The sequence below is a fragment of the Corella eumyota genome, chromosome 1, assembly GCF_963082875.1.
Source record: "Corella eumyota chromosome 1, kaCorEumy4.1, whole genome shotgun sequence".
Lineage (NCBI taxonomy): Eukaryota > Metazoa > Chordata > Ascidiacea > Phlebobranchia > Corellidae > Corella > Corella eumyota.
The window spans coordinates 20,470,728-20,593,142 of NC_137490.1; the positions used below are offsets into that span (position 1 = coordinate 20,470,728).

At 29.5% G+C, this 122,415-nt stretch overlaps 13 protein-coding genes across 16 annotated transcripts; 9 read left to right on the forward strand and 4 right to left on the reverse strand.

Annotated features, from left to right (window-relative positions):
* Window positions 1-10,728: 10,728 nt before the first annotated feature.
* On the reverse strand, window positions 10,729-12,400 carry LOC145741948 (uncharacterized). Its single transcript, XM_082559651.1, has 6 exons — window positions 12,275-12,400; window positions 12,076-12,136; window positions 11,697-11,915; window positions 11,435-11,538; window positions 11,332-11,350; window positions 10,729-11,246 (listed from the first exon to the last, which is right to left on the reverse strand). Exons 1-6 carry the CDS (start codon window positions 12,305-12,307, stop codon window positions 10,729-10,731), a joined length of 954 nt encoding a protein of 317 aa, XP_082415777.1. The 5' UTR covers window positions 12,308-12,400.
* A 2,352-nt stretch (window positions 12,401-14,752) lies between these two features.
* Window positions 14,753-17,511, forward strand: LOC145763810 (cilia- and flagella-associated protein 95-like). The gene is made up of 6 exons (XM_082575339.1): window positions 14,753-14,910; window positions 15,445-15,556; window positions 16,139-16,263; window positions 16,378-16,449; window positions 16,609-16,669; window positions 17,118-17,511. Exons 1-6 carry the CDS (start codon window positions 14,810-14,812, stop codon window positions 17,316-17,318), a joined length of 672 nt encoding a protein of 223 aa, XP_082431465.1. The 5' UTR covers window positions 14,753-14,809; the 3' UTR covers window positions 17,319-17,511.
* On the reverse strand, window positions 17,435-20,775 carry LOC145763809 (glyoxylate reductase/hydroxypyruvate reductase-like). Of its 3 annotated transcripts, none has more exons than XM_082575336.1 (8): window positions 20,566-20,775; window positions 20,234-20,364; window positions 19,676-19,794; window positions 19,535-19,605; window positions 18,955-19,151; window positions 18,677-18,824; window positions 18,467-18,597; window positions 17,435-17,827 (listed from the first exon to the last, which is right to left on the reverse strand). In XM_082575336.1, the coding sequence occupies exons 1-8, from the start codon at window positions 20,634-20,636 to the stop codon at window positions 17,706-17,708; spliced, it is 990 nt and encodes a 329-aa protein (XP_082431462.1). In that variant the 5' UTR covers window positions 20,637-20,775; the 3' UTR covers window positions 17,435-17,705. The 3 variants fall into 3 exon arrangements, with proteins under 3 accessions (XP_082431462.1, XP_082431464.1, XP_082431463.1); XM_082575338.1 differs by having other exon boundaries at window positions 18,677-18,812; window positions 20,566-20,766; XM_082575337.1 differs by having other exon boundaries at window positions 19,535-19,601; window positions 19,672-19,794; window positions 20,566-20,698.
* A 567-nt stretch (window positions 20,776-21,342) lies between these two features.
* LOC145763808 (uncharacterized) lies at window positions 21,343-26,468 on the reverse strand. Of its 2 annotated transcripts, none has more exons than XM_082575334.1 (9): window positions 25,716-26,468; window positions 24,844-24,942; window positions 24,656-24,762; window positions 24,169-24,312; window positions 23,277-23,401; window positions 22,884-23,023; window positions 22,431-22,535; window positions 21,906-22,034; window positions 21,343-21,493 (listed from the first exon to the last, which is right to left on the reverse strand). In XM_082575334.1, the coding sequence occupies exons 1-9, from the start codon at window positions 25,827-25,829 to the stop codon at window positions 21,371-21,373; spliced, it is 1,086 nt and encodes a 361-aa protein (XP_082431460.1). In that variant the 5' UTR covers window positions 25,830-26,468; the 3' UTR covers window positions 21,343-21,370. The 2 variants fall into 2 exon arrangements, with proteins under 2 accessions (XP_082431460.1, XP_082431459.1); XM_082575333.1 differs by having other exon boundaries at window positions 22,884-23,029; window positions 25,716-26,467.
* An 818-nt stretch (window positions 26,469-27,286) lies between these two features.
* LOC145741955 (guanine nucleotide-binding protein alpha-4 subunit-like) lies at window positions 27,287-28,366 on the forward strand. The gene has a single exon (XM_082559663.1). The coding sequence runs from the start codon at window positions 27,287-27,289 to the stop codon at window positions 28,364-28,366; it is 1,080 nt and encodes a 359-aa protein (XP_082415789.1).
* Window positions 28,367-29,393: 1,027 nt separating this feature from the next.
* LOC145741965 (guanine nucleotide-binding protein alpha-6 subunit-like) lies at window positions 29,394-29,963 on the forward strand. Its single transcript, XM_082559676.1, has one exon. It carries the CDS (start codon window positions 29,394-29,396, stop codon window positions 29,961-29,963), a length of 570 nt encoding a protein of 189 aa, XP_082415802.1.
* A 1,771-nt stretch (window positions 29,964-31,734) lies between these two features.
* LOC145751795 (uncharacterized) lies at window positions 31,735-38,951 on the forward strand. The gene is made up of 17 exons (XM_082567904.1): window positions 31,735-32,137; window positions 32,735-32,845; window positions 33,112-33,217; window positions 33,419-33,572; window positions 33,775-33,949; window positions 34,068-34,175; window positions 34,461-34,596; window positions 34,851-35,024; window positions 35,363-35,448; window positions 35,794-35,849; window positions 35,975-36,067; window positions 36,268-36,386; window positions 36,532-36,708; window positions 37,136-37,254; window positions 37,718-37,863; window positions 38,171-38,267; window positions 38,648-38,951. The coding sequence occupies exons 1-17, from the start codon at window positions 32,086-32,088 to the stop codon at window positions 38,764-38,766; spliced, it is 2,028 nt and encodes a 675-aa protein (XP_082424030.1). The 5' UTR covers window positions 31,735-32,085; the 3' UTR covers window positions 38,767-38,951.
* Window positions 38,952-39,700: 749 nt separating this feature from the next.
* On the forward strand, window positions 39,701-56,254 carry LOC145741975 (uncharacterized). The gene is given in 32 exon segments (XM_082559687.1): window positions 39,701-39,799; window positions 39,965-40,121; window positions 40,598-40,710; window positions 40,786-40,970; window positions 41,158-41,312; window positions 41,382-41,496; window positions 41,727-41,782; window positions 42,100-42,248; window positions 42,336-42,417; window positions 42,628-42,775; window positions 42,940-43,062; window positions 43,349-43,530; window positions 43,692-43,861; window positions 43,993-44,161; window positions 44,444-44,637; window positions 44,720-45,000; window positions 45,166-45,401; window positions 51,037-51,116; window positions 51,327-51,514; window positions 51,830-51,984; window positions 52,134-52,248; window positions 52,431-52,486; window positions 52,565-52,713; window positions 52,783-52,873; window positions 53,083-53,221; window positions 53,470-53,592; window positions 53,892-54,070; window positions 54,188-54,360; window positions 54,915-55,083; window positions 55,332-55,525; window positions 55,664-55,953; window positions 56,035-56,254. Coding segments are annotated over 32 exon segments (4,851 nt in total). The 5' UTR covers window positions 39,701-39,784.
* On the forward strand, window positions 46,414-49,853 carry LOC145763717 (beta-1,3-glucan-binding protein-like). The gene is made up of 9 exons (XM_082575225.1): window positions 46,414-46,528; window positions 46,775-47,010; window positions 47,329-47,486; window positions 47,641-47,745; window positions 47,926-47,984; window positions 48,112-48,229; window positions 49,039-49,246; window positions 49,428-49,567; window positions 49,766-49,853. The coding sequence occupies exons 1-9, from the start codon at window positions 46,414-46,416 to the stop codon at window positions 49,851-49,853; spliced, it is 1,227 nt and encodes a 408-aa protein (XP_082431351.1).
* Window positions 56,255-56,684: 430 nt separating the features above from the next.
* LOC145750178 (N(6)-adenosine-methyltransferase non-catalytic subunit METTL14-like) lies at window positions 56,685-60,571 on the forward strand. The gene is made up of 10 exons (XM_082566143.1): window positions 56,685-56,779; window positions 57,123-57,290; window positions 57,623-57,770; window positions 57,970-58,105; window positions 58,332-58,428; window positions 58,717-58,920; window positions 59,077-59,155; window positions 59,533-59,644; window positions 59,988-60,112; window positions 60,212-60,571. Exons 1-10 carry the CDS (start codon window positions 56,714-56,716, stop codon window positions 60,568-60,570), a joined length of 1,494 nt encoding a protein of 497 aa, XP_082422269.1. The 5' UTR covers window positions 56,685-56,713; the 3' UTR covers window position 60,571.
* A 661-nt stretch (window positions 60,572-61,232) lies between these two features.
* On the forward strand, window positions 61,233-63,373 carry LOC145763668 (peptidyl-prolyl cis-trans isomerase-like). The gene is made up of 5 exons (XM_082575171.1): window positions 61,233-61,404; window positions 61,673-61,792; window positions 62,329-62,425; window positions 62,516-62,591; window positions 63,070-63,373. Exons 1-5 carry the CDS (start codon window positions 61,333-61,335, stop codon window positions 63,200-63,202), a joined length of 498 nt encoding a protein of 165 aa, XP_082431297.1. The 5' UTR covers window positions 61,233-61,332; the 3' UTR covers window positions 63,203-63,373.
* Window positions 63,374-64,672: 1,299 nt separating this feature from the next.
* On the forward strand, window positions 64,673-101,785 carry LOC145741982 (cadherin-23-like). Its single transcript, XM_082559700.1, has 43 exons — window positions 64,673-64,727; window positions 64,946-65,175; window positions 65,328-65,378; window positions 65,478-65,570; window positions 65,706-65,792; window positions 65,901-66,035; window positions 66,146-66,301; window positions 66,447-66,647; window positions 66,949-67,073; window positions 67,407-67,533; window positions 68,056-68,211; window positions 68,585-68,740; window positions 68,953-69,014; window positions 69,381-69,545; window positions 69,904-69,976; window positions 70,163-70,277; window positions 70,590-70,747; window positions 71,126-71,215; window positions 71,855-71,998; window positions 89,610-89,808; window positions 90,247-90,389; window positions 90,827-90,935; window positions 91,049-91,161; window positions 91,535-91,631; window positions 92,204-92,367; window positions 92,804-92,953; window positions 93,545-93,676; window positions 93,932-94,097; window positions 94,610-94,824; window positions 95,169-95,342; window positions 95,616-95,720; window positions 95,926-96,043; window positions 96,238-96,344; window positions 96,802-96,943; window positions 97,299-97,441; window positions 98,095-98,204; window positions 98,507-98,632; window positions 98,911-98,994; window positions 99,329-99,397; window positions 100,114-100,302; window positions 100,621-100,740; window positions 101,064-101,199; window positions 101,578-101,785. Exons 1-43 carry the CDS (start codon window positions 64,673-64,675, stop codon window positions 101,752-101,754), a joined length of 5,667 nt encoding a protein of 1,888 aa, XP_082415826.1. The 3' UTR covers window positions 101,755-101,785.
* Window positions 72,373-82,058, reverse strand: LOC145763723 (uncharacterized). Its single transcript, XM_082575233.1, has 10 exons — window positions 81,969-82,058; window positions 79,601-81,810; window positions 79,406-79,519; window positions 75,287-77,677; window positions 74,881-75,044; window positions 74,607-74,700; window positions 73,917-74,173; window positions 73,640-73,715; window positions 73,278-73,384; window positions 72,373-72,962 (listed from the first exon to the last, which is right to left on the reverse strand). The coding sequence occupies exons 1-10, from the start codon at window positions 82,056-82,058 to the stop codon at window positions 72,685-72,687; spliced, it is 5,781 nt and encodes a 1,926-aa protein (XP_082431359.1). The 3' UTR covers window positions 72,373-72,684.
* Window positions 101,786-122,415: the final 20,630 nt, after the last annotated feature.

Sequence of the window (122,415 nt, forward strand, 5' to 3'; positions counted from 1 at the left end):
AAAGTTAGATTATAAAATAAAATAAAAAATAAACATTAATTTTTTTGTTTTTATGACAAACCTAATTACAAAACTCAAAAAACCTAATATAATTTTACTTTTTGTAAACTGAATAAAACACTGAGTTAAACCTTCTTTTATATCGAATAAAATCTATTCATTTTTTTCAGGAATAATTATTTAAAATTTTTACTGTGTATTTTATATTGTTGTTTTATATTAAACCGTTGAAAAATGCTTCAAGTTGAGACAAGTTTTTTATTAAATTTATTTTAAAAAAATTACAATAAAAATTCAATATCAATCAAAACAAGTAACAATATTAAATACTGCCATTCAAACGACAACTTTGGAATACAAAGGCATCTTTTATTCAACTCTTTTAATTCATACAGTAGCGTGGTTTAGCTTTTAATCTTTACCACATATAAAGTAATAGGTTATCCCCCTAGGTTTATACCAAAGTTTTTCTAACAAATTTAAACAATATTTGACAGGTAATTATTTAGTTAACCTTGTTGAAAGGTATTTAATAAAAAGATCCAAATCCGAATCAAACAAGCTGCCATAACGGTTAAATTTTGGTATGATATAGATATTAATGATTTTTCCCTTTATTTTAAAAATTTTTTTTAATAAAAGAAGTCTAAAAATATTGACGATTGATGAATAGATGTCAATTAAATATTAAGGCTGCCAAACAAACAGCTTTTTAACACAAAAAAGCAGTATAATACAAATTGTCTTTATTTATCTAATGTCAACCCTGTTTAAAGACTTTTAATGACGAAAAATAAAAAAAAACTTATTCTGATGGGATTTTTTGAGCAAATAAAGTAAGCAAAAAAGTTGTAGAAAATCCATAACGTGGTGTAAAAGTTTTAGTTTTGGAAACTTCCACATTCTGCTAAAAAACGCTGTAATGTAAAAAAGTGTTTTCAAACCCCTCTTTATTGTTATTTTATTAAATCTATTTGTAAAATACAAACTTTTCAGTACCTCATTGCAAGACCTATTTTATTCTTTTTAGGATACACCAATTTATGGTTCAAAAATTTCATACGCAAGTCTAACATGGCAAGCTCCATATTTCGTTCTTATCTAAAAAACATGATTTGACTACTCCTTACAGGTTAGTTTTTTGGGAGTTAGATTGTATTGAACAAGATTCATAAACTGTTAAGACAAACAAGCTATCTTGTACCCAAATAAAAAAGACATAATTTGTTATAATTGCAACAATATAAATTTTATTAACCCACACATCAAATATATAAATACAAATCAACTATTTTTACGATAAACAAAACGATAACATAAAATCAAAAAAAATTAAAGTATTAGGGAATTCATTTTTTTTTAATTTTTGGTTGTAAAAATCGCAAATAAAATGAAAAAAATTGTTACTTACAAAAATTAAGACAATAATAATATAAAATATACAAATACAAAGCTTATATTTTTACAAATTACTGTAAATAAAAAATTTAAAACAATATTAAAATATCTAAACTAAAATGGGTTATGCTACTTATCGAATGCATTTTAATTACGTAGAGAATTACTTATAAATATTGATTTGCAAAGTTTATTCATTCTCTGGATTGTTAATGTAGTAGGACCATCTACCGATATTAGTGCCATAACTTATCCACATTACTCGCATCCCCAGTTTTTCCTCAATATACTGTTTAAACCACCGTAAACGCTTTTTCTTTTTAATTTTTAAGTAGCCATAGACATGACCACTTGGTTTCTTTTCGCCTAATACTATATCTTCCCTAGAAATGTCGTTGTTTGGCATTTTTGGAACCCTAAAACAAACTATTTCAGCCTCTTCCAAAACGGGGTGGGGTTTTGGAAGAAATACTTCTTCAAGTGCTATTGACCGAGCTTTAATATTTCTCTGTAGAATATTCATGCAAGCATCACCCTGCTTCAAACCAGAAATTACTCCTTTAATTTTACCACGCTTATTACCATATGGTTCGATAGGATTGGTTTTTATTTTCCAAGCATGATCACCATTAAAATCAGAAAATATTTCAATATTGCCATATTGATATTGTGCATCTTTGCCAAACACAGTAGCAGTAAAACCCTGCGGTGGAAGATCACACGTTTCTGTCATTGTATTTCACTAAATATTTTTTAGCTAAATGTTTTATTTTAAGCGTTTTTAACTTTCTATTTCAAAAATATAGTAGTTCGGTAATAATATGATACGGTGAATAAAATCATATAACTTTAACTAAAAAAGTAAACTGAATTAAATATAAGATGTAAAATTCCGTTTATATTTTGCCTAAGACCGCCTAACTTACGTTTATAACTAAATATTTTTAATTTTTATTAATACAACTATACCAGGCAACTGGTATAAAAGTAAAATGGCACAATACAAACATTTTTGTTTAATTAAATATGTATTTAGAGTGTTATTAAAACAAAATACAGCTACCAGTCATGACATGCAATGTTAAATATTAACTAAACAAAAGGTTTGCCCGCCCTGACATGTATAAAAATATATCTATTTGGTACAAATATGTGTATTAAAATTATAAATTTTTTCGGTGTCGGGATAAAACTTAACATTTTTAATTTTTTTTCAACATGGCTTTATTACACAAGGTCTTAAGTTCGATGCCAACTACGATAATATTATAAGACATTTAAGGATTCACGTTAACTGTCCGTTCTCAGACAAAACTGATAAACACCACGTACCTCCCAAATTTACTCGTAGCTTGTACGCAACTCTCTTACGCGGGCCAGTCTGCTAATTAACAACAAACTTAGATGGGGTTGGGGTAAGGGTATATATATTTAAAAACTAAGATGACGTCTGCAAAACAACCGTCGGTGTTCAGTAAAGTCGCAAACTTAAAACAATAGGTCTTGTCTGACGACTATTATTTATCAACAAGCGTACTTTTGGGACATAATCGAACTTATAACTGTTTAATTAAACTATATTACAGTTTAATTAAATTACATTACACTAAAATGTAGTAATTTATAGCTAATGTTTATTATTTATTGTTTCTTGTTTATTCGCATAGGCTACATTGCGAGAGAGCTATCTCGTAAATATTACGTAACTCCTAAATTCACTGGTTTTGAGAACGTAACTTTTTTTTTGTTGAGTTACGGGCAGTTAACGTGATCCCTAATTTTTATTAAATAAAAAAGCGACAAATACTGAAATAACAACTAATAAAATTTAATTATTGTATTAATTCTTTTTTATTTAAAAGGTTTTGTCAAAGTATAGTAGCGATTTGTGCAATACTTTCGATAAATTTTTGCAATTAAAAACAGTTTAAAATCTGTTTGGGCAAAATAAAAAATATTTTTTATTATAAAACCCTTTACATTTTAAAATGTTAAAATATTTACTTTTAAACAACTTTTTATTTCTAGCTCTAATAGTGGTATAGTAAATCCAACAATACAATAAAAATATTTTATATAAGCAATAACTACAACAATAAATCTATGTAAAAGTTTATAGAATTTTTGTAAAAGAAATTAAAATTGTACAATCAAAATTTATTAAAGAATTAGAATTAACATAAATTTATCAAACTAATTGTAAGGTTACCATTTAAATATAATTAAAATTACTAATTACATTTATTTTTCTACATATGGGTTTGCAATAATTAATTTATTTTCGGATTGTTTATATAGTTACGCCATCTATCAATATCAGTGCCATAACTTATCCACATTACTTGCTGTCCAAGTTCTTTCTCGATATAGCTTTTGCACTCCCATAAATTCTCGTTGCCTCCTATTCCTAAATAGCCATAAACATGACCACTTGGTTTTCTTACGCCTAATTTTATATAATCTCTCACTTTCATTTCGGGATGAGGCATTTGTGGAATTCTAAAACAAACTACTTCAGCCACATTTAAAATGGGGTGCGGTGTAGGAACTTGTACATCTCGATTCTGCGATATTGAATATGCTTTAAGGTGATAACTGAGGATATTTTTGTAGTCATCCCCCAGCTGTAACCAATTAATTACTCCCTCAACTTTACCAAATTGATTGATAGGATTGGTTCGTATTTCACAAGCATTACCCTTAAAATCTAAACATATCTCAACATTGCCGTATTCATATTGGGCACCTTTGCCAAACACAGTAGCACTAAACCCTTGTGGTGGAAGAACACTATTTCCTAAAAATATTTTATAGTTTTTATGTTTAGATTTTGTTTCAAGCATGTAAAAGCTTTACTTAAATAAAAAAGAAAATACACTTACCCAGTTGATGAACTTGCTTCTGCAAAAATAAAAAAGCTTGACTTTATTTTCGAACAAAACTTTTAATTTTAAAAACATTTTTTAAAGTTATTATGTATTTTACCCCATTGGTAGACTGGAGTTCACTAAGCACACTGCTTGTCTGAGTTTCAACACTTGTTTGAGTTTTAACACTTATCTGAGGTCCCACGTTTTGCTGACTTGATCCTTTTTATTGTACAAAATTCAAAAAAAAACATTTAATTTCTACGTTGTTTATTCAAGTAAAAAGTAACAATTTTATATTAAGGAATTCATAGGCAATATTTAAGCTTTATTTATAGGCAATATTTAAGCTTTACCAGCAACATTTTCTTTTCCAATAATGTCTCCAAGATGGTGTATAACTGCACCAGTATGGTTGTGTTGATGCTGGACCTCAGTCACTTCTTGGTGATGTATTTCAGTCAGTTGCTCAACATTAGTTTGTTCCAGTATATTAGTTTGATTCCCTATTATTTGTCCAACATTTTGTTGAACACTGTTACCTTGATGAAAATAGATGTTCATCAAAAATGGAACTGCAAAAAAAATCATTATAATATTTAATTTTCTTCATTATAATACTTAAATTTTTTTTTTTACAAATTTGAGTTTGTTGGGTAAAAAAATTAATAATGAAACAAAATAAATTGAAGTATGATGTGGAGATAAAAAAATAGTTTTTCTTTAAGTTCATACCTTTAGCACTGGACACAAGCTCTTTTAAAGCAGCAAATTCTTGAGAACCAGGTAACAGGGCCTAAACAAAGTTAAACGATACCTGATATTTTTAAAATTTGTTTTAAATTTAAGTTTATAAATTGATTTGATAAAATTAACAGTCAAACAGTCTATAATCAACTTTACATAAAAAATTAACTTTTTAAATTGGTATTACCAGACTTCTTTGATTTCCATATTGATCTCCCATTTTTAACAATCCAAAGTTTATGTTCACTATCTGACAACACTTTCAGATTTTAATTTATTTTAAATATAAAATCAACTAAAAATCTCTAGAATAAAACAATTGCATAAAATTTAGTTATTTAAAAATGATAGCTGTGCCCTAAAAAATTGATTTTGGGTTACAGCCCCAATTTTAACATAACACCATTTAAAAAAATCAACATACAAAAGTTTTCTTAAGGACGATTAGTGTGGCATTGGTGCGGCTCGAACCCGAAACCTTTCAGCTCGTAGTTTGCTTTCATGACCTATATACCACACTAACGCGCTTATGCCATTAAAATTCAATGTTAGGATTGTTTATATAGTTATGCCATCTACCAGCATTAGTGCCATAACTTATCCACATTACTTGCTGTCTAAGTTCTTCTTTGATGTTTCTTTTGCACTCCTTTAAATTCTCGTTGCCTTCTATTCCTAAATAGCCATAAACATGGCCAGTTCTCGGTTTTGGTACACCCAACGTTATATTATGCTCGACCCCAGGCATTTGTAGAATTCTGAAACAAACTATTACTGCGTGGTCAAGAACTGAGTCAGATATTTCAACGGAGTCACTTGGAAGAAGTGAATCTAATCTTGCGTTGATACAAGACCTAAGAAGTTCCCTGTAATCATCACATGCTCGTAACCCAGAAACAACACCTTCGATTTGACCATCCCCCGCACCTTGTGGATGTTTGGAATTGGTTCTTATTTCCCAAACATTACCATTAAATTCCGAACATAACTCAACATTGCCAAACTCATATTGTGCATCTTTGCCACGTACAGTAGCAGTAAATCCTTGTTCTGAAGAATTATTCATCTCGGCAGTTTAAAAACCTATTTCAATTTATACACCAATATAAAATATTTTTAACTTATTTAACCGAACTAATTTAATCACTACCTACGTTAACGTTAAAACTTTGTAAGTGAATTTATTTTAATTGTCATATTTCGTTCTAGGTTTACTTAGTCTAACGGTAAAATGCTCACAAGTGTGTTTTATTAAATATTTATTTAGAGTCTTTACTAAAAGCATACATAAAATTACGATACCAGTCAAAACAAATACTATGTTGAATATTAACTTACAACCAATGACTTGGCATGCCCTGGCATGTATCAAATATATGTAATGTGTACAGTTCTGTGCTTTTTACTTTAAACAGTAGCGTGCTGTAGCGACTAAGTTGTTTGGATTTTATACATACGGTTTGGGTTCGATCCCCACTGCATCCATGTCTTAAGGCAAAAGTTTACAATGGCCTATGCATTACAAAGACATGTATGGAAATATAAGTATTGTATAATAACTCGCGTGGTCAGAGCACTGTACTTTACTATATGGGGTCATGGGTTCGATCTCCACCGCGTTTATGCTATTGCGCCATTGAATATAAAGGTATGCACTTCTGCTGAGCCAACCCTTAATCAGCAGCTTTATCGTCGGGCAGATATTATTTATAATATTTTAAACTGACAAAGCCAACTTGAAACTGAAGATTGGGTCAGGGTAACTGGTGTTACTCCATGTTTAGGTTGTGAAGTCGACCTTCCCACATGGAAGAAATAAGTGGAAAAAAGTAATAACAAAAAAAAGTCTTACAACTAATCTTATTTACATTATTTTGTGTTTAAAAAACAATAACTTAACTAATGTAATACATCCTACTTTATGGTATAAAGAGTAAAACATTGGGCTTTTATGCTCTATAAATCGTGCCAATAAATCTGCCATGTTTTCTAATAAATACACACATAGATATTAAGCGATAATTACGATTTAATTTTCACCATTTACATTTACGGTATATAAATAAAATACATGATTTAAAAGCAATTTACAATAAAAAATAAAGCAAAAATTATGATTATTAGGTAACACACACCAGCACGTTATAATAGTACTATTGCAAAAACAAACACCACTCTCAAAAAATGTAACTACAATTACGGATTGTTAATGTAGTTAAGCCATCTTTTTTCATTAGTGCCATAACTTATCCACAAAACTTGCACCTTAAGATTTTTCTCAATATAGTTTTTGCACTTTTGAAGATCCTCGTCATCTTCAGAAACTAAGTAGCCATAGACATGGCCACTTGGTTTCCTTACACCTAAAACTATATCATCAAACAGCTGAAAATCACTTTTTGGCCTTTGAGGAATCCTAAAACAAACTACTTCAGCCACATTTAAAATGGGGTGCGGTGTTGGAACTTGTACATCTTGATTCTGCGATATTGAATATGCTTTAAGGTGATAACTGAGAATATTTTTGTAGTCATCCCCCAGCTTTGACCAATTAATAACTCCTTCAATTTTTCCAAAACGATTGATAGGATTGGTTCGTATTTCCCAAGTATTACCCTTAAAATCTGAACATATCCCAACATTACCATGTTCATATTGGGCACCTTTGCCAAACACTTTATATCTGTTTCAACAATTTCTTTTCAATAGATTCGGCGTCCCCGCAAAATTAACAACATAACCTTGCTTTGTTATAATTTTTTATAAACAGTTAAACAAATTAAAACTTTTTTAAGGTAAAAACAGCCTTTTATAAAACAGCAAAATATTGCTTTTTATGCCAAGTTCTTTTTTGTAAAAAAGCTGAAAAAGGGTACAAAATAAGATTATTTTTCCAAATCTGCCAGCGTATTACGACGATGACGTCGCGCTTTTTCAAAATAACAGCAAAAAAATACAAACGGTGGCATGACAAACACAATTCACACAACAAATTCACAATTACTAAAGCGCCATAAACATACCACTGCCAAAATTTTTGGTTAATAAATCAAAAAGTAAATATATATAAATTTAAAATATAATGACTTAACAAACGATAAAAATATCTGGGCCTATAATTCAAGTTTGCAAAAGATTAATTATTATCCATAAATACTTCGTACCGTGCAGTTAAAACGTTTTTATTTGATTTAATGCACACAATTATTGCACAATAAAATACCACAAAAAGGTTAGTTGTTTATTCAAATAGTTTCCAATACTTGTTTAGTTACACAAAGTACAAAGTTTTATTGTTTTTTTCAAAGCAATTCATTTCGTATCGCAATTCATTAACGAGTTTTAATAATTCTTATGCAATACCCTTTCTATAAAGTATTTTTAAATTTTTGTTTTAACGTTTAAACAAAAAAGTTAGTATAAATTATTAAAAAAGTGGGCTAAACAGAGTTTAAAAAAGGGCTAAACAGAGTTAAAAAAGGGGCTAAACAGAGTTTAAAAAAGAATCAGATAGAAAATTATTTAAATATTTCCCGAAATATTTCCCAAATAATGCCCTTGCTCTAAGGCTGTAACTAATAGTTAGGCAATATGAGAAAATATTAAGTTGCTTAACATTCTTACATTAAAAATTTTATATGTAGTGCAAGTTATATTTTAATTAAATAAATAGAATATTTGATTTTTTGGAAAAAGGTAAGTTTTTATAAAAAAAATTGAACATTTTAATTTATTTTATTCAAATTTTTAATATTTTCATTAAATGTTAAAAAAATTGTTTTTAACTAAAACATTAAATCGCCTAAGAACAAAAAAAGAGGCAAAATAACCAAAAACGCAGAAATTATTTAAAGATAATGTAATTTGTTTTTAAAAAATAAATAGCAACAATAAAGCACATTTTCTAAAACCCAGCTTTTCCCTTAAAATTTTATATATTAGAGTCCTATATTGGCGATTATTATTCACCCAAAAATTGATAAAGTTGGTGTCACTATAAACATAAAAATGTTTTCAACTTTAAATATTTTTACTTACTTTTTAAGTAAATAAAAAGAAAATGAAAGTAGTACTGACTTGTATGCATTCGCAACACCACTAAGTACTTCCTACGTCATACAAAAAATATGGTAACCTGGTTTTTGGTATTAATTATTTTTAATGTTAAAAAAAATTAGATTGTAAGTACCACAGACATTTTTCGGAGGTTTTAATTGCATTTAATAATTTAGTGTTAACCATACTAACGTGCTATATACACCACTTACAAAATTGCAAAACTCTCCAATATAGCACTTAAAAAAAGTTTGTCCTCGTTCTATAATTTTTCCGCAAATCGTTCTATAATTTTTCCGCAAAATTTTTGAGACTTCCACTTATGATTTTAAATAAAACAATTGTATTTAAAAAATGTATTTTGTTCCGCAAATTATCGATTATTTAAAAGCAATTCTAAGACCGTTTGAGGTAAAATGCTTTTCAAACATAAGTAAGAGCCATCTTTTTTTTCTTAACAGCGCTTTTTTTTAAACAGGTTGAACGGCTAAAACTCTTTCTGGAAACAAATATCTTAAGAGGCGTCAACCATTTTTTGATCTGCATTTACATTTTTAGGTAACCAAGTTTCATTTTTAAATAACATTTTTAACCCTAATTTTAATTTTTTTGAAAATTAAGTAGTGTTTATGTACTTCTTACAACTAAACCCTTTTAATCAAAATTTTTATTTGTAAACCCCTAACATGTAAACTTCTTAATATATCTAACCCTTACAAACCCATACTTTATATTTATATTGTCTAAACCTGCTTTTTATTAAATTATAGATGTTTATATATATATTTATATAGGAATACATATATATATATTGATGTAATGTTTTACAAGCAAACAATAAAAATATTTAAACATAAAACGTAAATGAATAAAAAGGTTTACAAGAAACTAAATTAATTATTTGCCAGGGTTAAAATAAATGCTACTTAAAACATAGTTTAAAATGTGCCAAAACCCCAAATTCTTTAGCCAAAACCTTGATGAATGCTGAACAGAAAACAAGACATTATCTTAGAAGACAAGACATTGTTCATAAATAACACGATTTTTTTAAAGAACACAACATTTTTTTACTAGACTGGGCCTTTTAAGACAGAACATTTTTTTAGGAGACAAGACATTTCTTTTAAAAGACAGGACATTTTCTTTTTAAATTTATAGGCAAAGGTTTAGAAGAGCCTTTAAAAAGTTATGGGCTTATCAACTGTTATAGTTATCATGCTTATAAAACTGGTGTTACTCCATGTTTAGGTTGTAAAGTCGACCTTCCCACATAAAAGAAATAAGTGGAAAAAAGTAATAACAAAAAGTCTTACAACTAATCTTATTTTCATTATGTTGTGTTTAAAAAACAACAACTCAACTAATGTAATACAGTCTACTTTATGGTATAAGGAGTGAAACATTGGGCTTTTAACCTCTATAAATCAAGCCAATAAATCTGCCATGTTTTCTAATAAATACACACATAGATATTAAGCGATAATTACAATTTAATTTTCACCATTTACATTTACGGTATATAAATAAAATACATGATTTAAAAGCAATTAACAATAAAAAATAAAGCAAGAATTATGATTATTAGGTAACACACACCAGCACGTTATAATAGTACTATTGCAAAAACAAACACCACTCCCAAAAAATGTAACTGCAATTACGGATTGTTAATGTAGTTACGCCATCTATCAATATCAGTGCCATAACTTATCCACAAAACTTGCACCTTAAGATTTTTCTCAATATAGTTTTTGCACTTTTGAAGATCCTCGTCATCTTCAGAAACTAAGTAGCCATAGACATGGCCACTTGGTTTCCTTACACCTAAAACTATATCATCAAACAGCTGAAAATCACTTTTTGGCCTTTGAGGAATCCTAAAACAAACTACCTCAGCCACATTTAAAATGGGGTGCGGTGTTGGAACTTGTACATCTCGATTCTGCGATACTGAATATGCTCTAAGGTGGACATTAAGAAGATTTCTATAGTCATCACCTAGCTGTAACCAATTAATAACTCCCTCAACTTTACCAAAATGATTGATAGAATTGGTTCGTATTTCCCAAGCATTACCCTTAAAATCTGAACATATCTCAACATTGCCGAATTCATATTGGGCACCTTTGCCAAACACAGTAGCACTAAACCCTTGTGGTGGAAGAACACTATTTCCTAAGAATATTTTATAGTTTTTATGTTTACATTTGGTTTTAAGCATGTAAAAGCTTTACTTAAATAAAAAAGAAAATTTACTAACCCAATTGATGAACTTGCTTCTGCAAAAATAAAAAAGCTTGACTTTATTTTCGAACAAAACTTTTAATTTTAAAAACATTTTTTAAAGTTATTATGTATTTTACCCCATTGCTAGACTGGAGTTCACTAAGCACACTACTTGTCTGAGTTTTAACACTTGTTTGAGTTTTAACACTTATCTGAGGTCCCACGTTTTGCTGACTTGATCCTTTTTATTGTACAAAATTCAAAAAAAAACATTTAATTTCTACGTTGTTTATTCAACTAAAAAGTAACAATTTTATATTAAGGAATTCATAGGCAATATTTAAGCTTTATTCATAGGCAATATTTAAGCTTTATTTATAGGCAATATTTAAGCTTTACCAGCAACATTTTCTTTTCCAATAATGTCTCCAAGATGGTGTATAACTGCACCAGTATGGTTGTGTTGATGCTGGACCTCAGTCACTTCTTGGTGATGTATTTCAGTCAGTTGCTCAACATTAGTTTGTTCCAGTATATTAGTTTGATTTCCTATTATTTGTCCAACATTTTGTTGAACACTGTTACCTTGATGAAAATGGATGTTCATCAAAAATGGAACTGCAAAAAAAATCATTATAATATTTAATTTTCTTCATTATAATATTTAAATTTTTTTTTTTACAAATTTGAGTTTGTTGGGTAAAAAAATTAATAATGAAACAAAATAAATTGAAGTATGATGTGGAGATAAAAAAATAGTTTTTCTTTAAGTTCATACCTTTAGCACTGGACACAAGCTCTTTTAAAGCAGCAAATTCTTGAGAACCAGGTAACAGGGCCTAAACAAAGTTAAACGATACCTGATATTTTTAAAATTTGTTTTAAATTTAAGTTTATAAATTGATTTGATAAAATTAACAGTCAAACAGTCTATAATCAACTTTACATAAAAAATTAACTTTTTAAATTGGTATTACCAGACTTATTTGATTTCCATATTGATCTCCCATTTTTAACAATCCAAAGTTTATGTTCACTATCTGACAACACTTTCAGATTTTAATTTATTTTAAATATATATATAAAATGAAACTAAAAATCTCTAGAATAAAACAATTGCATAAAATTTAGTTATTTAAAAATGATAGCTGTGCCCTAAAAAATTGATTTTGGGCTACAGCCCCAATTTTAACATAACATCATTTAAAAAAATCAACATACAAAAGTTTTCCTAATTACCCACACATGACCACAATAACTTGGTGTCTGAACAGCTTGAAAATACTTTTAAACTTTAAAAACAAAAAACGTCAAATATTGCAAAATACAATTTCTTTTTACAAAAACAAAACTGTTTTGTTATTTCTTTGTGTGTCTGTTAAAACATGTTTAGGTATTAGTAGTTATTTTTTTATTTTTAAGCTCTTTAGGAAATTGATAAGTGGGTAAATAAATACTTCTCTCTGTCTGCGCGTAGATATCTCAATCCTGCTGTAGATATTCCTAGAAACAAAGAAAAGTTTACATTTTGCCGCCACAAACAAAACAGCAACCATAACTTATTTCCGACTCAACACTTTTGTTTTTTCCTCGATATGGGCAAATATATTACTCTGTAATATTTATTGGTAATGTTAAATATATGGTTTCAGAAAGCTATTTAATAAGTTGTAAAAATGATTTAATTAGACTTATAAAAAAGTTTGTTCTGGATACTACCATAGATATTACATTACACTAGAACATATCATAAATACCGGCAGCGTGGTGTAGTGGTAAGAACTCTTGCTATACCACACATGAGGTCGTGGGTTCAATCCCCACTGAACTCATGCTGTAGCGCCCTTGAGTAAGGCGCTATAAACGGTATGAACTACTGCTGAGCCAGCACTTAATTAGCATCATTATTACCGGGCAATTATAGTCTCTATAATATCCCAAACTGCCACAGACAACTCGAGACTGGGTCGGAGTAACTTATGTTACCTTATGTTTAAGTCGCGCATTTGACTTTCCCACATCGAGGATAAAGATATATATACAAAAAAAAATATTAATTAGAGTACAATGTAATATCTATGCTGATACTACATCATACTAATAATAGTTAAAAAATTTTGTTTGTTGAGTTGAATCAACAAATCTTAGTTCCTTAATTCTTTGCACCCCATTGCAAAACATATCTTAACTTACAACAAATTATAAAAATATATAAAAACTATAATAAAATGACAATATTAAATATTACTACATTGCCAAACTCATAATTGTACATTTGCCTAACACAGTAAATCCTTGCGGTTAAAGATAGATCATTTCCATCATTTTTTTTAAATATAAAATATTACACTATTGTTTAATACGTGTATACGTTTTTTAATTGAAAAGTTATACATAAATATCAATTTTATTACTACACTATTTTTGTGCCAAAAAAAAACAAACCTAATGCTACACGTCTAAAAAAAAACCTAATGCTACACGTCTATGCAAGTAATTTTCAAAACCTAATGCTACACGTCTAAGCAAGTAATTTTCAAATAGAAAAAACCTTTGTGCAGGAATTTCAGTTAATAAAAATAAAATGCTAGTAACACAGCTTGTTTTTTGTTTAACAAAAAGAGCAAACTACAAGTTAGTAAGAGTCTTTTGTTAAGTTGCAATAACACGCTACAAGTTAAGACTTAATGTTAAAAAAACAACAAGATACAAGTTAGGAAAAGTCTTTTGTTGATTACAAATTTAAAACAAAACAAGTTAATAAAAATTTGTTGTTAAGTAAAAAAACACGTTACTGGTTAAGGATAGTGTATTGTAATTAGAAACAACGGGCAACGGGTATAAGACTAAAAAGTATTAATCTAAAATTATTTTTAAACATACAAAATAATATATATATTTTTTTCATATTAGTAGTTTGAATATAGCTTTTTTTATCTGCATTTTCAAGTGTATAACAAATATATTATGCAGACAAAACAAAAAATATCATATCATAACATTATAGTCCAAATTAATACCAATTTAAAGTCATATATTTTATAGCAAGATTGACTTCTTTAATCCAACCAACTACAGGATGTGAAAGATAGGTTATTCATTAAGTTTACTGCATAAGTTATAAAGTTTATTTTTTTTATGTTTAAAGGTACTTAAATGAAGTGCAAATGCTATTTACTTCTGCCGGGAATCAATCTACAGAACAATAACTTTAAAAGCTAAAAAATGGCTTATACACAGTAGACAAATAGTTTATTTTATTACCCATTTTGTTAATCGAAATGATGTAACTAAATATTCAAAAGACGTCGCGAATGGCGTAATAAGTTATTATTTAACTGAGCAATTTTTCAAAATATTTTGTTAAAATATAAAAATATATGACAACTCTGGTAGCTAGGACAACGTGACACGCAACAATGAATCCTTATGTACACAAATCCAAATCCATATTTTTACTGCGAAAAGTTTAAATAAAAATCCCTTTAAAAAATCACTAGAGATAAAACAACATGGATTATCTTGTAATACCCGACTATGTGGAAAGAAAAGGATCTTTATATCTTAGATCCGATCACATGAATTATAGTCGAGTTACGTTAAACTCAAATTGGTAAGATCTTTATCAGCTTATCGTTTAAAATAACAAAGTTGGAGATGGATTCGTTAAAATGTTGAAATTTCAAAATTAATTATTTGTAAAGGGATTTAAAAGTAGGTTTTTTAATATGGGTATCAAATTTTTGTATTTTTGTAAAAGTTAATATTTTTTTGTTTTAACAAACAGCAACAGGTAATGCTAGTGTTAAAAAGAAAGCCCAAGATTTTTAATTATGCTGCTGATTAATTGCTGGCTCAGCAGGAGTTTATACCGTTTATAGCGCCTTACTCAAAGGTGCCACAGCGATCAGTGGGGATTGAACGCACGACCTCATGTGTGGTGTAGCAAGTGTTCTTACCACTACACCACGCTGCCGGTTCACATTAATTATGTAATACCATAAATAGGGCAAATTAAAAACCAACATTAGTACAAGAATTAAGACAGTTTTAGAATTGTAGGTTAAATAATTACGAATATGAGTAATAAATAGGCCAAGGTTAAAAGGTGTTTTTACACATTGAGGACAAAACTATTTTGTTATAGGCACCAAGCTCGTGAGGCGGAACCGAAGACTTATGACATCAACAACTTCCCGGTTCCTCCAGGAAGAAATTTGCACACGACTACTTATGAGAGGATGGGAAGCTGTGATGAGGTTAAGATTTAATTTTTTGAGCTGATAAACTTAGAACCGGCAGCGTGGTGTAGTGGTAAGAACACTTGCTACACCACACATGAGGTCGGGAGTTCAATCCCCACTGATCTCATGCTGTAACGCCCTTGAGTTAAGCGCTATAAACAGTATGAACTCCTGCTGAGCCAGCACTTAATCAGCAGCCTAATTATCGGGCAAATATAATCTATAATATCCCAAACCGCCACAGGCAACTCGAGACTGGGGTGGAGTAACTAAGTTGCCCATTCGACATTCCCACATCGAGAATAAAGATATTTACAAACAAAAACTCTGTTTAGATTCAGAACCTATTTTTAATAAAACATTCTATTGAAACATTATTTGTAATTTTATATAGTATTTCTATATTAAGTTTAAGTAAAGTAATTAAATTCAAATTTAAAAATTAGACTTATTGCTTTAGTTTTGAACTTTAGATTTTATCTTTAAATAGTGTTATTTTTTAAAGTTATTAAATTTGTTTTTTTAATGTTGACATTTCCTATTTTTAAACTGAGTTTGCTTTTATGGTTATCAAAAATTAAACTTAAAACCATTTAGCCCTCACCACAAACAACAACTAAATCAGCAATGGAGCAAATAGCACTGAAAACCGACTTTACCGAACAAGATAGAATCAAAAATGTTGTTGATATCGGCTCTTTTGCTAACGCCAACATTTCAAGGTTTGTAAATAAAAATAGATAAAATGTAAATAAAAATATTTTTTTGACTGTAAAAACAAACCAACAAATGTATAGGCTTCTAGAATTATAATATATTTATTTTAATTATTAAAGGGAAATCCCCACAGCCCCCAAAATAGGGTTTGGGGCAGTGTTACCCCGACATCACCCTGATCACGACAAATTGTAAGTCTAAAATTTTTATTACAATTAAAGAATAAATTTTTTTAAATATTTTGGTAAAAAATAAACACACGCTTGTATAATATAGGTCCAGCTTTAAATTGATTATAACTTTTAACCCTTTGGTCCTTAGTAATAAACATTACTAAACTTATGTTTTAGGCACTTGGAGACAACACATCATGCTGACTTTACAGCTCCTTACTCTTTTACTCCTGCCCCGGTAAGTTGATGACATTGCTAACAAAATGTTTGATAAAATTAAATTCTAGTAGTTTGTACCATATATGTTGGTGTAGTTTTTTTTTGCTATATCATAATCCTTGATGCGGGACCTAAACATAGATTAACATCAGTAACTCCAACTCAGTCTCAGGTTGTCTTTGGCGATTTGGGGTATTATAGATTATAATTGCCTGATAATTTAACTGCTGATTAAGTGTTCGCTCAGCAGGAGTTTATATCATTTAAAGCTCCTTACTAAAGGGCGCTACAGCATGAGAGCCGTGGGAATTGAACCAACGACCTTATGAGGTGTAGCAATTGTCCTTACCACTACACCACGCTATAAGTACTTTTTAAAATAAAAAAAATCCCTAAAGTTAGTTTTAATATATTCCAATAGTTTTGAAATAATGGCAAAAATTAAGATTTTTTAAATTAATTTTTAGGAACGTCCACCAGAGTTTCCAGATAATTCCGGTGCATATCGTAAATGCAATTCTCAATTTACCGACACAGCTGACTATCGGCGACTCGGCAAAAACACCTGGCAGGATGAGTCGGGCAATTATGCAAACACCCCCAACAAAAGAAGGGTGTTCCCCAAATGTAACCCAATTCCAGAAAGATTAACAGAGGGGCTAATATAACTTTTTCGAATAATTTTTTTTTAAATTGCATTGCTGTTAAATAAAATGTTTTTTTTTTGATAATGTTAAAGAAATAGTGTTTGTTAAGTTTATGCAAATATTGCAGATAAATAGTGTATTGTATTGTTAGTATATTTTGAATGGCGTTTATATGTTTTTAGGTATTTTTAAATAAACAAATTTATCAACTTCATTACAAACAGTTATAATTTTTTTAATTATAAATAAAAATGTAGAAGTTTAATTAAAAGTAAAAAAAATAAAAAAGTATTGAAAATATTATTAGTTGCATAATAAGAACAAAATTAATATTCAAAATATTTCAATATTGTACAAAAAAATTAAGTTAAATTTCCCAAAATAAATCTTCCTTGTACCACTCTGACATCACAACCTAAATTGTGCATCCATTGTTTGCCCACAAAGCCCTTGAATAAGATTGTTAGCAGCTAGAACGGCCATTTTTGTCCTCGTTTCATAAGTTGCACTTCCAATATGAGGTAGAATCACTTTAAATAAATAAATATCGAATATAACATATTAGAACATTGTTTATATACAATGAAGCTTAGGTGATAGTTATAAATATATGTTTATACATATGCATGTATGTTTATACAGTATATGGGCTTTTAAAACAAAAAAAATACCATTTATTTAGGATAGGTTATTTATTATTGGGCAAATCGTGTGTACCGGCAGCATGGTGTGGTGGTAAGAACACTTGCTACACCACACATGATGTCGTGTGTTTAATCCCCACTGATCTCATGCTGTAGCGCCCTTGAGTAAGGTGGTATAAACGGTATGAACTCCTGCTGAGTCAACACTTAATCAGCAGCATAATTATTGGGCAATTATAATCTATATAATATCCCAAACTGCCTCAGGCAACTCGAGACCGGGTCGGAGTAACTGATGATACTCTATGTTTAAGTCGCGCATTTGACTTTCCCAGATCCAGGATTAAGATATATACAAAAAATATATATATATTAATTGGGAGTTGCGACCACTTTACAACAAATATAATGAAGTTTGTAAATGATTAGTTTCAATTATTAAAAAACATCATTTCATACAAAAAATGTAATTAAATTTAAAAAATTTTATTTAAAAAAAATATATAATTTTAATTTTAAAATTACCACAATTATCAAGTTGAAGTAAGGGGTGGTTGGTAGGAAGAGGTTCTGGGGTAGTAACATCTAACCCTGCACCTTGTATTTCACCCACTTTTAAACTTTTGTACAAGTCGTCTTGATTTACTACCCCACCCCTTAAAAAGAATAACAAATATTTTATTTAGAAAACTAATTTATTTTTTGCCAAAATTATTAATTATTTAGATAACTTGCCTTGCAATATTAATAAAGATTGCTGATTTTTTCATAGTTCCAAAAGCTTTTTTATTAAATATTTCTTTGGTTTCTGGAGTTAGCGCACAACATGATATCAAAAAATCACTTTTCTTTAACAAATCCTGAAAGGTTTCTAAAAAAATACCTTTTAAAATTATCTTTGAATTTTCATAATTATTAAATTGATTTAAAGATAAAATGGTCATCACTAAATAAACCAAAAAAATTACCAAAAATGTGATTATTTATTTAATTATAGGTTGTCTTTAAACTACCGTATGTAGCTCCAATATCGGTTTCAAAATCCTTAGATTTTCTGCTTGTTGTGTTATAGATGAATCTTTTTACACCAAAAGGTTTTAGTCGATTTAACACAGCCATCCCAATTCTACCCAAACCAAATAAACCCACTGTACTGCCCTCAAGTGTTGGCCCACACATCCACATTGGTTTCCATGTTCCCCAACTCCCACTTTTAAACAAGAAAATATATTTTACTGTTAGACTAAATTAATTTGATTATAACTAAGTAAATTTCAAAATAACAAAATAAAAACATCCAATCAAACATTAGTGTAACTGTGGGAAATTTTAATCAATTATATCCCAAACTGCCAAGGGCAAATTAAGGCTAAGTTGAGGTAACTGATGTTACTCTGTGTTCAGGTCCAGTATTTGACTTTCTCACATCAAGGACAATTAAATGCAAAAAAATAACCGTCTTTTAAAATTTGTAAACTATAGCATATTTATGTTGGCATTTATTAGTGAGGAAATTTTGTTTAAATAAACTGTCAAATTTGGTTAAAAAATCAAGATTGCTAACAACAGAAACTGTAAAAAATTAACTATTACTCTTTAACAGCTTTGGTTCCTTCAACAATTTTTCTTGAAGTTGCCAGCAATAACCCAACAGTTAACTCTGCCTGAGAAAACACAATAAAACACATATTTTGAGGCAAAAATTTATTGTCATTGGCTTAAGATAAAACTTACAGTAGCAGAGGTAAGTACATCAGGTGTATAACCAACTTTAATATTTCTTTGTTTTAACTTCATAAGATCAAGATGATCAACACCAACTGACATTGTGCTCACAACTTCTAGTTGATCACCTGTTCAAAATAAGAAATGGCAGTAAAATATTACCTTTGCCAGTCAGAGCATCATAAGCCAGCAGCATGGTGTAGTAGTCAGAACACTTGCTACACTTCATGAAGTCATGGGTTCGATCTTGACAGCTCTTATGCTGTAGTGCCATAAAGTAAGCACTATAAACGGTATAAACTCCTGCTTAGTCAGCACTTAATCAGCAGCTTAATCCTTGGGCAATTATAATCGATAATACCCTAAACTGCCAAAGGACATTTGAGACCGGATTGGGGTAACAGTTGTTACTCTAAGTTTAGGTCGTGAAGTCGACCTTTTCACAGTAAGGATAAAGATATATAAAAAAGGCTTAATAAGAAAAATACATCTACAAACATGACATAAATATCAAATATTTTTGTTGGCTAAAACTTGTATAAAATAAAAATAGAATTTGTTGATTACCAGCTGAATCTATCAAGTTTTTATTAATTTTATCTGTCAATAAACACAAAATTCCATCTTTTCCCTTTGCTTTCTCTATTAAGATGTTGTTTGGAATAATATCATCACTATCCCATACATCACAAACACATCTAAAAATATCAAGTTTTTTATTCTTAACGTTAATAACTAAACGTTTATACAAATAATCTATTGAAAATTAGGATAAACTTCCTTAAAATATTACTTAAACAGTCAAACAAATCTAGTAATAATATTGAGGTTAAACCTATATCTAAATGTAAAAAAATAAGTTAACCTAAGATATAAATTAATAAACAAATTGCTTTTACCTTTCTTTTAAAATATTAAGGGCAACACTGGGCAATCTTCTTGTTATTAGAACTTGGAATTTTATCGACATTTTACAAATATTTTTTATTTCAAATAAGGTTTCTAAAACTAAAAATAATACAAGCCTTTTATTGCAATTTTAGAACAATCTTTTTACAATAAACAGGAGATATTACTTAATATTGTTTAATTTAAAACTAAAAACATATATAACAAAATAAAATACTAATATTTTAAAATAGAGCACAATTAAATATAAAAAGTGCCAAAAGTTATTGCCCTTTTAAAAGAGAATTTTAATAATAATTCTGTAAAATATTATATACAAAATATTGGCACTAATATGGTTAAATAAAACAAAATATTTACCCCTGATATAGTTGAAAATACCGCACTTATTTGTTACATTTTTTTAACATATAAGCTTTTAAGGCAAAACATAATACAAGTTAAAATCCACAAAATGTTGTTCTAGATATAATATGTAAATAACACAAATTCAGTTCCCAAAACCACACAAAAACAGTATTTATAACACATCTAATATAACAAAATTAATTTGCCTACAATATATAATAAGAATAAAATGCTTAAATAAAAATAATGAAAACCAAAAATCCAAAAAATTTTATATATATTTATATTAAATTGAAATCTTACTAGCTTCGTTAAAAAAAATTATTAAAAATTTTAAAAAATAATTATTTCGGTCTTCAGTACAATTCTTCCACAGAAAAAAAAATTGAAGAAAATTGATTGCATCCTCAAGAATTTTTGGTTAAATTAAAATAAAATATTGATTTATCATGAGGGTAAAGTATCCAAATCAGGGCATGCTGCCGGTGTGTTAAACTTAGCTGAATAAACACAAGTCTCTTTTTCTGACACATATTTAAGAGTGTCTTGTGGAGCACATTTAAAGTTTATCTAAAAATAAAATTTTAATTTTAAAACATGATAACAATTAAAATATAAGCTATTAAAAAACAAAGTCCATTGCGAAAAGACATAATACACTACGCGTAAAATGATGCATTGTTTTTAAAAGGAAATCTATACATAACTAAGCTTAGTAGACAATATATATTTTTCTGTTCAATTTTTTGGCCTGCAAAATAAAAAAAAACAGCCACTATGGGTGCATGAATAAAATTATTCTGGGCACAAAATAGTTAAAAGTTGCGACCACATTGCGACAATTAAGATTCTAACCAAAGGAAAAAATTGTATATACTTATGTTTGCAAAAAATAAAAAAAAATAATAAAAAAATAAAAATAAGCCAAAAAATCCAAGAACTTTATTTTAATAAACAATTACACAAAAACAAAAAAACCTACAATAGTTGTTCTTTTCCTCCCATTAGGACAATGATCCCCGGCTCCCCCCTCCATAATCAACTTGAATCCTTCCTCAACATTCCCCTCCATCCTTCCTCCTACCCCTAACAACCATGTATCTTTTCCAATCTAAAATAAAAAAAGCAAAAGTGCAAGTTAAAAGAAATTATTCAATAACAAAGATAAAAATGACATTTTTTTTGAAATTAATTTGAAAGGAAAAATTGAAATCCTTATTTTTCATTTTTAAAGGAAAAAATATAATTATTTGTTGGTCTAAATTTTAAAATATATTTAAAGAATTATTATTTAAATAAATTAGGGCTTAATACCTGGCCTATAATTTAATGCACATAACCGAAAAGGATAGCCTATATAAAGTTTTTGTTTTCGAAGAAATTTTATGAATAAATAAAAAAAAATTAAAAGTCTTATAAAATTTTTTTTACAAAAAATTATAATATATTTGCAGGCGTAACTCAAACATTAAAATATAAAAATTTAAGAGTAGGATTTTTTTTGTACCTGGGATGAATTAAAATATGGACACAACTCATAAATATAACCTGGTGATTTAAATGCAAAACATTCTAAACTTAGTGAATAGAATTCTCCTTTCGGTCCATATTTCTAAAATCAATAAAATTAATTGGATTAAGTGGTTGTAATAAAAGATAAAATAGAACATTATTTTTTTTATTTTTTGGAATGCCACCACAAATTATAAAATTGTTTTAAAATATTAAAACTTATTTTTTAAGGTAAATTTAAAATTCTGTATTACAACCATGTGCCCTTGTTATATAAAACCAAATAATTACAAAGTAAATTGATCACTTGTACTTTGTAACTTTAGAAAAACCTAAAACCGTAAAATACAAAAAAAATAGCTAAAACCGTGAAGTAAAAGGTTTTTTTTGGAAAACTGTTAAAAACAAGTAAACCAAATTAATTATAAAAAAAAATTAATTGTTTTACCTTTTCATGAATATGGTCTGCACCAGCGAGTATGTATCTTGCCTTTGCAGTTGCACCTTCTCTTATAATATTCATTTCTCTTACTCTAGTATGCTCATAATCCATACAAGTATCTTTACAGGGAGCCAACTGAACATTCTCTGAAACTTAAAACTTCAAGTCAAACATTTCTAGCTTCACAATTAAAAAAAAATCGAATAAATACAATTTTTGCAACACTAAACTTAAAATGCTCTACCAAATTAATTTTTCCTAAATTATGCTATATGACAAAAAAAGGTTTGGTAATAATAAAAAATCTTTCTATTTAAATTTAAATTTAATAACAAATAAAATTTGTATATATCTATTCTAAAAAATAAATTCCAATAAAAAAAGGGGGTAGGTTTATACCTGGTAAGTTAAGGTCGGGTGACACAGTTACCCCTTTCCATTCATCGCTACCATCACAACAATCACAAATACCATCATTCACCCTCGATGATGGTAAATATTGGTGCTCTGGTTCGCAATAAAATCTGGTTCAAAAAACACCATTACCAAAATTAAACCAAAAATTTAATTTTTTTTTTTTAATTTTTTTTTTTTTTTTTTTTTGTTTACTAAAAAAATGTTTTTAATATAATGGACTAATAACTTTAAACATTGCAATCTAAGCTAAGTAAATTTTTGTACTTTGACCTTTTAACATTAATCATCAATGTTTGTGTATAAGTATTATGTATTTATAATGAAGCATAATAGACGATATATATATGTTCAATTACAGGCCTACAAAATAAATTAAAACTTCCATTTATGGTCCACCGGTAAATTAAAAAGGGAATATATATATTAGTTGTCAGTTGCAACCATATAACAACAAAAACCAGCAGTGTGGTGTAGAGGTAAGAACACTAACTACACCACACATGAGGTTATGGGTTTAATCCCCACTGATCTCATGCTGTATCGCCCTTTAATAAGGCGATATGAACGGTACGAACTTCTGCTGAGCCAGCACCTAATCAGCAGAATAATTATCGGGCAATTATAATCTATAATCCCAAACTGCCACAGGCAACTCGAGACTCAGTCGGAGAAACTGATGTTACTCTATGTTTAAGTGGCGCATTCGACTTTTCCACATCGAGGATAAAAATATATACAAAAAATAAAAAATAAAATGTCAACCACAGTGCCAGTCAGTTTTAATAGTTATCAATGTATATATATTAACCAATGTACTAACTAGACAATTATTTTACAATTCTGATCATATACCACATAATATTTAATTTTTTACCTTCCATTTTTGCATGCAGATGTCCCTGGTTCGTCTGTACCATCCAAACAGTCACAATAATCATTATTTACAGCTGACCATGCGACAGTTTGATTCCCATTTAAACATGTAAATTTCCCAGTTGATGATGGAACATAATATTTTCTAAAAAAATCAAAATAAAGGGTAGTGCATTGTGTGATAGTAATTAAGGTATGGTTATTGTAAAATAAGTGCAATAAAGTAAAAATGCATTTAAATAAGTTTTTTCTTTAAAAGCATTTAGAAATTTTGCTAATATAACTAACAGTTAAATATACAGAAAAAACAATTTCATAAATTAATTTTTTTATTCAAAATTTGATGAAAAAAGTAAAATAAACAACTGTAAAATAAACAACACCGTAAAATAAACAACTTATGATATCAACTTTTATCCCAGTACTAATATACAAAAGGTAATTACTGCTGGTATATATATTAAATACATATTTAAACTAATATTAACCTGTGTGCTTTCATAACGCCTCTTAAAATTGTCCCATTAACTTTTATTCCAATTTCTTTTTTTAATTTTTGTGCAAATTTTGGATTTATTGAAATCTCAGGTGGAGGCTAAACATAAATGACACTAAAATTTATGTTTTACGAAAAAAACACGCATCTAATTTTACTGTCAAATTAAAAAAAAATTACCACGGAATTGAGATGTAAATATTTTCCTTTATTGTGGTATTCACTTCCACTATTCATCATCATTTGTTGGTGTTTTTGTAAGTTTTTTAATATACTAGCCTGCAACAAAAAATAACGTTTAATATTAAAAAAAGGTTTGGATCTCTATTACTTTCGCACGCCCGAATTTAACAAGGCGTTATAACCTAAGTATGGCAATTGTTCAACCAGACATTAAAAATTAGTTGAAATATGTTTTAATGAGTATAACTTAGCCCGCTTTACGAGTCAGATGTGTTAATGGGTAAACTGAATATGTGAGGGTTAGGGTAAGGGTTTAATTTATGCAACCTCTTTGTTTAATTACATGTGCCGTATTTCGGTTACGCACCCTGTTTATGTAGGGCGTGCGAATCTAATAGAGATCCAAAGTTTTTTTGTTATCTCGTCTGAAAGCTTTACTACAATATTAGGATAGAATTCACAACATGGGGTCTTGGGTTCAGTCTCCTCTGCTCTCATGCTGTAGCGCCCTTTGAGAAAGGCACTACAAACGGTATAAACTAAGCCAATACTTAATCAGCAGCATAATTATCAGGCAATTATAATCTATAATATCCAAAACTGCCAAAAGCAACTTGAGGCTGGGTCAAGGTAACTTATGCTACTTAAATTAAGGTCGTAACCTTTACACGCCAAAGATAAATAAATGTAAAAACAACTGGTTTAAAATTATAAATAACTTTTTTAAATTTAAATAAAGATAAGAGAAAAATGTCAACACCAAAGATATATAATTGTAACAAAAAAATTAACAATTTAAAAGTTAAACAACATTATTTTAAATCATATTAAAATCTTGTTTTGCAATCTAAATTAGGTTCATAGTTTACCTGAAACATCATAAAGAACAAAGCTGTCATAAATAATGCAATCAAGGTTTGAAAAGGATTACTTCTGCCTCCCATTAACCGTATATGACGTTGTGCAGCTGGGTTATTATCCATATTATTTATTTTAAAATATCTAAAAACATTTAAACCAGACAGTTGTGTTAAGTTTTTAGTTTATTTTTGCCAAGCTTGCCTAACCCATTGTATAGAAGCAGATTTTTTTCATATATCTTTATACTCGATGTGCAAAGGTCAACTTTGCAACCTAAACATAGAGTAACATCAGTTACTCCAACCCAGTCTTAAGTTGCCTTTGACAGTTTAGGATGTTATTCATTATAACTGCTTAATAAATATAGGCTGCAGTATAACGGTATAGGTATTGCCTTAGTAAAAGTTGTTATGGTTTATAGTCAGACAGTCAGACTGTCAGATAAGATTGTAGGATCTTATCTAAGGGAACCAGAAGCTTCGGCCAGAATGTTCGGCCTGCAAAAAACGCGGGAGTCGGTGACGAAATTGCTGCGTAAATGTAAGCTTAAGACCATATTTTATCGATATTCAAAATAAAATTTGACAAAAAGTATAATATATAAAAAAATTTGAATAAGTTGTTACGATAAATATATATGTTATCTAAGGGTGTTCCAGCCTGAGAGCAGTGGAAACTATTGTAAAAGTGTTCTACTAGCTGACTAACAGACTTTAAAACATTGACGTTGCAGATATATCTTAAAAATAAAAGTTAAAAAATACAAGAAAACATTCTTAACATAAAATAGAAAAAATTAAAAATAAAGAACCATACCACCTCATTTTAAATATGTACACACAAACTACGTAATCTACTAACAACTGCATACTTTTAAAATTACCTTTTATTTAATTAGAAACGTAATTAAATAAATAGTTAGTTAATGTTTAAAATAGTTAGTTAATATTAAAGAATTCAGAAATTAAAAGTCACACTTTATTGAACTATGCGTGGCTCGCATTTATATTATTATACAAATTAGTATACTATGGTGATGCATCGAATGTTGTCAATTTATTTTTTGATTAATAAAAAATATATAGAATTATTATTAAAAAAAATAAAATAATAGTGTTTATAACTGTTTTACTACATAAATAGATTTAAAACCTTTTTACTCAAATATTGTTAATTGTTGTTTACACCATTATCAGTTTTTTTTTTGATTAATAAACAACGTATAAATAATTAATCCAAAAAGATAAATAAACAATATTGTTTAAAATTTTATATATAGTGTTTTTTACTTAAAAATGATATTTAAAAACTGCTAAATACAACTTAAGACTTAGTCGCAGTAACAGGTGTTTCTCTATGTTTAAGATGTAAAGTTGACCTTCCCACATTAGAAATAAAATGATACAAAAAGTGTTGAAACAGATAAAAAAATACAAAAATTAAAAAAAACGTGTTATTAGCCCATGCTGTGCTATAAATATAATCACTTGCATTTCCTGTTTGAAAAGCACTGTTAAACGCCAATGCACAAATTTAAACACGTTGTACGCATATACAGCAAAAAACTTTAGAAATTAGAATGAATTATTTTACTAGAAAATTTCAAGAACAAAGGGCTAAAAAAAATTCGCAACAAATTGATGAAAATCTGATTCCAGAACAAAAACATGAAATTAATATAATGTTATTGGGAGATAAAACTATTTGTGACGCAATGTTAACTTTACTTTCACTCAATAGCTTAAAAAAAGAACATATGGATAATCAAGTAATACCTAATGTCTTGTCGGCAGTAATTAGTTTTATTGAAACGATAAACATCAACGAATTACCGTCAGTTCAAGAAGATGTTGCTTTAATAAAAAACTACCTAACAAATTTAAAAAGTTCTGTAAAGTCAGAAGCCACTGAGAGTCAAATAAAAAAAGTTGTTCTAAAATTGTGGAATAAAACGCAAATAAAAACTTGCTATAACGAACATAAAAACGACATCAATGTGAACGAGTTGTATTTTTTAGAAAATTTGGATAAAATATGCGAGGAAAAATATATTCCAACCTTTGAGGATATTTTCAATGTTAAACGAAGTATATCATCCGCTGTTACTAGTGGTACAATTCTCTTAGAGGATAGGTATTACCAGTTTATTAATGTTGCTGGTCTAGTAACTAAACCCAAAAAATGGTTTGTTTTATTTAATCTTATGCACATGACTATTTTTACTGTTTCCCTTCCTTCATACAACGAAAAGTCAAATGACGGTGAAAGTTTCAACATGCTTGAAAGTTTAGAAGATTTTCGATCATTTCTTAAGATGCACTTTCGGTTTAAACCATATACCACGTGTTGTACATTTGTTTTGGTGTGCTTCTTTTACAAAGACAGGTTTTTAAAAATGTTAGAAACAGTGCCACTTTCCCAATGTTTCCCAGATTATGATGACAATAACACAAAAGAAGAAGCCCTCAAATATGTGACAGCTATGTTTGAGAAAGAAGGACCCAACCACTGTAATTCCCGAGGAGATATATACATAGCAGTGAGTACGCACTTCTCAAATTACTTTGACGAAGACGAGATTTCCCTACTTGGAATGCTAATACAGGACACACAGTCTCGTATGTTTGACATATTTCGCGAATACTATATAAAAAGTTAATTTTTCTGTTATTTATATATCAGTGTGTTATTTAGATAAAATACTGATATCAGTGTGTTATTTACATATCCTTCATGTAAGGTTTGCCATAGACAATATTAGTTATTTTTTTTCGGTTTTACATCTTCTTAAAATTTACTTATTTTAAATTGTCAACTATTTAAAAATACTGCAACAATTACAAAACGATAAGATCTGACATTTAAATCCTGTAACTAATTTAGTTTTACGAATTAAAAAAAATAATTTAGTTGTAAAGTCGAGTCTAACAAAATTTCTTTTGTATTTGGCTATATTGTATAAAACTTACCTGTATATTTTAAGTTTATTTTAAATATAAATGCTTTTAGTTTGATCTAAAGTTTAGCAACCATATATAAAAAATAAATAAACATGTTTAAATATTCAAGAGTCGTATTTACTATCCTCTTATGCATGACACGTATTTGTGTTATCAACTCATACACTATCAGTAACTTTCTTGTAAAAGTATTGCAATGAATTAAAACGATAAAAAATCCAACGATCATTTGAAAAACTTTATTACTGATTAATTTGTTTTAATATGTAAAACCTATTTGGTAAATTATGTTAAAAATATTCTTTTATTCAATTTAAATAAATATGTTTAAACGGCTAATTATCATAGCCTACAGTGTTTTTCAAAACGTGATATGAAAATTTGATTTCATTTCCTGATCGAAAACAGATTTTAAATTCAAAGCACAAATTGTAACAGTAAAAGATATTAACTGTGAATAACATTAAAAACAAAATGAATTATTTAAAAAAAAAATCTTAGGAAAGAAAAGCTAAAGCAATTTTCAGAGAAACAAAAATTAAATACATTTAAATTATATTTTACGCTTTTAAAAAAATATTTTTAAACGTCTTTTTGCTCATAATAAGCCCTTTAAAACGTGATGTGAAAATTCAGGATGTTATTTCCTAATCAGAAAACAGCTTTTAAAGTCAACCTATTTTATTTAACAATGTTAAGATATTGACTCTAGCAATATTAAATAAGATGGAATGGCTTAATAGAAAAACCCAGGAACGAAAAGCTAAAAAAATTTCCAGACAAATAGATAAGAAGCTGATATCAGACAAGGATGAATTTGCAATAAAGGAACAAATAATAATGCTAATAGGAGGAGATCAAACTATTTGTGATAGACTGTTTAATCTTTTCTCACCTGAAAGCTTTGATAAGCAGCATTTTGCTAATCAAGTAATACCTTATGTCTTGTCGTCAGTAATTAGTTTTATTGAATCGATAAACAACAACGAATTATCGTCAGTTCAAGAAGATGTTGCTTTATTAAAAAACTACCTAACATGTTTAAATACTTTTCTAAAGTCAGAAGCCACTGAGAGTCAAATAAAAAAAGTTGTTTTAAAACTGTGGAATAAAACGCAACTAAAAACTTGCTATGACGACTATAAAAACGACTTTAATATAAACGAGTTCTATTTTTTAGAAAATTTGAATAGAATATGCCAAGAAAAGTATGCCCCAACTTTAGAAGATATTTTACATGTTAGACAAAGTAAAACACCTGCTGTTACTAAAAGCAGTCCCTCTTCCTTCATATAATGAAAAAAAAAGAGATGGAGAAACTTTTAAGATGATTGAAAGTATAAAACAATGCAGAATTCTTTATGAAAGTTGTTATTTCACATCTAAATCTTATTTATTTATTTACTTCACCCATAAAGACCAATTTTTTAAAATGTTAAAAAAATCGCCACTTTCACATTGTTTTCCGGAATATAATGACACTAACACTAACAAAAATGCTCTCGAATTTATTAAAACTAAGTTTAGAGGTTATAACCTTTCGACTCATAGAAGAAGATCATCAATCTGTGATGTCAGTACCTTTGTTACAAGTTATTTTGGCGCAGAGGATCTAAAGAAATTTATTAAAGTTATTTTAGATGACACTGAAATGTTTTATTCAAAATTTCCTGTTAACTGCCTTGCATAATTACTTAATCTATTCGTTTTTATTTATGTATATTGTCCCAGCTTTTAGTTGTAAAGTATTTTTTTTGTATATATCTTTCTCCTTGATGTAAGAAAGTCGAATGCGCGACTTCAACATAAGTAACATCAGTGACTTGCACCCAGTCTCGAGTTGCCTTTAGCAGTTTGGAATATTATAGATTATAATTGCCCGATAATTATGCTGCTGATTAAGTGATCAATTGCTGGCTTAGCAGGAGTTCGTACCGTTTATAGCGCCTTACTCGCTACCGCATGAGATCAGTGGGGATTTAACCCACGACCTCATGTGTGGTGTAGCAACCACTACACCACGCTGCCGGTCAAACTTACCACTACACCACGCTGCCGGTCAAACTTAATCTATTTGTTTTTATAATCATGCATATCGCCCCAGCTTGTAGTTGTAAAGTATTAGTTATAATATACTGAAATAAATCCGAACTAAACGGACAAAATAATCTTTTTTTAATTCTTTAAAACATATTTAAAAAAAGATATTAAGAAATCCAGCAACAAAAAGGCTCTATAATAATTTTTAAACAATATTAATTATTTTATGCCTGTGCTACCTTACGTAAAAAGTAGCTGTACTGAGAAGACGTGACTGTTAATGAACTCATTATTAAATTTTTATTTTTTTCGAAAGCATTGAACGTTGTGTAAACGTGCGAAAATACAATGTCTTTAATACTGTTTATGTCTTTTATCCTATTAATCAATAACACATAAACAGAGCTTGGTTTTGGTTATAAACTTCGCAACAAAGTAACCACTGTTACGTCATAGTTAAAAAGTGTTCACTTACAGATCTTGTTTTGTATACCAAAAATTACCGCCAAAAATGAGTCAAAAAGTAACCAAATCATTTGTTTCAAAATGACGACACCTTATGATGTCACAAAGCGATGATTGTTGTAATCGTCCTAAATTGTTTTCGTTTCTCTTTAGGTGACGTCACTGACCGCAGTGCGTGTCAGCAAAAATAACGTTTAAAAAACCGAGGTCTTTTCGCTCTCCTTAAAACGCTTAAAAGTGCAACGAACCATTGATTTGCAGTCAACACAAATGGATTATGACGTCATGAAGAAGTGACAGTATCCCTTGTTTGCGGTCGACCCGTGTTAAAAGTTTTATTCGTATTTAAGAATAGACAGATTGTCTATATTGTCCCGTGAGTAGAAGGTTCATATTTAATGTTGTTAGTTTTGAAAACAAACTTAGAGAGTTTACATAAGAAATATATTGCGAGTAGAGGTTATACAAACTGTAAGGTCGAACATTCATGTTTTAATAAGGTTTGAAAGAGGTCTTACTATAAACATAGATATTCATTAAAAAGTGTATTAAAGTTTAACAGATAAAAGTAAAACTTATTTAAAAAAAGTAAATTAAAAAATTATTTTTATTTTTGTAAAGTGAATATTTGATAAGCTTTTAAATGATTTAAATAGCGACAAAGTATCATGCAATAGTATTCCAAATTTACAAGCAACTAGTGTCAATTGAAATTTCTGCACGCGACCGAGAGGATTTTTTTCCGTATTGAAAGAAGTCATATTAGGGCCATTGAATAAAAGTGGCGTCACTTAATTTACATCCGCTTTTTATTGCTTCCGATATTTACTTTCCTAATTTCGAATTTGTTATTGAATTATTAATTTTTTTTTCTTAAAGAGAAGGAGTTACAAAGATTTACAATTTTTTAGAAATGCGACTGCTTTGTTTATTTATTGTACATATTATATTTTCATATACTAACGGTAAGTAAAATTGTTTTTTTTTTAATATAAGTTAAACTAAATTTGATAATAAAAACAGTATTATTTTTAGACATCATATTCATAGAGAATTTTAAACAAAAACTTTAATTTTTTATTTTTAAATAAAATTATTTTTCTTCTAAAGTAGTTTAACGTCCCTAGCTAAAGTGTATTGATTTTTAAAAACAAAATTTTATTAACTTTTTAAGGAGATTAAGTAACCTTTTAGACTTTCTACTGAAAACTTAATATTGATTTTAAGCAACTAACTTATTCACAGAAAATGTAACAAAAAATTAAAAAATATGTGATATTTAGTCAAATAATTTATAGGTTACCTTATAGTAGAACATGATAAAACCCATGTTAAGTATGTTTGAGAAATGACTGATAGTCAATTTATTTAGTCGCCTGCGTAACGTTTACTAAAGTTACTTTCTCATTACATTGAATTTAATAACTGACAAGTTTACAACCAGACGACATCAAATTATTTAAATTAAAACATAAAACAGGCAATCTAAAATACTTGGGGGGTCATGTCATTAATTTTGATAAAAAATGCTTTTTAACAAAATATTTAAATATGTTTTTTAGGATTAAAATGCATGCGACCATCTGATGCTAGATTATTTACAACAGTTACCGCTCCACAACTTTGGCATGACCATGGTTGGCATACAGGCCTTCATTTAGCTACAGATAGCAGTAAGTACAACTTTTATTACTATTTCAAAACCTATGGTTTAAATACCGACGTAGGTATTTTTTTAATCAAAATGTAGAAAAATATTTTATTTAATTTTTTTACTATTTTATTTCCAATATTTTTATATACTTTTTTTTAAATAAATATAAAAAACAAAAATATTGTCTGTTTTTGACAAAAATAATGCTTGCAGTATAAAGTTGTAAACAACCTGTTTACCAAGTACTTACATTCACCTTAAATTAAATTATTAAAATAATTACAGGCGGGGTTGGAAAAGGAGTTGTTTTCACGAGACAAGGATCCCCAATATGGTGGTTACTAAACAGGGAACAAACCGCCCATTTTATTGTTACTGGCAATGAACAAAAGTAAGCTTTGTTAATAGAATGTTAAGTTTTATTACAAAAATTTGCAAAGGATAAAATAAGGAAAAGGATTAAATGTGAATCTAATCCCCTAAATGCAAGTCATTGATAAATTTTAAACAGTAATTAAATCGTTAGACATATTTAAGTTAAGTAAAGTGCTCTACCGACAATATTAACTGAAATAATGTTTTTGTATGACAGAATCTTGTGTGCCCAACTGAACGAGGGCTTAAAAGTAAATTGGTTTGACAATACAGCGGAAAATCGAGATCAAGATTGGTGTCAGTGGCGAATCGAAGAACAACCAAACGACCCTTCTTTTTTTAAGATGAAAAATATTGCACTTATTGAAGAGGTAAGACTTACTGAATATTGAAATTAATAAAACATAAGTTGGTACATATTATCACAGTGCTTTAGAACATTTATGTGTAGGCTACAGCTTCTATATATAGTTAGCGCAAAGAATTTGTTAAAATATAGTATATGCGCAAATAATACTAATTTAGACGACAATGTTAAATTTGATTTTTAACAACCATTTTAAAAATGCTTAGATGCCCGAAATTGGTTATGTTTACTTTGGCGAGACTGGCCTTTACTTCGACTATGACTTTAATGCTAAAAACGACGCAAGAAATCAAATTACCGAAGCCGAAAAAACTTTCAGGTGGACCAAAGCTAATCCGAGTCAAGTTGAATTTTTACAACTACCCGATGAGTGTGAAATTGGTAAAATTACTTTTAAATCTAAGTTAATAAATAGACTTTCGTGATGTTTAATATTATTGACGTCACATTTTATAAATTATGACGTCACAAATTATTATTATCACCGTTTATTATAAAGGACCCTCGGGGTATCCTTCATTTTTCATGAGAGAATCTGATGATGACGTCACAATGAGAGGAGCGACTGGAAGAAGAAAAAGAAGAGTTAAAGATTTGGTTTTTAAAAGTAAGAAAAATTACTAAAAAATAAAACTAAAAACAAAACTTAAAAAAACTTAATTATGCAAAACAATGATATGCTCTGCGTTATCAAATTCCTATACCAACTTTTACTAAAGAATGACATTTATGTTTAATAATATTGCCAACTTATATGTTTATAAAGGATGTAAGACTAACGTAATTATATTTTTGAACTACAAAAAAAGTACTAGAAAAATATTTTTACGTTCAAATTTCTGTTAATTTTAAATAATTTTTTAACAAACTAAATAAATTTTTTTTGTTTTAGATAAATTTGCAACATGCTCTCCGGGATGGTATTTAAATCAAAACAAGTGTTATCGAATATTCCGGTATTCAAACATTAACTTTGATCGAAACAACCGACTTTGCACCTTTTTTAAAGGAACTGCTGTCGTGCCAATGTAAGTAGTCTCAAACCAGCAAAAACAATGTCCATAAAAGGTTGTTATATTGCAAGTTTTTTTTTTTAAATAAAACTAATGGTATTTTTTCTGCGTAATTTTTAGGTGGTGACACTAACTTTCTTACAATTAATTGGTAGTGTTTTGACTTAATGATATTTTCCGAAATTTAATATCTTTAAAATCTCGACTTTACGAAAGTTTAAAAAAAATATTACTTGGCTACTCTTAATTTAAAATGACCTAACTTTCAGGAACAAAAATGAGCAGAAGTTTCTTTCTCGCTTAATAAGCCACTACAGCAGATCTGACCCCACAGCAACCTACTGGCTAGGAATGAAACGATTAAGTTTAAACAACCCAATCTACTATGACCTGAACAGAAACAGACTTAAGTTTAGAAGATGGGGGAAAGCTAAGAGTACATTGTAAGTAAAGAAAATAAGTTATTAAGTTTTCTAATAATATGTAATCACAAATGTGTTTATAATATCAAATACATCACAATTTACTTTTATTTTTATTCCTAGCATACCGTTAATAATAAAGGGTCAGTAACATTTATTTTTGCACAATTTAAACACAAATTAACAAGTAATTAAGCTTAAACAAGCAATTAAACACGAGTCAACAATTTATTAAACCGACATAGGAAACTTAACACCTGACTGGTACAAGTTTAGGTATTTGGATAAGCTCAAATTCCGGTCAAAATGTAATTTTATAATTAAGACAATAATGACGTCATTGATATGTTTTTGTATAGCGAAAACGACTTGTGTTCATACTGGAAGAAAAAAAGGTGGTACAGCGGAAGTTGTATTGCAAATCATAAGGCTCTATGCGTTGCCCGTAAGTATTTTCAACATCTTATAAAATGTTAAAGCTATAACCGGTGTCGTGTAGTGTAGTGGTCAGAACACTTGACTTCACTACATGAGATCCTCTTGAGTAAGGTGCTATAAAAGTATGAACTCCTGAAAAGCCAACACTTACCAAGCAGTTTATTTCTTGTGCATTTCTAATTTATAATATTCTAAGCTCCCAAAGCCAATTTAAGACTAACTCGGGGTAGCTAATGTTACTCTTTGTTTGGGTCGTGAAGTCGACCTTCTCACATCGAGGATAAATATATAAAAAAAATAATCGCGTCTAAACTTAAAAATGTAAACTTAAATTAAATTGTGATGTTTTTAGCGGCTGAAATTAAAAAGCGAGAAAGCTGCGGAAAAATCCAATTACCTTCGGTAGACGTAAGTACTCTTACCATTACTTTACCAGTTACATAAAAATAAAATCATTGTATAACAAAAAACATCGTTCCCAGCAACATTACAATATAACACTCCAAAATAATTGAAGAAATGTCTGATTTTAGAGTATTATGTTGTCGGAATCCCGTTACGGCGGTAGGGATGATGGAAGAATTGTGGGAGGAAAGACGGCAACCGACGGACAATTCCCTTGGCAGGTACGTCATAATAATTTAATATTACGTCACACAAAAAAACTTTGTTGAATTTTGAATTAAAAAAATTTTCAATGAACTAAAAAATTGTGAATGTTAACTCATAATTTACTAATAAATGGACGTCAGTATTTAAAACTAGTCACTTTTAACACTATAAAATACATTAGTGTAAGCCTAATGATTTGTTGTAATTTATTAAGGTAAGCTTCAGATTCAAGAGACCTGTACGGCAACGGGGACTTGTTATTTACCACAACTGTGGGGGGACGTTAATTGATAATTGTTGGGTACTTACCGCAGCACATTGCTTTCCAGAAAGGTAAATTAATGTGTTTATTTGATATTAAAAAACTTAAACAAAAACTCAAAGCCAAAAGGGAGAAATTTTTATTAATTAAACTGGCGTTTTTATATTTTTTGTAAACTTTAGTCATTTTTTTGTTACTTAAATTATTTTTTATTAGAGACCCACGCAAGTTTAAAGTTCGACTTGGCGATTTTAACAACGAAATCGACGAGGGAATTGAACAAGAATTCGACATTGAAACTTTAATTATTCATCCTGAATATACTTTTATTCCATCAGCGAGGAACGATATCGCGTTAGTAAGGCTAAAATCAGTCGGAGGACGATGCGCAAAGTAAGTGTAAATAGAAAGTTAGTTGATTAGTAAATTTGTTTATGTATTAGGGATTAAATACTGATATATTAAAAGTGTTGATAATGCATCAGTTAATTAACTAGTGAAAAACGTTAAATATAAAATGTAATCTAAGTTTACCATAAATATGTTGTCGTCAAACTAAGTTTAGTAAACTTTCAAATTTAAATAAGTAATCTTCAAGGATCTAAGACCCTACAAGTTTTGTAATTGCGTTACTACCATACCTTTAAAATACATTTTGATGCCGAGTATTTTAAAGAAACATTATACCAATTTTATTCAAAATGTTTCACAGTGACCTCAATTCTAACTATGTTTCTAACCTGCTATTTCTGCCCGAGCTATGTCTTATTCTATTAACCATGCCCTTGCATATTTCAAAAAAATTAAAATTACCTCATAGATTAAACGACAACATTCAACCTGCCTGCCTCCCGGACCGAACTTTCCCCATCCAAGAAGAAGATGAATTATGTCAAGTTAGTGGATGGGGCGTGACAAACACTAGTATAGGACAAGCTTGTAAGTTTCTAAATTTTATAGATTTTATTTAAATGTACATTACTATGTAGAAATACGACCTGGTATCCAAAACTGCCAAAGGCTCGAGACTGGGTCTGGGTACCAGATGTTAATCTATGTTTAGATCGTGAAGTCGACCTACTCATTTTAAGAATAAACATCTATAAAAAAGTTAAAAAAAATAATTAAACTAATTCAAAAAAATATATAAAGGGTTATTATTTTTTTGTAATCAAACGTATATTGTATAGTCAACGTATAATTTTAGTGGGCTTTTATTACAATAAAAACACTACCAAATAAAAAAATATTTTATTTAAATTTTTTTTCTAACTTGTCAAAACTTCCATATTAACAGCCTTAAAATGTAGTAGCCATTTTTAATTATTTGTAAACATTTACTGCAGATCTGTAGTTTACTTACATATAAATAAACTATCTAACAAACACATATTCTCTGTAGCTGCATCTGCTAACCTACAGTGGGTAACATTACCGACCTTAACGAACGAATATTGTAAATTAAAATATAACAAAGAACGTCGACATTCAAACAATGAACCGCTGGAGATTTTCGTAGATGATATTATGTTGTGTGCCGGCATGAGGGTAAATAAAAATGTAGTGTTCAACTGTATAAAAACATGTTCAAAACTGTATTTAACGTTATAATAGTAGCTTAATGTATTTTTAATACAGTAAGATCATAATAGAAAAATTAACCTATAAATATTGGTAATAAGCAATATTTAATTTGTAATAGGTGTTTTATAAAGAAAAGGTTTTTAAGTAAAAAATTAGTCAATTTAATTTGTAGTTAAAAATGCAAATTATGTAATGCGTATGTCACAAATATGCAAAATTATTACTTACATATGTTTACTAATATATAATATATAAACGTCTTTTTATATAGACGGGAGGTAAAGATGCATGTACCGGAGATTCAGGCGGACCTTTTGTTTGTAGAAATCAGAAAGGAAGATATGGTATAGTGGGAATCGTTAGTTTTGGTAAGTTTAAAAAACGCAAAAAAACGCATTTAAAGCCCTGTTCTTTTTATTAAACAATAAATGTATAAATTGTAATAATCGCTATAAAGGTAATAAAAAGCATGAATTTTGACCAAACCAAAATGATCAACAGATTAACTATTGAACAAATAAAATCAATAGTCTATGACAAAAAGTGGACAATATATTATACATATGTCCAATATATAAGCCTACAAAATAAATAAAACTTGCTAGGGTAAATTATCGCAGGTAAATATTAGTTCAGGGTTGCGACCATATTATAACAAAAAAGTCGACTTGAGACTGGGTAGGGATAAACTAATACTACTCTTAAATTTTTGGTTTTATATTAAAAATAACGAGTTTTATCTTTATAGGAATCGGGTGTGCAAGAGCAAAATATCCCGGAGTTTACACAAACGTTCGACATTATCTGCCTTGGATCTCCGCCAAAATAAACGCGAACGGAGGCGGAAATTTCGTACGAACGTCCTAATTATTACGAGTGATGACGTCACAATCAAAAACTGCTGAAATGTTTAATATAGCATTTAATTTTAAAATTGTACATAAAAATTGTTTTCTAATGCCATACCACCGTTAATATCTACCTTGTTTTGTTAAAAAATGTGCTAACGTGAACTATTTATATTTGTGAATAAATTCGTATTATTATTACAAGTTTTTAGATTTTATTGTACATAAATATATTTAAAAAAATGGTTTCTAATTAGTCGTTTTTGCAAATTTTTAATAATAATTAATTGTAAGTTTCATGACTCAGCCTTAATCGAACGCCTAATTCTACGCCTCCAAATTTAACGCTACGCATGGACAGGCACAGCGTAGTATCATGTGATTTTGTCATTCAGTCGTTTTTTGCCAGCTTTAAAGCAACAACTGACTAAACAAGTAGTCAGTCAGAAGGGTTGTATATGTTAGTTATATACAGCACATGCTTTTACGTGTATAGGCATAGCACAGAACTATAGTGTGTATTTACATACACTAAATATATTATTACACAATATACGGTCAAGCTAACAAAACGCATGAAAAGCATGGTAGTTCTTATCTTACCAAAACTACTATTGTAGTCAGGTAGTAGAACCAACTGTTAAAAAACTATCGATAATCCTAGTACCATAAGTAGCGGAAATATTATAGTTATTTACTTAAAAAAAGGCATTACATTATTCATTAATATTGACATTTTGAATTATAATAGCTTAAAGGCAAAATTTCAAATGTTAAAACATAGCCTTAGCTAAGGCTCTGTTAAATAATGCGGTTGTCGAATTTAGCGTCTAGCGTTATTTGTTCTTGATTTAATTGGCACCACATTATTTGCGTTGCATATTTTGATTATGGTGCAAATAGTCAATTATTTACTAAATGTAACTTAAAATAATTTTCTGTTTCAATTTTGCAGGTTTATAGCAGCTGCGTAGGCCTTATTTAAACTAAGTTTATTTCTAAATTAGTTATTTGAATACGTATTTCCGGTGGCCAACATGGGAAAAGAAAAGGTAACAAAATTACAATTTCAAATCAAATAAATCTGAAGTAATTAAAAATTGTTTTTGTAAATAGATTACCTAATTAGAAGCATTATTTTCACGTGTTTTTTAAACCTTAAAATAGGACGGTATTTGTATATTGTTTTAACAATTTAAAATTGTTTAAATTTCTAGAAATACACAGAATTGGACCCAAGTGCAAAGCATTTCGTATCAAACAAGGCACTAGCAATAAAATTTATCGGAGGGTTCTTAATACTTGCTTCAATGGCAACTGCATGCGTATTGTTTGGTTATTATTTCGGGTTTATTGAAGGCTTTAAAAAACAAGGTACTAAATAATGTTCGCTTAACATCTAAATAATGTTCGCGTATTTATGTAATGAAAAATGATGTGATTTTACGAAGTACATGCCACACCGATCGTTGTTTGGTAGCAACCCATATAATATTGCCACCACAACCAGTGATTTTTACACTATTTTAGGATGATACTGATATTTGTCCAGTTTTAAATTTGTAACCATTTTTTTTGTCCTTCGTTTATACCCATTTGATAATATACCCTTAAAAGCTGGTTGTAATATGGTCGTAACACATGAAATATTGCGTACCCCAACCCTTGATTTTTATGTTTGATATCCCAAGGGGGTATTTCCAATTAAAAATCTTATTACCCAAAAACAAAAGACGCGACTTTGTTTTTACACCCCAGTGATCAAATAATATATAAAAACAAATAAAAATTTGGGAACAATATTTTCAATATTCTAATTTAATGTTCTAAAAAATATTTAATTTATCAAGTTGGAAGCGATGGTATTGAGGAACCGTCAGTTTTACCTGAACCAGGTCCTTTCTCTTATTACGTTGGGGTAGGAAGAGCTGACGTCACAGGTCCAATCGTACAAGTTAATATGGTAAGATTTTTAATTAAGTTGTTTAGACTTTAAACTTTATTTTTATAAAAAAAACGAAATATTTGTGTCCGCTAGATGGGGTACGCAAACCCATCGCAAATCGCATCCGGACTTCACCAACGACTCTACTCACGTGCTTTTGTTGTGAGTGACGTCAGCAAGACAAATTGGGTTGCGTTCGCTTCGGTTGATTGCGGAATGGGGTCACAGGTGATTAAACTTGAGGTCATCAAAAAACTAAAACTCACTCACGGTAACCGGTAAGCAAATGATCGTAATTGTAATTTTCATACAGTTTAGTAACTTAAGGTTAAACCCTTGTCAAGTTAAAAACCAAGCGTTTTATGGTGTCTTGGGTACTTACATGTGGTGGCCCCAGAATTTGGGCATCAGACTGTGTCAATAAGCGTAAGTGAAGGTTCATTATTTTGCGTTTTCAACTCACAGATTCACGGAGAGAAACGTTGTGGTATCGGGCACACACAGTCACTCCGGTCCCGCCGGGTTCTTCCAGGACATGCTCCCGGAGGTGACGTCACTAGGCGCGATCAACGAAACTACTCAAGCGTTTATTAACGGAATTGTTCAAAGCGTCAACACCGGTAAATATTTAACATTTTTTTTTAATTTAACAATTCACGTATTAAATTGATGACGTCACTTTTGTTTAGCCTACTCCAACATGAAGGAAGGAAAGTTGTCGATTGGGTATGACGATGTTGTTGACGGAAATATAAACAGGAGTCCGAGTGCTTATTTAAAGAACCCACAAACTGAAAGAGAGTCGTAAGTTTAAAAAAGTTTTTTCTTAAATTGTAATGTTTATTTACAAAGTATCGTTGTAACAATGTTATTAAACAAAGTTAGCGATCATCCTTAAAATTAGTTAACGATTTTTGCTTCGCAAGAACCTATACTTGGAACGTAAATACTGTTTGTAATGTAATGCTGTTTTGGAATGTACTTTGTTTAATTGTATACTATTTAATTTTGACTTTCTGCATTGTATTCTAAAGATATGATTCAAATACTGAACATGAGATGACAATGCTTAAAATCGAATCCGCGACAGGTAAAACTATTATTTTTATTAATGATACAATATGCGAGGCAGCATTTAAACTACACCTTGCAACTGGACAAGTATTTGATACTCTTATATTTATTTAAAATGGCGTTTTATATGTTTTATTGGTTTATATGTTTATTGGAAAAGGGTGTGATGTTGTAACGTTTTCGAGCCATCAGTTAACATCAGGTTAAAGGGCAGATAGTGTGGCATTTATTCGGCTTAAACCCGAGACCCTTTAGCTCATTATTTGATGTCATGATTGATATACCAGACAACCCGAACTTTTTATTACTGATATTTTCGTTTTTATTACACAGGTCATCCTTTGGGCATGTTTACGTGGTACCCAGTCCATGGAACTAGTATGAATTTCAGCAACGAATATATCAGTTCGGACAACCGTGGAAGGGCGTCTGCGAGGTTCGAGCAAGACATGAGAACGAACAACGAACACGTGACCGGAAAAGTAAGTCAAACCAGTTATAGATTTTCAGTTAATCTAACAACAAAATTTGTATTTTTTACCTTGTAATTTAAGATTGTTTTTATTTAGGAAGCATTCGTTGGATCATTTGCATCAGCGAATCTTGGTGACGTATCACCTCGTACTAAAGGACCAATTTGTATCGATTCAGGTAAGAAGAAAAAAACTATTTAAATATTTTTACCAAATAAACAAACTTTTAAATCGATATTTATATTTGCCATAACTTTACAAAATGTATTTAAAATCATGTTCAAAATTAGTTTTAGGTAATATTTTGCTCCTAAGTTAGTATTTTAGTGTTTTGTATAGGACTTGTTCAGATTTTGTAAAGGTTCTGACTTTATTTATTTGTTCGCAGGTTTATCTTGTGATTTTGAAATGTCGACATGCGGAATCCCACCTCGAGTACAAAACTGTGTCGGATTTGGTCCAGGAACAGATATGTTCGATTCAACCGATATTATTGCTGATAAACAACACACTGCTGCCAAAGTTATCTACCAAAAGTAAGTAACCAATGGCCAAAAAACAACAAACTAATACACTCTATATGAATTAAAACCTAATAGCGTAATAAATAGCCCATCAAACTAACTAGGTCTTAAAAAGACAATTTTTAACATAGATGTCTCTATGCAACAAAAGCTGTTATTTTTAAACTTTGTTTTAGTGCAAAAGAAGAACTGACTGGGTCAGTAGGCTGGATACACCAATATGTTGACATGACCAAACAACCAGTTACCTTACCAGATGGAACAAATGTGACAACATGTCCACCAGGAATGGGATACAGGTAAAACAAAAATCGTTGCAAAATTGAACAAGTCATTTAAAAATAGAATCAATATAGAAAAAAATTACATATTGTGTTTGGTCACCATGTCATAATATACTTTTAAAATCTTTATGTAAACATTAATACCTATGGCATGTTTTAAATTATAAAATTGGGTTTGTCATTTTTTCTGTCGCATTATTGTAATATTATTGTATATTTTTTAGAACTTTTATTAATTTGGTACTCAACTTTCATTTGCATATGACCAGTTTTTTTTATTTTTACATTTTGTTAAATTTAGCTTTGCAGCTGGTACAACCGACGGTGCAGGTGCATTTGATTTCACCCAGAGTATGACCGAAGGAACAATTATGTGGGACGCTGTACGAGATGACGTCATAGTCCCTGTGGTGTGCACTGAAGCGCCACCTGCCGAGTATTACAATTGCCACAAACCGAAGCCTGTTCTTCTGCCAACTGGCTGTAAGTGTTAATTACTTATTTTTTTAATAAATAAATAAAAAACTAGTAAATAGCTTTTCGTAACATAACCACAAATATATTGTACACAAAAAGCTACCAATTTAGATAGGCTTTACATACCTTATCATTATTTTTGTGATAAACCAACAATTTTTCTACAGATATGGATAAACCATATCAATGGCACCCAAAAATAATCGACATTCAAATGCTAAAGATTGGACAGCTTATAATTATTGCTGTACCTGGTGAATTTACAACGATGGCCGGGAGAAGAATTAAAGAAGAAATTCGAACTCAGGCTATGAAATCTGGGGTCAAAAACCCAACGGTAAAAACTTTTTTTATTCAAAAAAAAAACTGAAAAATAAATATTTTTCCCCGCCAACTAGTAATGCACAGTGGCATTAAATATAATAATAGTAATACCTTTAACATAACGTTTTTTGTGATGTATGATAGGTCGTTTTGGCCGGTTTATCAAACGTCTACACTCACTACATCACAACACCTGAGGAATATACAGCTCAGAGATACGAGGGAGCCTCAACTATATTTGGACCTCACACTTTCCAGGCTTATTTCCAGAAATATTCGAGTTTGGTCAAGGATATGGTATCAGGAAATCAACGTAGGTTTTATTACTGTAATAATTATCCATTTAACATATAGTTTTAGCATATAAAAGCTAAGTCCAACTTTACAAACTATGTAACGAAATTTTTTTTAAAGATTAGCTATCGCATTTAAATTTTACTAATATAAATATAATTTGTATCATTCCGAGATAATATATTTGAAATTTTTGGGGGATAAATGGTGTACTGTAATGATGCGTTGTTAAGCTTTCCGTAAACGCTAAGCTTAAGGGTAAATAATGTGGCATTGGAAAATTTTTTTTTTTTTACAACAGAAAATGTACCTCCTGGCCCGCCACCTGCAGATGTAATCAGCGAGCAAGTTGAACTCTTATCCCCGCCAAATCCCGACAAAGTTCCCGATGGTAAAAACTTCGGGCAAGTTGTCAAAGACGTGAACGGGACTTATGCGCCTGGAGATAAACTTACTGTGACGTTTTATGGGGCCAATCCACGTCATAATATGAAGGTATGACGTCATAACAGTACAGAAAAGTTCTTAAAAATTAATCCTTACAACATCCTTAACAATAAAATTTTTTTTTTTTTAGCTTGGGAGTACTTATTTGGAAGTTCAACAATTTGTTAACTCGACATGGCTTACAGTCGCTGTTGACACGGATTGGGAAACTCTATTTAAATGGGAAGACGTCTTTGCAGAGCCATCTAGCGGCGTTGTTAAAAACATAATTACTGCAATATTTGATTTTATAGCACACTCGTTCGGGGTAAAGTTCGATTACGTGAAAGCAATGGATGTTTATAATAAAGGAGGGTTAACCTTGCTTAAAAGCTCAATAAGGGATGGCCGAATTGCGAAGAACAAAAAGCAGTAAGTCATTTTTTTTTCAAAAAAATTAGGTTTTGTATTTACATTCACTTGAAAAAAAATACATTTACTTAAAATACGACTAAACCGAAGTGGTCAAATTTTACTAAATAGAATAACTAACAGCTTAAATATACGGTATGTTTAACAATTTGTTCTGTTTATCAGGATTTTAGCTGAAATGGACAACGTACTTGAACTAACCCCAAACTACCACAAACTCGAAGGGGAATTACCGGCAATCGAGAGTCACGTGACGATCACGTGGTACATTCCCAGTGACCAGTCAAGCGGAAATTATCGAATTGTTTATTATGGGGACAGCAAGAATGAGCAAAATCAAGTTACACCTTTTACCGGCTATTCAAGCTTATTTGAGATAAAATAAACCCAATTAATTTTAAGTTTTTTTAATTCCAAGTGATTTTTGTTATTTCTATATAAGCCATTGCAAATTATTTGTTTTATTTTTGTTATGCTGTGATTTATGTTAAGGTAATTACTATGTGTTTGCATCATGTCTATGCATTAAACAATTTTGAACTATTGACCAACATAAAAAGTATTAACTACATTTTATATGCTGCTAACCTAACATATTTATACCACTTAAGAATTAATATTAACTGAAAGTAAATTGGTTTTTGTGGTAATAGTAAATGATTTTTTGTTTTAAATAAACCCTAATTTTGAATCGCGATTTTTTTTTCACCCAATAACCTTTATATAGACTACGTGCAGTAAATGGGATTTTTAAAGATATCCAGTTTCAATAATACTTTTTATTGACTATAGGGAAACGAATGCAATGTTTAAATATCATTGTTAAGTTACAACAAACGTTACCACTTGAAACGTTTAAAAAATTACAAAGAAAAAAAAACGTTTGGTAAATGTAAAAGTATGATGAGGCTAATATAAGAGTAAAAACTTTGTTTATTCTTTTTTCACCACAGATTGGTTTCAACTATTACACACATTGCTTGCCATTAAACGTGGGTTTAAGTGTCTGCTGATCTGACGAGGAAATTAGTTACACAACCCGTACTTAAATAATATTGACTGTAGTCAGGTTATGGTTAAAAAATTTAATTACTCAAGTTATTAAATTTTGCAAGGTTGCTATTTTAAAATTAAATCAAATTTGTTTATTGGGTATAGCATTTATTCAAGGCGTATTAAAATGTTGACTTATACTAAAATTTGTTGGTATAAAACCTAAGCTGTAAACGGTTTATGCACAGTCATGTTAAGTTTTACAGCTGAACTTTTAATGGCGGTTAAATCGATTTAAATTTTATATAAGTATATATTTGCCTACAACAAAATAAGACATAGACTTTTTATTAAAAACAAAATATCAATAACAGAATACTTATTAAGTTGATTACAGAATTATTGGTAATTAAAATAAAAATGAGTAAAAGTCGGCTTTGGATAGGAGTAGCGAGTGTGTTTGGGTTGTTATGTGCTGCGACAATCGGAGGTTTAGTGGGTTATTACGCTATTCAACAACCAAGTGAATGTACAGGTAATGTGCTTCTATAATAAGTGTTAAAAAATGCTTTTGTGGTGTAAAAAGTTCCTGTAGCACCTATAATAAGTGCAAAATAAGTTCAATAGCTCCATGTTAAATAATAAAGAAGTTACATAGCTTCTAAAATGTTGATGAAAGAGGCTTAAACGTCACTTGATTGTGTTTTATGCTAATTCGCAATAAATTAGCAAAAAAATTATCTTACTCAATTAATAAAAAGCAAAACTTTTTTACTTTTAGGCAGTTGTGGTACAGTTGTTACGACCACGTGTTCATCATACCCTTGCGACCCTGCATGTGATAATACACAAGCACCATGCAACGGGTTAATATTTGAGGAAAACTGGGATGATTTGGACATGGACAGATGGCAACATGAACACACGATGTCAGGGGGTGGAAACTGGGAATTTCAGATTTATGGGAACAATAGGAGCAATAGTTACGTCAGAGACAACACTTTGTTCATTAAACCGGTTAGTTTTGCAAATAATTTAACATAGTTAGGGTAACATCGGTTGTTTTTTACGTAATAATTATTAAAAAACACCAAAATTCCTGTTCTTGCTTGAAATAGCATTTAAAGGTCACGTCAGGCTATTTATTTACTGCAAATATCAACGTTAACAAACAACGGTCGCGATAAAAAATTATGAGAATGCGTATTAACCAAAAGCAAACAATAAGCTATTGTAAAAATTAAGCAATAAATAGTTTAACCCACAAACAGATTTTTTTTTTACAATTGTTAGCCTCGTTTTACCCAAAAACTTTTTGTTTTTCTAATTTTTCAGACACTGACAACGGACAAGTACGGCGACGATTTTCTTTCTAGTGGTACAGTCGACTTATGGGGAAGCATGCCTGCTGATTTTTGTACAGCAAACTCATATTTCGGTTGCAGAAGAACTGGATCAGGAACTAATTATTTAAATCCTGTTACTTCAGCCAGGTGCGTGGTTTTACTGACATAATGCAGGATAAATAGAAAATGTAAATCTACGACCACACATAAAACAACCATTTAGGAAACCGTCTAAACTTATTGCATTACAATAAACTTAAATAACTTTAATGGGCATAATTTATCGTTACTCATTTTTTAGGATTCGAACTGTTAACTCGTTTGCTTTTAAGTATGGTAGACTTGAAGTTGAGGCAAAAATGCCGACAGGAGATTGGTTGTGGCCAGCTATTTGGCTGTTACCCAAGTAAGTTTAACGACTCCTTCTTTAAAATGATTGTAAACAAGCAATTTGCACGATTTTTGATAAGCTTTTAAAGTATTGGCAACTTTAGACAGAATGTGATATTATTTTTAAGAACTTGTCAACCCTCGATATTTGAGTATAATGACCATAAAACAATTAAATATGTTTATGTATTTTTAGAACGAATCGATATGGCGGTTGGCCTGCGTCTGGTGAAATTGATTTGTTGGAAGCTAGAGGTAAAAAATAATTAGTAAACTAAAGTAAGGACATTATACAAAATCACGCATGTTTTAAATATTTTATGCGAGTAATTTGTATATTTAAATTTGTAAAAAATAATGTTGCGTTTATTATTCGTTTAAGGTAACCCCGACCTTAAAGATGTCGAAGGGGTTGGTCACGGTAATTCAGCGATGGGTCAAACTCTACATTGGGGTCCATACTGGCCTTTAAACGGGTACCCAAAAACAACACGCGAAGAGTAAGTATTCGAGTTTTACCTACCCTAATTTAATAAAAATCCATGAATAGCAAATCGCATAGGGTTTTGTATAAAATAATAGTTTGCCATGTCAAAATGTTGAAATTCAAATTTGCATCACTCGACACAAAGAGTGTGTATTTATATACGCAAAAACAAATATGTTGTTTGATTAGGTTAACTTTAATTGAACTTAAGACTTTTGCAATGTCATGATGATATGTTAAAAACTAGCTTCAACACTTTATGTAACAGTACTTCCTATTGCACAACAGTAAACTGGCTCGACTATTCCAGATTTTTCAATGTAAATCTATATTACCAAGCCGATAAGCTTATAAATAGTAGTATTACTTTTTTTGGTTAAAATTTTTCTGGTTTGAAAAAAGTTCAGACTGATTTTAAAATACAATGGACATACTTATAGTCTACACAGTTTTGTTTAATAATTTTAAAATATTAATCACAAAAACTTACCGTAATATACTGGTAGTCTTGCTGTTTTTGTTAAAAATTCATTCTAAAATCTTTGAGATGTTGTGTTGTAAGTTTTCCTAGCCTGTTGACTAAACTGTAGTGAATACTAATTACTTAAAAGCTGATTTTAAAGTAAGTTAAACTAGTAAAATTGCTTTGGGCTGAACTGTTTTCAGTATTTTGCGAACGACTGTTTCCAGTTAAAACAATTACGTGACGTAATAGACGACATTCTTAATTATTTATTTTTTATTTCTATGGTTTTGTTTTTTATGTAAACTAACATTTAAAGTATATCAAAGTTTAAAACATTTATTATTCTTTACTTTTAGACATGGCACATTTGCGGATGAGTTTCATAAATACGGATTTGTGTGGAATGAAAATGGAATTAACTTCACAGTGGACGGAAAAGATACGCTTCAAGTTGACCCGGGCAGCAATGGATTTTGGGATTTTGGTGGTTTTGAAGTAGATAATCCTGGCATTGATAACCCTTGGACCGGCAAACAAAGCAAAATGACCCCATTTGATCAAGAGGTAAACATATACAATTATTATATGTCAAAATTTGTGCCAATGCAAATATATTGTTAATGCTTAAATTACTTATTAACAAACAGTAAACCCTTTTTAACTAAACAAAAAAAAAATTGCTCATTTTAAGTTATGGCTTAGTTTAAAATATTAGATAAAATTATATGTTTTATTGTTTTTTTAGTACTATTTGATTCTGAACTTGGCTGTTGGCGGAACAAATGGATATTTTAGCGATGATTGGATCAATGGAAACGGTCCAAAACCTTGGAAAAACGATTCTCCCCAAGCTATGAAGGATTTTTGGGATGCAAAAGCGGACTGGTAAATTAGTTTACAATTTCTTTCTTATATTTTGGGTTTCAAAACTTTTGATTTAAGACCGGATCTTAGGAAACTAAACATAACTTTATAAATTTGATACATATTTGACTAGCCTTAGCCTATATTAAAATAGTGATTTAAAAATTAATTAAATTACTTGATGTATGTGCCATGGTTATCTTAAATCATTTACTTTAGGTATCCAACATGGAACGCTGATGTAAATAATGGTGAAGGTGCTGCTCTTCAAATTCGATCAATTAAAGTCTGGGCTGACGGAGTTTAACATTACTCGAAAGAATTAACATTAATATATAAATTAAAAACTGCAACAATACGTTCATTTTATGATTTACTCTGTACTTAGTAAATAAAAGTAGTTACAAATTGTATATTTACAAAACTTTGGCGTTGTAACACAGCCTGCACCACCGCATTTTTATAAGTCAACAAATAAACGATTTTACGTTTAACCGAGTATGTTTAGCCATTTCTTTTATGACTTCAGGGTTATCTAAAACAAACGGATTGTTGAAATCATTGTTTTAAACTATGCTATTGCGATGGGGTTGATATCATTGCAAATTAATGTTTAACTTGTTAACTAGGTATGTATAGTTACTGGCATAGACTGGTATCAAATATTAAGATTTATATACATGGAGATTAATTAAACTGGACTCTAGTTTTGGTTATTTGTTTACAGTTTAATTAAAAAAAGGTTGTTTTAAATAATAAAATTTGTCTGATGTTAATGCAGTCTGTAAGCCGAGCAAATGTTTGAAAAACGCAACTGAAATAGCATTTTATATTTTTAATATAGAGATTTTGGAGAAATTAAAACAGTGATAGGCTAAGAACAAAAAATGAAAGAGGCTATTAATTTGGATGAATTTGATGGGGTAAGCAGTTATCATTTACATCTTAATTTTAAGTTAAAATTTATTCATATTAGCTGAGGTTAGTAAACATAAAAATTTAATACACTAACGAAAAAAAGGACTAAAGTATTAATAGACTTGATTCAGTCAAACAACATTTTAAAAAAAATATCTATTTATATTTTTTTTTAGAAAAGACAAAGCGTTGAAGAAGCCAGAAAAGCAAGAAACAAGGCAATTTTCTGTAAAACCATTCTATTTGTTTTCACTCTAGCTTGTTTGGCAACCATAGGGGCTGTAACTGGGTATTATGTTAGTATGCCTTCTGAGCAAGCAGGTACTGTTAAAATTAACTAAAAATTTAATGGTATTTGTTTGTAAGCATAAGACTATTAAATTATTTACTAAATTCTTAGATATACCAAAAACAACAACGCCGTCCAAGCCAACAACAACGCCGTCCAAGCCAACAACAACGCCGTCCAAGCCAACAACAACGCAACCTACTACAACGCAAGGTTCAATTTAATTGGCTTAAATACTAACTTCCAATATAAAATAGTATTAATTTAAAATATCCGTTTATAGAGGGGTCTGCTTCTGAAAGCGAATACTTGATTGGTATAGGCAAGTATGACGTAACAGGTCCAATAGTACAAGTAAACATGGTAAGTAACAAACATTTCAACTTTATTTACTAACATACCAACATACTTGAAAATCTAATCAAGATTTGAAAATTAATGTTATGAATTTTATAACCTATATTTTATTAAAAAAGAAAAAGCTTATTTTAAGATTTTGGTGTTTTAAAGATTTAACAAATGACATTTTTTGCCCTTTTACTTTAATTTAAAATACAACAATGTTCTTCCTAGATGGGTTATGCGCATCCAGAGCAAATAGCGAACGGTCTTCATACCCGCTTATACAGCCGTGCTTTCGTCATCAGTGACATCACGCAAAAATCTGTTGTCGCTTTTGTCAGCTTTGATGGTGGAATGACATCACAATTAATTAAGCAAGAAGTTATAATAAAGCTACAGGCTCACTATGGATCAGATTTGTACGTTATATATCTTTATCCTCAGTGTGGGAAGTTCGACTTCACGACCTAAACATAGTGTATCAGTTACCTTGGCCCAGTCTCGAGTTACCTTTGACAGTTTGGAATGTTATAGAATATAATTGCCCAATAATTATGCTGCTGATTTAGTGCTGGATCCACAGAAGTTCATATTGTTTATAGCGCCTTATTTAAGACCGCTACAGCACAAGAACAGCGGGGATCGAACCACCGAACCTATGTAGTATAGCAAGTGTTTTGACTACTACACCACGCTGCCGGTTCAAAATATTAAATATACCTATTTTGTTGAAGATTTAATGAAAGAAATGTTGTTATTTCCGGCACCCACACTCACTCGGGTCCTGCTGGATTTTTCTCCTTTATTTTATTCGAGATGACGTCATTGGGTCATATTGAGCAAAGCACGGATAGTTTTGTTGATGGAATAGTTGAAAGCGTTATCAAAGGCATGCAGCTTTTACTTTTAAAAGTCAATGACCCTAAATTAATAAACTACATTATAACTTTGGAAAGATTTAAAATTGTTTGAGCCACCTACCCATAACGATAAAGTTTATGCGATACAATTTATATTTTGTTTTAATATTTAATACAGCAAAGGACAATCTGGAACCGGGGTCCATAAAAATTGGAACCCAAAATGTAAATGAGGGCAATATAAACAGGAGTCCTAGTAGTTATTTAAAGAATCCGAAGGAAGAAAGAGACAGGCAAGTATATACAAGTTAACGGTGTTTTTTTTTGCAACTACGAATTATCGTTCAAATTTATATTTCATTCTTTGCTATAACAGTACCATAAAAGCTGAACTGTCTATGATAAAGATGATATGCCTTTTCCCAATATTTATTAGTAAATTACAAGTTTAGTAATGTACATAATTGCTGTTCAGATATACTCATGATACGGAACAAGAGATGACATTACTTAAGTTTGAGGCCGCTGGAGGTAAGTTATCCTTAATCATTACTATAATACAAATTTGGTTATGTCCTGTATTTAAATAAAATTACAAATATGTTGTAGGTAAACCTGTAGGTGCTTTATCCTGGTATCCAGTACATCCCACTAACATAAACTTTACTAACTATCTGATAAGTTCTGATAATAAAGGAAGGGCCCAAATGCTTATGGAAGAAATGATGAATACTGATGAAGGAGCGCTAAGTGGAAAAGTAAATTAAAATTATATTACTGAAACATTTTAACCAAATTTTTATAAATTTTTTTGACTTTAATAACAGGAAGATTTTACTTCAAGTTTTGCCCAAGCAAATTTAGGAGATGTATCGCCAAGGACGGAGGGTACTATTTGTGTTACAGGAGAACAACAAGGTATTTCTATGGGTTTATTTTAAATATTGGCTTTAAGGACTTAGTATAGGTACATCTACCAAACATGGTTTAGGAAAATGTTTAAAAAAAACTAACAAATAGCTAATTCTATTGTAAATTTACAAAGTAATACTTGCTTGCATACTGTCTATAGAACACTTAGTAATAAAGAAAAAGATTTAGCGGATTTCAATTGTAAGTTTGTCTAGGTGAGGAATGTGATTGGAGATCAACTTGTAACAATAGATCTCAAGACTGTGTTGCTTTCGGACCTGGAGTAGATCATTTTGATTCGTGTGATATTATCGGAAGAAGACAACTGGAAGCTGCACTCGATATTTACAACACGTTAGTTGGCAAATTTGTTTAACCTAACATTTATGACTTAAAAACAATAGACAAATAGAAACTGGCACAAACATAGGTAGTTATGTATATTAATTTATATTGGTAATCTAAACCAATACTTTCAATTTAGTTGTAGATTTACAAGATAAAAATCAGAAAAATGTATTAAACTTTGGTTAAGACTTTATAGAAGATTAACAACAACACTTTATGATATAATATTATAACCATTATGAAATATTTTTTAGAGCTACTGAAGAATTGGTCGGCCCAGTGGGCTGGGTTCATAAATATGTTGATATGTCAAAACACGAAGTAAAATTAGATGATGGAGGAACTGTTTTAACTTGTCCAGCTGGAATGGGATTCAGGTTAGTTTTATAAAAAGTGTTGTGTACGTATGTTTGGAAGTGTACTACTTAAACAGATGAGAATATTACAATTTTATTCCATTACAAGCCTAAAGGCAAGGGTGTTAGATAAAAAACAAAAAACTAGGTTGTTTCCTATTTTTAGTTTATTTTATTTGTCTGTTTATTTTTTTAATACTAATTGGACCAGGCATAAATAACTTAAAATAATGCATTTTTTAATTAAGTTTTAAAACATTTTTTTATTTTTAGTTTCATTAAACTTTTTAATTTTAATTTTGCTTTTGATGTTTTTGTAGTTTTGCAGCAGGTACTACAGACGGTGGTGGAGCATTAGGCTTTTACCAAGGAATGACGCAGGCAACACCATTTTGGATCACCGTTAGAAATATATTGGCGGGAATTTTATGCACCACAGAACCACCAAGAAGTTATTATAACTGCCACAACCCAAAACCTGTTCTTCTACCAACTGGGTGTAAGCTAAACAATATTTCAAATTTAAAAACATTTGTGTAAAAATATCTTTATCGTGTACAAACATTCTTTGATATTAGGTCATAACAAATTTTAATTTTTCATTATGACGTCACAGATATGGATGTACCAGGGGCATGGCATCCATCTATCGTGGATACCCAGATGTTGAAGATTGGTCAGCTTATAATTATTGCAGCACCGGGAGAATATTCGACTATGGCTGGTAGGAGACTAAAAGAAATGGTTCGTAAAGAAGCAATTGCATCCGGGATGCCGGAAAACACAAAGGTTAGTGACGTAATGTTGATGACGTCACTTAGTTTAAATTTATATTTGAAAGTTTGCGTAGGTGTTTAAAAAAACGATTTATTTTATATATACTAGTCGATAACCCCCTACGTTCGGTATTTTAATTGTTATAATATGGTTGCAACTCTTAACAAATATTTGCCAGCGATAATTTACTCGAGCACCACAAACGACAGTTTTATTAATTTTAAAACCTTATCAATTAGACATACATAATCGCTAATTAAACTTTCTTAAATATAGATAGTTTAGCATTAAAATTTGTAAAACATGGTCATGGCGTCGGACCACGAGCCGAAAGGTTTGGGGTTCGAGCCGAACTAATAGCACACTATTCGCCCTTGAGCCCGGCGTTTACAGATAGCTTAATCACGTCATAACAGCACATCCTTTCCCAATAAAAAATATAAAACCTATCACCTTAAGGTAATATGAAAAAAAAATGATATTATTTTGTGCTTTTTTTAAAGTAATTGTAAATATTATTACAAGATTTTAATTTTTTTAAACTTGTTTCACTTTGTTAATAAAAGGTAGTAATAGCTGGTTTGTCAAACGTATACACTCATTATATTACAACACCTGAAGAGTACAAAGCACAGAGGTACGAAGCAGCTTCTACGATATTCGGCCCTCATACGTTTGAAGCTTATATGCAGATTTATGAGAGTTTAATTGCTCCATTAGTGGAAGGCAATCAAGGTAAATAAACTTGAATATAATGCTGTTTATATGCAACTTTAGCATAAACTTTACACGAAACGTAAAACTACGATAATAAAATAATTTTTTCAATGTTTTTTTACAAAACCTAGTTAGTTTTTTGTATTTTGTTTTCTATTCTTATCTTTACCTAAATGACATACTTTTATCTGCTTTTTTTCCCTTTATATATGAGTATACAGTTATATATTTAGTAGCAAAACTTTTTATCTTTTTTTTCTTCGCAGAAACTGTTTCACGAGGTCCTATTCCGCCTTACGAAAAGAAAAATCAATCCCGCATTGCACCTCTACCAAGTCCTGATTCTGTACCCGTAGGAATCAACTTTGGTGACGTCATTACTGACGTCAATGACACATATGTCCCTGGTGACAAAGTTTTCGTGAGTTTTTACGGCGCCAATCCACGACACAATTTAAAGGTCTACACACTGTTCCGAATTATTTATAATTTTAAATTACTTTAAAATAGAAAACTTGTTTGTAAAATTAATAAAACTTGTTGTTATCAGGAATCAAACCTGCAATATATGACATACTTATAATTTTAAATCGTTTAGGTAGAAGACACTTATGTTGAAGTTTCTGGCAAAGTTGAGTCGGCATGGAAGCCTCTGTACAACGACGCTCATTGGTCAACAAAGTTCACGTGGTTGGAGTCAGACGCCTCCCGAAACAATGACATCACAATGTTCGACACATTATTTGACGTCATTGCTGACGGAACTGGAGTTCGTTTTAACTTAAAAAAAGCAATGGAACTGCACGAAGAGGGAAAATTTGTGCAAGAGGCAGATGACGTCACGCTTGATAACGTAGATGGAGTTGTTGCCAAGGGTAACAAAGATAGGTAAATAGAGTTATTATCTAATATTATTAACTTTTTTTAGTGTGTTAAAATATATACACAAATAATGAAAATTCTTTTAAGATTTTTGGCAAAATTTTACGAATTGGGGGTCCTGTCTAACGAACCCCCTTCCACCCCAAGAGCTGACATTCCAGTTCAAAGCAACGTCACAATAGAATGGAAAATCCCCACTGATGTCATAAAAGGAGAATACCAAATAACTTATTATGGACACCATAAAGCGTTGAATGGTGTAATCACTCCATTTTCTGGAAAGTCTTCCACATTTACTGTTGGTTAAAAAAATTAATGTTTTTATATACAATAAACAAATAATTAACACAATTGTTAATTTAGCAAACTGCTTAAACTGTATCAAAAATTAAAACCAAAATTAAATGTCTATTAAGAACAAAATTTTTAATGTTTTAAGTCATATAATTTGTATTATACCTTTTTATTGTGTAAAAATGTTGTAAAAAATGTTATGTTGTGTTTGTTAAAGAATAACTTAACAAGTAAAAACATTACAATTGCGTTTTATTTTTTATTTTGTAACGTCACTTATAAGTATGTTTGTCATTGTTTTGATAAGTATGTTTGTCATCACTTAAAAAGCTGCCATTTATATATGATTTTTATTGTGTATAAAAGGTGTGGGTTAAGGGGATTTTTTTACTTTTGTATCGTGCAAATTTTTATTTTGTTTTGGCAAACTTATGAACTACGAACTGACGAATGTAAAGATAATATAATAAAGATGGATCAACGTTTGCAGCATATGCGGGAAAGGCAAAAGAAAAGAAGGGAAATCCTTGCTAAGCAGGTTGGGTTGCTTTTATTATAAATCGTGGTTGCATTCATTCTATTATTATGTTTAATTTTTCACACAAAATATATTAACTGATTAGTTAATTGATGTTATTTAAATTTTGGGTTGTTAAGTAAAATCAAACAAACAAACAAACGGACTTTTTTGTAATCAATATTTTAACTTGATATTTGTTAAGACAACAAATTATTTTAGCTTTTTATTTTAGCTTTTTACATGTGGTAGTATAACTTAAAGGAGCCATTTAATTTAATAAAGTGATCGAATTATTCTGAAATTTTACCCAAACCATCAACTAGGTTTTAAAGTTCTTACATTGTTATTTTACAAAATTTAGCTTGGTGTTGGTAGTGCTGATGATTTAAACAAAGCATTAAGTAGCAAGGAGGAACAAAAATCTCGTGAAGCCAAAAAGAGAGCTTCAAGTCCACCTAAAGTTGAAGTTGATAAAAAGCCAAAGAAATCTCACAAATTCGATAAAACTCATGAACTATCACACACTAAGGTGCATGTACATGCTAAACACTTTTTTTCAATTTAAATGAACTAAAATAGTTTATATATGTATTTTGTCTTTTTTATTAATATGAAAAATATTTATAAACCGTATATAACTTAATCAAGACTTAATCCTGTTATAAGTTATATGAACACATTTCAGTTAATTATCAACTAGGTAATTTAACTAGGGTAACTACATTTAAAAATTGTAACACAGTTAAAGACTGGATTGGCCAGTCATTTGGGTGTACTGTTGACCTACTTACATCATAGACTAATAAATAAACTAAAAATTATAACCACATATTTAACTTGCTTTCTATATTAATATATTAGAAAGATGTTGCTACAGACCAGGGTATGGAGGTATACAAGGGTTCAAGTACTTTTCTTAAAGGGACTCAAAGTTTAAACCCGCATAATGATTACTGCCAGAATTATGTGGATACTGGACAAAGACCTCAAAATTACATAAGAGATGTTGGTTAGTATACTTATAATAACAATAACAAATAAACATAAAATTCAATAAAATCAATAAAAATTTACAAACAGAACAAAAAAAGAAATTATAAAAATTATGAATCAAGAACAAATCTACTAGCATTTAAACTAATCTATGTATATAAGAATTATTAAAAATCTCAAAAGATATTGAATAAACTTTAGCTTTTTTGTCTTAGGCTTGGCAGAAAGGTTTGGTGAATACCCCAAACTGAAAGACCTAATTAGATTAAAAGATGATTTAATCAGAAGAACAAACACCCCTCCTAGTTATCTTAAATGTGATCTCAACACTTTTGATCTTAGGGATCTTGGGTAAGAAATATTTGATAAGAACGTGTATCTTTAATTAATAAATACCTTCAGGCAATTTTGGTACTTTGATTATGTTATATATTTTAAAGAATTTAATATTCATTATGTTTTTGCACAAATATTGCTTATATGAAATAATTTGAATATGGTAAGGAATTTGCAATTTCATTTATTTACCTAGTCTACTTTATACCTATATAATTTTTTTTTTGTTTGCCTTTTTTAGTTGTAAGTTTGATGTGATTCTTATTGAGCCACCATTAGAAGAATATAAAAAACAAGCAGGAATTCCCTTAAATGGAAAAGAAGCCACTTGGAATGATGTAAGTCAACTTTTGTTAATTTTTATTTTATCATCATTACAGAATTTTTGCAAAACTTTAATTACGGTTTTGATTTTTTTTTTAAATTTTTTTTTTATGTTTTTTTTGTATAAAATGGTGATGGTACCAATTAAAAAAAATGTATACATTATAAAATCAAATGGGGAGAATTGTCAAAAATCTTTTTTTTACACATGGTTTTATAGTTGTTTGTACATAAAGTTAAAGTTATATTTACTTACTAATTAAATGCATTTATAAAATATCAAAAAATACATCAATTTTAAGGTGATGTCTCTTGAAATTGAAGAAGTTTCTGCCCAAAGATCATTTGTGTTTCTTTGGTGTGGCTCTTCTGATGGACTTGATTCTGGAAGACTTTGTCTCAAAAAATGGGGCTTCCGAAGATGCGAGGACATTTGTTGGATCAAGACCAACCTGAAGAGGAAAAATTCATTGTCAGTTGATGAATCTTTGTTTGTTAGAACTAAGGTAAATAAATAGAATGATTTTTTTTATTTATTGGTCATTATTTTTTTTGAAACTTAAATTTAATACAAGAAACATTGTCTTAAAGTTTTTTGTACTTAAATTATCAAAATATATTGTTCCTTTACAGAAATAAAAATAACTTTTGTTTTATAAAAGGAACATTGTTTAATGGGGATAAAGGGAACGGTAAGAAGGAGTACAGATGGTGATTTTATCCATGCCAACGTCGATATTGGTAGCTTGAATTTATTACATTTGGCTTATTATTATTTATTTGAATATCATATTGACAAATTTGACAGCTTGCTGTAGTGGTTAGAACACTTGTCCTTATAATGTAAAAGCCTGGGCTTGATCTCCACTGCTTACATGTCATATGTCCTTTAGTAAGGCACAATAAAAGGGTAAAGACTCCAGCCTTTAATTAATCTATTAGTTAAATATCTGGCTGCTAAAGGCAACCGATAATAGGTTGCAGTAGCAAATGTTTCTCTATGTTTTGGCTGTAAAGTCGGCCTTCCCATGTGAAAAAAATTACAAATTTTTGACAAAAATTTACTTAGAAAAGGGCATACAAACATTTGTTTAAACAGAGTTTATAAATATTTTTAGATCTTATAATTGATGATGAAATGGAACCTGGTAGCAATGAAAAACCGGAAGAAATATTTCACATTATTGAACATTTTTGTCTAGGCAGAAGAAGGCTTCATTTATTTGGAAGGTAAACATGTATACACAATGATAATATTTAACTTAACAGCCAGTAGATATAAACGCACTGTGTTTTAGCTTGGCATTTAATCCCAATGCTTAAATAGTGTAAAATCCAAGAGTTTGGCAATAAAGACACCTGATTTTAAAAAAAAGTTAAAGTGCTATTTTTCAGGTTCATAATTAGTTATATCACCCCAATATTTACCAAAAATATTCAAGACCCAATCTTATGAAATTAGAGTAACTTGATAATAAGCCCAAGACAGTATATATTTTGGAAATCACTTCAAATAATATTATAATACTGAAGAACTAGAAAAGCTATGTATATTAACCTTTTATTTTGACAGGGACACATCACGAAGACCTGGTTGGCTAACACTGGGTCCACAACTAACCAACAGCAATTTCGAGAGGGACACGTTTAGTAATTATTTTAGAATAAGCGAAGAATACCCTGTTGGACCCGTTACAGGTAAATTGTTATACTTATATAAACAAAACTTAATATTTTTTCTGTATTTTGGTAACAGTATTATAGAAAATATTTGACAATGTAAAAAAATATGTTAAGGATGTACTGAAGAAATTGAAAGACTTCGCCCAAAAACTCCCCCACCTAGAGACAAAAAGATGGAGCGTGGAGGTAGCACTAGAGGTGGTAAAGGTCTGGGCACAATGGGTCAGAGGCGAGGTGACCCCACCTCAGGTCCAAGAGTAGAAAGAACAATGTCAGGCGGAAACAGAGAACCCATAACCTCTCCAAAGGGTTTTCCACCCTCGTTTCATGACCCAAGAGAAAGAGATTCGAGTTTTAAAAATGAAACAAGGTCTCAAGGGTCACGAAATAAGGACTGGGGTCAAAGGGGAAACTGGGAAGGTGGAAACCGTGATTATAATAGCTCAAGAAATGCAGATTATTCAGGACGATAAAATAGGCAATCATTTTATTTTGAAATGTAAACATTGATAGTAATTGTGATTTTAATACTGTTCTTAATAAACAAAAACAATATTGTATTAAATTTTTTTGTTAAGCCCATAAACCATTTTACAGTCTAAATTATTAGGCAGTATAGATTGTCTAAAATAAGGCACGTCGAGAATAAGCATAATTGTGTTTTTTAACAAAAGAGCGGAAGTATAAAAAAGAAGTTTGATTCCCGCTTAAAAAACGGTTTTGCCACAAAAGTAATGTGGGTAGCTTACTAGTCAAAGCTTTAATTTTTAATTAAACAATGTTACTTTTAAACTATGGTATTGGTTTTTATAAAACGAGTCCTTTATTTCTGTTATGCGATTAACACCATTTTTAAAGTTTTTTTTACCAAATAAGGCATACAGGAAAAATACAACTAAACAAAATAGTTCGTTTATCCTCAAAAAGTATTAGAATTTTTTTTTTTTTATAAAATCTACATTATGATATTATTTAAGAATTGATAATTCTAGTTTTACTTAATCATGTTTTTATTTACTGTTATATTTCATGGTTATAAATTTAAAAATTGCAAAACAGAAAAATTTGGGCGGATGAATATTTTAATATTACAAGTGGAAATTTCCATTAGAGACCACGTGGTTAAAAAAAGAAAAATCATTCTCTTTTTCTACATTTTTAGCAAAACAGGTTTCGTGAATTTTGTCTTTATTTTAGAAGATTTTTAGTTAATTTGACTGTACCAAAAATAGAAAATGGCTAATAACCCAAAGGTTTTTTTTGACATCACGATTGGCGGAGCTCCCGCTGGACGAATTGAAATGACGGTAAATTGTTTAGTTATCACTAATTTTTTTATTTATTTTTTACGTGCTTTTTTTACGACATTTAAGGACTTGAAATTTACTTGGGCGGAAACCTGTTAAGTGTTTATAAGTTAATATTTTGTTTTTATAATTTTCCAACTGACTGACATTGTTGACAGAGAAAAAAAGCTGTACAAACTTATGCTTTGCAATTAGTCGTTTGCAATTCTTACCTAAACTGTCAAAGCAACATAGCATTTTTAAGTTGTCAAGGTTTAATTTTGTTTAGCTTCGAGCTGACGTTGTTCCAAAAACCGCAGAGAACTTTAGAGCTCTTTGCACTGGCGAAAAGGGATTTGGATATAAGAATTCCAGTTTCCACAGAGTTATTACTGATTTTATGTGTCAGGTATAATTGTAAACCAATAATTAGTAGCAAATTGTTATAGTATTTATTTCTGATTTTTATTTTTTTAAGTTTTGCTTTATGACTGTGAAGGAGTATAAAAAAATTGTGACTTACAATGGCATAGTGTTTGGCATTGGCAAACAGGACTGTTTCTGTTTGAAAAATATTTTAAGTAACTAATTATACTTCATTGTTGCAAAGACAATAAATTATTCAGTTTAAAAGTAAAACTTATCAAGATTAATTGCAAATAAAATCTTTTGTAAAAAATTTTTGTTTAGTCTGCTTTGTATATACATGATATTTAAACTGATTAATTAAAGGTAGAAATTGGTATTTTTCGTGTTCTTTTTTTAGTTTAATTTTTTAAATTCTTATTTATATTTTTAATGTTTTAGCTGGTAAATATATCAACTATTTTTTTGTTAGTTGCAATTTTTTTTGCTACAATCTTTATACAATTTTAAACTGTTTGGTAATATAAATGTTTAAATTATTAATTTTTGTGTTGATTTTTAGTACAATTACCTTTTTAGGGGGGAGATTTTACTAACCATAATGGTACTGGCGGCAAAAGTATTTATGGAAATAAGTTTGAGGATGAAAATTTCAAACTTAAGCACACTGGACCTGGTAAGTTTTAACTTTTGAAAGCAATCTAAAAAAGTCCTAATTACTGATCGAAAACTGTAAATTAGTTTTAATAAATGAATTATTTTTAAGGAATTTTGTCCATGGCCAATGCTGGAGCAAATACAAATGGCTCACAATTCTTTCTTTGCACTGTCCAAACTGCTTGGTTTGTTTTTATAGGCTTAGTTGAATATAAAACAATAGTTTTTTCATATATATATATACTGGTGTATATATTTATCTTCGTTGTGGAAAGGTCGACTTTACAACCTAAACTTTAAAGTATTTTTTTTTACGCAATCCGGTCTCAAGTAAATATTATTGACTATGACTGCTCGAAATTTAAACTGCCGATTGCTTTTTAGCTCGACAGGAGTTGCATACCATTTATAGTGCGTCACTTAGAGGCAATATGTCATTAAAGCAGTAAGGATAAATCCAGAACCCCATTTAGTAAAAGCAAGGATTTTATTAGACTATTTTATTCTCGATAAAAAAAGGACAAGATAACGCTATTAACAAATTTTGTGTCTTGGAATCGAAAAACTAACTAAAAATGGGAACTTAAACTTAAAACTTTCATGCTAAGTTTCGAAAGTTTTGTCTTACAGTACATTCTTTTACAACAAAAGAATTTTTTTTAGGTTAGATGGCAAGCATGTCGTGTTCGGAAGTGTTACAAATGGAATGGATATTGTGAAAAAAATTGAGACATTTGGAAGTTCAAGTGGAAAAACATCTAGGCCTGTTGTAATTGCAGATTGTGGTCAATGTTAATAAGTTTTCCACTATAAATAAATGCCTCCATAAACTGCAGTTTGTGTTTAAAATAAATTTCACATTTTTAAAAAAAAATTCGATTTATAATCATGACTTAATTGCTTCTGTATTAACTTTTTGATATAAATGCTGCCAATAAATAACTGGAAAAAATATGAAATCTTGTTTTTGTAGGTTTGTGTGTCAGTTTTATTAATTTAACTTGAAAAAAAAACAGCAAATAAATATTAGTTCGTGAAAAAAAACTTTTCTTTAAAATATTTTTTTTGCAGATTGTCAGGTTAAAAAAAGGTTTAAAGTTATACAGGTTAACCGCGGGGTTTAATCATACATAAAATAAGGTATTGCCACAAGTTTTAGATTTTTTTTAGAAGGAAGTTAATGTAAAAATCATGAATATACAAGTTTTAAAATAAATTTGGAAACACTTGATGGTTAACGGCCATATTTTAAATTTATTTGTCCTCGATGCAAAATTGTCTTCCGCAACTTCAAGTTAGTTTCTCTTACCCTACCCAAGCATTTACATCAATAATAATCTTTTTTTATAAACAAAAAAAAATTGTTTAACGTCTTTTTTTACTTTTTTACATTAATTTTATGGTTACGTAATTTAATATAACTCTTATTCAAAGTCTACTGCAATGTCAATATTACTTAAAAAGAAACAAATGTAACCATTCACACTTTAATAAAATGTTTTACGATTCTTTAAAACGTTTTTAATTATCCACAATAAAAATATTTACCGCTATTTGTTTCGTTGGGTATAACCTCAAATCTTTCAATGAACAATGTATACACATCAAACATACTACATTAATTATTAACCTAACCACCTAAACACTTATAAGTCCAATGTGTATTTTCTCTCTTTTATAGGGTTGGGCTTATTTATTCATGTTATATATATTGTGCCATGCAAGTTTTTATAACTTTTTTGAACCCGTTTTATTTTTGTGGTGTTTTTGAGATATTTTTGGAGAAAATCTTTACAAAAAAAGTAAAAAATAGTTATTACAATATTATGTTAAATTAGAAAAAAAAACTAATAGGTAGAATTCTTTTAGTTTTGTTTAAATTAATTTTTTTGACAATTTAGTTAGACTAAAATATAATTCGAAGTTTTTATTGTCAATAAGAAGATTATTCTACAGTGATAAAATAAAACTTTAAATTAAAATATGAAGTGTTATTGAGTGGTAAAGTGTTATTTCAAGTAGTTGTCGAACTGTGGGTTCTCTTTTATTAAAGTGCATTTTTAACATTTAGGTCTCAATGTTATACTAGTTAAAATTTACTACACTTATTTAATAATGTTTATATTTTTAAAAAACAAATGAAGATAGATAAATATAAACATAATTTAGTTTTATATTAGATTAATTTATATTGTATATTATTTAGAATTGCTTATCTTATATGTATTAAACTGTACTGTACAAAAAAAAACTTAACAACAGTTAAATGAGGGTATTTTTTATTATCTTGTTTGTGGGCTCTATAAGTCACATAAATGCACGTAAGTGGTATATTTTAATTTCGATTAAATTAATTAGTTTACTTTCAATAATATTTAAACACTCATGTTTTGTTAAAGTTATCAAAACAAAACTTTTAAACTCCAGCTTTTTAAAGTTTCTTTTTGTTAAAAAGAAGACTATTTTAATTTTTTTAAATAAAAAAGTTTTTTTAGTAGGACAGTTTACTTATTTTACTTTAAACAATAACATTTTTTAGAGATACCTGTATTTCAACCCCATGACCAAGCCACAATGACAGGTAACCTGGTGGGAGCACAATTTTGTGAAAGCCTGGAAGCTAATACAGATATCTATACACTAATAGCTACTAATGGTGGTGTTGGTGAAACTTATGTATATGAAATCACTTCACCAGAACTAAGATCTTATGCTGAAGTAGATCCATCAACGGGTGTTGTCACTTTGACTAGAAAGTTTGATTATGAAGTAAGCAGTGTGATTAAAAATGCATTTCTTAAACTAAAACTTGACTTTTGATTTATTTTATCTAAAAAAGGTATCTACAATAATATGTAGGGATAAGTACAACTATACTGACTTATGCAAATTTTAATAAACAAAATTATAATTTTTACCAGATAACCAATAGTATTCAGAATGGCGTGCTTGTGAAAAGTGGTGCAGAGTCTGTAAGTTTTTTAACATCTGCTTTGCTTTTTACTTTAAAAAATGCATATTTAAAAAATTATTAAATAGATTACAATTTTTAACCAATATTTTGTTTTTAGGCATCAGCTGGTAGTTCTATTATCATTGTAGATGATAACGACAATGCCCCATTTTTCTACGACTTACCGTATACTGTACAAGACATTTATGAAGTAATAAATAATAAAATAACATGTCCAGCATAAACTAAATAATAATTATGTCTTCTATTAAGTTAAATCATTTAAATTTGAAAAACCTTAAACATATTTTAAAATTTATTTAATACAAATTATTTGTTTACCTAGTACCCATGGACAGCAGATGTATTACTTACAGTTAAAAGTCAAGATGTTGATAATGGAAATGCTGGAGCTGTGGATTTATTATTTTCTGTAAGTATAATATGTACTAAATGTTTAAGCAAAGCTAAGTTCACAGACCTAAAAAACATTTCTAACAAATTTATTTTTCATAATTTAAAAAAAAAATTTTGTATTTAGAATGATCTTGATATGCTACAGTTTGCAAACATAAAATATCCAGATGGAACCATAACTGCAGATGTAGTGTTGCTAGAAGGTAAACGATTAGATTTTGCAACGCTACCTGTTTTGGCTACCAATATTATTGCAAAGGTAAGTTATTTATTTATGACATTTTCTGGTTCGATTTTAAATTTATCTACTAACATTAGTTTTAGCCATGTAATGTTACATAACTTTTGTGTAATAAATTTTGATTTTAGGATAATGGGGATAAACCAGCAAGTCCACCTTGTGGGGGAACAAAATCCCTAAATACAACAACCTCTTTCATCCTTCAAGTTTTAGATGGCCCAAACATGCCACCAATATTTGATAGACCCTCTTATCAGTTCACTGTAGAGGAAAATGAAGATTTTGTAAGTTGTTACTATAAGTTTAGACAGTATTTTTACTTTTTATATTAAAGGTAACTTAAATGATTTACTTTTTATTTTAAAAGACAACTTGACATAACTCACTTGTTTTACTTCAATATTAAATAATGTTTGTGTTTTAAAATAGGCTGAGGAAGCAAAAGTAACAGCTAGAGACCAAGATTATACCTTGGAGTGGGCCATGGAATACTCAATACTAGGAACTGAAATGGATGGTATATTTTCCATTAACCTAACCACAGGAGTTTTGTCTGTTAATCAAAGTGCAATAGATAGAGATTCACAAACTGTTATTGACAATGGAGGTTTCTACAGGTTCACTGTTCAGGTGAGAAGGTTTTTGTGCTGTTTGTAATTTTACAGGCGGCACAATAAAGTGAATAGCACACTTTGCTTTATTGTATAAGGTCATAGGTTTAATCCTCAATGAATATATAAAGGAGCTATGAATGCTATAAAGTGTTCTTTTTACATCAGAGTTATATAAAATAAAACTCTATTAAGTATATGTGTAACTTATATTGTATATTGTTTTAAGTTCTAACATCATTTTTGTTCTTCATAATAATTTTCAGTTTTAAATTAATTTTAAATTACTTTTTTAAAACTTTTTACATATTTTGGTTTAGGCGGTTGAAGTAGTTCCCAATGAGAACACATTTTCCAATGATATTGTTAAATTTCCATTTAATGCAACAGCAGATGTTTCAATACAAGTGACTGACAAAAATGATAATTCTCCAATATTTTATGAGTAGGTTTTAATATGTTTATTTAACTATTAATCAGTAGATGGAAAGTGGTTGAAACACTTAGCTTCACTACATAATGCCATGCGTTTAAGGCATAGACTTAAAGCCTTACTTCTATGTTGAAGTAAGGTGCTTTAAACAGTATGAACTTTTACTGAGTTGAAAACCAAATAATAATCAGGCAATTATAATTAAAAAAGAATTAACTTTAGTCTGAGTCTAGATAACTTTGTTTTACTCTATGTTTGGCCATAAAATCAGCCTTTTTTGGACAAAAATAGCAATTTTATTTAAATTTAAAAGGAGTATTTTAATTTATTTTTTGTATACACTAGACTTGAAGACATCTTTTCTTTTGATAAAAAAGTTGAAAAAAATGTTTTCAATACCTCGATTGATGAAAATACAGCCAATGCAATTGCCTTACCTAATCTTAATATATTCGTCCAAGATATTGATGATGTAAGTAAAATTGGATTTATTTCTTTTAAAATTTTATTTATCATACAAGTAGGAAGGTAGCTTTCAAAAATTAAATAATATATATTTATTGACTTAGGTCTCAAGATAATTTTGTTAATAGTTAGGTGAAGTCAACATTATAGATGAGTTTTTGTTCATTATATACAGTATTAAAATATCAAGAGTTTTTGAACAGTATGTTCTATTTAAAAATCTCTGATACTTTTTATTTGCTATTCGGTTTTTACTATTAAAATTTTTTAATAGAAACATTTAGTTTAGTTGATTGGTAAATATTTAAATTTGATATATCTTTAAGCCTTCAATGGATTTGCAGGTAAAAGAAAAAAGTGTTTTAGGTAATTTTTACATTGCCCTTTTTTTGTTAAAAAACTTAAGCTTCCTTGAAAAAAGCTTTCTTTCCTATTTTTAAATCATTGTTTTGTGTTAATCAATTTTAATTTTTTTTTAAATCTTGTTTTATTTGTGTATATTTAAATACAAAACAACTATACTTTACAGACAATGAATGCTCAATTTGATATAAGTTTGGAGGGCAGTGGGGCAAAAGTTTTTTCAGTTTCACCCACGTCAGCTCAGGGAGAAGCTGTTGTTACATTGAGAGTAAGTAATTCAAGTGCCTTGGATTACGAAAAAGTTCAAGAATACACATTTACGGTAAGTTTAGTTATAAATTTTTACTGCTTTTACTATATGCGTTTTTAATAATGCAATATGCAAATGTACAAAGTTAATATTTAGTCTTTTAGTGTTATGTTTTATAAAAGATTGGTATTTCTAAAATATTAATTTATCAAAAAAAAAACATTAAGGCAAAAACAAAATTTTTCTTAGAACAGCATTTTAGAGACAATAAACATTGTTTAAATTCCAGCGGTCCAAACAAATCTGGTTATTAATTCCTTAAAAAAATCTAAAACTATTAAAATTTGCTAACGAAATTTAAGAAAATCTAAAATGCTTAACTTTATTGCTGATATTTACCTTTGTCTTTTGCTGTATAAATAATAATATTTTGGTTTTGTTAAAGATTGTTGCCAAAGAGGGAAGCAATAGTGCAACAGCAACTGTAACAGTAAACTTACAAGATACAAATGATAACTCACCTGTATTTGATGAATCGGGACCAATATCGGTCAATGTTAGTGAGTCAGCTTTAAGTGGAACTTATGTGACAACAATTACAGTAAGATTAACTTTTTTCTGTTTTTTTGGTAATTTTTAAAATGTAACTTAAATATAACATGCATTTAAATGTATATTTTTAACTAGGCTACACATAAATAAAATATTTTTGATAGACTTGTTTATAGTTAAAGAAAAACTTTCGTGATTAAATTTAGGATTCAGGATTGTGTTAGGGGAAAAAAAGTTTTAACTTGTGTGTATAATTTGTAGGCCACTGATGCTGACACTGGAATTAATAAAGAAATTACATATTCAATTGAACCAGACACACAGTAAGTTCTTTATTTTCAAGTCAAAATGTAATACATGTATGCTTTTTCAAGACTTAAGTTTTTGGGATGTCAAAGTTGTATAACATATATAAAAAAATAAGACAATAAAAATATTTAAATATTTTGAAAATTGAAGATTAAAACTTTGAAATTGAAACATTTAATATACCTTTGTTGTGCTATTGAACATGGCTTAATTAAATCTTTGTTTGCTTTCATTGTAAATTATTGAACAAAGGTATAATAAATCATCTTGAGTAATTAACTCAATATTGATTCGATACAAAGTTTAATATTATAACACCAATCAAAAAATCAGATTTTTTTTTTAAATTACAATTTTCTTTACATTTTGATTTTTTTCAGATTTGTTATAAATGAAACTAATGGAGTGGTAACTGTGAACGCGGATTTAAATAGGGAATCAATTTCAATTTATTATCTCACTGTTTCTGCCACTGATGGCCCGGGTAGAGTATCTATGACAACGCTGCAAGTTCAACTTTCAGATGAAAATGATTTGGCTCCAACGTTAGTTACCTTAATTTTATTTTTTTATAAATTTTATTTTTTTTTATTTATCAATTTTTAATGTAAAATGGCTGATTTTACAATCAAACTTAAAGTATCGTTTGTTGCTCTAACCTAGTTTTAAATTGATTTTGGCAGTTTCGGAAAATATTGAATATAATTGCCTGATAACATAAGTATAAATTGGTTTTAAGTTTAGCAAGGGGGCGTACCTGCATCTTGGCAAAATTGTTTTAATTACTAACTTTTATCTGTAGAAAAAGTTTCTTAATGCGACTTAAGTATTTAAACACATTTTTAAGACACTTGTTCAAATTTGTGTGAATATTCTAATGGTAAGTTTGTAATTCTTTTATAGATTTCAAAGGTCAGAATATTATGGAGTTATTAAGGAAAATGCTAATGAATTTGACACACAACTTTTGGTTTCGGTAAGTTATTTTTTATCAAGTTAAAAAGTTTATGTTTAAAAACTAGTTCAAATATTTAATATCATATAGCGCATGTGTTAATCTTTTACTACCTACCATTTTAGTATATAAAAATACACTATTTTATTTTGTTTTAACATTTTAACTTAATTACTTTAAATAAAATTGAAATTACCTTTTTTTCAGGCTACAGACAACGATGAAGCGGGCACACCTAATAGTGAGATAGTATACTCTATTATTAGTGGACCAATTATGGACAATTTTACTGTTGAACAACCAATTGAACAAGGAGGTGAAGGTATTTTTAAAGTTGTTGTAAAACGTTTTTTTTTAATTATTTAACAGTTGTGATCTTTAATATCCTAAACTGCTAAAGTTAACTTGAAACTGGGCCATTGTAACTGATGTTAAGTTGACCATCCTACATCAAGAAAAAATATTTTTCTGGTCTGATTTAAAAAGCAGAAAATAATATTAGTTATACAGATATTTGTCTGTATTATCTAATGACAATGTGTTTAACATTATCTATTTTAGTTAACTTCATTGATAAAATAATAAAGGTAAACTATTTTTTTGTTATAGTATGAACTTCTTTAATTTATTTCAGCTGAGATTAAAGTAAGAAACCCAATCAATTTTGAAGATTTACCTGAGGATATAGCTAATTGTTCTAACAGTGCAGTTGAAATTGTGTTGACTGTAATGGCTGAAGATCAAGGTAATCCTCCTTTAAATGGAACTACAAAAGTTACAATTCTAATTGAGGTAAACATATTTACACTATTCTTAGTTTGGTTAAAAAATATATAAAATTGGACATAAGGAGTTTTAATGTAAGGGGTTCAAATGAAGAGGTTCAAATGTAAGGGGTTTAAGTGTGTGGGGTTCGGATAAAGGGGTTCAGATATAATGGTTCAAATGTATGGGGTTTAAATGTAAGGGGTTTAAATGTAAGGGGTTTAGATAAAGGGGTTCAGATATAGTGGTTCAAATGTATGGGGTTCAAATGTAAAGGGTTCAATTGAAGGGGTTCAAATGTAAGGGGTTCAAATGCAGGGGTTCAAATGTCTGGCCACCATTTTTTTATATTGATAAGTCAATTGGAGACGATATAAAATAAAGTTGTTTAATATAAACTTTTAGGATGTGAATGACCATGCTCCAACGTTTATTGAATCTGAATACAATGCAGAAGTTCTTGAAAAATCTAAACAAGGAGTTGTTGTTGTAGAAGTAAGATATATTGTTTTCAATGTTCAATTTTTTATTGATAGTAAACCAGAATAAATGGTTTGATAATACACAAATAAATTTTGCTTTTTTCTGTGTTTTATCAAACCATTTTTCTATAGGCTTAAAAATCTTGATAATTTTTAAAAATATTTTAAAATTCTTGTTAAATAACATGAATAATTTATTTTGTACTTGAGTAAACTAAACTTTATTTGTTTTTTAAATACCGAATAAACTTTAGAGCAATTTTAATTAGTAAAAAGTTTGTGGAGCTATTAACTAATAAATATTGACATTATAAATTTATTTCTTTTCCTGTATAATTATTAACCTGATAATTAGAAATGTTTGATATTCGACGGCTTTAAAATTTTATTTAAGAGCTAAATAATAAAATTTTTACATTGTTGAATGCATGGAATTTAAAAGGAATTTTGCAGTTACAATTAAAATTTAATAATGCTTTTTATTATTAATAATAATGATTTTTAAGTTACCTAACTCTAACAATTATTTTTTATCTTTGATTTGGTCCATTTTTTGTTAGTACAGATTTATTTTACTTTAATATTACTTATTGGTTCAATCACTCATTATTTGCCATACTAAGTATTTGTAAAATTCTAATTAAATTTGTAGGTCCAAGCTACAGATGCCGATAGTTGTAGTCCAAATAACAATATTCAGTACCAAATTGGACCAAACAGTTTCCCTCTTTCCACAAGTAGTGCCTTCAAAATTACAACCAACTCTACTGATGCTGGCTACATCGGTGTATTAGAGGTAAGATTTTAAATTTATTTTAAAGCAGTTATCATTAGAAAGCACAGATTAGCAAATTTAATGTTGTTTTATTGGATTTAGACATTTTTTTGATATTTTTTGAGATCAGTTATTCAAATTATTTCTTAAAAAAACAGCTAGAAAAGTATGTAAAATTTATATAATACTACTTACAATTCTTACATGCGATATTTTACAATTTAAGAAAAAGGGTTAAAAAACACCTTTTAATTTAGTTTACAGACTTAAAAATGGTTTTAAATTTGAATGTATTTTCATACAAAACATTTTTTAGAGCAGAATTTTATTGTCATTTAACATTATAATTTCACATAAACTTAACACAAAAGAATTTTGCATAGTAAAGCCAGCGATAACGTAGAAACAGGTACAGTGACATACAATAAACACTACACACCCTCACTTCAAATATTTGTAGAACGAGAATAAAATCTTTTTGAAACTTAAGCAACGAATAGAAAGTAAAAATTTTAAACCAAATGTTAAAGGCGAATTTTAACATAGTACAAACATATTTTTTAACTTACCCTGACAATATGATATCCCTAAAACATATTTTTTTAAATAATTAGGTTTTTATTGCACAAAAATAGCTATACAAACTTTGATTTTAATTAATGAAAAAATATATTTATAAAAATATGCAAAAAGTAATTTTTTTTGTTTTAAATAATTTTGTAAACTTTGATATTGCTCGTTTCACTTTCACTAAGGTAAATAGCGCCAGTAGTGTCTACTTTTAAGTCATAAGGCGTGCTTAAACCATCAGCTTTTCTGTCGATCACATGACACTGGAACATTCCGTTTGTTCCGTCATAAGCGCTAACACGGTTGTTTCCCCAATCCGACACAAGCAATGACCCTTCTGCGGAATTAAGGGTTAATTTTCCGCCGGAAAGATAAGCGATTCCGCATGGGTTTATCATTTCACCATTGTTTGTCCCTGTTAATATTAATTAGTCGGGTTTTATTGAAAATATTATTAATTAAAACTTAGTACAGGATCAGCAAATTTAATAAAAACAATAAAAATCTGATCTGATATATACAAAAACAAAATTGAGAGTGGGAGAATACTAAAACCTTAAAGGCTAATTTAAATTTTAGAGTGTTTAGGTAAACCTCTTGAGCTAGATTTTAGCAAACATTGCGTAAATTAAATAAAATTTCACCAAAGCTTACTTAAAGATAAGTATTTATGTAACGTTAATATTTAAACTAAATTTTTAAAAATAAATAATTTTGTGACGTAACAAACCTTGTTTGCCGATTGTCATTGTTGGTCTTGTGTTTTTTCTTGCGTCATATGCAAAACAACAATTACTTTCTGAGTCACTCACATAAAATTGGTGATCACTGTTTTGTCTAAATCAATTTTTAATGTTAATTTATTTGACATTAGATAGGAAAAACTTTGGGTTCATCAATGGGTCATTTTAATAATATGCTCCTTTATAACTATAGTTTTAATACAAGTTACTGAAGCTTTTAATATACTGGGCAAGTGATGTAGTGTTTAAAACACTTGGCTTTACTTTATAAGGTTCTGAGTTTGGTTCCTAACTGCTTTAAGGTTCCTAACTCCAAGGATATAAAAATGAAAAAAAATAGAAATAATACCTGTAAGTTATAAATTCAGGCCATCCTATTTTTAAGTCTAGGTTTTTTGTTGAAGTTATTGAGTTTGCCACATCACCTTAAATGTAAATTTGGTTCAATTTCTGTCTAAATGTTAATTGGTTTTTAAAGTTTATTTTAACATATTAGTTTAAATAAATTGATATTTAGTTACCCATAATATTAAACTAGTTTTAAAATTGTTTTTTTGTCAATTTGGACTTACAGATAATGATTAAAACAAGTTTTTTGTTAGCTTTACTATTCTAAATTAAAAAACCTGTTCTTATATCAAACAACTTTAAACTCCAGTTGTGTAAATGTCTAATATCTGATGTCATAAAGGATTGGTTGTCAGGGTGCATTGTCACGCATCGCGGGTTTCGTAGCCCCGCCCTTTTCCCTATTTTTCTCAAAATATTTCCTTTGTTCACGTCAACGACAAATATTTTGCTTGAGCCGCAAGATGCACATAAAATATGGCGAGAGGTGTAAGATGCTATACCTCGTGGATAACCAGGCATATTTATTGATGATCTGTGTACAATTAATGAGTAAAATATTGGTTCATAAGTGGGTAAAATTTTTTTATTAATTGAGGTTGTTTGATTTGTTTTAAGTTTTAGTGAAAAATATTTAATTTTTATGGCTACAAACGCATATTTGCTGTGTACAATTGATTATTGGGTGATCTGCCGACAGTTTTTTTGGGGTAAAATATAGATTCTAAAGGGTTTTAATTTTGTTGGGTAATTTTTTCTTGTAAAATTTTTGGTTAGTTTGGTTAAAATAAGTCTTAGTTGAAATATGTAATTTTGATGGCTACATAATGCAAATTTTTTCGTTTTAAACTGAAAAATTTGGGGGCCTGGTCCCCTTTTTTACTGCATTAAGTAAATTTATATTAACATGTTAGTACTTATTTCCAACTATATATACATAATCATTAAATACTTTTTTATTTACTTACTTGTGTTTTCCATTGTTATCATAAACATCAATACAATCTCCATTACAATCTGAAACATAAATTTCTCCAGCTGTTTCTGGACCTGCTTCTGTGCCTGAAATTGGGTATATTTGGTTTTAAAATTTGTCAAACAATTTTGTTCTTAAACTTAGAATTTATAATTTGTAAAAATATTAATTGGTGTAGGCTATAAATTGTGTAGTTAATGCAATTTTAGCTAAAATGGGATTTATTAAAATTTAAGTGATTGTTTAAAATTACTTTTTAAATATACCTGGTGTTCTGTTAACAGCCACATATGGTACACTCAATGCACATTCACCATGAGCAATTTCTAACACTTTACCGTACTTAGCATAATCCCCCCTTATTAAACTGGGGCTCGGTGGTGCCCTGTTAAGGGTGTCATAGGCTGAGAAGAATGTAACCTGTGGGGCCCTGTAATAATATTTAATTGTTTTCATGTAATGTATGTTTGTCTTTTTAAGATTATAATAACTTTGTGATTTTATTTATCTTTTGTAAAGGTTTAGAACTTTATTTACTAAGATGTTGTTTTAAGTATAAGTCTCTAGCCAAATTATGTATAAGCTATACATAACCATTTGTTCCAATCACAAATACTGTTTTAGTAGAGAGTAGTTCTTAAAAAAGGTATTTTATACTGGTTTAAAATATACCTTCTTGGTGTAGCTCCACTATGCGCCCTTTCCTCTCTTAACAATTCCTTTTTATCAGCCACTGCTTTCACTTCAGTAACATTCACATAATCATCATCACTTTCTATCTCCTGGTAGTCCTGGCTATCAAACGTAGGACTCAAATGGTTGCCTAGCAACTTAGGGTCATCATATTCGACTGCACTAGGACCAGGTGGAGCAGTATGAAGTGTGTTGTAGGGTTCAGTGGTTTGTTCCAAAGGTGGTAAACTGTATAGACTGGCATTTAACGAGGAGTTAAATACTTCATCGTTTGCGTCGCTATTATCTTCGAAGCTGCTAATACTGACAGACGACGACGATTTTCGAGAGTTCGTTCGTAATGACGTCACAAGTTCAGTTAATGCGCTCACCATTGGTGAATTTGGTGGACTGTTTTCTTCCAATGGTGGTTGACTATAAATTGGTTCGTCATCTGGTTCGTTAGGTTTAAGATTGGTGCTCTCTGGTTCGAGGTCATCTGGTGTTTGGTCGTAAATAGCTTCGTCCATCTCAGTTGGTGTTTCATCATATATGACGTCAGTATCTGCGATATCAATGACGTCATTAGTTTGCGTGTCAATAACTTCTTTTATTGGGGAATTCTTTTCCATATCTTGCGGTGTTTCATCGTAAATGACGTCATCAAAAACATTTATTAGGTCGGTATCACGTGGTGTGACGTCATCTTTGGTTTCAGTTGTTACGTCATCTATTGGTATCGATGTTGGTACCTGATACCATTCGTTGATTTTTACCGGTGGATCATTCGGTATATCGTAAATAATGATGTCACCCCCATTTTGCGGATATGACGTCATCAGTTTTGAGTTGCGGCTTCTTCTTTGTGATGACGTCACGTATTTGTCGTCGTAAATTTTCAGACTGGTGTTGGATTTGCGCTTCGCTTCGTTTTTTTGTTTAATTTCATCGAGTAACTTGCGAAAGTCGTTGTTGTTATCGTCATTCGTGACGTCATCAGGCGTTTGGTCGTAAATTTGTTCGGTCATGACGTCGCTAGCATTATTTGCGACGTCACTAGGTGGTTGGTCGTATATTTGTTCGGTTTGTTCCAGTTGAGATCGAACGTAATTTTCCGACAAATTTTGTTCGTCGAAAAGAAGAATTTCGCTTCCCCTGTTTGTTGTCACCGAGCTAAAAAGAACTTTTTGGAACTGGGGAGAGCTTTCGTAGCTCGAATCCGAGGATTTAGAGCAACTAGGGGAGTACTCGGGCAGCTGAAGCGTGTTTTCCTGCTTCTTGGTCTTCTTCTTGCTCTTCCTGTCTCTTTTTATTTGTTTTGCTTCTTTTTTGGAAGTCGGTGTTTTAGGAGAAGGTGTGCGAATTTCCTTTGGGTTTCTCAACTTCTTTGAATCATTTCTTCCCAATTTTCTTTCCCGTTTTGGGGTCAAAAATCGACTGAACAACCCGGTTAAACCAGCACTCCTTCGCTCTTCCGTCTCCTCCGCATTTTCCGCAAACTTTTCCTCCATATTTTTATCATTTTTGATTTGTAGTTTTAATGGAGAAATTATCCTTTTTTGGCTTACGTATGTTGAATTATTTGTGACGACATTTGTATCAGGTGTTACGTCATTGCTGACGTCACTAGATTGGCTAGCCATTGTGACGTATTCATCCGTGACATCAGTTACCGACGATTCTTCTTGTTTTTTTGAAGTTTTAGGAAGGATTTTTGGACTTTGAATCAAGTTTTCATCTTTTTGAACATCATTTGGTAAAATATTTTCCGCAACATCAGGAGGTCGTGGTGAGATAAGTATTTGGGGAACGTTCAGCTCACATTTTGTGTCCATCTTCTCAGGTGGAACTACTTCTTTCTCGCAGTTCTCATCATCTGGTACCTGATCGTAAATGTCCTCGCTTTCAGTAACCCCCTTCTCTTCTATATCATTTGTGACGTCACAGTTGGATTTAGACTCTTCCTGGACCTCGTCACGTGCCACTTCGTCGTAAATTTCAAGTGTATCGCTCCCGGTACTTCCCCTTTTCTCTGGAACTGAAGATTTATTTGTTTCGTTATTTTTGGTATCTTCAGCAAGAGTTTTGTCTTGAATTTTTTCTATAAAATTTGTTTTACAAGGTGCTGTAACCAAGGTATCAATTTCTTGTATTTTTTCTTCTTTGATTACTGGGTTAACTTTTTGTTTTTGATTCTCAAGATCGTTCTCAGCCCGGAATTTTGTTATTTGCGCTCTGTCATAACCTAGCGGCGTAGAATTATCTTGTTTAATGATATCAGCGAAAACTTCGTCGATAAATTGGTATTCGTTTTCTTGTTCAATTGCACGCACGACATCTAGGTTGTTGTCCCAAGAAGTAGCGCGGTTTTTGTCGTCAATGATGTTATATCTGAAAAATAAACAAAAATTATGTAAACCCTTATGCGCTGGTTTGTAGTAATATAGTCACATCTTAATAAAATAGTAGTATTTAAATTTGTAGGCCTTTAAAAAAGCCGCTGTTTTTGATGCAATGGTAAATTACTATGGTCATTTTAGAGTTGGCAGTTGCGACTATATTATGACAAATGAAATTCAACCCGCAGGACGGACAATTAACTATAGTTAAACTAATAAAATGATCTCATGCTGTAGCGTCCTTGAGTAAGGCGTTATAAACGGTATGAACTCCTGCTGAGCCAGCACTTAACAAGCAGCATAATTATTGGGCAATTATAACCTATAATATCCCAAACTGCCACAGGCAACTCGAGACTGGGTCGGAGTAACAGTTGTTACTCTATGTTTAAGTCGCGCATTCGACTTTCCCACATCGAAGATAAAGATACATACAAAAAAAACTGTCTAAATTACTGGTTATTGAGATATACATTAACTGTCTTACTATACAAATAATATACAACGCTCAAAGTCTTTAATTATTATGCTTTTATCTAATAACATACCTTTTCCCTGAACTAGCTAAATGCTGTACAGAAGTTATTTATTAAGCGAAAAAAACGGTGTGCGTAATTAAAGGGTGTAACTTGTGTATTTAGTTTTCAAGTCCAATAAAATTTTCTTCACGGCCAATTTACCTAATATAAAACAAACCCTACTGTGACAAATTAAACTTTAAATCATCTTCGTATTTTCAAAACCACAAGCCTTCCTTTGTGCTTACTTTAAAATAGAAATATTTTACGCCTTATTAACTTCTCTATGAAACAAAATTATTCTTAACTTACTTTCGATATAAACCTTTAAAATCTGAAACAAAATTCCCTTGAACGTTTTAGTAAAACCTTGTTAGCTTAACTGGTTATGTATATACCGTGTGTTGAACATATGTTGTATGTAGCTACGTGGTATATTGAATTTAGTGCTTCAACTAAATTTCAAGTACTTTGTGGTATTTAACATTTTATTTAAAAATATGTAAGCGATTTTTATGGTTAAATTACCCGCAATTTTTTTCTTTAAAACCAAATTTTTTAAGCATTTTTTCTCTAACCTTCTTTTATAACCAGTGTCCTTTTAAGTTACTGTGACAGCATTTGTATCTGGTCTAAATGACTTAAATGTACCTCGTATTATTTTTGTAACAAAGTCTTTGTGTGTTATGGGAATACGCCTCATTTCAACCTTATATTTGTGGTAAATACTTCAAAGGGTGTTTACATATTTTAAAAGCTCTTAAGATATACGAACCAATATTATTTACTTTCTGTTTTTCGCACGCTTTGGTTTAGAAAAAAAGGAGGTATTGAAATACAATTTGTTTGACTGCCAGCCAATCCCTTTTGACCTCAATGTTTTGGGTTCGATTTCCACCCACAGCAAAGTTTTAGTTTAGTTTTACACAAAAGTATGCTTTTTTATGATGTAAACTATGCACATTAATATACGTTATATAATCATTTTATTACCTTGGCTCTCTGACGCCAGTAATATAACAAAGTTTCGTGTTTTTTTTGTTACTGATTTTGTACTTAAAAAACATTTTTACTAACACAAAAGTGTGACCTAAAATTCAGGTGTCGTTTAAATTTAAGTTTTTGTTTTTGATATAGATTTTTACCACTTATAACTATGCTGTATTGTTTTCTCACTTAAACGTTGGTTAAATATAACTTACTCGTTGTTTAAAAGTTGATCGTTTGTCGACTTTGTCCTTCTAAAATCAACATCCATTCCTCCGAAGTCGCTCACTTTGTCCCAATCACCTACGTCAGCTGACCTTCTTGGTTTTCTATGACGTAATTTGTGACGTCATTAGCTTTACTATATCAATAAAGGCACAAAACACAGTAATAAAATATAAAATCTTTACCTTAAAGCTCTACCGTTTCCTCCTTTTAAAATTCCGAACTTAGGTCTCCAATCTGTTTTCATTTCTTCGAATTCTTTAGTACCAAGTGTCCTCGATCCAGATGCATAACTTCTCTTGGGTTTGTTCTTGGGTAGTTTAAAAGATCGGGACGATAACTTTGTCTCGGCGGGGTTTCGTCGCTCCAATCCCGGTGAATTTCCAGCGGATCCACCTTCCCTATTTCGACGCCTACGCGTGTTAAGATTCAGCAACACACCGCTGACGTCATCAACATGAAAACTACCTGTCGATCCCGACGTCACTGGTTTCTGGAAAACCTTGGCGAGTTTATTCTCCTTGAGTTCGGTGCTTTTCGGTCGCAGACCTCTCATTTTAAGAGACATTGATCTTTTAACGCTGTTGAGTTTCTTGCCAGGCGAGAAATGTTTAAGGGTTTTGTTGTTTTGGGAAGAAGTCCTTTTCCTCATTTCATTGAATTCCTTTTCATCGAAACCTTCATCAAAATTTGGCGCTGATTTTCTTTGTTTCCGCACCGACATGCTTCGCTTCACGCTATTCAACGCTCTCTTTGGTGACGTCATCATATTTCTGACAGCCGCCATCTTGGATTCTTGTGACGTCATCGTGCTTTCGTTAACCACGAACGCGCCTTGGACTTCTAAGTGAATGGAACGAGATCGCTCTTTTGTTTTATTTAATCGCTCCTCTTCCTCTATGATCTGGACGTATTTTTGCTCTTCATCAATTGCCTTTTGTCTCTCTTCTTCTTCTTTCGTGATCTTTATTTTTTCCTTGTTTTGCCTATTTTGTTCTTCTTGTAAATTTTCTTCTTTTAAATTTAGTTTAACATTCTTTTGTTGGTCTTTAATTTTCACGATTTGCTCTCTAGCACCATCTTGTGGTTGGGTGTCAATAATTTTGGTTTCTTCTTTCTTTGCAGTGTTTTCTGGATGAAAGTTTGGTAATTTTGTTATTTTTATTGAAGATTGAGTGACAGGATTGATTGAAATTATGTTTTGTGTTTTATCGTTGTCATCTGACTTTGTTTCAGGTATATTTTCTACATCTGGCCTTTTGTTGATGTTTATTTTAGTTGCTTTTAATGATTTTTGTCGAACTACAGGCTTATTGGTATGATTTTCTCTTGGTTGACTTATCATTTTAATTTCTTCACTTTTTTTACTTTTATCATTTACTTTATTTTGTTTTAAATTTGCCTCTGTTGTTGTTTTATTGACAGATTTTGGCTCCACCTCTGCAATTTTTTGATTGACAGGTTTAAGCTTTACTACTGGGGAAATCTGATTATCATGTTTTATTTTTGCCTCTGCTTTATTTTGCTTAACAGGTTCAGGCTCCACCTCTTCTCTGCCTTGATTGACAGGTTTTGACTCCACCTCTTCTTTGCCTTGATTGACAAGTTTTGGCTCCACCTTTGCAGTTTTTTGGTTGACAGGTTTGGGTTTTACTGCTGGGGGTATCTGATTAAAAATTTTACGTTCAACTTCTGCTTTACTTTGATTGGCGGGTTTAGGCTCCACCTTTTTAGTCTTTTGATTGGCAGATAGGCCCTTCTCTTGTCTTTTTTGATTGACAGGGTTTAGGCTCTTTTCTTCTTGATTATTAGGTTTAACTTTCTTGTTAATATCACTTTTATTTACAGGTTTAATCAGTGATTTTTCCTGAGCATGTATAGTACCTTCAGATGTATTTAAATCATTGCTTTCATTGGCTTTTAAATTAAGTTGGTCGAACAGCGTATTGCTTGTTTGGTTTGCTGCTCTTTTAGGTGGCTCAGTTATTTGTATAATTGCTCTTTTTCTTCGCCTTGGCGCAGGGATCGGTATATTTTCACTAAGGTTCGTGCTGGAACGCGGCGATGGCGTTGGGCTAAGTCTGGATGAGTGTGAAGATTCGTTTAAGTCATTTATTTTGAGAATAACATTTAATTCTGATCCCGTCGACAGGGGGCGTTTTTGGAACATATTTCCTTGAGGTTGTTTATCCTTAACTGTTTCCGAAAACGCGACGCGTTTCGGTGACAGTTGTGTTTTTATGACGTCATTAATGTTTCCTTTAACTTCTTCTGACGAGTTAAGATTTCGGGCAAACGCGTTTAATATTTCGTTATTTGTTTTCTCGTGTTTGGGGCTTCCCAGTCCGCTTGATTTTCGACGAATTTCCAAATTTTCCAACAAGTTTTGATCATTCTAAAAAAATCAAAAAGAATATAAAACAAAAACCATATATTTAATATTTTAAATACAAATATTAAAGTCAGCAAATGTACAGTTTAGCTAAAACTATGTTTTTAATTGTAATTTAGACACATATAGTTACTAATAAAGATATTTATTTGTCAAATTACTTTAATATCTTCTTTCCTTTCTTTTCCTTCTAGTTTTAAACCTTCAAATTTTCGCAACAAATTGCTAAGTCCTTTCTTTGATGCCGACATTTTTAAAATTTTAAATAAATATTAGTAATATTCACATTATATTTATCAATAAACCGGATATCTAAACTTTTTATTAACCTTTCTAATAAGAAAACGTTTTTGTAACATTTAAAAGTTAGATTTTAAACCTTATTAGATGCCAATCCGTTTTAAGTTAATAAATTAAATTAAAAAATTAAAGTTGCATTTTTAAGAAAAAATTTAATTTTAATAAATATTTTGTTATTGTTAATCGTCGGCGTTTGATGTTTTGGGTTTTGGGCGTGAAATGTGACGTCATAATACAGCGTTTTTACGCGTGTTGGTAAACAATGCAATATTCGAGATTTCGGTTGAAAATCGAACGCTCTGTTGTTATAACATTATTACGTCACAAAAAATGCTGAAAACCTAAAAAAAATTATTTTTTTAACTTTATTTACACAAAACTTTTTTATAACTAATTAGAATAATTTTTTTATATCTCAAATTTGTAACTGTATTTTTTAATTAGCGTTTAGAATACAAAATACTAAAATAAAGCTTATTGGAACCAAACTTATATTAACCTTTCTCGGTAAATTTAACTAAATGTGGCACGCATAAAATGTCATTAAAACGCGGTAAATGTTACTTGTGTTTTGCTGCTTACGTGTTACTCAGGATATTCGCATCAAATTTATTGAGGAAATCGTCAAATTATGACAATTCTCTGCAAATTTGCACTTGTTTTTTCCTTAACTAATATGTGATATTTTAATTTAGAGACCCATTTGACCGCTTAAGGTAGGTTAGGGTCATCAACATTTTGCCTTTACGATCATCGCCAAAGTTCTTATTACTTTTATTTTTTTTTTTTTAAATATATATTTAATACTCTAACGCTAGATAAACGAAATTTTAACTTTATCATCACTATATGTCCAATTACAGATTGTTAGTGTTTTACAATCGCGAAAATAAATGCTTATTATTCTTATTACTTTACGGTTCAAGTTTTTTTAGGAACCGTAAACTGAAAGTTGTCCGAAAATACTAGCACTCAGTTTAAAAAAAACAGCATCTTTTCTATGTCTAAACTAGTTTTTCAAATACATTCTCTTTCGTTACGAATCCATTATTATTATGTGCATTGCAACATGTAGGCATTAACTCTTGAGCAAAGAGTGTGTTAACTACATAAACTCCTCTTATCCACTGTTTGTTTAATTGCATTCTTGTCCTAACCAACTAGAGACCGGTCACTTTTGTTTGCTCACTGCACCATATAAACTTTACTGACTCGTTGTATAGATCATAAAACTCAAATGTATTCTCGATTTTGTTTCGGCCTCTTATGTACTTGTGTTACGTCATAATAACTTTACTCTACCGTAGCCAAGCCCCGCCCTTTCTTCGTAGTAGATACCCTGTAGTCGTATAACTTCCAAGTTCTATTAATACGCGATTTGCATTTTGTAATAAAAAGTATTAGATGTTATATATTTATTTATCGTTGAAGAAATCGTTGGTTTATTGTAAAAAATTTGAGTTTTGAATTGTTTCTCCTTTCGTGAGATTTAATTTTCTCATTCTTTGCTTACCCACGGAAATACGCGTTTGATTGTTGTTGGTTTGTGATGTCATAATTAGAAACGGGATGTGAACAAAATATCGCATTGTTACGACACAAAAAAACAACAAAATTACCTTATAAGTCAACATTTTTTTCTACAATCAATTCGAAAACTACCTTAAAAAGATTTTTTTAATTTAAAATATACAAGCAGCATATATTTAATTAATACAATTCCTTTATTGTAAATATAAACAAAAATTTCAAAGCGCAATGAAGCTTCAAATTTTGTCAAAAGCTCAGCAAGTTTTTCTTGTATTAGATAACCAACCAGGTTGTATTTTATTTACAAATTTTAGGGAATTTATAAAACTAAATATTTGTGAATATTGTTAAAACAACTTTCTTTGATGTATTGTTTGTTAACTGATAAAAAGATGAAAGAGTTTTGATAACGTAAGCAATATGATAAAAGTGATACAAGTGAAATAAAAATAACATTTATACATTTTTTTGATTTTTGCAGTAAACATAAAGCAATTAACTAATTATATAAATGAGCAGTTATAAATAGTGTTTTATAGTAGTTTGATTTGCATATCATAAAGTATATTTTCGTTGGTTTAATCTTTTTGTTTTTCTTCTGTTTTTTTACCAGTAGTTTGTCGTGCAAAAACTTTGACATAATTAGTTGTTGACTCACTCACATATACCTTGCCATTTTCCCCAAACTTTATATATATAAAATTATATTTAAAAACTTATAAATTTATACATATATCTTAACGTATTTTTAATTACAGTTTGTAAGTATAAACTGGTAGCGTGGTGTATTAGTTAAAACATTTAGTTTCACTTCATGAAGTCCTGGGTTTGATCCCCATAGCTTTTATGTAGTAGCACACTTGATAAATGCGCTATAAAGGGTATAAACTTTTGCTAAGCCAAAAATAAATCAGCAGTCTAATTATCAGGCAATTAAAACTCTTAATGATTAAAAATCCTTTTATTGTCACATAAAGTAAAAGCATAGTAACCTGAATATTGTAAGGACAACAAACTGGAGATGGTGCGCCAATGCGATTTGCCATCAAGTAATGTTGAAAATCTCTTGTTATTGGATTGTAAGCTCCTACTCTATCATTGTACCAATCAGCTACTAGTAGAGAAGGTTCTGGGTATAATAGCCCACCACTCATATAAGCAATACCACATGGGTTTGATAGTTCACCTTGGTTGTCGCCTATGTACATTTAAATATAGGTTTTGTTGGTTGTGGGTATCTTTTTTTGCATTTTTAGTATTTATTTTTTACTTTTTTTTGAAAACAACATTTTATTAAAATTTAGGTCAGTGTGAGCAAGGCTTAGTAGATAATGTTTTATTGTCAGTAAGATGGTGCTTTTTGGCATACAAATTCAAGTAAATTATTTATTAGTTTTTGTATATATTTTTTTAAAGAATCTGGATTATAGACCACATACATATTTTTGTTACATAAAAAACTGCCTAATTTAACTTTAAATAGTTTTGTTGGAACTTTAAACAGTTTTAGCCTATATCTACCTGGCTCTCCAAATTTGTGCAAAATTTTATCAGGATTTCTCACATCACAGATTAGTATCTGATTGTGCCAAGAGTCCGAAATATACAAAGTATTCTCATCTCCAAAAGTAATAAATTCAGTCCAGCCACATGCGGTGCCTTCTCCTTTCAGAAAAGTTTGAACCAAACTACCTGGGAAATAATTTAAAGAAATTTAAAAAGTTTATCGATAAATAAGCCAAGTAATAATAGTCAGAACACTTGGCTTAACAGCATGAGATTCTCAGTTCAATTTTGACTGCTTAAGGCCATAGCTCTTTTAAGTAAGCTCTTAATAATCAGTATTATTCAAAATGGCAAAAGTCAATCAAGACATTGCTAGGGTAACAAATGTAACCATATGTTTAGGCTGTGAAGTTTCCTTTTCAACATTGAGAATAAGGATATAAAAAAAGGTTAATTGTTTATTTAAAAAATCACTCACGGTTTCTCAAATCAAATATCTTGACCGCACATTGATTAAGCCCTGGTACATCGGAAATAGCAACTAAAGATTGTTGAGCTGGGTTCTTGGCTAAATATCTTGGTCTTTTTAGAACCCGTTGTCCAAATGTCTCTCTTTGAGTTTTGTCTGTAAACAAGTATTACACTGGATTTAAATAAAAACTTTCATTTGAACTGTTATGTTGTATATTTCACAACTTTTTATTTACTTTCAATGTTAATGACTGCAATTTTCTTTGCTCTTGGAAATGCGCAAAGCAAATCATTTTGCTGATAAGTTGTTATGCCAAGAGGTTGGGCTTCGCAAGAAATTGTATGTCTAAAAACATAAATAACCAAAGCTTTTAAATATGTAATGGGTTACTCATTCGAAAGCAAATAACTTGTTAACTTCTAGAAAACCCAATTCTAACTTGTTGAAAGTTTAAAAATTATGAAATTAACAACCAGTTATTTAACTTACATATAATTTCCCTTGTCAGTATAAATTCTTATACAAGCCCCTAGTCTATCAGCAGTGTATATCTTTCCACCATCAAGAATACTTTGCACAGAAATGTAAGGAACTGAAGTTTTTTCCCTGTTTTCTCTTATCTCAATAATCTTCTCATACCCACCATAAGACCAAGTGTAAACATCATCGTCCTGATAGTAGGCTGTATGCATTCTGGCATTGTGGAAATTACCATCAGGTTTTGTAACCTTTTTCTAGTTTAAACCAAAAAAGTAATTATTTCAACCAAAAAAAAATACTCTTACATTTTTGCTATTTGGGCAGCAACTAAAAAGTTTTATTGACTTTCTTTTGTACTGTAGTGTCTTGTGGTCTTTGCATATAATATTGTTTAGCATTCAATATACCACTTACATTGACTTCTTTTGTACTGCTGTCTCTGCATGTCAATGCCTTTATTATCTTCTTTTTAGGCGACATTGTCTGGTGAAAAATTATTTTTAATAAGATTATTTAAAAGTTTTTTTTTTAAATATTCTCTTTGTTATATGTTTCAACTTTTGCAAATTTACCTGTTTTTTGATTGCCACCTTTTCAGATTCTTCTTTTGTGTTGTCATCTAAACAAAAATTTAAAAGTTTTGTTGTTTTTTTGACAAGACATGGAAACATATTTTACCTGTGTGAAATGCAGAAAATGTCTTTTTAGCTTTTGGTGAAAAGGTTTTCTTTAGTTTCCAAAGAGCACCTTGCTTCTTTCCTGGCACCAAAGCGGGCGTTTGATTAAATTCTTCAATATTCTATAATTATTTTTACAGGGTTTAAGAAAATCACACATTAAAATATTGGTTCTTTTTTGATAAATATTAGAAGTTATACATTATTGATAAAAGTATTAATGTGTAAACTTTATTTTAATCAGTATTACCTGATCCAAAATAGCCATTGCTTCATTCTGTTTAACATTTAGTTTTTTCTTTTCATCAAATTCTTGTGCAGCATCCAAAACTATAGCCTTTTATTAAGAAAAAACTTAAGTCTATATGAATTAATTATAATGCACAGAAAAAAACATTTTATAAAAGAAAAAGTTAAAAAATTTCTTGTTTATTTTTATCAACAAAGATTTTGATCATATTATAAATTGAAATTATATTCTGATGGTTTAGGTTTTTACTTTTATTTGTTCGTCATCACATTCTTCTTGTGCAGTTACAGTTATCATAACAACAGATTTTTCTCCATTTTCGTTGTATTTCTCTATCTTGTATTGACTTTTTATTGCTGTTTTGTTTAATGCAAAATACATAGGTGGTATAATATTTGAAGTATTGGTAATTAATATATTATTTTTAATCGTTGGTGTTAATTTTCACTTTATAAATATACAATATTAAGTTGGCTTAATATGATATTTTTATACCTCCACTTTCAGATGTTGGTGTTGCATAAGAATAAGCAGCCTCTCTACTAGCCTTTGTAGCAATTTCTTTTTCTGTTCTTTCACTGTCTTCCATTAATTCATTTAAACCTTCAACTTCTTTGTCCTAAAAATATATTTTCTTGTTAATTTTTCTGTTTAAATATTCAATAATTTTTAAGCCTATGACATACCTGATTATCCTTTGAGTAATCAACAAGATCTATCAAATCTGAAAGTATGTAAAAAAATATGATATTATAACAATAATTATGTTGTTTTTTTTAGTAATTTTAGGTATTTTGTGTGGGTACCTTCATTCTCTAAGTTATCATCAGCATATTGTGTGTTAGATGCTACAATAATGACAGGATTGAATGGTTGATCTGGTATCTGATATTCGTGATCTAGTGTTTTATCATCTTCATTACCTTGTTGAATGTCATCACCTTCTTGTTGAACATCTTGTTGCTGTTGAATATCAACATTCTGTTGCTCAACCTTTTGCTGTTGATTGTTGTCTTTTCGTTGTTGAATGTCATCTTCTTGTTGATCAACATCTTGTTGTAGAATGTCATCTTCTTGTTGATCAACATCTTGTTGTTGATTGTCATCATTTTGTTGATTAACTTCTTGCTGGGGATTGTCGTTTTCTTGTTGTTTATCGTCTTGATTTTTGTTAGCACCTTTATCTTCAATATTTTGTTGTTCTTCACTTTCTTGTTTGGTTTTATCTTCAATAATTACATCTTGTTGTTGATCTTCTGTTTTATTTTCTTGAATATCTTCTTGTGCACTTTCGTAATTTTCGGTTGATGTTTCACTGTTTTCAATAGTTTTATTTTCCTACAAGTTGTTAAAATATTTTTAGAAACACGTTTTTACAAATCAAAATATTTTTTTATAAGATACCTCGCTTGGTTTGGGCATGGTAACAACTATAGCTACTTCAGGTTTTGTTATATCAGTTGGTAAAGTAGCATAATGAGAAGTGGCTGCTGCAACTTCTATACTGTCTTGTGTAGAATCGGCAGCTTTGGTAAAATAAGAAAACAAGGGTTTAATTTTAAGCTTGGTAAAATGCATTCAACCATAAGTTTGCTGATAATATAAATAACTTGACTTATTTAAAATATTTTTTGTCTTTGTACAAACCGTTTTGGTTTTGGTTATCCTGATTTTCTTCATCTTGGCCAAACAAACTTTGAAATATTTCAATCTTGCTCTGGTGCTCAGATACATTTACCGATATTTCTTCATCATTAAGTTGGGCTTCACCAATATCTTTTATCTGAATAAATGTCAACATTTAACTCAAGTTATCTCAATGTAATGTTCAAGAAATAGTTAAAAATTTAATCTATGTGTTAGGAGTTATCACATATCTTTGCTGGTTGAATTTTTAATTACTTATACCTGTTGTATTCTTCCAGTTGGGTTTATGGACCCTTGAGTTCTGTAAAGTTTATTATTATTATCCATTTTTTTATTTAAACCTAGATTCTTTGCCTAATCCAACAAGATTTCTTGCCATAAATCTTTACAAAAAAAACGTATTTGTAAAACATAATTTAAATCTAGTTATATCTTCTTTTAATTATTAGTTTTACGAATAAATTTATAGTTTGTCTTTATTTAAAAATTTTGTGAAACCACAATAAAATGCAGTTTAGGGCTTGGTTATTGTTGATGTTATCTAAAAAGGAAATAAAGCTTCTCAAATTACATTTTAATTTATTGTGTATATGTTTGAGCTATAAATACACATTTCTTTGTTTAAATCATTTACAAATTCACTTTTTTTTTTTTTTTTTTTTTTTTAGCCTCTAAATTTTTTTTAGCCTCTAAAATGTAAATATTTGTAATTAAATTTTGACTTTAATTTGTCTTTAGGATGTTTATTAACTTATTTAAAACACATAAAAAATCATTATTATTTTTACCTATTATTTTACACACTTCGCCAATTTTTATCTTAGATAATTTTAATAAATAAAATCTGGTTACTGTGTTTAGCCTTTTATTTAAATGCAAATTTAAATCAGTTTTGTTTTATTTAAACTTTTTAAATCAGTTTAAAATTTGTTTTTTAAAGGTCAATGATGTTAACCTTGATCGTGATGAAATTAATGAATATGCAGTTGAAGTATTAGCAATAGATGAAGGAAGTAATAGGTTAACTGGTACAGCAACAATCTTTGTGACAATTACAGATAAAAACAACAAGAATCCTGTTTTTAATTCTACAACATTAGAAGCACTGGATGTTAATGAAACTGCAACTGATGGTGAAGGTACAAAATTAGTTTTGTGTTTTTTTTGTATATATCTTTATCTTCGATGTGGTAAAGTCAAATGCGCGAGTTAAACATAGTCTCGAGTTGCCTGTTGCAGTTTGGGATATTATAAATTATAAACGCCCGATAATTATACTACTGATTCAGTGGTCAGTGGGGATTGAACCCACGACCCCATGTGTGGTGTAGCAAGTGTTCTTACCACTACACCACGCTGCCGGTCGTTTATTAAGGTTAAAAACATTGTTATTAATAAAACTGGTTAATATGCTGAATTATATTTAAATAAACAATATGGTTTACTTTTTATATATTTATACTGCTAAAAAAATTGGTGCTGACTGTAATACTTCAATTTATTTAAGAACATATATCAATATTTGTGTATGTTTCAACCATTTATTCAAGAATTAATTTTTGATGACATTTTTATAGTTGTTCGAATCATAATTGCTACTGATTCTGATATGAATTCTGACCTTTTCTACAACATCACAAATTATCAGTGTTTTGATGAGAGTAATCGCCCACAAGCAGATATTTGTTCTGGTTGGTTTACAATAGATAATGTTGACCAGGTGAAGTATTATGAGTAGATTGATCTAACGCTAACCTTGCCAAATTAATAATAAATAAAAAAGTAATTTTTTTGTCTTTTTTATAATTTCAATTTCTGTATCATTTTATAATTCAAAATTGATTTTTTTAAAAATTTTATTCTTGATGTAGGAAAGTTAACTTTACGACCTAAACATAGAATAACATTAGTTTACCGACAAAGTCTCAAGTTGACTTTGACAGTTTAGGATAATATAGTTTTCTAAATAATCAATTATTTAAGCTGCTGATTAAGTGCTGGCTCAGCAGGAGTTTATACCTGTTACAGCGCCTTAAATGAAACTACAGCTTCAGAATGGTAGAGAATGAAAGCAAAACTTAATGTTGTGAAGCCAAAGGTTTTGACCACTTCGCCGAGCTGCCAGTTAATTTTCTAATTTGAAATTTTTTATCTTAGACCGGGTACCTGAAGGTAAACAATGAGTTAGACAGAGAGTCAGTGGAGTTTATCAGTTTACAAATTTCGGTCACTGATCTTAATGGAGAAACATCACAGGAAGTTACAGGTAAAAACCATCAAAGTTTAATGTGTAATAAAGGCCTTTTTTTCTGATCCAATACCAGTTATTTTTATGCTTGTGTAATAAAATTATTTACATTTTTATTGGTGTTTTTTAAGGTTGGATTGAAATATCTATAATTGATGACAATGATAATTATCCCCAATTTACTAACTTGCAAGATGAGTTTACAGTAAAAGAAGAAGAAAATGCTGGCTCATACATTGGAGAGGTAGGCACTTTAAAGTTGTTTCTTTTAAGTCTTTTAGATAATGTAGTGTTTATGAAATTAAATTCTCTTTTTTTTTTTTTTTTACAAATAGTTTCTTTAGAAATAATAAATCTAAGATATTGGGTTGGTTGGTCAGTGGTCATTCTACTTATTCTACTTTTTGTTTAATAGATTTCTGTTTTACTTGTTAAATTTTAAATATGGTGTCTTTTACGTAAAGATACTACATGTTAAAGCAGTGGGAATCAAACTAATAACCTAACGTAGATAAACCAAGTATTCTAACCACTACACCATGCTGCTGGTTTTTACTCTATTTTATTTTAGTTTTGTCTAGGAAGTTGCTGTTTTAATTTTTTTCTATAATTTAAAGGTAACAGCGACAGATGCAGACTCAGGGCCCAACGGGGAAATTGTTTTCTCAGTTGGACCAGATGGAAGGGAATGGGTGGAAATTAACAATGTTACCGGTAAGTTTTGTGTTAAAAAAAGTTAAAAAAACTTGTATATATATATATTTGGCAGCGTGGTGTAGTGGTAAGAACACTTGCTACACCACATTTGAGGTCGTGGGTTCAATCCCCACTGATCTCATGCTGTAGCGCCCTTGAGTAAGGCGGTATAAACGGTATAAACTCCTGCTGAGCCAGCACTTAATCAGCAGCATAATTACCGGGCAATTATAGTCTCTATAATATCCTAAACTGCCACAGGCAACTCGAGACTGGGTCGGAGTAACTTATGTTACTCTATGTTTAAGTCGCGCATTCGTTTTTCCCACATCGAGGATAAAGACATATACAAAAAAAAATATATATATATAAATAATTCTTTTTCTTTCTTTTAAAACTTAAGTTTTCTTATATTTAATGCAAACAATATGGTTTTATTATTGATGCAAAGTTTAATAACATTTTTTTTCATTAGGTTAATTTTTTATGTTTTTTTTTTATTTAAATATTTTACAACAAAAATGTAAAACTGCAAAAGTTTAAGTTTTTTTTAAATAATTAATAAAAAAATGTTTTTAATATATTAACAGGTCGATTGACCTCCAAGGCAGATCACATTGATCGGGAGGAGCAAGGTGATTGGTTGAATATCACCGTCATAGCAACAGATAACGGAAACCCCCCACTTGATAACAGCACAACAATTTACATTCGAATTATTGATATTAACGACAATACACCCGAGTTTTCACAGGTATATATTTTTAACATTTGACTTTTTTATGTATTTTTAAACATTAAATTTAAATCGACGAAATTTATAATATTAACTTAGTGTAGTGTAGTAAACCGGCAGTGTGGTGTAGTGGTAAGAACACTTGTTACACCACACATGAGGTTGTGGGTTCAGTCCCCACTGATCTCATGCTGTAGCGCCCTCGAGTGCTATAAACTGTATGAACTCCTGCTGAGTCAGCATTAATCAGCAGCATAATTACAGGGCAATTATAATCTACAATATCGCAAACTGCTACAGGCAACTCAAGACTGGGTCGGAGTAACAGTTGTTACTCTATGTTTAAGTCGCGCATTCGACTTTCCCACATCGAGGATATATACAAAGATATATACAAAAAAATATATATATTAGCTTATATATACATGTTTTATTTATTTTTATTAAATTTCAGAGTCAATATAATCAATCAATATCAGAAGATAGTAAGATAGGATTTGTGGTCATACAAGTTAAAGCTTATGACAATGATACAAATGAATCAATTCGTTATTACATCACAAACGGCGATGAATATGGACATTTTGATATTAATGAAACAACGGTATGTATTCATGATATGTTTTATGTAAATGTTTTAAGTAAAACATTAAAAATTATTTTAAAACTTAACTTTTAAAATGAGATCCTTAGAAGTTCTTATCTCTATAATGTTTTAAACAACTTTTTAGACAAAGTTATTTAATAAATGTATTTTCTTAATTTATTTAACCTTTTAGTTGTATGTTTTGAACAGTGGTGTTAATTTAAATAAACTTTTGTTGTACATTTTTAATATATATATATATATATAATTTTTTGTATATATATTTATCCTCGATGTGGTAAGGGCGAATGTGCAACCTAAACGTAGAGTAACATCAGTGACTTGCACCCAGTCTCGAGTTGTCTTTAGCATTTTGGGATATTATAGATTATGATTGCCCGATAATTATGCTGCTGATTAAGTGCTGGCTCAGCAGGAGTTCATACTGTTTAGAGCGCCTAATTCAATAGCGCTACAGCAAGAGGGCAGTGGGGATTGAACCCACGACCTCATGTGTGGTGTAGCAAGTGTTTTAACCACTACACCACACTGCCGGTATTTATTTCAAACTTTAAAGAAACTTTACTTTTGTTTAAATTTAATTTATAGGGTGAAATATCAGTAAGAAGTGCATTAGACCGAGAATTCATACCAAGTTACAGGTTAACAGTTGAAGCACGTGATAATGGAGGCTCTGGAAACAGCTTTAGTGAAACTGCAACAGTTGACATATTTCTAGAGGTGGGCATTTTAATTTTGTGCTTGTTTGTTTTAAAAAAAAAGTTAAATAAAAAAGTTTGTTTAAAATAAAAATTTGTGACTAATAACATTTGTCAAAGATAGTAAAAAACTTGTTCTACCTAATAATTGTTTTTATGATAAGGGAATTGTGTTATGACCTGTTTAATTCTCTACCTAATTGTAGTTTTTTTTATGCAATGCACATTTTATTCAATATATCAAATTGAGGATAAATTTTAACATTATATATTATAGGATGTCAATGATGAAGCACCAGAGTTTACTGCCAAAATATATACAGTATCAATAAGGGAAGATGCTAAAGTGGATGATCTTGTTACTGATAGAGTGCAAGCAGAAGATACTGATAGTGGAATTAATGGAGAAATATTTTATGGGATCATAAATGGAAATGAAGATGGTGAGTTTATGTTTGTTATTGTCCTACTTTATCGACATCAATGTGTAAATCACAAATAATATTGCTGAGCCAATTACTAGCAATATAGCAACCCGACCAAGAGCAATTTTAAGGTGTAATACTATATTTTAGTCATAGTGATTTTGGATAGGTTGTCAGAATGGGAATAAAATTTCAGATTGAAAACCATTTAAACAAAAATGCCATTTTTTAAACAATGAGTCATTTTCTGTTAACTTTAGCTAACTCTTACCTTTTTGCATGATTGCCTTTAATTTCTGAAAAACTCAATCTAAATTTCAGTAAAATGTTGTTTTGAAATTGTGATTTGAGGGCAAATGTTTCTTCAGTTATATTAGACGATATTATTAGAATAAAAATCAGAAACAAACTTACTGTCAAACAGAAAACTTTTTGAAAGCTCTGCTTAAAATCGACTTACATTTAATTTTTTCTACCTTAACAGAGATTTAAAAAAAAAAAAACATAATTGATAATAAAAATTGTTGCAGGTCATTTCAGGATCAACAACTTAACAGGTGAAGTGTTTCTCGCGTCATCTCTCCTAAACGAGGAAACAGAGTTTGTCCTCAATATAAGTGCTACCGATAGGGGGGAACCACCGTTTTCATCTAACTGTTTGTTGGAAATTGCAGTGGAGGATACCAATAACAACAACCCTGAGTTTTTAAACTTGCCAACAAATGAAACTGTTAGTGTTGCAGAGGTTAGTGTAGTTTATTGAGTAATTTAGAAATAAAAATATATTTTTAAAAGCAATGGGATTTGAACCTATGACCTTATGTTGTAAAGCCAAGTGTTCTAACCACTACAAGTTATTGCATAAATGGATAGAATACTAAAACAACATTCTTGTAAAGGGTATTTAAAAATGTATATTATTTTTATTATTTTAAGACCCATTTGTTTTTATAAAATAATTAAATAACATAATGTTGCTAAAAAAGACAAATCAATTTAATTTTTTTAAACATTTCTAAATTTTAAAACAGAATTACCAAAGATTTTTATATACAACTAAATCATCAATTTTTGAAAAAAATAATTTAGCATTCAAAAGCTGGTACTGTTGTCTTCAAAGTGGAAACCAGAGATAATGATACTGGGCCAAATGCAAATATCAACTATGAACTGACTGAAGGTTTCGATTACTTTAGCATCGATTTGGATGGATTTATTACAACTCAAACAGAACTAGATTATGAAAGTCTTAAATCAATTTTGGTAACTATTATGTAAAAAATAATCTCAAAAGTTTAAAATTATTTTATTTTTGATGTAAAACAGCTGACTTTAAAACCTTGATTATATTGTGTTAAGAAAAATTAATAAACTTTACATTTTGCTCTTTAATAAAAAACTATTAAATTTTAAGTTTAGTTTAAATTAAAGGTATATAATTTTTCTAAAAATATTTTTTATGTTTTATTTTTTTAAATTATTAGATGTTTCTGTTTTTTATAAATTGTTTATATTTTTAAACTTATTATTTTTAAGGTTCAAGTTTCAATTAAAGATGAGGGCTCCCCAGTGTTAGAGAACCAAGAAAGTTTGACAATTCATATCACAGATGTTGATGATAGCAATCCAGAATATATTAACGTAAGTTGTTTGTTGATTTCAAAAATTTATATTAGCATCCCTAATAATATTTTAAGTTGTCTATAGTAACTTAAGACTTGGTCAGGGTAACAAATTTTAAGGCTATAAGAATGACCTTAACCCATCAAGGATAAATATACACAAGAAAACAAATAATATCTTAAAGTTTGGTAATTTTATAAAATTAAAAATATTTTTTTTTTAGAATATGGAAAACTTGGCAGTTGATGAGGGAAATGAAGTGCCATTAGTAGTTGGGAAAGTAAATGAAGCTTCAGATAAGGATACAGAAGAAAACTCGATCAATTACTACTACATTGTTGGTAAGTAATTTTAAGAAATCATCAGTTCAATTATATCACCTAATATTGTTTTATTTGTTTTTTTTAATAGGGTTAAAAAATTAATTTAAATTTAAAACTATATAAATTTAAAAAAAATTAAATTTTTGTGTTGTTAATATATCTAATAATTATCTTTTTCGCAATATTTATTATTACAAACTTTTTGTGAACAGGTGGTACTGGAAGGCCTGACTTCAGCCTTAACAAGACTACAAGGGATTTGACAGCTAACATTGTACTGGATAGAGAAACTAAAGATTTATATGATTTGGTTGTGAAGGTAGGTACTTTTACCATTTACCAAATCAACCAAGCAAAAACTGATTATGTTTTTTATATATTTGTGTGCTATATTACTTTTTAAACATGCACTTATGTGTGTGTAGCAATTTAAATAAATTAAAGAACCAAAAAAGTCTAAACCAAACAAAGTATTCTTAAAAAAACTAGCAATTTTATTTAAAAGCTTGACAATATATACTTACTTTACAATCTCTAAAAATTTTGAATCATAACGTATAAAATGAAAGAACCATAAAAGCAAAAGAACAATATGATTTTATTACCATAGTTATAAAATACTAATATCTTGTCATAAGGATAGATAATGATTATTAACTTAGGATTAGTAGACTTAAAAATATCTATTTACAAATATGTATATTTTGAAGTAAAGCTGAAGAAATGAGAAATTTTGTAATGTCTATAAGGTTACTTAAAGTAAAATTTTATTTTAGGCTTCTAGTGATCCCAATTACGTGGTAGATGATGCAGATATTTCTTTCCCATCTAGCGATTTAAGTTTATTACTTGTTACTATCGATGTGATTGATATAAACGATAATGCTCCAGTCTTCTCAGAGGAGAATTATATCACAGGTAAGTTAATAGGTTAGACAATTTAAATACAAAATCACTAATTATTATTTTTATTAATAAAAAATTAATGATCCACAAATTTGTTATTAGTATTTTTTGTGGTAAAATGCTAAAAAATATTGACACAATATTAAAAACCAATCTAAGGCCATTTTACCTTTGATAAAACATTCTTTTTTAACCCTATTAACCCACATTCTTAAATTCCCCCCTAATTCCAATAAATGTTTAACCTCCCATTCGGTAAAATGGTAAAATTTTTTAACTTTTGGTTTTCGAAAATATGTTTGTTAAATAAAATTTTTTGGTAATTTAGACAAATGACATGGTAAAAATATTTTTCTGTGATTTGTAGATATACCATATGATACTCAGGCAGGAACAGGTGCCATAGTAATTGAAGTTACAGCCATTGATGATGACTTGTCTGAGAATGCAATTATTTCATATGAGATAACAGAAGCTGTATGGATTCTTGGTACATCTAGCAATGCTGAGGTAAGAAGCTTTAAACAGAATTTGACAATATTAAAAATTTGTTAAATAAAGGCTTAAATACACTATTATATTAAGCAAAACATTGTCAAAATATTTTTATCTACTAAAAGTCCAAACCGGCAGCGTGGTGTAGTGGTAAGAACACTTGCTATACCACACATCAGGTCATGGGTTCAATACCTATTGATCTCATGCTGTAGCGCCTTTGAGTAAGGCGCTATAAACAGTATGAACTCCTGCTGAGCCAGAACTTAATCAGCAGTTTAATTATCGGGCAATTATAATCTATATTATCCCAAACTGCCACAGGCAACTCGAGAATAGGTCGAAGTAACTGATGTTACTCTATGTTTAAGTCTCGCATTCGACTTTCCCACATCGAGGATAAAGATATACAGAATAGAAATAAAATACGGCTTACAGTGCAGTTTTGCCGTAGGGTGTTTTGCACCTGTGTTATAATGTAGTGGATAGAATTACAACTCTTGGTTTCATACATTAGGTTCCCACTGCTTTCACTTTGTAGTCCATAAGTAAAGTGCAATAAACTATACCCTAATAGCAGTTATCATTACTCTGTTTTCAAAATTTGGGTAAACAACTAAATCTCTATATTTTTTTAGAATTTGATCTACAATTACCTTTTATTTTAGGGGGTATTTGGAATCGAGACAAGAGATGGTAAGGGTCAGATTTCTGTTCAAAGAGCAATTAATGGAGACCAGCAAGGACATTATGAGTTAACAGTTACCGCTTCTGATGGGTATTTTTATAGTTTATATGTTTTAAATATGACAACTTCTTCTGTGACTATGTAAATCCTTAAATATTCTTTGACTTTTTCTATAAGGCTTGGCCTGAAAATCATCAATTTTTTTAGCTTATTAATCAGGAAAAAGTAACTTTGATACTTCACACAACACTGTTATCACATAGCAGCAGTGGTTATCGAACCTATGACAGCTGGTCTTAAAAGAAAAAAACTAATATCTGTAACAGAATTTACAGAAAATTTTTCTAATTTTTGCGTAAATAAGGCTTTAATTTAATTGTATTTGTTTCCAGAGTACCAGATCACCTGACCTTTACAACAGTTACTATTGGTATTGTACAGCAAGATGAAACTGTGGTTCTGTATTCAAGATATACGCCAGCTCAGTTTCAAGCAGATTATCAACAACAGTTTACTGAGTCAGTTAAGTTGATTTTATTTATATTAAACCTTACAATTTGACTTGCCAAATTTACAACTAACACAATGTTTTAATTGAAAAACTTAAAGGTTTTTTGTATTAATTTTTTATTGTTTTGTTCATGGACTTAAAAAACCGGCAGTGTGGTGTAGTGATTAGAACACTTTCTACACAGTTGTTGCCTTATGTTGAGGTCATGAATTCGATCTCCCCACATTAAGAATAAATCAATATATACAAATAAAACTTTACTTAAATTTGAGATTTTAATTTTAGTGATTTGGAAGCTATACTAGGTGCAACTGTTATTGTAACAAAAGTTATTGATCACGATGAAACAAAGGGATTTCCACAAGCACAGTAAATACTTTTATTTTCTTATTTGTTAAGTAGAGTAGATACTCCTATTTTTATGTTAAACGAAAATTTATTTATATACTTTTTTGTTTATTTAAAATATGTTATATAAAATACATATTTGTGTTTATATATATATATGTATATGTCCAATTTATCTGCCTAAAAAACAAAACTGCCGTTTGTGGTGCACCGGTGGGTTATCATAGGCAAACACTAGGTTATTGTTACACTTTTATCATGACAGTTAAACTGCATCCCATAAGACAGTAAACCAATGTGTTATTAAAAAAAATTAGGCTACTTGACCCATAAAATATCAATTAATTTTTTTTAGGTCAGATGTTTACTTTCATGCCAAAGCTGCAAATGGAACAGATTTAATTCCAAAGGAAGAGATTATTTCGTAAGTTGACAATTTAATAGTGCTTTAGAGTTTGTAAACTGATTTATGCAGTAGTAAAACTAGGGACTTCAAAACCAGCACCGTGGTGTAGTGGTAAGAACACTTGCTATACCACCATGAGGTCGTGGGTTCAATCCCCACTGATCTCATGCTGTAGCGTCCTTGAGTAAGGCACTATAAACGGTATGAACTCCTGCTGAGCCAGCACTTAATCAGCAGCATAGTTACTGGGCAATTATAATCTATAATATCCCAAACTGCCACAGGCAACTGGAGACTGGGTCGGAGTAACTGATGTTACTCTATGTTTAAGTCGCACATTCGACTTTCCCACATCGAGGATAAAGATATATAAAAAAAAAGTACCAAAATTACTACACCACGCCATATGTTTAGTTTTTCACTAATGGTGGGACAACAACATGGTGTTATGTTTAAAAAACTTGTTTTTTTATAAGATCATTGGTCCGATTTTTACTGCTTTAAATTCACGGTGCCCTTTAGTAAAGCAATTTAAACAGTGCATATTATATATTTGGTAAAAAAGCTTAACAATACCCAAAACTGACAAAGTCAACTCCAGTCTGGGTTAGAGTAACAGGTGCTACCCTGTGTTAAAAAGAGTCAATTTTTTCTTATTAAAGATATTGATGTAAGGAAAAAAATAAAAAAGTTCACCAAATTTCAGTTAGTTTTTAAATTTATTTTTATTTTAGTGCCTTAAATTCCAATACAGACCAGACAATTGGATTTCTTAATGATTATGGAATAATAGGAAATGAAGGTGTCTTTGTACCAGATACACCAGAGAATGATTACTTAAAAGCTGGTTTAATTATCGCATGTGCTGCTGTTGTGCTCGTTATTGTGTTGTTTACAATTGCAATGTGCTGCCAGAGCAAAAAGTAAGTTCATTGAATATTTTGTTTAGTTAACTACTACATATGGTGTATTAGTTAAAAAACACTTGTCTTTACTACATAAGATTCTGGGTTTATTGCCCATTGCTTTAATATTGTAGTGTCCTTAAGTTAGGTGCTATAACCAGTATAGAAAATTATAACAAAAATGTCCCAATGCAAAAGTTAATTTGAAACTGGGTTGGGGTAAAAAATGTTACTCCATGTTTAAGCAGTGAAGCCATCTTTTCACATTAAAAATAAATAAATTAAATAAAGATTAACATTTTTTTGCTATTTTTAAAATTCCTTATTTCCACAAAGGTCTAAACAGAAGATCTCAGTATTAAAAGCAGCAGAAAAAGCAAACACAGAAATGCAAAAGTTTAACAAAAAGACTGGAGATGGATTTGATTTGCCAACAACTAATGTTAATGCTTCAAAGTGAGTTGGACTTAAATTTTTATGCAGTTCATATGTTAAATAATGTATTGGTCTCATGTTATTACAATAAATTTTATATGCCTAAAAAAGCTATTTTTCAACAACAAAAAACCTATTTTTCAACAATCTATTACCCTAACTATCTCAAAATTTTTTTTAAATTTAAAAAAATAAATATATCCCAACACCCAGAAAAGTGGTATTTTTAAAGTTTTTGTTTTTAGATAAAAGTTCATTCAGTTATACAGGTTAATAGCAATAAAATTTCTTATTTTTTTTCTTTAAAACTGCCCTGTTAAATTGTTTTATCAATTTTTTTTTAGCCCCATATTCTCAGAGGACCAGAAAATAGATATAGACATGAACTTCTGGCAAGAAAGCTCGGATGACATTTCTATAGATGATAACGCAGTTGATTCACAAGATGATAGTGCTATTGGGGTGGAAAATAATGCCTTTGTGTGTAATTTTTTTTAACAATTTGGCCAGACTTTTTATTTTTACCAATTTATATGTTAAAACTCTCTTGTATTTGTAAAAAAAAGGATAATTTTACTTAATTTTTTATCTAAATTTTTTTATTGTTTAGTTGAATTATAAACCTAACAGTTTTTTATATTTTTAATTTTTAATGTAAAAAGGCCAACTCCATGGCCTAAATAAAAGTGTAACATTTGTTATTTGACCTAGTCTTGAGTTCGTTTATAGCTTTTTGCTCATGGTCACTAGCATAAAAGCAGTGGGGATTAAAAAATGACCCATGTAGTCTAATGACAAAACCGCCATGCTAAATGTTGTTGAGTATTATTTAATAAAGATTCATTTTTTTAAATTAAGGAGTCAACAGATGATGTGGATGACCATTTAGAAGATGATCTTGACATTGATTTTCAGTCACCAGATCATGCTCAGTTAGCAGCAGCTCTAAATGCTGCAAACCAGGCAAGAGGAGGCGAGAGCAATTTTGCCAACTTGTTCGACGTTGAGATGGGACCAGAAAATACAGCCATGTAGGTTTCCTATTAATTAGTTTAATTATTTTTCTACTTCAATCTAGACTACTGTGCGAATCATAATTTGTTCCATGTACATACTTATTAATTCAGATTTTTATAATTTTATTTCATAAATCCTTTTACTGTTTTATTTTGTTAATTTATGCTGCAATTTAAGGTTGCTATCTTTTCTTCTGTTCAAAAGTGACTAAGTTTGCCTTTTATATTTTCCTAATCAAAGTAGTGTTAATTTTGCATAAGGTACTTTAAAAGTGTTAAAATATCTGTAATGATGTAATAACTTTTATGTACTATTTGTTTATCTAAATCCTCGTTATTTTTTGTATGACAACACTTATTTTAATCCATATAATTTGGTGCAATTAAAGTTTTATTCTTAACAAAGTAATGTTACTCGTTAATTCGCAATTAAATTTGTTTTTCAAAGGACTTTTTTGTTCAGAATAGAAGTTAATAGTTTAGCTTTTTTATTTAGAAGTTTTTTTTGTATATATCTTTATCCTCGATGTGGGAAAGTCGAATGCACGACTTAAACATAGAGTAACATCAGTTACTCCGACCCAGTCTCGAGTTGCCTTTAGCAGTTTGGGATATGATAGATTATAATTGCCCGATAATTATGCTGCGGATTAAGTGTTGGCTCAGCAGGAGTTCATACCGTTTAAAACGCCTTACTTAGGGGCGTTACAGCATGAAAGCAGTAGGGATTGAACCAACGACCTCATGTGTTGTGTAGCAAGCGTTCTTACCACTACACAACGCTGCCGGTTCAAGTTAATAGTTCAGCTTTTTTATTTTATCTATTTAACAGCCCTTACGTTTAGAAATGGAAAAAAATAAATAAAATAACTAGATTTATTTGATAAATAAAATATGGTTCGAAATTGTTTGATTCTTTTTTATAAATATAATTTATTTAGTAGGTTTATTAAATAAATTATAAATTTAAATATGAACTTTTTTATATTTAAACCTAATTTAAACAAGCGAACACGCATTCATTGATATTGTAATATAAAAGTAAACTAAATTTAAAAGCAAAATACCGATCTTAATTTTTTAGTAATCAAACAAGTATTAAAATATAATAATAACAAAACAATTAAAACAAAAATTTTACACATTTTTTACTTATATTTTAACATTTTACTTAAATTTTCAACCAATATTTTTTACTTTAATGGACAGCGAAAAGGACGATTCTTGACGGCGACCAGAACGCTATTAAATTATTCAAGCGTTAAACTCACACTGATTCATTATTTTATAAAAAAACAAAAATAATGATTAAACGATATTTAGCTAGAGTTAAATCTTCATTTTAAATAGCAACATACAAAATAATAATACCAACAACATATTAAAATTTCAGAAAATTTAATCATTAAATTTTAATAATAAAATATATTAATTAGTAATTAGTGATAATTAAATGTCGTTAATAGGAGGTTTGCGATTCGTTAGAATAATAACAAACATACTAAAAATTTAGAACTTTTAGTTTTAAAGAACAAAAGTTATCATCTTTCAAAATTCGAGCAAATAAGAATAAAAACAACCAGATTTATTTGATAAATAAAATATGGTTCGAAATTATTTGATTATGTTTAACATAAATTTTTAAAATTAAAAAAGGTACACATAAACATTAACTAAGAATATTACATATATTTCATTTTTAATAAACAAACAAGCATTTAAATACTATATACATACAAAAATTAATATTTTACCCAAGTTTTAAGTTGTTTATATCAGGATATACATTAGACTAAATTTTAAATTCCTAAAATTGATTTTTGATTTTTATTAAATAAAAAAGCATTTAAATATGATAAATAAACAAAAATTATTTTTTAAATGTGTTTTTTAACTACCTATATTACAAAATACATTATATTAAATTTTGAATACTTAATGTCAAACTTTAATTTTAAATAAATGAACAATAATTTAAATATAATAAACAAACAAAAATTAATTTTTTTATCTATTTTTGAGCTACTGCTATTATGATATACAATAGACTAAGATTTAAAAAAAGAAATAACAATCTTTAAATTTTAATAAATAAACACCCATAAATTATTAACTAGTGATAAAAATTAAAATTTTAATTCATTTTTGAGTTACTAATATTATGATATCCAAATGGCCAACATTTAAAAAATAAATAACAATCTTTGAATTTTATTAAATAAACACCTATTAATTAGTAATAAGTAAAAACAATTAAAATTTTAATTTATTTTTGAGTTACCAATATCATGATATACAAATGGCCAAGATTTAAAAAAAATAACAAACTTTAAATTTTAATAAATAAACACCTATTAATTAGTAATTAGTGAAAAAAATTAAAATTTTAATTTATTTTTGAGTTTCTAATATCATGATATACAAAAGACCAAGATTTAAAAAAGTAATAACAATCTTTAAATTTTAATAAATAAACACCTATTAATTAGTAATTAGTAATAAAAATTAAAAGTTTAATTTAGTTTTGAGTTACTGATATCATAATTTACAAATGGCCAAGATTTAAAGTATAAATAACAATCTTTAAATTTTATTAAATAAACACCTATTAATCAGAAATTAGTAAAAAAAAATTAAAATTTTAATTCATTTTTGAGTTACCAATATCATGATAAACAAATGGTCAAGATTTAAAAAAATAAATAACAATCTTTAAATTTTAATAAATAAACACCTATTAATTAATAATTAGTAATAATTAAATGTTGTAAATAGGAGAATGAAAACACAATCTGATAATAAACAACATACTATAATTTCAAAACTGTAAATGTTCACAAACAAAAGTTATTTTAACTCAAAATTTACAGCTTATAAGACACTGGAAAAGATTAATAATAACTAGATTTATTTGATAAATAAAATATGGTTCGAAAATATTTGATTATTTTTAACATAAATTTTTATAAATAAAAAAAGATATGCATAAACATTAACTAAGAATATTACAAACCTTTGGTTTTTAATAAACAAACAAGCATTTATGTATATAATACAAACAAAAACTAATATTTAACCCAGTTTTAAGTTGGTGATATTAGGATATAAATTATAGTAAATTTTAAATTCTTAAAATTGATTTTTATTAAATAAACAAGCATTTAAATATGATAAATAAACGAAAATTATTTTTCTAATATGTTTTTTAATTACTTATATTATAAAATACATCATACCAAATTTTTAATGCTTAATGTCGAACTTTAATTTTTAATGAACAAACCAGCATTTAAATACAAAAAACAAACACGAATTATTTTTTAAATTTATTTTCGAATTATAAATATTATAAGATAAAACCGACCAAAATTTAAAAACCTAATAACAATCATTAAATTTAAATAAACAAACACCTATTAATTAGTAATTAGTGACAAAAATTAAATTCGTTTTTGAGTTACTAATATCATGATATACAATTGACAAAAATTTAAAAAATTAAAAACAACCTTTAAATTTTAATAAACAAACACCTATTATTAAGTAATTAGTGATAAAAATTAAAATTTTAATTTATTTTTAAGTTAGTAATATCATAATATACAATTGACCAAGATTTAAAAAATTAATAACAACCTTTAAATTTTAATAAACAAACACCTATTAATTAGTAATTAGTGATAATTAAATGTCGTAAATGGGAGGTTTGCGATTCGTTGGGATAATAACAAACATACTAAAAATTTAGAACTTTTAGTTTTAAAGAACAAAAGTTATCGTCTTTCAAAATTCTGACTAGAAAGAATAAAAACAAAAAGATATGCATAAACATTAACTAAGAATATTACAAACCTTTGATTTTTAATAAACAAACAAGCATTTGTATATATATAATACAAACAAAAACTAATATTTAACCCAGTTTTAAGTTGGTGATATTAGGATATAAATTATAGTAAATTTTAAATTCTTAAAATTGATTTTTATTAAATAAACAAGCATTTAAATATGATAAATAAACGAAAATTATTTTTCTAATATGTTTTTTAATTACTTATATTATAAAATACACCATACCAAATTTTTAATGCTTAATATCGAACTTTAATTTTTAATGAACAAACCAGCATTTCAATAAAAAAAAAAACAAGAATTATTTTTTAATTCATTTTCGAATTATATATATTATAAAATAAAACCGACCAAAATTTAAAAACCCAATAACAATCTTTAACATTAAATAAATAAACACCTATTAATTAGTAATTAGTGACAAAAATTAAAATTTTATTCGTTTTTGAGTTACTAATATCATAATATACAATTGACAAAAATTTAAAAAATTAATAACAACCTTTAAATTTTAATAAACAAACACCTATTATTAAGTAATTAGTGATAAAAATTAAAATTTTAATTTATTTTTGAGTTAGTAATATCATAATATACAATTGACCAAGATTTAAAAAATTAATACCAACCTTTAAATTTTAATAAACAAACACCTATTAATTAGTAATAATTAAATGTCGTAAATAGGAGGTTTGCGATTCGTTGGGATAATAACAAACATACTAAAAATTTAGAACTTTTAGTTTTAAAGAACAAAAGTTATTGTCTTTCAAAATTCTGACTAGAAAGAATATTTGATAAATAAAATATGGTTCGAAATTATTTGATTATGTTTAGCATAAATTTTTATTAATAAAAAAAAGATGCATACACCTTAACTAAGAATAGTACATATTTTTGATTTTTAATGAACAAACAAGCATTTAAATATATTATACAAATAAAATTAATTTTTCAACTCAGTTTTATGTTGTTAATATCAGGATATACATTATAGTAAATTTTAAATTCCTAAAATTGATTTTTGATTTTTAATAAATAAACAAGCATTTAAATAAAATAAACAACTAAAAATTATTTTTTAAACATGTATTTTAATTACAAATATTATAAAATACATTTTATTAAATTTTAAGTGCCTATTATCAAACTTTTATTTTTAATAAACAAACAAGAATTTAAATACAATAAACAAACAAAAATTAAATTTTTAATCCATTTTCGAGTTATTAATATTATGATATATAACTGACCAAAATTTGAAAACTTAATAACGATCTCTAAATTTTAATAAACAAACACCTATTAATTACTAATTAATAATATTTAAATTATCAAAATAGGAGGATTGAAACACAATATGATAATAAACAACATACTAAAATTTTAAAAATTTATATACACAAAATCAAAAGTTATTCGATTTCAAAATTCGGATTAGTAAGAATAAAAATAATAACTAGATTTATTTGATAAATAAAATATGGTTCGAAATTGTTTGATTCTTTTTTATAAATATAATTGATTTAATAGGTTTATTAATTAAATTGTAAATTTAAATATGAACTTTTTTATATTTAAACCTAATTTTAACAAGCGAACACGCACTCATTGATATTGTGATATAAAAGTAAACTAAATTTAAAAGCAAAATGCCGATCTTAATTTTTTAGTAATCAAACAAGTATTAAAATATAATAATAACAAAACAATTAAAACAAAAATTTTACACATTTTTTACCTCTATTTTAACATTTTACTTAAATTTTCAACTAATATTTTTTACTTTAATGAACAGCGAAAAGAACGATTTTTGACGGCGACCAGAACGCTATTAAATTATTCAAGAGTTAAACTCACACTGATTCGTTATTTTATAAAAAAACTAAAATAATGATTAAACGATATTTAGCTAGAGTTAAATCTTCATTTTAAATAGCAACATACAAAATAATAATACCAGCAACATATTAAAATTTCAGAAAATTTAATCTTTTAATTTTAATAATAAAATATATTAATTAGTAATTAGTGATAATTAAAAGTTGTAAATAGGAGGTTTGCGATTCGTTGGGATAATAACAAACATACTAAAAATTTAGAACTTTTAGTTTTAAAGAACAAAAGTTATTCGATTTCAAAATTCGGATTAGTAAGAATAAAAATAAAAACTAGATTTATTTGATAAATAAAATATGGTTCGAAATTATTTAATTATGTTTAGCATAAATTGTTATAAAAAAAAAATATGCTTACACCTTAACTAAGAATATAACATATCTTTGATTTTTAATAAACAAACAACCATTTAAATATATTATACAAATAAAATGGATTTTTCAACCCAATTTAATGTTGTTAATATCAGGATATACATTATACTTAATTTTAAATTCCTAAAATTGATTTTTGATTTTTAATAAATAAACAAGCATTTAAATAAAATAAACAAACAAAAATTATTTTTTAAACATGTATTTTAATTACTAATATCATAAAATACATTATATTAAATTTTAAATGCCTTATATCAAACTTTTATTTTTAATAAACATACAAGAATTTAAATATAATAAACAAACAAAAATTAAATTTTTAATCGATTTTCGAGTTATTAATATTATGATATATAACTGACCAAAATTTGAAAACTTAATAACGATCTCTAAATTTTAATAAACAAACACCTATTAATTACTAATTAATAATATTTAAATTATCAAAATAGGAGGATTGGAACACAATATGATAATAAACAACATACTAAAATTTAAAAAATTTATATACACAAAATCAAAAGTTATTCGAATTCAAAATTCGGATTAGTAAGAATAAAAATAAAAATAATAATAAATATACGGACAATAACAATATGTTTCGAAATCTAAGATTTCGAACCATAATAATAATAAATATACGGACAATAACAATATGTTTCGAAATCTAAGATTTCGAACCATAATAAATATACGGACAATAACAATATGTTTCGAAATCTAAGATTTCGAACCATAATAATAATAATAATAAATACACTGACAATAACAATATGTTTCGAAATCTAAGATTTCGAACCATAATAATAACTAGATTTATTTAATAAATAAAATATAGTTCGAAATTATTTGATTATTTTTAAAAACTATTAATAAATAAAGTTACGCATAAACATTACTTAATTATAAATATTAACTAAATTAATAAATCAAATATTACGTATTTAGTTATAAAACTAAAATCATATTAAATGATTGTACTAAAAAAATTTCAAAACAAAATTATTTTAAATGTTTTAAAAAAAAAAAATCCTTTTTAAGTAATTAATATTATAATATAAAACTGTTACGTTTATAATATAAAACTATTTATTATGTTTTATAATTTAAAACATAATAATAAAAATATTCACAATAACAACACGTTTTGAAATCTAAGATTTCGAAGCATAATAATTATTACAACAAAAATAATCCCGACTAGTAAGGTCGTGGTAAAAAAAATTGAAATGATACCGAAGAAAAGCGTAATTCGTTTCAGGCAATCAGCGCCGAAGTTAGCGAAGCGCAGAATTTAAGGGAAGCGTTTTTAGGTTTTGTGTTAAAACATGTGGTATATAGTTTAATAGTAAGTTTATAAAGCTAATATTTACTTAAATATTTAAAATTTTAAAGTTTTCTATTTTAAATTGTTTCGTAAGATAACGACGTTATTAGTTTTTTATAATTTGATAAGTTAAGAAACTATTTCTTTATACGCCTTTAGCATAATGCGTTGCGGATGAATACAACTGACGTCACAACTGACGTCACAACTTGACTTCTTGGATCGGCTTGTCCGCCATTAAGTTTAAGTTAGTCTGTGTTCAGGATATTTGTTTTATGTTTCAGCTAAGTTGAGAGTTTAAGCCATGTCGAAAGCGTTTTGAGGACGAAGCCATCTTTTTCTTTAACAAATCCAGTTAAGTGAATTATTTTATAATTTTTAGTAGTTATTTTTTAGTGTATATGGTGTTGTTTAATTGGTTATGCAGTGCGTTAGGGGTAGGATCGTGCGCGTATCGATACATTCGTTGTTTTAATGTTTGGCGTATTGCGTTTAACAGTCCGCGTATTTATTAAACAACACTATTTAAAAGCTTATCAATCAATAATACCTAACTAGACATTTTAACTGCCCCCAGTTTATATTTGTAGTTGTAGATGACGATCTCGCAGAAAGGGAGTGTCTGATGATGATCTGACGACAAATAGGTACTAATTAGGCGATTCTAAGGTGATTTAAAGAGAAATTGAAGAGTGTGATGTGGGCCCCAGGTAGTTGTAAATTTAGGCTTTGAGAAGCTGTGAGGAAAAGACCAAAAAGGTGATTTCTTAGGCATCCCGGTAAGATACTTGTTTTTCGAAAAATATATATATTAAATGGATAATAAATTTATTTATCATTGTACAACTTTTACATGTTTCCCTCGTAACCTAAGGCCTACACCCTAGCTTTGAAGGCTATGGTCAAACTTGTAAAGTTTTAAGATATTATTGATTACAGATATTATACTAAAAATTACCTAAGACTAAGATCAGCCTAGTTGGATTAGGCGGGTCGTCAGTCTTGTTTTTAATTGAATTCGTGCGCGTGTTGCAACACATTGCTCCGTTCGTCGCTTCAGTTTGCGTCGCTTTCGTTGTTCGTCGATTCCGTTGATCGTCGCTTTCGGCGCTATCGTTGCTCGCCGCTTTCGACGCTTTCGTTGCTCGCCGCAATCGTCGCTTTCGTTGTTCGCCGCAATCGTCGCTTTCGTTATTCGCCGCTTTCGTCGATCGCTTCAGTTGTTACGCCAGTTTGCGTCAATTTCGTTGTTCGTCGCTTTAATTGTAACATTGTCAGTTTGCGTGTGTCGATTTGAGTCGCTTTGGCTGTAAAGTTGTCAGTTTGCGTCGGTTTAGTTGTTTCTTTTCTAGATGACAACTTTGTGGAGCCCAGGGATCTGATGATGATGATGATAAAATGAGGTAAAGAGAAAATAGGTAACCTATAGTCCTTTGACTAACTAGGTAAAATGTTAACTAATTAACTAATATTTTTTCTATTTAGACATATATAACTGCTTTCCAGCATTCTTATTAAGGTTTCAGACGACGATTTTGTGAAGCTGAAGAATTTAATGAGAAATAACGAACAACATCTGGAGGATCTGATGATGATTTCATGAAAAATGAAGAAACTTTTGGAGGATCTAATGAGGAATTGAGAAAGATAGGTAACATGTAGTCTTCTGAACAACAAGGTAATATGTTAACCAATTTTGATTTTTAATTAGACATAGATAACTGCTTTTTAGCTTTCTTTTTAAGGTTTTGGATTTCAGATGACGATCTCGTGAACCTAGAGGATCTGATGAGGAAAGGAGGAACATCTAGAGGATCTGATGATGAGTTCATGATAAATGTGAAGGAACATCTGGAGGATCTAATGAGAAATCGAGAAAGATAAGTAACATGTAGTCTTCTGAACAACAAGGTAATATGTTAACCAATTTTAATTATTAATTAAACATACATAACTTCTTTTTAGCTTTTTTTTAAGGTTTTAGATTTCAGATGGCGATTTCGTGAACCCGGAGGATCTGATGAGGAATAAAGGAACACATGGAAGATTTAATGATGATTTCATGAAGAATGAAGAAACATCTCGAGGATCTAATGAGGAATCGAGAAAGGTAGGTAACATGTAGTCTTCTGAACAACAAGGTAATATGTTAACCAATTTTGATTTTTAATTAGACATAGATAACTGGTTTTTAGCTTTTTTTTTAAGGTTTTAGATTTCAGATGACGATCTCGTGAACCTAGAGGATCTGATGAGGAAAGGAGGAACATCTAGAGGATCTGATGATGATTTCATGATAAATGAAGGAACATCTGGGGGATCTAATGAGAAATCGAGAAAGATAAGTAACATGTAGTCTTCTGAACAACAAGGTAATATGTTAACCAATTTTAATTTTTAATTAAACATACATAACTTCTTTTTAGCTTTTTTTTAAGGTTTCAGATTTCAGATGGCGATCTCGTGAACCTGGAGGATCTGATGAGGAATAGAGGAACATCTAGAGGATCTGATGATGAGTTCATGAAGAATGAATGAACATCTGGAGGATCTAATGAGGAATCGAGAAAGATAGGTAACATGTAGTCTTCTGAACAACAAGGTAATATTTTAACTAATTTTAATTTTTAATTAGACATATATAACTGCTTCTTAGCTTTCTTTTTAAGGTTTTAGATTTCAGATGACGATCTCGTGAACTTGGAGGATCTGATGAGGAATAGAGGAACATCTAGAGGATCTGATGATGAGTTCATGAAAAATGAAGGAACATCTGAAGGATCTAATGAGGAATCGAGAAAGATAAGTAACATGCAGTCTTCTGAACAACAAAGTAATATTTTAACTAATTTTGATTTTATATTAGACATATATAACTGCTTTTTAGCTTTCTTTTTAAGGTTTTAGATTTCAGATGGCGATCTCGTGAACTTGGAGGATCTGATGAGGAAAGGAGGAACATCTAGAGGATCTGATGATGATTTCATGAAAAATGAAGGAACATCTGAAGGATCTAATGAGGAATCGAGAAAGATAAGTAACATGCAGTCTTCTGAACAACAAGGTAATATTTTAACTAATTTTAATTTTTAATTAGACATATATAACTGCTTTTTAGCTTTCATTTTAAGGTTTTAGATTTCAGATGACGACCTCGTGAACCTGGCGGATCTGATGAGGAATAGAGGAACACATGGAGGATTGAATGATGATTTCATGAAAAGTGAAGGAACATCTCGAGGATCTAATGAGGGATCGAGAAAGATGGGTAACATGTAGTCTTCTGAACAACAAGGTAATATTTTAACTAATTTTAATTTTTAATTAGACATATATAACTGCTCCTTAGCTTTCTTTTTAAGGTTTTAGATTTCAGATGACGATCTCGTGAACTTGGAGGATCTGATGAGGAATAGAGGAATAGAGGAACATCTAGTTCATGAAAAATGAAGGAACATCTGAAGGATCTAATGAGGAATCGAGAAAGATAAGTAACATGCAGTCTTCTGAACAACAAGGTAATATTTTAACTAATTTTGATTTTATATTAGACATATATAACTGCTTTTTAGCTTTCTTTTTAAGGTTTTAGATTTCAGATGGCGATCTCGTGAACTTGGAGGATCTGATGAGGAAAGGAGGAACATCTAGAGGATCTGATGATGATTTCATGAAAAATGAAGGAACATCTGAAGGATCTAATGAGGAATCGAGAAAGATAAGTAACATGCAGTCTTCTGAACAACAAGGTAATATTTTAACTAATTTTAATTTTTAATTAGACATATATAACTGCTTTTTAGCTTTCATTTTAAGGTTTTAGATTTCAGATGACGACCTCGTGAACCTGGCGGATCTGATGAGGAATAGAGGAACACATGGAGGATTGAATGATGATTTCATGAAAAGTGAAGGAACATCTCGAGGATCTAATGAGGGATCGAGAAAGATGGGTAACATGTAGTCTTCTGAACAACAAGGTAATATTTTAACTAATTTTAATTTTTAATTAGACATATATAACTGCTCCTTAGCTTTCTTTTTAAGGTTTTAGATTTCAGATGACGATCTCGTGAACTTGGAGGATCTGATGAGGAATAGAGGAATAGAGGAACATCTAGAGGATCTGATGATGAATTCATGAAAAATGAAGGAACATCTGAAGGATCTAATGATGAATCGAGAAAGATAAGTAACATGCAGTCTTCTGAACAACAAGGTAATATTTTAACTAATTTTAATTTTTAATTAGACATATATAACTGCTTCTTAGCTTTCTTTTTAAGGTTTTAGATTTCAGATGACGATCTCGTGAACTTGGAGGATCTGATGAGGAATAGAGGAACATCTAGAGGATCTGATGATGAGTTCATGAAAAATGAAGGAACATCTGAAGGATCTAATGAGGAATCGAGAAAAATAAGTAACATGCAGTCTTCTGAACAACAAGGTAATATTTTAACTAATTTTGATTTTATATTAGACATATATAACTGCTTTTTAGCTTTCTTTTTAAGGTTTTAGATTTCAGATGACGATCTCGTGAACCTGGAGGATCTGATGAGGAATAGAGGAACATCTAGAGGATCTGATGATGAATTCATGAAAAATGAAGGAACATCTGGAGGATGTAATGAGGAATCGAGAAAGATAGGTAACATGTAGTCTTCTGAACAACAAGGTAATATTTTAACTAATTTTAATTTTTAATTAGACATATATAACTGCTTTTTAGCTTTCTTTTTAAGGTTTTAGATTTCAGATGACGATCTCGTGAACCTAGAGGATCTGATGAGGAAAGGAGGAACATCTAGAGGATCTGATAATGATTTCATGAAAAATGAAGGAACATCTGAAGGATCTAATGAGGAATCGAGAAAGATAAGTAACATGCAGTCTTCTGAACAACAAGGTAATATTTTAACTAATTTTAATTTTTAATTAGACATATATAACTGCTTTTTAGCTTTCTTTTTAAGGTTTTAGATTTCAGATGGCGATCTCGTGAACTTGGAGGATCTGATGAGGAATAGTGGAACATCTAGAGGATCTGATGATGAATTCATGAAAAATGAAGGAACAACTGGAGGATGTAATGAGGAATCGAGAAAGATAAGTAACATGTAGTCTTCTGAACAACAAGGTAATATTTTAACTAATTTTAATTTTTAATTAGACATATATAACTGCTTTTAAGCTTTCATTTCAAGGTTTTAGATTTCAGATGACGACCTCGTGAACCTGGGGGATCTGATGAGGAATAGAGGAACACATGGAGGATTTATGATGATTTCATGAAAAATGAAGGAACATCTCGAGGATCTAATGAGGGATCGAGAAAGATAGGTAACATGTAGTCTTCTGAACAACAAGGTAATATGTTAACCAATTTTGGTTTTTAGTTAGACATAGATAACTGCTTTTTAGCTTTCTTTTTAAGGTTTATATTTCAGATGACGATCTCGTGAACCTAGCGAAGCTGATGAGAAAAGGAGGAACATCTAGAGGATCTGATGATGAGTTCATGATAAATGAAGGAACATCTGGAGGATTTAATGAGAAATCGAGAAAGATAAGTAACATGTAGTCTTCTGAACAACAAGGTAATATGTTAACCAATTTTAATTTTTAATTAAACATACATAACTTCTTTTTAGCTTTTTTTTAAGGTTTCAGATTTCAGATGGCGATCTCGTGAACCTGGAGGATCTGATGAGGAATAGAGGAACATTTGGTGGATCTGAAGGTGATTTCATGAAGAATGAATGAACTTCTGGAGGATCTAATGAGGAATCGAGAAAGATAGGTAACATGTAGTCTTCTGAACAACAAGGTAATATTTTAACTAATTTTAATTTTTAATTAGACATATATAACTGCTTCTTAGCTTTCTTTTTAAGGTTTTAGATTTCAGATGACGATCTCGTGAACTTGGAGGATCTGATGAGGAATAGAGGAACATCTAGAGGATCTGATGATGATTTCATGAAAAATGAAGGAACATCTGAAGGATCTAATGAGAAATCGAGAAAGATAAGTAACATGCAGTATTCTGAACAACAAGGTAATATTTTAACTAATTTTAATTTTTAATTAGACATATATAACTGCTTTTTAGCTTTCTTTTTAAGGTTTTAGATTTCAGATGACGATCTCGTGAACCTGGAGGATCTGATGAGGAATAGAGGAACATCTAGAGGATCTGATGATGAATTTATGAAAAATGAAGGAACATCTGGAGGATGTAATGAGGAATCGAGAAAGATAAGTAACATGTAGTCTTCTAAACAACAAGGTAATATTTTAACTAATTTTAATTTTTAATTAGACATATATAACTGCTTTTTAGCTTTTTTTTAAGGTTTTAGATTTCAGATGACGATCGTGTGAACCTAGAGGATCTGATGAGGAAAGGAGGAACATCTAGAGGATCTGATGATGAGTTCATGATAAATAAAGGAACATCTGGAGGATCTAATGAGAAATCGAGAAAGATAAGTAACATGCAGTCTTCTGAACAACAAGGTAATATTTTAACTAATTTTGATTTTATATTAGACATATATAACTGCTTTTTAGCTTTCTTTTTAAGGTTTTAGATTTCAGATGACGATCTCGTGAACCTGGAGGATCTGATGAGGAATAGAGGAACATCTAGAGGATCTGATGATGAATTCATGAAAAATGAAGGAACATCTGGAGGATGTAATGAGGAATCGAGAAAGATAGGTAACATGTAGTCTTCTGAACAACAAGGTAATATTTTAATTAATTTTAATTTTTAATTAGACATATATAACTGCTTTTTAGCTTTCTTTTTAAGGTTTTAGATTTCAGATGACGATCTCGTGAACCTAGAGGATCTGATGAGGAAAGGAGGAACATCTAGAGGATCTGATAATGATTTCATGAAAAATGAAGGAACATCTGAAGGATCTAATGAGGAATCGAGAAAGATAAGTAACATGCAGTCTTCTGAACAACAAGGTAATATTTTAACTAATTTTAATTTTTAATTAGACATATATAACTGCTTTTTAGCTTTCTTTTTAAGGTTTTAGATTTCAGATGGCGATCTCGTGAACTTGGAGGATCTGATGAGGAATAGTGGAACATCTAGAGGATCTGATGATGAATTCATGAAAAATGAAGGAACAACTGGAGGATGTAATGAGGAATCGAGAAAGATAAGTAACATGTAGTCTTCTGAACAACAAGGTAATATTTTAACTAATTTTAATTTTTAATTAGACATATATAACTGCTTTTAAGCTTTCATTTCAAGGTTTTAGATTTCAGATGACGACCTCGTGAACCTGGGGGATCTGATGAGGAATAGAGGAACACATGGAGGATTTATGATGATTTCATGAAAAATGAAGGAACATCTCGAGGATCTAATGAGGGATCAAGAAAGATAGGTAACATGTAGTCTTCTGAACAACAAGGTAATATGTTAACCAATTTTGGTTTTTAGTTAGACATAGATAACTGCTTTTTAGCTTTCTTTTTAAGGTTTATATTTCAGATGACGATCTCGTGAACCTAGCGAAGCTGATGAGAAAAGGAGGAACATCTAGAGGATCTGATGATGAGTTCATGATAAATGAAGGAACATCTGGAGGATTTAATGAGAAATCGAGAAAGATAAGTAACATGTAGTCTTCTGAACAACAAGGTAATATGTTAACCAATTTTAATTTTTAATTAAACATACATAACTTCTTTTTAGCTTTTTTTTAAGGTTTCAGATTTCAGATGGCGATCTCGTGAACCTGGAGGATCTGATGAGGAATAGAGGAACATTTGGTGGATCTGAAGGTGATTTCATGAAGAATGAATGAACTTCTGGAGGATCTAATGAGGAATCGAGAAAGATAGGTAACATGTAGTCTTCTGAACAACAAGGTAATATTTTAACTAATTTTAATTTTTAATTAGACATATATAACTGCTTCTTAGCTTTCTTTTTAAGGTTTTAGATTTCAGATGACGATCTCGTGAACTTGGAGGATCTGATGAGGAATAGAGGAACATCTAGAGGATCTGATGATGATTTCATGAAAAATGAAGGAACATCTGAAGGATCTAATGAGAAATCGAGAAAGATAAGTAACATGTAGTCTTCTGAACAACAAGGTAATATTTTAACTAATTTTAATTTTTAATTAGACATATATAACTGCTTTTTAGCTTTCTTTTTAAGGTTTTAGATTTCAGATGACGACCTCGTGAACCTGGCGGATCTAATGAGGAATAGAGCAACATCTAGAGGATCTGATGATGATTTCATGAAAAATGAAGGAACATCCGGAGGATCTAATGAGGGATCGAGAAAGATAGGTAACATGTAGTCTTCTGAACAACAAGGTAATATTTTAACTAATTTTAATTTTTAATTAGACATATATAACTGCTTTTTAGCTTTCTTTTTAAGGTTTCAGATTTCAGATGACGATTTCGTGAACCTGGAGAATGCAATAAGGAATAAAAGAACATCTGGAGGATTTGATGATAATTTGATAAAGAATAGAGGAACATCTGGAGGATCTGATGATGATCTGATAAGACAGGTAGTTGTTAATTGAGGTTTTAATAAGTTGTGAGAAGAACAACAAAAAGGTGATTTCTTTAACATACGGTAAGATATTTGTTTTTTAATAAATATATATATATTAAATTGATAAATAACATTATTTATAATTTTTGAGTGTACATCTTTCTATATGCATTTTCCCTAATAAAAGTCCTACACCCTAACCCTAAAGGCAAAGGCCTCAGCTTGTCAAATTTGAGGTATTGTTGATTACAGATATATACTAAAAATGACTAATTATTAGGATCAGCCTAGTTGTATTAGGCGGGTCGTCAATCTTGCGTTCAATCTAATTCGTGCGCGTGTTGCAACATACGCTTCGTTGGTCGCTTTAGTTTGCGTCGCTTTTGTCGTTCGTTGTTCGTCGCTTACGTCGTTCGTCGCTTTTTCTCGTTCGTTGTTCGTCGCTTTAAACGTTAGTTTACGCCGCTTCAGTTTATACGTCGGTTTGCGTCGCTTTAGTTGTCGTAGCTATATTACCATCCGCTAGATAGAGATCTGTAGACGTCAAAGTTGACCGCTAGTTGGCGTACTAGAGTGCGATCAGCTGCGATCTACATGCCTGCTATTTGATTTGTTAGCTATTTGTTTATCAGTTACCTACTACTAATAAGTTGCCTACTATTTTGTGTATTGTATTTGTTTAATAACTTGTGGATTGGTGTTTTAATTTATTTTAATGACCTTACAATTTGTTTGTTTATTTTAATAATTTTTCTTAATTATTTCCTAATATTATCCCTTTTTTTAATAAAAGTTTGGTATTCATGCAGTAAATACGTATAACTAAATAATTAATTTTATATATTTGTAATTAAATTAAACAACTGTACCAAATAACATATTTAATTCTTTTTAATTTTTTTCGAGGTCATTTTGTCTACATTGTGTTTAATGCAATCCAGTGTTTCGGATTAGGTTACACTTCGATGATGTCACCCTCTGATGATGTCACCTTTTAAATCGAGAAAGATAGGTAACATATAGTCTTCTAAACGACAAGGTAATATGTTAACTATTTTTTTTGTAATTAGAAATAGATAACTGCTTTCCAGTTTTTTTTTAAGGTTTCAGATGATGATGTTGGTACTACCTTCCAATGATGTTGCTACCCCCTGTGTCCCGATGACGTTGATACCACTTTCTGATGATGTTGCTACCCCTCACTGATGATGTTGTTACCCCAAATGATGCCGTTACCCCCCTAATACCTTTGCTACCACTTTTCGATGATGTTGCTACACGACGATAATTTTTCTTCCACTTTTCAATGATGTTGCTAAAACCCCGCCAACCCGCCCCCCCCTGCCCCCCGCCTCCTGATAATGTCGCTACCTCTAATGATGTTGCTACCACTTTCTGATGATGTTGTTACCCCTCCATGATGATGTTGCTACGCCCAATGATGTCGCTAACCCCCGACTCTGTTGCTACCACTTTCCGGTGATGTTGCTACCCCCGATAATTTTTCTTCCACTTTTCAATGATGTTTTTGCCCTCACATAATGTCGCTACCCCCTTAAAATGTTGTTGCGACTTTATGGTTATGTTGCTACCTACCGATATTGTTGCTGCCTCTATTGATGTTGCTACCCCCAATGATGTTGCTACCCTAAATGATGTTGTTGCCTTCAGATAATGTTGTTGTTTTCTGATGATGTTGTTGCCTTCTGATGATGTTGTTGCCTTCGGATGATGTTGTTGCCTTCTGATGATGTTGTTGCCTTCTGATGATGTTGTTACCCGCCGATGATTTTGCTACCCCTCAATGATTTTGCTACCCCCCGATGATGTTGCTACCCCCCCTGATGATGTTGCTAACCCCACCTGATGATGTTGCTACCCCTACCTGATGATTTTGTTACCCCAAACGATCCCACTACCCCCCAATAATGTTGCTACCCCCTGATAATTTTTCTTCCATTTTTTCAATGATGTTGTTGCCCTCACATAATGTCGCTACCCCCTAAAAATGTCGTTACCACCTTATGGTTATGTTGCTACCTACCGATATTGTTGCTGCCTCTATTGATGATGCTACTACAGATGATGCTGTTACCCGCCTAATACCTTTGCTACCACTTTCCGATGATGTTGCCATCCCCCGATAATTTTTCTTCTACTTTCTAATGATGTTGCTATCCTCCCCCCCCCGGAGTCCCGATAATGTTGTTACCTCTAAGGATGTTGCTACCACCTTCCTATGATGTTGCTATCCTCCTGCGTCCCAATAATGTTGCTACCACTTTCTGATGATGTTGCTACCCCTCCATGATGATGTTGCTACCCCCCCCTCCCCCCCCACTTTTCTGATGATGTTGTTACCCCCCCGATAATTTTTCTTTCATTTTCCAATGATGTTGTTGCCCTTACATAATGTCGCTACCCCCTGAAAATATTGTTACCACCTTATGCTTACGTTGCTACCAACCGATATTGTTGCTGCCTCTAATGATGTTGCTACTACCTTCCGATGATGTTGCTACCCCAGATGATGCCTTTTGATGATGTTGCCTTTTAATGATGTTGTTACCTTCCAGAAAATTTTTCTTTTATTTTCCAATGTTGTTGCTACCCCCCGCGTCCCGATGGTGTTGATACAACTTTCTGATAATGTTGCTACCACTTTCCGATAAAGTCACTACCCCCCCAATGATGTTGCTACCACTTTCCAATGATAATGCTACCATTTTTTGATGATGTTGCAACCATTTTCTGATAATGTTGCTACCCATTGTGATGTTGTCACCACTTTCGGATGATGTTGCTACAACTTCCCAATGATGTTTGCCAAGTTGAGACTTTCGTTCGATAATGTGACCAGTTCGTGCTTTCCTACTAGAGCTATATTGGGTTATATTATACGAATTATTTATTTATTAATATTGTTTTTTCGTATTCTTTTCTGTGGTCAATATTATTTATATTTAAGCCTTATTTTCCTGATTTTTTTTTATCGATCATTTTTACGTTTTTAGTCTCTTTTTTTATTCTTTTTTATTGTCAATATTAATTATGTTTTTTAGCAATATTTTTTTCGTATTTCTTTTTGTTGTCGATATTATTTATGTTTTTAGCCTTAATTTTACACATTCTTTTCTGTTGTCAATATTATTTATGTTATTAGCCTTATTTATTTCGTATTTCTTTTTGTTGTCGATATTGTTTATGTTTTTAGCCTTATTTTTTCGTATTCTGTTCTGTTGTCGATATTATTTGTGTTCTCAGCCTTATTTTTTTTTGTATTTCTTTCTGTTGTCGATATTATTTATGTTTTTAGCCTTATTATTTCATATTGTTTATGTTCTTAGCCTTATTTTTTTCGTATTGTTTATTTTTTTCGTATTTCTTTTTGTTGTCGATATTATTTATGTTTTTAGCCTTAATTTTAAACATTCTTTTCTGTTGTTGATATTATTTATGTTTTTAGCCTTATTTTTTTCGTATTTCTTTCTGTTGTCGATATTATTTATGTTTTTAGCCTTAATTTCACGTACTCTTTTCTGTTATCGATATTATTTGTGTTCTCAGCCTTATTTTTTTCGTATTTCTTTTTGTTGTCGATATTATTTATGTTTTTAGCCTTAATTTTACACAGCCTTATTTTTTTCGTATTTCTTTCTGTTGTCGATATTATTTATGTTTTTAGCCTCATTTATTTTATATTTCTTTCTGTTGTTGATATTGTTTATGTTTTTAGCCTTATTTTTTTCGTATTTTTTTCTGTTGTCGATATTATTTATGTTTTTGGCCTTAATTTTACACATTCTTTTCTGTTGTCGATATTATTTATGTTTTTAGCCTTATTTTTTTCGTATTTCTTTCTTTTGTCGATATTATTTATGTTTTTAGCCTTAATTTCACGTACTCTTTTTTGTTATCGATATTATTTGTGTTCTCAGCCTTATTTTTTTCGTATTTCTTTTTGTTGTCGATATTATTTATGTTTTTAGCCTTAATTTTACACATTCTTTTCTGTTGTCGATATTATTTATGTTTTAGCCTTATTTTTTTCGTATTTCTTTCTGTTGTCGATATTATTTATGTTTTTAGCCTTATTTTTTTCATATTTCTTTCTGTTGTCGATATTATTTATGTTTTTAGCCTTAATTTCACGTACTATTTTCTGTTGTCAATATCATTTATGTTCTAAGCCTCATTTATTTTATATTTCTTTCTGTTGTTGATATTGTTTATGTTTTTAGCCTTATTTTTTCGTATTTCTTTCTGTTGTCGATATTATTTATGTTTTTAGCTTTATTTTTACGTATTCTTGTCTGCTGTCGATATCATTTATGTTCTAAGCCTCATTTATTTCATATTTCTTTCTGTTGTCGATATTATTTATGTTTTTGGCCTTAATTTCACGTACTCTTTTCTGTTATCGATATTATTTGTGTTCTCAGCCTTATTTTTTTTGTATTTCTTTCTGTTGTCGATATTATTTATGTTTTTAGCCTTAATTTCATGTATTCTTTTCTGTTGTAGATATTATTTGTGTTCTCAGCCTTATTTTTTTCGTATTTCTTTCTGTTGTCGATATTATTTATATTCTTAGCCTTATTTATTTCGTATTTCTTTCTGTTATTGAAATTATTTATGTTCCTAGCCTTATTTTTACGTATTCTT

Coding starts and splice junctions, on each gene's coding strand:
- LOC145763717 (XM_082575225.1), top strand. CDS start 46,414: ATGAGTAAAAGTCGGCTTTGGATAGGAGTAGCGAGTGTGTTTGGGTTG. Junction 47,011..47,328: donor ACACTTTGTTCATTAAACCG/GTTAGTTTTGCA, acceptor CTAATTTTTCAG/ACACTGACAACGGACAAGTA. Junction 49,247..49,427: donor TGACCCCATTTGATCAAGAG/GTAAACATATAC, acceptor TTGTTTTTTTAG/TACTATTTGATTCTGAACTT.
- LOC145763809 (XM_082575336.1), bottom strand. CDS start 20,636: ATGTCGATAAAATTCCAAGTTCTAATAACAAGAAGATTGCCCAGTGTT. Junction 19,152..19,534: donor GGAACCAAAGCTGTTAAAGA/GTAATAGTTAAT, acceptor CTTGTTTAAAAG/TGGGAGTTGGGGAACATGGA. Junction 18,598..18,676: donor ATCTTTATTAATATTGCAAG/GCAAGTTATCTA, acceptor ATTCTTTTTAAG/GGGTGGGGTAGTAAATCAAG.
- LOC145763723 (XM_082575233.1), bottom strand. CDS start 82,058: ATGTCGGCATCAAAGAAAGGACTTAGCAATTTGTTGCGAAAATTTGAA. Junction 79,520..79,600: donor GGAAACGGTAGAGCTTTAAG/GTAAAGATTTTA, acceptor ATTACGTCATAG/AAAACCAAGAAGGTCAGCTG. Junction 73,716..73,916: donor GTTGTTTGATATAAGAACAG/GTTTTTTAATTT, acceptor TTTACATTTAAG/GTGATGTGGCAAACTCAATA.
- LOC145750178 (XM_082566143.1), top strand. CDS start 56,714: ATGGATCAACGTTTGCAGCATATGCGGGAAAGGCAAAAGAAAAGAAGG. Junction 57,291..57,622: donor ATGAACTATCACACACTAAG/GTGCATGTACAT, acceptor TTAATATATTAG/AAAGATGTTGCTACAGACCA. Junction 58,106..58,331: donor TTTGATCTTAGGGATCTTGG/GTAAGAAATATT, acceptor TGCCTTTTTTAG/TTGTAAGTTTGATGTGATTC.
- LOC145763810 (XM_082575339.1), top strand. CDS start 14,810: ATGGATTATCTTGTAATACCCGACTATGTGGAAAGAAAAGGATCTTTA. Junction 14,911..15,444: donor GTTACGTTAAACTCAAATTG/GTAAGATCTTTA, acceptor ATTTTGTTATAG/GCACCAAGCTCGTGAGGCGG. Junction 16,264..16,377: donor GCTAACGCCAACATTTCAAG/GTTTGTAAATAA, acceptor TAATTATTAAAG/GGAAATCCCCACAGCCCCCA.
- LOC145741948 (XM_082559651.1), bottom strand. CDS start 12,307: ATGGGAGATCAATATGGAAATCAAATAAGTCTG. Junction 12,137..12,274: donor ATGGAAATCAAATAAGTCTG/GTAATACCAATT, acceptor AACTTTGTTTAG/GCCCTGTTACCTGGTTCTCA. Junction 11,916..12,075: donor GCTTGTGTCCAGTGCTAAAG/GTATGAACTTAA, acceptor TTTTTTTTGCAG/TTCCATTTTTGATGAACATC.
- LOC145741982 (XM_082559700.1), top strand. CDS start 64,673: ATGAGGGTATTTTTTATTATCTTGTTTGTGGGCTCTATAAGTCACATA. Junction 65,176..65,327: donor CTAGAAAGTTTGATTATGAA/GTAAGCAGTGTG, acceptor AATTTTTACCAG/ATAACCAATAGTATTCAGAA. Junction 67,534..68,055: donor TCGTCCAAGATATTGATGAT/GTAAGTAAAATT, acceptor TATACTTTACAG/ACAATGAATGCTCAATTTGA.
- LOC145741965 (XM_082559676.1), top strand. CDS start 29,394: ATGGAATGGCTTAATAGAAAAACCCAGGAACGAAAAGCTAAAAAAATT.
- LOC145741955 (XM_082559663.1), top strand. CDS start 27,287: ATGAATTATTTTACTAGAAAATTTCAAGAACAAAGGGCTAAAAAAAAT.
- LOC145751795 (XM_082567904.1), top strand. CDS start 32,086: ATGCGACTGCTTTGTTTATTTATTGTACATATTATATTTTCATATACT. Junction 32,846..33,111: donor TCATTTAGCTACAGATAGCA/GTAAGTACAACT, acceptor AAATAATTACAG/GCGGGGTTGGAAAAGGAGTT. Junction 35,449..35,793: donor TAAGGCTCTATGCGTTGCCC/GTAAGTATTTTC, acceptor TGATGTTTTTAG/CGGCTGAAATTAAAAAGCGA.
- LOC145763808 (XM_082575333.1), bottom strand. CDS start 25,829: ATGGATAATAACCCAGCTGCACAACGTCATATACGGTTAATGGGAGGC. Junction 24,763..24,843: donor ATTTACATCTCAATTCCGTG/GTAATTTTTTTT, acceptor ATTTATGTTTAG/CCTCCACCTGAGATTTCAAT. Junction 21,494..21,905: donor GGAGGAAAAGAACAACTATT/GTAGGTTTTTTT, acceptor TTTTATTTTTAG/ATAAACTTTAAATGTGCTCC.
- LOC145763668 (XM_082575171.1), top strand. CDS start 61,333: ATGGCTAATAACCCAAAGGTTTTTTTTGACATCACGATTGGCGGAGCT. Junction 61,405..61,672: donor CTGGACGAATTGAAATGACG/GTAAATTGTTTA, acceptor AATTTTGTTTAG/CTTCGAGCTGACGTTGTTCC. Junction 62,426..62,515: donor ACTTAAGCACACTGGACCTG/GTAAGTTTTAAC, acceptor ATTATTTTTAAG/GAATTTTGTCCATGGCCAAT.